At 45.6% G+C, this 135,609-nt stretch overlaps 8 protein-coding genes across 10 annotated transcripts in view; 1 reads left to right on the top strand and 7 right to left on the bottom strand.

Moving 5' to 3' along the window:
- Positions 1-4,937, bottom strand: part of adcyap1r1b (adenylate cyclase activating polypeptide 1b (pituitary) receptor type I) — an 11,897-nt gene extending 6,960 nt beyond the window's left edge. The window contains exon 1 of the mRNA XM_079739672.1: positions 4,814-4,937. Within this exon, the coding sequence (XP_079595798.1) occupies positions 4,814-4,861 (48 nt within the window). The 5' untranslated portion in view covers positions 4,862-4,937. The remainder of the gene's footprint in view (positions 1-4,813) is intronic.
- A 23,269-nt stretch (positions 4,938-28,206) lies between these two features.
- Positions 28,207-35,179, bottom strand: LOC307078496 (alanine aminotransferase 2-like; the record flags this gene model as incomplete). The annotated part of the gene is made up of 11 exons (XM_079740344.1): positions 28,207-28,321; positions 28,500-28,612; positions 28,816-28,971; positions 29,518-29,692; positions 29,842-29,978; positions 30,100-30,179; positions 30,353-30,596; positions 33,722-33,855; positions 34,184-34,292; positions 34,749-34,838; positions 35,072-35,179. The coding sequence occupies 11 exons, from the start codon at positions 35,177-35,179 to the stop codon at positions 28,207-28,209; spliced, it is 1,461 nt and encodes a 486-aa protein (XP_079596470.1).
- Positions 35,180-36,854: 1,675 nt separating this feature from the next.
- Positions 36,855-67,656, bottom strand: LOC307077996 (1-phosphatidylinositol 4,5-bisphosphate phosphodiesterase gamma-1-like). Its single transcript, XM_079739526.1, has 32 exons — positions 66,038-67,656; positions 61,069-61,218; positions 60,859-60,952; positions 59,896-59,943; positions 57,748-57,832; positions 56,932-57,012; positions 55,106-55,140; positions 54,628-54,700; positions 52,480-52,575; positions 52,162-52,280; positions 51,911-51,996; positions 51,668-51,788; positions 51,004-51,172; positions 50,337-50,456; positions 50,102-50,209; positions 49,179-49,363; positions 48,168-48,368; positions 47,564-47,683; positions 47,046-47,229; positions 46,323-46,400; positions 46,010-46,113; positions 45,656-45,752; positions 45,295-45,361; positions 44,566-44,732; positions 43,817-43,913; positions 43,195-43,419; positions 42,645-42,790; positions 42,241-42,355; positions 41,560-41,721; positions 41,041-41,129; positions 39,432-39,616; positions 36,855-38,766 (listed from the first exon to the last, which is right to left on the bottom strand). The coding sequence occupies exons 1-32, from the start codon at positions 66,306-66,308 to the stop codon at positions 38,706-38,708; spliced, it is 3,939 nt and encodes a 1,312-aa protein (XP_079595652.1). The 5' UTR covers positions 66,309-67,656; the 3' UTR covers positions 36,855-38,705.
- Positions 67,657-68,406: 750 nt separating this feature from the next.
- naprt (nicotinate phosphoribosyltransferase) lies at positions 68,407-75,759 on the bottom strand. Its single transcript, XM_079739527.1, has 13 exons — positions 75,508-75,759; positions 74,875-75,002; positions 74,674-74,756; positions 74,366-74,496; positions 74,154-74,269; positions 73,468-73,664; positions 72,949-73,089; positions 72,444-72,528; positions 72,259-72,339; positions 70,446-70,548; positions 69,669-69,823; positions 69,179-69,286; positions 68,407-69,017 (listed from the first exon to the last, which is right to left on the bottom strand). Exons 1-13 carry the CDS (start codon positions 75,752-75,754, stop codon positions 68,931-68,933), a joined length of 1,662 nt encoding a protein of 553 aa, XP_079595653.1. The 5' UTR covers positions 75,755-75,759; the 3' UTR covers positions 68,407-68,930.
- A 643-nt stretch (positions 75,760-76,402) lies between these two features.
- Positions 76,403-78,566, bottom strand: cUnh8orf82 (chromosome Un C8orf82 homolog). Its single transcript, XM_079740478.1, has 3 exons — positions 78,366-78,566; positions 78,208-78,256; positions 76,403-76,938 (listed from the first exon to the last, which is right to left on the bottom strand). Exons 1-3 carry the CDS (start codon positions 78,510-78,512, stop codon positions 76,460-76,462), a joined length of 675 nt encoding a protein of 224 aa, XP_079596604.1. The 5' UTR covers positions 78,513-78,566; the 3' UTR covers positions 76,403-76,459.
- A 687-nt stretch (positions 78,567-79,253) lies between these two features.
- On the top strand, positions 79,254-81,934 carry LOC307078588 (MARVEL domain-containing protein 3). Its single transcript, XM_079740481.1, has 4 exons — positions 79,254-79,558; positions 79,824-79,941; positions 80,214-80,341; positions 80,958-81,934. Exons 2-4 carry the CDS (start codon positions 79,826-79,828, stop codon positions 81,605-81,607), a joined length of 894 nt encoding a protein of 297 aa, XP_079596607.1. The 5' UTR covers positions 79,254-79,558; positions 79,824-79,825; the 3' UTR covers positions 81,608-81,934.
- Positions 81,935-82,460: 526 nt separating this feature from the next.
- On the bottom strand, positions 82,461-106,542 carry LOC307078029 (PH domain leucine-rich repeat-containing protein phosphatase 1-like). 2 transcript variants are annotated; one of them, XM_079739588.1, is made up of 18 exons: positions 106,483-106,542; positions 104,292-106,050; positions 99,036-99,232; positions 97,879-98,004; positions 97,510-97,658; positions 94,473-94,619; positions 92,537-92,764; positions 91,774-91,976; positions 89,911-89,971; positions 89,559-89,654; positions 88,516-88,671; positions 88,035-88,235; positions 87,255-87,417; positions 86,819-86,949; positions 86,517-86,633; positions 85,928-86,122; positions 85,139-85,382; positions 82,461-84,646 (listed from the first exon to the last, which is right to left on the bottom strand). In XM_079739588.1, the coding sequence occupies exons 2-18, from the start codon at positions 106,042-106,044 to the stop codon at positions 83,267-83,269; spliced, it is 5,547 nt and encodes a 1,848-aa protein (XP_079595714.1). In that variant the 5' UTR covers positions 106,045-106,050; positions 106,483-106,542; the 3' UTR covers positions 82,461-83,266. The 2 variants fall into 2 exon arrangements, with proteins under 2 accessions (XP_079595714.1, XP_079595713.1); XM_079739587.1 differs by lacking the exon at positions 106,483-106,542 and adding an exon at positions 106,187-106,327.
- A 4,065-nt stretch (positions 106,543-110,607) lies between these two features.
- Positions 110,608-121,641, bottom strand: usp46 (ubiquitin specific peptidase 46). Of its 2 annotated transcripts, XM_079739644.1 has the most exons (9): positions 121,317-121,641; positions 119,506-119,586; positions 118,134-118,347; positions 116,500-116,738; positions 116,126-116,202; positions 115,723-115,806; positions 114,930-115,127; positions 113,622-113,700; positions 110,608-113,312 (listed from the first exon to the last, which is right to left on the bottom strand). In XM_079739644.1, the coding sequence occupies exons 1-9, from the start codon at positions 121,350-121,352 to the stop codon at positions 113,211-113,213; spliced, it is 1,110 nt and encodes a 369-aa protein (XP_079595770.1). In that variant the 5' UTR covers positions 121,353-121,641; the 3' UTR covers positions 110,608-113,210. The 2 variants fall into 2 exon arrangements, with proteins under 2 accessions (XP_079595770.1, XP_079595771.1); XM_079739645.1 differs by lacking the exons at positions 118,134-118,347; positions 119,506-119,586; positions 121,317-121,641 and adding an exon at positions 117,020-117,069.
- Positions 121,642-135,609: the final 13,968 nt, after the last annotated feature.

Raw genomic sequence — 135,609 nt, forward strand, 5'->3', positions numbered from 1 at the left:
CACATTACTGGAACCCATTCATTCAATTTAAGAACCTAGTTTAAAGCAGTGTATAATAATCAAAAAGGAAATTTGATGAACTCTTGACCCTGCCAGTAATAAAGGATTGACCAGTTTGGTAATCAGGGGTGTTGGATAGTGTAGTGGTCCAAGCCATAAGGTGCTATGTACAATCAAAGTCCAAAGTCTACGCTTAAACACTTAAACACAACTCCTCTAAATTGAAGCGTCTGCTGAAGGACCACTGTTCCGTGCATAAGTACCTAGTTTAAACACAGCGCCAAATTATAAAAAACAGCTTCTGTTTGATGTACATCCGACCGTGCCGGTAACGAGGGAAGACGTTTCAGAGGGGACTGAACTAAAAACCGGTTTTGACTGGGTCTCTTGCTTCTTTCCACACTGGATGCTTCCCATCATTGATGTTCCCCCCTCCCCGCCCCGTTCACACCTCCACCCCCTCTCTCTTCTGAACCTGACAGGGGAGCGGAGCTCAAGGTAACAGCCAGAACCCTGCTGCTAACATAAGAGACATGGAGGTCGGGTCAGGACCACAGAGAAACCCTCTCCACGGCCCCCCTCCTTGCATCACCCTGTTCTGGTGTCTGACAGCTGCACAAAGGCTCCCCCTCTGGGATGGTGGTGACAGTGGGGTAGGTTGGGGTGTTGGTGGTGGTGGTGGTGGAGTAGGATGAGAGGGAGATTGATGACGGTGGTGTTTAGACAGGGAACAATTCAGTCCGTCTTTTTGTCGGCGTGGGATGCTCTGAGTGGTGGTGGTGGTGGTGGTGGTTGTGAGCAGGGATGGGGGGTCGGGGAACGGTGTGTGTTTGTGTGTGTGCGTGGGATGTCGTCAGCAGCTCCACAGCGAGACGGTGAGTCACGCTGGGTTCATGGGCCACTATGGTGCGGCACGCGGTGCCTGGGGGAGCCATTAACACCGGCACTACCGACGTCATCGCCCGGCTCAGACGCAGCCACCCCCGCCGGCTCCCAAACTTAACGGCGCCAAACCAAATCTTTTCCCGCTATTCTGGTACTTTATTACCCTGCATCGTAATGTATTAAACCCAGATTTTCACCGTTTTCATACATAAAAAGAGACTTCTCCTCTCCTTACCAAAATGAACTTCTCTTTTTGAACTATTTTGTTTCTATCTTTATTCCTATCATTGAGCCTACTTTCTGGGTTCCTTCTCCAGGGTTCATGTTTATGAGGGAAGATGTTCCCTGCCCTTCCTTGGCAGAGGGTAAGGGAGGTGTCCTATTATGTGGCCTGTGAAGCCTTATGGGACTATAGCTGTGATTATGGATGGTTCAAATATTATGGACTTGACTTGACTTTTTAAAGGACCTGTGTAAGGATATATCTTCCTCAGGATCAATACATCTGATTATGGCTCTGGATCATAGCCATCTGTCCAAGCAGGGGGTTTAAAAAGGGGGGCGTGTGTGTGTGTGTGTGTGTGTGTGAGAATGTATGCAAGTATGTATGTATGTATGTATGTATGTATGTATGAATGTATGTATATTTGTGTGTGCTCGTGTTTAATATGTATGTGTGTGCGCGTGTGCGTGTAAGTGTGCATGTGTTTGTCTCCTGTGGCTAATTATAAACAGTGTCTGTCTGCTCTAGATCACTATGCTACGGCTAATTAGGTCAACCAGCGTGTCTGTACATCAGCTGCCCAGCATGGGAGACATGTGTGCAAACGTGCAGTAGTGTGGATATGCCTAGATACATGTGCACCTGTTTAAGGGGTCTGCATGTATGGGTGCAGGCTCAGTCATGTTGGGTGTGATTATGTGTGTGTATATGTGTGTGTGCGTGCGCGTGTGTGTGTGTGTTTTTCTGTGTGTATGTGTGTGTGTGTGTGTGTTGTGTTTGTGTGGGTGTGTGTTTGTCTGTATGTGTGTGTGTGCATGCGTGTGTGCGTCTGTGTGTTATATTTGAAGTAGTATTTGCATCGTGGCACAGCATGTAGCATTAGCGTAGCACCAATGGGACATTTCAGGGCTATAACACGCTGGGAACAGACTTCTGTACTGGCTTCAGCTGGTCTATGATGGCTAATGGATAGCGTTGAGTGGTGCTCCTTGGCTCTGCATAGTGCTGGCTGTTCTGGGAGTGGGTAGCTCCTTAATAAAACACAGCTTTTCCGTTGTGCTTCTCCTTGTATTGTGGTAGAAAATAATGAAGGTTTAAAAGGATATTTGCCAAATGTTAGGATATAGAGAGGAATGTACCAGCAGGGTTGGGGAGGGACCTTGTTCCATTGTTATTCAACACATCAGAGAGTTCAGAGTTGACCGGCAAACACTCACACAAGACATCCCTCTGTAGTCAATGACATCAGTCTGTTTCTCAGTTCACTTAGATAGTAAGTATAAGTATAAGTAAGGTTAACTTTAAGTGTAAATTATATTAGAATATAAGGTAAATATATTTACAATGGAGCCAAATGTTAAACACTTGATATTGCCTGGCCTTCCTGTGTTAAACTAATGCCTGCATTCCGATGAACCCCCGACGCCTCATGTAAATGGCTTCTTAGAGAAACATCTGTTACCCCCTGTGGTTCCTCGTCTGTAGATTTAAGATGTATATTCTGTAGGCTTAAATTAGAGTTAAGGTCACTAATCCTTACCCTGGTTAAAACCAGATACTACCAACTTTAGGATTATGACTGTATATGCCACAGACAAATAAAGTGGCATTGTTAACTATTACAAATGCATATTTTACTATTTAAATGAATATTGCTTTCCAGGGCTCAGCTCTTAAACACATGTGGTAAGTCATGGTGATTTAAGATCAGGTTAATAAACAAGGCGATGAATGGATTTTAATCAAAGACCTTCATATAACTGTATTGCATAATATGTAAACTTTATATAACTAATGTTTAATATATAACTCTTTGTATCTAATGCTTGAATGTATGTATCCATGTGGGAAGTAAAGATAAATAGTAATGGGGAAGGGGGAGGGCCCATAGATTTTAGATGCTCTGTGATTGGTCTTGGAAATCACAGAGTTATAGTTACCTCAGAGATCCCAGGCCGAATAGGCCAGTTCTTTGCAAACCAACTCAGGTGATGTTGTTACTATCTGTGGTGACAATAAAGCCTTGATCATTCAAACCTAGTCCTACTCGACCTCTCGTAATTCGTTCGAGTATCAGACCATGGGTATTATCCACGACAGTATCTGGTTGGTTGTGGTAATGTAGTTAAATGAGTGGTTGCTCCAATATTGATTATGTGGCTCTTGGACTGTATTGCTCTCAGCCTTGGTGTGGGAGTCTGTTCAGATAACAGCCTCTGTTAACAGACAAGATAACTAAACTACTACCCCTCATTTCCCATTTATGTGAATTTGGCCAAAGAAGCATCCCTTGTGTGGATGCTTCCTTAAATTACCTACACATAAACAAGGTATGATATGAGGCTACTACATTGATCCCAGATGGTAAATTCAACGTACGTTCATTTTTTCTATCATGTAAGCATGGCTATTATAAAAATCTTCATAATAATTCAATTAGTATGAAAAAGTGGATGATTAAGAGAACTAACTAACATTGTCTGTTCCGAGACGTGAGGAGAGAGAAGGAAGCCCAGGGCTAGCAGGAGTTTAGTGGCGCTGTGTCATCTATGCTAATTAGCGGAGCAGGTTGCTAGGCAACGAGAAGTGAGTGAAAGCCAGGCGGTGAGGAGACAACAGGGCAGCCCACGGCCTGTTTAGATTACATATTACTTCATGTTACCGCATGTGTATGTGTGCGTGTGTGTGTGTGTGTGTGTGTGTGTGTGTGTGTGTGTGTGCGTGCGTGCGTGCGTGTGTGTGTGTGTGTGTGTGTGTGTACGTGTTTGTGTGTGTTTGTGTATTTGTGTCACCCTTTACACAACATAAACACCCCCTTTTGGCACCCTCTTATTATTAGAAATAACGTGGGCCTTATTTATATCGCAATAATTGGTCTTAGCACCTGCCTTAGCAAAAAGTATCAGCGTTATGGTTATTTATTTTTTAATTATCCATGTAGCCTCAGAGGCGTCGTTAAGTCCAGACATGCCCGCAGAATCACCTCAATTAATAAATCAGCCAACTCATAGCACAACCACAGAGAAACCCCTACTGGACCCTGAAAGTGTCTGATTAAAAAGAAGTAGAAAACCAGCATATACAATAATACTGCTAAGGTGATTAGTTGTTTCAATCATCGCAATGAAAAAATCGCTCGAAAAACAATTTAAATTTCTAAATCAGGGAAAAATGTTTTGCTTACATAGCTTAGAATAGGGTGTAAGCTATGCACAAATTCTATAAAAACAAGGTCATCATCCTTAACAAGCATCATTATTATGTGCCTTTTCTAACAGGAGAAGTTTTAACAGTGTTGATGTCCATCTAACAGCAGCTGGGGTTGAACGAATGCATTTATGAATGAAGTTATAAATGTATTCAGCTGTATGTGGGACCAAATGTATTTGGATACTTCCCCAAAGAACATACACACACACACACACACACACACACACACACACACACACACACACAAGTGTGTGCACACACTCACACACACAAACAAACGTACCCCTACACACCCACAACAACTGGAACCATACACAGACACACACACAGACACAGACACACACACACACACACACACACAAACACACCCACACAGATACACAAACACTGGAACTGTACATACACACACTCACACACAAAACCAAAACACGTGATAAATTATGATAATATTAATGAATAAATAAACCTCAAAATAAGAAGCATGTGGGTGCTCACCATTTGCAGCAGCAGTAGAGGTAGAATAAGAGACATGGAGGCAGCCATGGTTCCTCTAGAAATGGTCTGGTTAGCCTTGAGTTGGTTTGGTTCCTCTAGAGATGGTCGGGTTCTTCTAGAGTCAGTTTTGTTCCTATGGATGTTCTGGTTCCTCTATTGATGGTTTTCTTCTCGTAGACCCGTCTGGTTCTGGTTGACAGTGCAGCTCAGCTTTCTATCTGCAAAAACAGGAAACCAAACTTAGAGAAGTGACCCAAAGCGCAGGACAATAGCAGAAGTTAAAAAGGTTAACAAAATGAAAGAGCAACACTTATTCCAGACAGCATATTGAATTGGCCTACTGAACATAACAAATTTGAGGAAAAGTTCAGAAACAGAGGAGTGGAGAAGAGGAGCAATTTGGATTCAACAAGGCACTCTCTCAGCGGGGAGACTTTCGGAAAAGATAAAGCAGAGACAGCTCTGTTGTGTGTGAAGAGATCGCCAGCTCCCTTTCAGAAGGGCTGTCTCAGAGACATGAGTGTGCAGTGCAGAAGGAGCGGGGAACAGTTTTTCCAAACTTATTTAAACAAAGACAAACAAAACAAAAGATTAGCTTGTTGCGGAAAAGGGCCGGGGAGGACATCACAAACAAGCAAGGTTTTTAAAGTTTCAAAAGTGTATGGTCGCCTGATATTAATAATCAGAATATTTCTGAATTATGAGCAATTGAAAAGTTAGGGACTGAACGGTACATTTCAAGAACTTAAACCAAATTATTAAATATTTTTATCAGGAATTCAGACCACTAGTCATATACTGCCCGACACGGTATTTGATGACTCGTTAATATTCAGTCTGGGATAAAAAATATGTGAAAACTTAAATTTAAATTTCCCTTAAATTTGCTTTGTATGAATGGGCTGGAACACATGACCTTTCAAGGAATAGAATCCTGTGGGAAACAGGAAGAGAGGAGCTTTAACGTGTCACACCACTCTTTCATGAGACTTTAAATAGCTAATGCTGCAATCTTCCATCGCATGAAGCCTTGCTATACATTACTCAAATACGATACTGCTATGCGGCAGGCAAAGATGCTCATGGTGTTTGTTGAAGTTAACATGGACTGAACTGGAATAGAGTCGTACAGCCATGAAGTTGGCTGGATATCACAGACTAGGCTGTCAGTTAAATCTTTGTCCTTTAAATGCTACATAGTGAGACGTCATAAGTAGTATTATTGATTTTGCAAATGGTTTATTTAACTGTGTGTTTGTGTGTGTGTGTGTGTGTGTACGTGCATGCGTGCGTGCGTGCGTGTGTGTGTATCGGGGGGGTCTAGTAAAACCTTGTGCCAGGCCAGACAACACGGTGCACAGCCTGCTGGGTAATCTTGGCATTCTCACTGTACCAGCATCTTGCCAAAACTCCCCATCCCGCCTCATCATGTTGTCAGGAGCAACAGCTCAGAGAGCTGCTGGGTTTGGACCAGAACTGAACCCACGTGAACCGAACCAAAAGCTCCCTGCTGCCTGTGTGTGTGTGTGTGTGTGTGTGTGTGTGTGTGTGTGTGTGTGTGCGTGAGTGTGTGTGTGTGTGCGTGTGTGTGTTTCACCCAATGTGCACATGAATTTTACAACTGTTTATGTGTCATGCTTGTGATGTGTTAGAGTGTGGAAGTGTGTTTTTATTTGAAACTGGAATGGGATTCTCCCTTAGGACATATAAACACTATGACAGCTGTCCGATTTGCAAACACAAACTCACATGAAGACACACACACACACACACACACACACACACACTCTCTCTCTCTCTCTCTCTCTCTCTCACTCTCTTGTCTATTCTTCCTCTGAGTCTCTCTGCATGCTTTACAGTAAGTCTAACTCATTTGGTCTCCCACTGTCTTTCTCACCGTCTCTCCTGCTCCCTTTCTCTCCCTCCCTCTTTCTATGCCAAGCCATTAAACAGTAAGTATATTCCTTAAGTGTCAGTACAGAGAAGAACAGAGCCTCATCATCCTCCTATGAAGGGTGAAGCTAGATATGACCCATCTAAAGACACCCAGCCCTCCTCTTAGCCTCTCACGTCCTCTGGTCTATCTAAAGAAAGGAGGAGTTAAACAGGAAATTAAAATACATAGGCATGGCTTATAGCTTGTTATTTATAGAGAAAGGGGGATAGAGAGAGGAAGAGAGAGAGAGAGAGAGAGAGAGAGAGAGAGAGAGAGACACACAAACACACACACACACACACACACACACAGAAAGAGAAAGAGAGAAATAGACAAAAAAATGGAGACAGACAGATAGACAGACAGACAGACATAGAGAGGGAGATACAGATGGCGAGATTAAGAAAGACAAACAAACAAGAGACAACATGAGAAGAATGTGACCTAGTCTGGTTTTACATGCCAGTTGTGTCTTTCTTGCCACAATGCACCAGGGAACAGGCTGGAATGAGGACCAAGGAACACTATGATGTAGAACAGTGGACAGTAGTGGGAGTATATATTTATAGATTGATATTCAGGGAAGAAAACCTGCTAGCAGTTTCTCAGAGTGTATATAATGATGGAAGGTTCCCATAGGGGTTGTTCACCCTGCATGGTATACTGGAGCCATGGCCCCTAATCCATAATCAATGATGGATATAATGTTATAATATTCAATATCAATACAACTATTGATGGATGTTGGATATTCCTTTACCTACTTTGAAGTCTGGGATCAGTACATTGAGCTTAAAGCAAGATACTAGTTGGGCATGAGTTTTAATACACAACAATATTTGGTCTTAATGTAAGTACTAAATGTACAGAGCCATGAAAACACAGAACTGCTACCTACGCAGAATACCTGGCTTTCAGGGTCCGCAATGACATCATCCATGTACAGATGATGGACGAGGCCACAGGCCCGACTGTGAATTTAACAGCCATGCAGGATAGTTAAGTTGCCATGGCAACGCAATAACCACACCCTAACTCCAACCACTAATCTTATGTGACAGCAGAGGGGCCAAGAAAGCGATGTAAAATGTCTAGAAGTGGTCTGTCTGTCTGTCTGTCTTCTGTGTTTCGAGGGGGAGGGCCTCTTTGCAGTTTATGTAGTTTTAGTTGGCCTTGGGGTGTACTCGTTTTATCAGCACTATAAAATGTTTAATTTGAGCAGTGAACCATCTCAATAACCTCCTCGGAGATGTAAGATACTGTGACGTAAATAGCAACGCTTAAGACCTGTATTCTCTCTCATTACTCACTCTTTCCGACGCTGGCAAACACCACTTAAAAAAGTTAAAATGCTTTCAAAATGTGAACATTGTATGTGCATGTATGAGTGTCTCTGTGTGCCTGTTTATGTGTGTGACTGTGTGTGTGTGTGTGTGTGTGTGTGTGTGTATGTGTGTGTGTGTGTGTGTGTGTGTGTGTGTGTGTGTGTGTGTGTGTGTATGTGTGTGTGTGCCGCAAGACGCATGACCAGGGCTACACACAGCAGGGGGTGTTTTTTCTTCGGGGAGTATTGCGACAGTGACAGGATTTCTGATACAGTAGAAGAAAGCTTTTGGCGGGGCGCCTGAGATTACGGTGTTGTTGTCCTGGTCTTTCCAGGGAGGTTGTGAACAGTTTGGGGTGTGGTGATAATGTGCTGGGGGTAGACAAACCCAAGTGATGCTCACCATGTGGATGCCAAAAGCCTTGTTAAAATCTTATTTTGGGGTTCTCAAGATTATCAACAAAAACAACTTTAAAAAAAGCAGTACTTTGGTTAAAGTAAAGGGTCAGCTATTGAGCATCTTCCTCAAGAAGTACAAAACTAATTTAGTGCTTGAGAACTTAAGTATGAAAAAAATAAAGTAGTCTACAGATTCATATCATTTCTGCATTGATCAATTGAGCAAAATGAGCAAACTCAATAATCTCAGAGATATAAGATACTGTATTGTTAAAAGTGTTGGCAATATAAAGTTTATAAATAAAAAGTTTCGGCAATATAAAGTCCCATATGCTCTCTCATATCTCTCTCTGTGTTATGCTAGAAAACACAGCTAAAAGAAATGTGCACATTGTATAATAGAAATAAAACACAGAAAAAACCTCTGTTACCATTTCAAATACTAGAACGGTGTAAATAAAGCTGTGCCTGTTGGAGATGGGAGGCTTCCAGGAGCCAATGAGCTGGTAATGGTCTTTAAAGCATCTAGCTGGAGGGCTGTGTGTGTGTGTGTGTGTGTGTGTGTGTGTGTGTGTGTGTGTGTGTGTGTGTGTGTGAGTGTTGCTGTGTGTGTGTGTGTGTGTGTGTGTGTGTGTGTGTTGCTGTGTGTGTGTGTGTGTGTGTGTGTGTGTGTGTGTGGGTGTGTGTGTGTGTGTGCAGAGCACAAATTTGATTGTTCAGATAACCACAAACACTCTTATGTAGGCCTACACACGCATATGCGCATACAACCACACACACACACAGACAAACACACACACACACACATAAACAATAGGAATATACACACACACACACACACACACCCACACATACACACAAACACCCTGTGAACCATACAGCACCTACTGTATGGTTAAGATGGTATACTGCCTACAATTCATTATTTTTCTTACAAATTGAGTTTGAGACCATTAAGTAATGGTGAGTTCAGTGATTTAATCCCTGCACTTGCATGGACTATTTTGTCATACCCATACATACAGTGCATTGTTTAATATTTCAAACCTCTGCAGCTCATCCGTTCTTATCCAAGTCGTTCCTCTGCAGAAAATAGCGGGAGCCACCTTGTAATCGGCCAACGGCAAACATAAAAGCCAAGCGTTTATATTGTTATATTATAATAATGTATATATATATATATATATATATATATATATATATATATATCTGTGTATATATACAGTGTATATATATTGCTGTATATTCGTTCATATATATATATATGTATATATATATATATACGTATGTGTGTGTGTGTGTGTGTGTGTGTGTGTGTGTGTGTGTGTGTGTGTGTGTGTGTGTGCGTGTGTGCGCGTGTGCCCTTAATTTCTTGTTACAAAAGGGTTGTGGAATTCTTTCATTGAGCAGTCTGAGTCTGCTCCAGACTGCGCGTGTATACCGCCCGTGATTAAAAGGCGCTCCGGAGACAAGGCGCGGGCCCCCGGGCTGAACCCAGCCGGACACATGCCGCAACATCCCGGCGTGATCATTTCGATTCCCTGCCCGTATCCTTCTTGGTGCATACGGCTCTCTGCAGCGCCCTTTAATAAGACATTTACTCTGTGGAATTGAGCATTTGGAATAAAAAACGTCAAGCTCTATTGAGCAATTTCATTTTTTGTTTGAGATTGGATTGAATTAATTTACCGTCACATCAAGGTTCCTCCAGAGCAGCAGCCACAACCTCCGACCCGGCACGCTGTCCCCCGGAGCAGCTTCTACAGAGGTGGTAGGTGGGGGGGATTCCGATCTGCACGGACCCACAATAACTTCAGCTCGTCGCTAAATGTGGCAAAAAAAACAAAAAAAAAACGATCCTTCAAATATGTGATCCGGGTTTTATAAAAGAGAAACGGAGCCTAATTGGGATGATGATGAGGGTAGGGCACCTTGTCCTGCGGACCGCCGCGACTCGTCTCTCCGGCCGCTGGAGAAGAATGCGCTGCGCATTTCAAATAAGCACATCGCTGGCTTACTTACCGTGCCTCTCTCTCCCTCTTCCTCCTCCCCCCTCTCAGACAATCTCTCTCTCTCTCGCTCTCTCTCTCTCTCTCTCTCTCGCCCTCTCTCTCACTCCCTCTCCCTCTCTCTCCCACACATCGGAGGTGAGACGGTGGGTGAGCATCTTCTTCGAAGGGCAGCTGTTGTAAACCGTCACTCTGGAGTTTGTACTAGCCTATTATTAACGCCGTCCGCACGTAAAATACTCACACACGCACGCTCGCAGAATGATGATTTGCACGTTAAAACAACACGGTTAAACCGTCCACCGGGAGAAGTCATGCAACTTTAATGAACGGCTGCAGTGCGTGCGTGTGTTGAGACTCAGGGCTCGAGTCGTCTCGAAGAGAAGGAGGAGAAAGTGGTTTTACGGATCAGCACCAGGGACAGCACCAGCCGCTGTGATACGGCTTCTTGATGAATGCACGCAGAGTGCGTTGTATTTATAACCGTGCATAGGACAGTCTATATTAAAACAGCCTTATAAACAACCGTTTTTTATTTGCGATAAGAGCCTGGAAAGAGTCCCCTTTGTAGGAATATTCAGAAAGGCCTATCCAAAGCTGATCACCAATCATGTCGATGAAGTCATTATATCAAAACGTACTGTGGTAACTTTGATATTAAACACAAGGCCAGCATAACAGTAAAATCGAAGAAATGGAGTCATATCTGAAAAGAATATTAGATCAATTGAAAATGGCTCTGCTTCTCTATATAATTGCCAAAAACTCTTGATCAAATCAACCTGCTCATATGGGTTTGGTCAATGTTGTCTACTGTGGAGATAAGTAAGAGAAGAAAGACTTCAGAAATCCCATCTTCAAATTCTCTCTCTCTCTGAACATTGTAAGTGTGTGTGCGTGTGCGTGTGCGTGTGTGTGTGTGTGTGTGTGTGTGTGTGTGTGTGTGTGTGTGTGTGCGTGTGTGTGTGTGTGTGTGCGTGTGGGATTCTGTGTCGCCTCCTACGCCGAGTGGTGACTCAGGGTCCTCCAGCGAAACCTTCATCACCCTCGTTATGATCTTCGTCAGAGCTGGGCTCTGCCACTCAGACCTGTTCCTTAACACTGTTTGCAAACCCCCGCAATCATACCTTATACACACACGCACGCACACACACACACACACACACACACACACACACACACACACACACACACACACACACACACACACACACACAGACACACACACACACACACACACACACACACACACACACAGACACACACACACACACACACACACACAAACACACACAAACACAGATGCACACACACACACACACATACATACAGCAAGGATGGAACCTGGATTTGAGTGGCTCACGGAGGCAGTGACATCATTACTAATTGATCTTCTTTTGAATTCACAAATGGCCAATGGGATGTGCAGCTGTATGGGGTTGCCATGGAAACTGGTCCGACTCAATGTAGGCAGGGGGATGTTGAGGGGGGCTAATTGGGGATGTCGGTTGGACCCTCGGGGGGGGGGGGGGGGTATATGTATGAATAGGAGGCGGGCCACACAGCAGAAAGGCATGATGGTCAAGGGAGAGATACGCACGTATAGAGTCTTTACATAAAGCCCCTGCAGGAGGAGGAGTCAGAGCTACGGTGTGACTGATACACACTTTAAAACAATAGGAAAATAGCACCATGGCAGCACACAATGTACCTGCATGTGTACACATGTGAATAAATGAACACACACTTCTGTTGGACAATAAGTGGTGGCCCCTGGCCCCCCACCTTGACAGGCTGATTTACTCCCGCCTTCATTGGAGAAGCACCTGCCTCTGTCCCAGTCTGTCTGTCTGCCTCTCTCTGCCTGTCTCTGTCTGTCTCTTCCGTCAGTCTATGTGTGTGTCTGTCTTATCGTCGGTCTCTCTCTGTGTCTGCCTGTCTGACAATTCAATTCAAAAGGGCTTCATTGGCAGGGAAACATGGCATCTATTTATATTGCCAAAGCATGAAAAAAATGTGTAATAAGTCTGTTTCTGTCTGCAAGTCCCCTCTCCCCATTCCTCCCGCTCCCCCTCTCGTTTCCCACCCCTCTTCCGGGGCTGATGGATTGGGTGTGTGTGCTTGTCTAGGTGGAGATTCGGGTCGCCCGGTGTGGTGAGCCACCTCCATCAGGTTGATAAACAGTTTAACACCACGGCCTTCGCCGAATGTTTCGGAATGTAAGCGATGACACATTTGTCTCCCTGCCTCCCTCTTAGCGGCTGAAATCCCCATGGCAACGCAGTACCTGATGGCGGAGAGAGAGTAAGACAAAGCCTTGGGGAAAGGGAAGTGTGATGTAGACCGATGGGGAAGGATGATGGTGTGTAGATGGAGCGAGAGAGAGAGAGAGAGAGAGAGAGAGAGAGAGAGAGAGAGAGAGAGAGAGAGAGTGAGAGAGCGCAAGAGAGAGAAAGAGAGAGAGTGAGAGAGAGAGAGAGAGAGAGAGAGAGAGAGAGAGAGAGAGAGAGAGAGAGAGAGACAAGGTCCCTCATGACACATGATTAATGCAGGTATGAAGAAGAACATTTACAGCAAGAAGAAAATAAATAAATAAATAAATGATGGGGTGAGAAGAAAATGGAAGAAAAGATTCCTGAAAAAATATATTTTCGCCTGCTGGTATTTCACCACAATGTCTTTCATTCATTCAGTCGTTTATGTCAAAACCCAGTTCCAGTTTAACCTCTAAACATGAAAAAGTGATAACTTTTTAAAACAATCTTATTCTAAGAGGCAAAATAAGTCTGAAGAGATCTTAAGTACATTGGGATAGTGTAGAAGCGCACACACACACACACACACACACATTTTGACACACAGTTTACAAAACCACCACACACATGCGAACACACAGGCACGCAAGCACATGCACAAACCCACATACACAAACACATAGACACACATATATGCAGACACATACACAATGTACAAACATAAGCACACATGCTTCCACACTCACATACTCCCATATTTCATGGTCATCGTTCTCCTTCAGTTCAATAGAGATCTCCGCATGAGCTCTCACACCCCTCACTCCCTCCCTTCCTCCGCACAACCCCCGCCACCACTTCTCTCATCGCCATGGAGACTCTGCCGTTCTGGGCTGCCTTGCTGTATGGCACAAGTCGCCAGAGACGAGAGACACAAGAAGTGCTTGTTAGGGAAAGTAAGGCTTTGAAATTGAAGGGACTGACGGACAGAGAAAGACACAGAAATGATCTCGCTCCCGGTAATGTTGTTTTGTGGTTCTAATCGATCAGTTAATGATAGTTACTGATAATGAATACAAGTACTAAGTGCATTAAAAAGGATACATTGTCATTACCACGCAAAAAAAAAAGGTGAGACATTGCTGTGTCTCACCCTCTATTTGTTTTGATCATTCACGCAGCATTCCACTGTTGAGTCATCAACCATGATAAAGATGAGATGAAAGGTATGTGCACATATATTTTGGAATGAAAATGTTTTTCCATGGTGTTGGACTTACTGCTCTACAGGAAAGAGTGAAGGAGAGAGAGGGAGTCAAGGAGAGAAACAGGTGTCTATTTATCAGAGAGAGAGTAAGGGCGAGCAACAGGTGACAAACCCTTGATGATCTCCACTCTGCGTGTCCGGGAGGAGGGCTACCTTCAGCCAGACACACACAGATGCCAGGCCGTGTGTGTGTGTGTGTGTGTGTGTGTGTGTGTGTGTGTGTGCGTGCGTGTGTGGGTGTGCGTGTGTGTGTGTGTGTGTGTGTGTGTATGTGCGTGTGTGTGTGTGTGTGTCTGTGTGTGTCAATCCTTCCCTCAATTCCTCTCCCTCTTTCCATCCCTCTCTCTTCTGCCATCTCATTGGAGAGTGGCCAGCTGTCCCTCATATCAGGGAACAGGCCGGAGGAGATCATGCCTCATTGAGGAGAGTCCCCACACGCACGCACGCACACACACACACACACACACACACACACACACACACACACACACACACACACACACACACACACACACACACACACACACACACACACACACACACACGCACGCACGCACACACACACACACACACACACACACACACACACACACACACACCAACAGAAATAACTACATAAGTAGCCCAAACAGATTATTCGGTTCCACTTCACCGAGTCGTAAACCCAATTTGAAGGGCGGATGGGATATGTATATTTCCATACTGTTGGTGATGAGCCAGGGTTTCAAGATAAAAGCATGGTAATCAAGTCTGATTGGTTCTTGTACCAGGCTATGGCAAGCCGTTGAATGTTGATTGGCACTCATGACGCAGGGACTATTCTGACCTGATGAGATGCAATCACATTCTTAGAGGATTGCGGTCTTCATTTCAGATAAATGTCCAAGGGGTATGGATAGTGATATGTGAGGCACCACCACCACCACATACAACTCCATATTGACCAGCACCAACACCACCATTTCTATGAACTTTGCCACGATTATCTCTACCCCGGTCACCACCATTTCTATCTCTTTTACCGTTGTCTTACACCATCACCCCACCCACCAAAACCCTTTCCACCTCCAACACCACCACATACACCACCGACATCACCTTCACCCCACCCAGCAAAACTATCTCCAACTCAAATACCACCACATACACCACCGACATGACCATCACCCAAGCCACCAAAAACTTTTCCACCTCTGACACCACCAAATACGCCATTGACATCACCATCACCCCAACCATCAAAACCATCTCCACCTTCAACACCAGCACATTACCACACCCACCACCATCCCCAATACTATCATCTCCATCACCAACTCCTTCTGCACCTTTCCAATCCCACCAAACACTACAACGGCCTCACAGATGCCTACTCGGAACGCTGGGTTGACTGAAGGAGCCGTAATCACTAGTAATCACTGTTATTGTGAGTTGGTCTCTCCTCACCGCTCGCCATCCCAGAACAGCAGGGGGCAGCTGAGAGGCTATTTAGGGCCGGGTGCAGATGGCAGCTCTCTCAGGTTCGACCCCTCGTGTGTGAGAAGCTTTAGCCCTCTGAGATAAAAGCCTTACAGAGCTGGGGAAAGAGGGGATGTGTTGATCGTTGCTTATTCTAACAATGCAACACGGTAAAGGCATCCGATGCTACAGTCTTTCTCTGTTATGGCCCCTACGGATATGAACTGCTACCACACTCGCTGCCACACCTTTGGCACCTTTATAGAATAAAAAAACACAGGTGGAAAAAATATATCGCAATCCGGGAGGGTTGCTAGTTAAATCCTGTTGTTGGGGATCTTGTGGTCTCAGTAGAAAAACAAACATTGAACTGTTCATAGTGAGCTGGTTGTTGTCACCGTGTGAATGAATGGTTGAAATGTAACGCGTGTAATGAGAAGCACTTCGACCGTGGCCACGAGGCTAGAGATGCCATCTATTAATGATGTCCTCACACCTTTATGCAAACAAACAAAAATAATAGCACTTGGTACAAAACATGCCATGATTATCCACACCGCACACACACGAGAGAGAGCGAGAGAGAGCGAGAGAGAAAGAGAGAGAGAAATGAGAGAGAGAGCAAGAAAGAGAGAGAGAGAGAGAGAGAGAGAGAGAGAGAGGGAGAGAGAGAGAGAGAGTTAGAGAGAACACGTCTTAAGAAAGTATTAATTTCATTAATTCACTGGTTGTCATGGCAAAGCTCTCTGCTTTTGGAGGGAATTGTAATCCGAGAGGCAGAAGACAAAATGCCTGGAAGGGGACCTTGGGGCACATGCTTCTGTTCTAAAGCATGACGCAGTTCAGAGTGAAACCATGAACAAAACAGGGTGGATGGGATTGGTTCCGCCACAGTGGAAGCACTTTGATTTCACACCCAACAGGGTTATTAAAGTGAAAAACAATTGGGAAATAAAACGTGAACTCAATCAAACAACATGTCTTACAGGACCAGGAATTGATCATTCTCTGAATGAAAGATTTTTCCAGGAAATCATTTTAATTTCATATTTTACAAAACACACAAAGCAGACTAATCAAAGACACTTTCCCGGTGCTCACATTGTTCTCAATGTTCTATGCAGCAAGCGTCCTTGTAACGAGAAGCGGGTGCCGGCTCCGCCTCGGGCTGCGTTTGATTGTCTAGAGTGAGAGGCTCTGCTCGAGGATGAGGGCTGCAGCTCATTTTAAATGGAGATTTGGTGTGTGTGTGCCTCAATATATATGCAGGCGTATACATGTTTGCATGGATGTGCCTGTGTGTACAAATGCATGTGCGTGCATGCATACATTTGCGTCTACATGTATGTGTAGGTGTGTGTGGACTTCATCACACACACACACACACACACACAGGCATGTTCAACAGGACAATTGAACACATCGAAAAATAAAAGCAGACCTGCTGTCTATATTCTGCTACAGTGCATTTTCCACTTATTATGCTTAAATTGAGAGCAGGTGTGAAAAGCCAAATCCAGCAGGTATTTAACCAATTAGAGCCTTGATGGGTGAGGTGCTGGGTCTCGCTCTGTTGGGCGTCAGGGCCTCAGCATATGCACCTCGTAAAACAGTTACAACTGCTGCCCTTCGACGAAGATGGTCACCTAATGCCTCACCTCCGATGTTGATGTGAGAGAGAGAGAGAGAGGGAGAGATTTCATGTTTTTATTAGAAGGTTGTACCATATGTCGATTGCTCTTGTGGTTGCTATGGAGACTGCTGCTCTTGTGTCCTTTGAAAGATTTTAAGACCCTTTCTGTCCACTAGGACTTGATTGATCTAGGAACCTCTGGATACATTATTACAGACATAACTACCTTTTTGGGGGTTGTTCGAATCCCCTAAGATTGTCGGATTGTTGTCAGATTGGTGTGGCTCCACTTGGCACAATTTGCAGTTCCAATACTAGGTTTTACAATACACAGTGGCGTTCCTTTGGTTTGATTTAAGTGTTTGGTTCCTCTTTGATATGAGGTATTTAAGCTGTTCTCATCACAATTCAAAACCAGGGGGCATAATTATGTAAACCACCCCCTAAAGCAGACCCAGGCAAACTAAAAGGATAATATCCTTTTTTTAGCATCTGAGCACAAAATTTGATTACTGTCTTTCCGAAGACAAACACAAACTTGAAGTCATAACTGCACACAAATCAACGTACGATAATCGGTTTAATTTTACAATAATATAAAAGTTGTAAATAAACCCTGCAAAAGTATTTGACTGATATCGGACGCTCCGCCCTCCACAACACCCTCGGATGGCAGGAGGGTCCATCTGCAGCCTGGTCCATCCACTCTGTCCTGCTCTAATCTCATTGGTATAATGGAGCGTAGAAAATGCTGCGGGTCTATTTTCGGCTGCGGGCCTATTCGTTCACCCTTTGGCCCGTAACCATGTTAGGCAAGGCATGTTTTGCCCAACATTATGGATCATCAACCCTACCATCGCTCCACATTGCCTCGATTGAGCAATAGAATGTCATGTTGAAGTCCAAGATGGGAAGATGGGAAAACAAGTCAGGCCTTGAAAGAGTGAAAACAAAATCAGATGGACTGTTTAGTGCTTTTTTAGCTACTACTAGGGTAATTCAAAGGGCTTTACATCTTATCCCATCACATATCCAGGATATACATGTTTTCCCTCATATTCACCCACCGACAACCATGTGAACTACACAAGGCTTTAGGCTACCCATCAGATGCAATTTAGGATTTGGGCATCTTGCTCAAAGACTCTTCCAACACAAGGGGGAATTGAACTAGCAACCTTCCAGTGACCACTTTGGATCATCCTGGACAACCAGAGCGCGAGCTCGAATGAATCACTGTCGGGTGGTCATTGTCGTTTTCGGATTTGTTCAAATTGGCGACTAGTGACAAACTACGGCATCTGACCCCACCTGGCACCACTCCTGACCAATCACAGACCACATAGGGATGTGTTGACATTATCCTTGTGTTTTCTTGTGACAAAGTGACTTACAATGCATTCAAACACATCATTCAGGAGCAGGTAGGGGTTAAGGCATCTCACTCAAGGTAGCATACAGGTGGACTGTAGTCCTTGGGGGATCAAACCAACCCAGAACCTTTCTGCTTGGAGTACAACACCCTAACCGCCGCTATACTTCCCTGTTCCCGTTATGACAGCAAGGTGTTGCGCTGCTTACATAAGCAGGCTCTGGACACACAAAGGCCGCGCTCCACTGGGACCCCGGTACAGCCACTACCCGCCGCCTCTGATGCCACAATAGAGGGTGAAAGCCAACACCGTGCTGACCTCCACCTCCTTCGTCTGCTGAACGCTTTGAAAAGGTCAGGTGATGCAAGTTCACATTTGACACACACACACACACACAAACAACATGCAAGTGGTACAGAAATGCCATATTCAATTATAAATATAGGTGTCATTTAGGAAGTGTGCCTGATTAGTTATGTATCCAAGAAACATGATCAAACAGCTGCACTTTATACAGCAGACATTAACAGCGATTCCGGGTAACTCCCTTCTTAAGAGACCTACCATTTACTATTTTGTGGTTGCTATTTCCAAAGAGTTACAGTGAATCAGATGCGTGCCATTAGGGAGCAGGGAGGGGTTGGACAGTACGGATGCATGTCATTAAGGAGAAGGTAGGTGTTAGACAGTAGAGATGCATGTCATTAAGGAGCAGATAGGGGTTGGACAGTACAGATGCAGGTCATTGAGGAGCAGGTAGGGGTTAGACAGTACAAATGCGTGTAATTTAGGAGCAGGCAGGGGTTAGGGGTAATCTTACTTGAGGGGTTTGATCCGAGTAACTTTCGCCTTGAGTCCAGGTCCCTACACAACTCTCTCCAGTGAGACTGCAGTGTGGGAAACAGGACAACAGGAAAAGGAGGAATCCTTCCTTTAAGGGATGGTGCATTGTAATAGTTGCTGGGTGGGTGCAAAGGAAGAAAAGGTAAATAAAGCTTTTTAATCGGGAATCAAGTGAGGGTTTCAAAGACTTGTTTTTTTGCCAGCCTTGTGGGGTGCACGGTAGCATGTAATCATACAATCATTATAATTACGGCATGTAGCAGGCCCGACAAGGGGTTACTAATAGGCACCGCAGAGGTTGAAATGCACGGCTAATGAGTACAGTGATTCTAGGAACATTCAGAGACAAAGGATATAATTGGAGAAATGCTGTTATTATATCAATGGGAACAGTGTATCGTTCAGAAAGAAACCATTGAGACTCATTTCCTTGGTTTGTGAACCTGAGAGACGTTTGTTCTTGCAATTAATAGTTTTATTAATGGGAGACCCATTTTAACCCGGGACCTTACAAAGTGTAAATCATGAACGAGAGGGGGGCGGGGGGAGCCCGTAAGGAGACCAGCCCCGGAGCGCGGCCCGGTGAGCAGGCCAGCTTTGCTGCTGTTCCAGCTGCTGCATTGGTTACTGGGCATCCCTATGGGCTCAGTCTCAGAATCAGCTGCAGGGCCTTCGGTACAGGATCTGGCACAAGCACCCCATTGGGAGACAGCTCAATGAGGCCAGCTGAGGCTCTGTCTCCTCGTGAACCGTGTCGTGGTGTGGAGAGCTGCGTGACGTGCCCGACTGTAGATCATGTTATACTGCTGCGCATGTTAGGTTGGCCCTGAACCAGAAACACATGAAAGAGCTACTGAGGATTTTCTGCAGCGTTTTTTTTAATTTTAAGGAATTATTAAAGAATGAATGTTCAATATTGATAATGCTTTTAAATCAACTGAAATATTATGTGAGAAAAATAAAGATTTTCCTGAATAGACAGTCTTGTCACCCCTTTATTTCATGCAAGGCTGACAACAGACGAAGCCATTGCCATCCAACTCAGGTTTCATTGATATTCTACCTGTGGCTCACACATAACATGTGTGGATCACCATTGTACCTCTCTCAGCTGTAACAACACGGCATGAGTACAGCTAAGATGAGTAAACACAATGATGACCTCAATGTTGAGTCCTTTGAGGATTGCACCACTTTGGAGGTTGGAAGACCAAGAGAGAGTGAGTAAGTGAGTGAGTCAAATAGTATAAATCAATGTTATTGTCAAGCATTCTCTCCACAAACACAAGTAACACAAAAAGAAATACATAAAAGTCAAATAAAATAAAAAAACATGTATAAATTCAAGATAACTAGTGTAAATGCCTACACTAGGATTTTGGAGCAACGCACTATGCAAACATAGACAATCATTCACATAAACACAGATGCATCTGACTGGCAACTAGACAGAATGATTTCTTCAGTGTGCAGACAGACACACACACACACACACACACACACACACACACGAGTTAATGTGCACTGTTTGCACATGGTGGAGAACAGATGGGCAAATGATGCGTGAAATGCAAACACACACACACACACACACACACACATTGACACACACACATCACACCAATCACGAACAGACACACACACTCACACACTGAACCTGTTTATGTAAACACACTTATGCAAGTGAACAGACAAACACACTGCGTTCTGGCCTTGTTTAGACTGATCTAAAACACTAAATTGGTGACGTTATTTTCTCTCGGATTAGTCAACAGAGCTAAAGAACTAAACCCGAGAAATATGTTGGAAATACCAGACATTATCAACATGAAAACCCCTTCGATCAACAAGCCTACCAAATGATGCTAGCTGGGATCTGCCTGCCATGTCAACAAATTAAACGATGAGGTTGTCTGCTATGCATTTGCTGTCCAATTGCTGTAATATGGCTCTTTAAAGTTGCACAACAGCAAACTTTACGTTTTTTCACACCGTTTTATCCAGGTTGTTTGCTGACCCTTGAACTCCCTCAAAAACAACACCCTGGCATATTTTCAAGAAGGACTGATGTTTCATTGTTAATGATGAGGGATGTTAGCGCTTTAAAGTTTTAATTTCCAACAGTCCATTTCCAATGAGGGTCTGAGTAGGGTAAAAGTCAGGCGATGGAGACGGTTGGCAAGCAATGCCTCGTTTCACAATGATCGCCAGAGAATTTTGTCCACATGCACGCACCCTAAAATAGCCATGCTGCTTTGTTTAGACTCTCTGTCTCTTTCTCCTCCCCCACAGTCCTCTCATCCAGCTCTTTCCCCTCCCCCACTCTCCCTACTCCTCTCGACTCCCCCCTGCTCCTCACCTCCTCATCCATTATATCATTCATTCATTCATTCATGCAATATAGAGCCTAGTTAGTAGAGCTGTTGTGTGAAGGCATCCCATAGCGTTTTCCCCTTTCCTCTCTGCCCCTCACCCCCAGTCTGGGGCTCCTGTTAGCGTGTTAGTTAGTTTGTTCCCATGTCCATTCTGGGTGAAGGGCCATGTTTTATTAACTCTTACATGCCCTCCATAAAGGCCCTCCATTGATCAGTGGATGTGGCTAAGCACGACACCACCTTTAGCTCATTTGTCCAAAGGAACAGCAGTAAAGGTGCGTTCTGATTGGCATTAGTCTTTGTGATTTGTTATTGTTGTCGTTTAGATTCTGTGTCGGGTTACTCAAAAAAGTCAGGCTCCATTTAGCTAAACACAGAATCACATGCAAGTGGTGTAACGTGAGCTCTGCTAATTACAGAACTGTTAGCGAGAGGAGAAGCATCCATGCTGCTTAATACAGAGCCACAAGTAAGAGGTGTAACATTGGGTCTACTAATTAAAAACTGTTAGCAAGAGGAGTAGAATCTACCCTGCTAAATACAGAACCGCTAGCAAGAGTTGGAGCATCACTTCTTCCAAGTCATTAACATAACAAACATCAATGCTGTTCCCACAAACCCTAGTTCGTTACCCTTCTTCTGTTGCTGTTGTGGTTTCATTGTGGTTGGGAAGGCCATATTATGAATATTACAATACTGTCACCATCTGAAACACCTGAAATGCATTAAAAGTCAACCACCACAGACTGAAACACAGATTGCCAAGAGATGAAAACACATTTCTCTCTTTTTCTCCCTCTCTCTTTCAACTGATTGTAGCTCTGCCCACAGCCACTAGACAACCAAACTCAGTCATGTTAACTCTGAAGGTTGTCTATGTTTGTGGATGTGACAAGGCTTAACCTGCATGGCTTGATGTTCACAACCTATTCATATCATTATGAGTACATGTACATGTTAACAGTGTTGTTGAACATCCAGCTTGCTAGACAAGATAAATAATAAAGTGTCACTCCCTTATAAAATGAATGAAAGCTGGAAGCATGCTTTGTTATCAAAAAATGCCCCCCTGATCAGAGCAGCCACAGGATCAAACTGTCCACTTCTTTCAATTACTCCTGGATTCTGCTGCGAAGTCTGCGCACACACACATGGACGCAAACACTTAAACACACACACACACACACACACGCACACACACACACACACACACACACACACACACAGACACACACGCACACACACACTCCCTTATTGCACCTCAATCAAACAGTTCACACGTCGCCATGGCAACCCCATCTTCTCGAGACTGCATATTTCTCTCTACGTCCTTGTTCTGAAGAAAAAAAACACCCCAGCATCACCTTGATCTTCTCTTTATATTTCTGTCTCTATATATCACACACACACACACACACACACACACACACACACACACACACACACACACACACATACAAGCACACATACATTCTGCTCATGCAGCGATTCTCTTAAAGGTGAAAACATTCTATGGTAAACATTAACATTGTCCTGATGAGTGAGTGAGAGGATGAATAAGTGAATCATCAAGTGGTTAAGGAAAGACGAGAGGGTGAGGACCTTGAGATCTGCTGGTTCTGAGTAGTGTGTGTGTGTGTGTGTGTGTGTGTGTGTGTGTGTGTGTGTGTGTGTGTCAGAGTGTGTGTGTGTGTGTTCATGTATGTGTGTGCATGTGTGTGTGTGTGTTTGGGAGTGTGAGTGTGTGTATGAGTATGTTTCTGTGTGAGTGTGTGAGTGCATGCATGTGTTTGTGAGTGTTTCCCGTAGGCGCATTGGAAGTCTCAGCAAGTGACTCAAAAACCAATAGGAGGACAAGGTCACAGCACATGGTCACGCCTTGACGTTCTTTCTGGGAATTGTGGGTCCTAAAGGACAGTTTTATATTCCTGGATGTGGTGGGGGGGTAAACACAACCAAGTGAACCCATCCATGCGAATGTATCATAGACCCATAAGTTACAATCAGTCCTATTAAGCCAAGCGATAAGCAATACAAAGTTAAGAACGATATGTTGAGTTTGTTTGAGGGGGTAGGATAAGGTAGAATACAATAATAAGATTAAGAATAATGGCAACAATAACAATAACCTTTGTAATTATACAATTACATGTAATTATACAACAAACATATAATCTAGAAGATGAGACCTCCATTCTTAGCATATGGCGACGTGTGTCAGACGCAACAACACACACAATTAGTTATCTTTACATATATTGTATACAATATATATTCAACATTTGAGAGACATTTGTTTCAGGGACAAGTCAACAATGCTCCTTATAATTATATGAAAGAAAAAAATAATAACATCAAGAAGCTGAGAACTTGAGAGTTGAAAGCAGGCAATGTATCAACAACATTTGTCATTCATGCTTCTGTGCGGGTGAAGAACCGTGTGACGTTGTTCACGTTTCTCTTCCCACTACTTCATATTATTTTCGCTGTCGGCAGAAATGACTCACCGATCACGTAGCAGGCAAATGTTCAGAGAGCTGCGCTGGAATATAAACCAGCCTCTATTTTACCAACAGGTTCACACACTCACACATGCATAGAAATACAGACAGACAGACACACACACACACACACACACACACACACACACACACACACACACACACACATACACACACACACAGCTGTAGACAGTCTGTTATGGTTGGCTTGCAAAGTAAATGAGGTCTAAATGTATGAAGACTAATGCGTCCCCAGGGAGACATTCTTAGTGAGGGAGAGCCATGACACCAGAGGGTAAGGGACTATAACAAGAGAGAGAGCAAGAGAGAGAGAGAGACAGAGAGAAAGAGAGAGAGAGGGAGAGAGAGACACACACACACACACAAACACATAAAGGAAGGCAGGAGAAGAAAAGAACAATACATATCATTCAATATCACTGTGAATTTCACAATATACAAGTCACTCTCTTCATTTCATTCCTCACATCACTCTTTCTATCTCCACATGTCACTCCTAATATCTCTCCACATACCAGTCACCATATCACTCCCCATATCTAACTAAACGTCACTCTCAATCCCACTCTATGACTCCTTACATCAGGCATACTTCTCCTAAAATCATTCCACACCATTGTCTCTATACCATTCCTAAAATCACTCCCACGCCTCTTCATACCACTCTGTATATCACTCCTCGTATCACTCCTGAGTGGACGGTTATGGTTAGTGACAGTGAGTCAGGAAGCTATAAAACAGCCTTAATGACACACCACCCGCTCCACCATCCCTCAGCTTACTTTTCCACTTGTTGTTTTGCATTCTTCCAGCGCATTACTTTGTGGATGACCTTTCCCAGACGCGGGAGGGCATAATAAAACCATAAGACATCGTCCACCTGCTGGTCCGGTAATAGGCCAAAGAGGCTGGATGTATTATTTCCCATCACTCTGCCACTAATAACATTATGCATTCCCCTGAGCTACACAGACACAAACTGAACCCTGACCCCTCTTGCCACGGTGCGACTTCGCCGCCTGTCACTCATCAGCATCCGGTTTGATGGGGGTGTGGGTGGTGGTGGTGGTGGTGGTGGTGGTGGTGGGGGGCAGCTGTACCTGCCATTGCTCCACCTCCCCCTGCTGGGTGAGCAGCCTGCACCTCTCAGCCAACCCACAGAGGGACCTTCGACCCCCTACTGTCTCCCAGGAGCAGCGGGCCAGACATCCAGAGCATCCCCAACAAGAGGCCTGTGTCTCTGGAGCCAGAACAATAACGACACACAGGACTTCATTGTGCATTTCTCGGTATCGGCTTAAGAAGGATACGTGGAAATTGAAACATCAATGTTAAAAAGAGCCACTCGGGATAAAAGGCAGAAGGCTAAAACAAGTCAGATATGGAGAGGTTTAAGCCTACTCTCGTCATAGGATTCATGAAAACCACTGCTGCACAAAGGAAATGCTTAGATGTATGAATGCATGTATGCATGTATGTATGTATGTAAGTGTGTATAGATGAATGTATGCAAGCTCACCACCATACATGCAAGCATGCACACATTCAAACATGCACACATGTGATGCATACATGCACATACACAAAAAGCACAGCGAAATGCACACTTTCTCTCTCTCTTTCACTCTCTCTCATACACTCAATATATACATACACTCTCTCATGTCTCTTTCTAAAGCACGCACATTCACACGCACACACACGCATACACACATACACACACACGACACACACACACACGCGTGCGAGAGCGGGTATGCCTGCGCGCATGTGTGTGTGTGCATGTTTGCGCGTGCGTCTGTATGTGTGGTGAGGGATCAGTTGCCATTGAGTATTGAGAAGGTAAGGCTGGAGTTTTGAGCCCTTGGAGAAGGTATCCATGGCAACGGGATGTTGAGGAGCCTCACGCTAGAGAAGCTGAGAGCTCTCTGGCACACAGAAGGGCTCTAATAAAGGACAAACACAAGCTCCTCTTGTGTCCCCTTCCTCCTCCTTCTCCTCCTTCGTATCTCTCTCTCTCTCCCTCATCATCATACTTCCCCGCATGGGTCCAAGGCTGAGCGGAATGCGCAGACCCATTGTTTCATTGTCAACTGACATGCAATGGTCATGTTTAAGAATAATTATAATGATAATATTATATAATAATAACGAATGCTGGTGGCCCTTCCAGGAACCACCAAAATATCTCAAATGAATCTCGAGAAGTTTCTTGGGAAGAAATTTTAGAAGAATGCTTTGAACTGCAATGCTTCATTAATCTTTCATTTCTTAATAACTCCATAAATGTATTTCTTAAGATTTTTTTTTCTTCAGTTTTGACTATATAACCTTAACTATAGTGGGGAGTGATAAACAAATTGTGTAGTTAGTTACACAAAGTTTAGTTGCCAAGACCTATGTATTTTTCTTTCACTCACACATGTACACACATACACGTACGCACACACACACACACACACACACACACACCCATACACGCGTAAACAACCATTTACACGCACTCACATTGATATATTCACACTGCGGTGATCAAAGACCAAAGCGATTCAATTACCATTACCAATCACGCCAAGGCTGATTTGGTTGTAATTATACTGGGGGCCTTAATGAGCAACACTCAACTACCAACTTTACCAAATAAAACTTACGACAAACGTCATTGCCTCAAATGGCACGGTAGCGTCTATTCATAAACGCTGTCCCTTCGGTGTGTGTGCGTGTGTGTAATATATCACTGATTGATCTAACGGGGCGCGTTTTGGCCCAGGCTGGCCGTTGATGCAGAGCGTCTGATTGTGCATGCATGTGAGGCCTGGGAAATATGGAGTTTGACAGAAAGAGAGAGAGCTGGGGGGATAGAGATAGTGGGAAAGAGGGAGGGACAGAAAAAGCGAGATGAATGAGAGTGGATATAGAGAGTGATAGAGAAACGAGAGAGAGCGAGAGAAAATCATAAATAAGAAATGCAATTCTGCTTGGCAAAATACTGCAGTCATATTATTTAAAGCTAAAGATTAAAGGCCTTGTTGGTAATGAGCGGCCAACCAACGGCCCGTGCTGTGACGCTCACTCGCTCACAGGACTGCACCCTGCTTCCAGCTCCCCTCACATGGAAACAATACTATCAGTTTCTGCAATCATTTCCCCTCCATTTCTTTCCCGCTAGATTGCGGTGGGTTGCGTGTCTGTCCGTTGTGGGGTGTCAGAGTTGGTTGAATGTGTGTTGTCAAATCCATCCTCATTATTCGCTGTTTATGGTTGCTTCACTACACATACCTTGAGGTCGGTGTGGGCGAAATGCGAGGGGGGGGGGGGGGGGGGGGCGGGGGGGTCTCTCTGTCCAGAAATGAGCTGGTAATTAGAGCGCATGCGTTCGGTACTAATTGGACGTTTTGTCAATTTTACCGGAAGCTGTAGATCGCTCATGATTTAACAATACAGGTCCTTCACATTGACTTATCTCAACGTCTGTTTGACTACACGTTTCCATCCGTGCAGCTTCGGTCAATGTTAGATTAACCGGCGACTCGGTCTGGAGGGAGACAAAATCGATTTCTGATCAAATTTAAATGTAGGCTCTGCAATTGTTATTGGTTGTAATGGCTTAATCACATTTGAACATCGACACAGTATGCATCCTATAGACGTACAGTATGACGTCATTGTAAATTGATCTGAAGTTGTTCAGACGTAAGAAGCTTTTGCTAGGAGAAAACGAGTGCTGCCCTCTTGTGGTCGCTAGCTGTACACAACACTGCCCGTGCCAAAGGAAGATTGATTTCGAGCGCGTGAGAGAGAGACGATTGGCATAAAAACAGTCCAGGCCCTTGGTCCATCTGCTCATCACATATTTATATAATCACTCTAAAAACGGCATCACGCAGGACTTTTCACTATGAATAGAGGAATTTATTTATTTATTTGTATCATCATTCCGAAGTGATATACAATGATCCCCCCATGGGTTTACTGCTTTCAGTTCAGGGATTTCCAGGTGTTTCAAGGAGTTTCCAGGTGTGGTCCACAACTGTATGAGTCCAAGAAGCGCAGGTGGAAAGCACCGAGTCGTTCTAAGGCCTCCTCCAGCACGACTGAAGAGACCCCCACACACAGCCTTGGAGGAGGACACACATACAAAAAGGCACACACACACACACACACACACACACACACACACACACACACACTAATTGATTCCAAGTCCACCTAGTGTTTAATTTCCATTAAAAAATGACACATGTGTCTGTCTGTCTGTCTCTCTGCGTGTGGGCGTGTTGCTTGATGGGTCTTACCTGAGGTGGTATTCCCCGCCCGTGTTTCCGTTCTCACTCCCCGCTCCAACACACATTCCCTGCTCCTCCAGGAGTTCCTGGCAGTACAAAACATCTGCCTCCACACCTACAGCCTGGACACACACACACACACACACACACATACTCATACAGGTGGCGAACGAGGCATGCAAGCACCTTAAGAATGTACAGTATCAAGCACGCACACATTCAAAGTATAAAAGAGCGGTAAAAACACATAACAATTTTCAAATGCTTGCTGAGAAGACTTTGTACTGTTTCTCCATGAAGCCAAGCTGTGCTGCATTGTATTGACCTTTGCTCGATCCAGCACCCCGGCAGGTAGGTCTACACGGGGGTAAACATAGACCCCTCCTACGGCTGGCTGGCAGGACATCCTTGGGAGGGAGTTCAGGAAGTCCTGAGCTCTAAGAGCGTTTTCAGTCAGAGTCGCCAGATTGGTCAGTATCTCCTGCGATGGACAGGAAAATGATCTGGATTGGAAACAGTGTTTTTTTTTTTGGGGGGGGGGGGGGGGGGTGCGGTTCTGATAGTTGCTAGTGACATTTTTGAAGATGTTGTGCATTTCTGGTCTGGAAACAATAAAGTGCTATGGTATCTTACCTTATTGAGTACATTTGTTTTTATTTATTGGTGGGATAAGTTTAAACGATTGTGAGGAAACTAATTTCGAATAACTAAATCCTTAAACGTATTACATTTTTTAATTTATAATTAAATCTTTATCCCGAAACTATCATGAAAATCTGGTCTAAACGGCGCCAACTAGTGGTTAAGATAAATATTAGCATGTTGATGTTCTCAGTGAATCAGAGACTCGCCCCTCCCCGACTTTAAAGACCCAACGAAGCAGCTCAGCTGCCACAATCGGCCCCAAGTCCAATAGTGCTGGTGTGCGATTCTCAAGTGGCCGAGCCCAAGCTTGAGCAATAAGACAATGATTTGAATATAACCCCATTCTGGGACCTCGACCACGATGAGTCGCCTGCTCCACTACCTGAGTGTACAAGTCATAGGATGGCTCAGAGGGTTGGGGTGGGTTGAGCAGGATGTCCAGAGCAAGCTGGCCTGGGACTGGGCTGCTGATGTCCATATTCATTATAGTCTCAGCTAAGATCATCACTTCCTTGTCCACGTTCACCAGCTCCATGTATCCAGCCCTCAGGCCACATCTAGGAACACAATATGGTATAATATATATGCATGATTTAATATGATACTCTAAAACTATAATACTATATACTATAAAAACATTAAACTGGTACCGGAACAGGTTATTTTTTATTATTTGTAACAGGTTATTACTATTACAAGAACTCACTCTCCCATGAGGCCATTGGATAAGGAGAGGAAGGATGCCATCTGCACTCTGTCCCAGTACTTCGGCCCCATATCAAACAGAACCTTCTTATAGGAAATCCACTGGATCCCTGATCCGTGCACACTGTGCTGATCCACCTACAGAATACGATCATTGAAGGGGAAAGACTGTAAAAACAGTTTGGACTCTGAAAGACTTTCCACATCAAATGTGATTGTTGTACTAATCTAAGCCACTAAATCGCTAATTCATAGTTACCTCATTAACCAATAGGAAGAGTTTCTCAGCTGCAGCAAATTTGATCACTTCTTCGATAGACTTTCTGTTCTGTACATGGCCTCGATTCACAAAGACAACAGAGGACAATTAGGTACTTGCTTTAATTTCAAATAGATCATACATATTTTATTAATTTACATCAATACAGCACCTCACACAGCATATTTACCAAACTGTTAAAAGATTCTGTCCAAGAAAAGCTTTTACGGTAGAAGCACATAGGGTCTGATACCTGTGGGGTTTCCTGGGTTACTGATGAATATGGCCATTGGCCTGCAGCACTCCCTAGCGGTGCGAATGGCGCGTTGCAGCTCTTCCAGATCCATAGCCCAGCCGGCGTCTTCTCGTAGGCGGTAGGGCACGGATCTGATCCCAGCCAAGCCCAACACCATGGCCAGTGTGTGGGGGTAAGGCAAGGGGACCAACACCCCGTTCTGGGGCTCCCCCTCCGAACCACTGAGCAACTTGATCATCATCTATAGACAACAAACCGCATCTTAGGATATCACTTCTATCAACACACGGGGGCTGAAAACATGGACGCATAAGGATCATTGGATCATTGACGTGACGTCAACGGTCAAACTTCAATAAGTTGTTACATTTTAATTATTTTTACATTTTTACATTTTATTCCCAAATGATTAACACCATATAACGAGTTGTTCACACTACCGCCGTCCGTCGACGGATCTCATTGACTTTGCATGGGGCGCTCGCGAAATGTATTGTGGGTCCGTCCGTTCTGTCGGCTCCGTGACGTCAAAAAGTTGAGAAATGTTTAACTTTTCAGGCAGCGACGGATCCGTCGGCCAATCAGACTGCGTTATGCAAATATACGCAAGGAAACTTTCCAATGAAATCGCCTTTGTAATACAACTCGGAAGAACACATGGATACGTCAAAAAGCGAGGCCGACCGTACGACCCGACAACAAAAATGGTTGCGCCCGTAAAGATTTATTTTCTTTGTATTTGTACCACATTGGTGCCACACCTCATTTTAATATTGATTTTAAATGCTCTTACACACATGATTACATTGCTACTTTATTCCGAACACCAATTTATGCATTGCACGGTCTTAGCCAATGAGAAAGGGGAAAGCTATAAATGCTGCAAGCCAGGAAATTACGTCACGTTCTTGACGAACCAGCGTACCATACAAATGGATAGCACCATAACCCAAATGTCCCCTAACAAACCTAAATGTACCTATACCAAACCGCTAGATAGGCCTACATTTTAAGCAATGGCCTAACATACAGAGAAAACATAAGTTATGACCATAACTATGGATCTATTAGACCGAACGATGACCATCACCACGGTCTTACTCGAATGATGCCATTCAGCTACCTGTCGCAAGACCCTTATATCAAAAATGTCACATGTGACTGACTGGAGGCAGCTCCCGCTGCCTACAGCAGAGGCGAGGACATGGCTCTTCCTCCTTGCCTGGAATGGCTTCGGTTTGTTCCGAGCGACAAAGGAGGTTGACGTCATCGTTCTCATAGATCCATAGTTATGGTCATAACTTACGATCTATTTCGACCTCTCTGACCGTCACCACGGTCTTACTACAGATGACTAGTACCAAAAGTGTCGCAAGGAACAGAGGATCCCTCTTCACCAGTCTGTTTGGCAGCCGTCATGAGAACAGTGGCGCCGACCATGGTGGATGTCACATTGATTCTATCAAACCTGGCGAAAGTACATGGAGTCCAGGATGCTGCCACACAAATGTCACCAAGAGCAACCCCTTTCAAAGCTGCCCATGAAGTGGCCATGCTACGTGGGGAGTGAGCCACCAGGACCTCAGGGACTTGGAAATCCTGGTCAGAGTAATCTTGGGCAATAGTGGCCACTAGCCAATGGGACAAGCCTTGTTTCAAGACTGGTTGACCCAATTGCTTAGCTCCATAGCATACAAAGAGCTGAGTGTGAACACGTCTCAGCTGCTGTTTACGATCAACATAGGCCCTCAAAGCCCTAACTGGGCATAGTGTATGAAGAGCCACACCTGTTTGACAGGCTGGCTCAGGGTGAAATGCCTCCAGCTCAATAGCACTGTTAATTGACTGAGGGTTTAGCACTTTGGGGAGGAAGAACGGATTCGGCCAAAGCGACACTGTATTTTCAGGTTTCCACCTCATGCACTCATTACTTACAGAAAGTATGTGCAGCTCACTCACCCTCTTGGTAGAGCACAAGGCCAGTAAAAACACTGTCTTCTGTGTTAAAAACTTAAGATCAGATTGTCCCAAGATGGGGCCCTCAAACATCTGCCTGGCCACAGACGGTTTGCACCCTTTAAAAACTGTGACACCATAGGGTGTTTTCCCACAGACAGACCCCCTCCTGAACCATGGAATGGAGAGATAGCGGCTGCATAGACCCTTAGGGTGCTGGCTGCCCTCCTAGTGTCCAAGAGAGACTGGAGGAAATGGAGTAACACCGCCACTGGGCAGGTCTTTGGGTGAAAACCCCAGTCTTGACACCATGAAGAGAACAACCTCCATCTCTGAGGGTAGTTGAGATGTGTGCTTGAGCCTGTGATACAGTAGCAACCCCACCTCCTGCGAACAGTGGCTACTGGGGCAGGTTGAAAACAGACACAACGCTGACAAGTGCGAGAGTAATAACCCAACCTGCTGCTGACAGCGGCTAAGGGAGGGACAACTCAGTATGCTGTGCATAGCGGCTAATTGAATAAACAGCCAGCTGTGAAGCCAGGTATCAGAATAGAAAAAGCAGCGGAAAGCTAACGGGATAAGAAAGTGGCTACTGGGACAGGTGGAACAGACACAATAGTGATGAATGCAGTGGGTGTACTGACCCAGCCTGCTGCGAACAGCGACTAAGGGGACAACAAAGGCAGCTTACTGCGCACAGTAAAGCGTTAGACACAACAATTGTACAGGCTATACCAACACAACCACTGTTTGTCCTGCTGCGAACAGCGGCTAACGGAATGAGACATCTTTTGGGCTATATGAAGTGAGCAGAGTACTGACTGCACACAGCATTTTAAACAATGTAACTTTTTTTTTTTTTTTTTTTACAAAAACACTATCACCGTTCACCCGAACGTGCAGGGTTTGTTTTTTTACAGGCAAAACCCTGACTGCTGCCGCAGAGAGGAGTCAGCCTATCACTTCAGCCTTGTGTTAAATCAGGGTATAATATTAAACTTAAAGACCCCGCCATACACGTAAACGTCTAGGGTATCAATTACTCCAAAACAGGGTAGAAACGTAAACGGGAAAACTTAAAGCAATCCTCAGGGGCTCAAGGCGCCTGCACGATTAACGTGACGGTTTGAAGATCTCACAAGTTTAAACTTACCTGGTCTAATGAACCAAAGCGAGAAGGCAAAAGAGGAAGAGACATGTCCTTGCATCCGCAGTGAAACCTGCCTCCAGACATAAGGGTCTCGCGACAGGTAGCTGAATGGCATCATTCGTAGTAATACCGTGGTGTCAGGGAGAGGCCGAAATAGATCACAATCTCGGCGCATTGTCGGGCCACAACCGTCCACCAACTGGAGGGCAACCAATATTGGGTTGAGATCCATAAAGCAAACTCATACGGTGCTGTACCGTCAGAGTTCTCCAAAACCCGGAGCAGATGAAGATGTTGTGGGCGTCTGTGGACACGCCGGCGTCTCTTCTAGTGATGAACTCTGCGATTCTGTGCTGGATGTAAACTAGGCCCGATGAAGGAGTGTAGCAACCTGATGGATAGGATAATAATACTTGATTGATCCCAGAGGGGGGAATTAAGCTGTCACGGCAAAAATATATATTCTGCGAAAATGATTCAGAATCATTTACCATATACCGTTAAACTGCATTCTTCAATTTTGCATTTGGCCATAAATCCACTGCCATCATAAGTGGTGTTATGCAAATTAGTTTGAACCCAGTACACTGGTGCTGGGACTCAAACTCTCTCTAACAAGACTATCTTGCTACCTTTAGAATACATATTGACCAGAATGTGTGTGTGTGTGTGTGTGTGTGTGCATGTGTGTGTGTGTGCGCTCGTGTGGTGACCCCTACCCACGCTGGATCCTTCACAGCTCTGTATGAGCCTCCGAGCTCTCTGGCGAACATCTAGCGCAAAGTTCTCATCACTGAAGAGGTCAGGGTAGAGACACACTGCCAGTACCTGAGAGAGAGAGAGAGAGAGAGAGAGAGGGAGAGAGACAGAGAGAGAGAGAGAGAGAGAGAGAGAGGGAAAGAGGTAGTGAGAGAGGGAGGAGGGTGAGAGAGAAGGAGAGCGAGGGAGAGAGAGGGAGGAAGACAGAGAGGGAGGAGGGAGAAAGTGAGAAGGAGAGAGAGGGAGAGAGAGGGAGGGAGACAGAGAGGGAGAGGTGTGTTGGAAAGATCACACACAGACACAGACACAGATTATATCACAATCCCAGTGAGAGAGCTTTTGGAAGCCATAGTGTAGACCCACCCAGAAGAACAGAATATAATGCCGTATTCAATAATATATATATAATCTTATCCATGGACCCAGAACAATATAATGGAATGGTGTATTCAACATCCATTCAGAACAGACCCGGCAGACTAGAGTGGAGTATTCAAATTGTTATCCATAGACCCACGTCCTGACCTGTTGCAGGAAAGTAATGGGTGGGACCCCTTCCCGCTGTGGATCAAATGAGCACAAGTCGACCACACGGGAGAAGGCCTTCGGGACCCCCTGGGATAGCGGGGAAGAAACATGTGAGAAGTTGCTTTGTAAATAATCATATATATAATTATAATAAATATTTAATTTCAGGGAGTTTACTAAACTGGAAATTGGAACCTGTGTGTGTGTGTGTGTGTGTGTGTGTGTGTGTGTGTGTGTGTGTGTGTGTGTGTGTGTGTGTGTGTGCGTGCGTGTGTGGGAGTACGTGTGGGGTGAGCGCACGTGTGGGGTGAGTGCTTTACCTGTGCGAGCTCTTGGGTGATATGTAGTGCGCGTGCCCTCAGCGCATTGCACGGCGACTCTCCGATGGCTTTCAACCTGGGGTTGACGTCCCGCAGAGATGTCCTCATCCTTTAACAACGCACCGAAAAGTACTACTTAATGAAAGCCGTTATTGCCCAGTCGGTCGAGCTGCAGATGGAGCCCAATATATAGTCGCCGTGCGTGAACTGCGCGAGGTGCCCTAACCAAAAATGGCGGAATCACCGCTGTCGATCACAGTAACCGCTAGACGAGTTTTACGTTGCAATGTTCCGGTTCAATATGAACCATTAACTGATGTCTGTCGTTCATTTGTCTGTCGCTGACTTTGGTCGAAGCATGTGTAAATGTTATTTTAGGTGAGTGTTGCAGGCAGCGCTCAACTTTAGTGTGATTGCCGATGCAGCAGCATTCATTTATCAAACATACATTTTCTACTTTTATAAAGATTATACTCTTTCTGAAATAAATTTAAATATAAGTCAATGGGCGGAATCAAATCAAATCCTCTTCAACAACTTACTAACGCTAATCCATCTGTATTCTCTCAGCTACCGACTGCATTCAACCTTTAAACGAGATACAAGTCTTTCAACTATTCAACTTTATTCAACTCTTTCTTTCTATCTTTAACGGGTTTTGAACAATTAGAGTGTACGTTGCATCAACCAGCTTCTTTAATCATTGATTCTCACTTCAACCCATGTAACATGCATAACTTTCCCCTGTCATACACAATGTACCCATCAAAAAAGCACAATGAGGGGCCCTTCAACTCTCTCAAGTGTGTCGGTATCAACTTTGTACCGACCATGATATCTCAGTTATTTCTAACCTCATCCACACAAATGGCTTTGCTGCAGTCTTCAGCAAGCTCTTCCGTGCATGGTGAAATCTGTTACATCAGTTACTGAGCTATGGTGTTTGTTCAACAAGTACTACTACTGCTGCTGCTACTATTACTACTACTACCACAACTGCTACCACTAGTCTACTACTATACTTATACTGCTACTACTACTGCTACTTCTACTTGAAGTAATACCACTACTACTACTGCTACTAGTACCTTTCAGGCAATTCATTTAATCTTTCAGCTTTGACAGTATTAGTTTAGCTTGTATTTGGTCAAGCTAAACTTGTCATGGTCTGTTTCCTTGTCTTGTTTTGGTGTTTCCCGTTTTACTTAGGTATCTCTGTTTTGTTTCTCCCCATGTCCTGTCAAGTTTCCCTCCTGTGTGATTACTGCTCCCTCCCCTAATGTGTTTCAGCTGTTACTCGTTGCGTGTTCTGTGTTTGGTATTTAAGCCCTTGTCTTTCCTTTGTTCCTTCTCGGATCATTGTAGTTTGTGGTGAGTTGTGTCCTGTGTGTTACCTGTGTTCCCGGTGTTCCTTGTGTTACCCGTATTACCTGCGTCACCTGTGTTCTCGGTGTTCCTTGCCTTTTGCGTTAATGAATTATCCTTTACCTGAACTGTCTGCTATTGGGTCTTACCTGCCACCCGCCAACCGTGACAAAACTGTCAATGGCAGACAGTGAAATAAAATCCAAAATACTAAGGCTAGACTATAACAGGATTAATAACTCATATTTAAAGTGGTTTAGAAACATTTTATTTATTATTTTTTTGATTTATTATGTGCAAACTTTCGCGAAATTTGTGTGAACGCAGAATAAGGACAATACCAATTATATTAATATTAGTCATAATACTGGACCATTAGTGTATATCCAAAGAGAATAACACACACACACACACACACACACACACACACACACACACACACACACACACACACACACACACACAGGAGTCTAGGGGACAACATATTTAGGTTGATGCGTAGCATTCATTCCCAGGAAATACTTCACAATGTCTGGTCCAAATAGTACATTTAATTTTTTTTTAAACAATTTATTTAGTCTGTGGCTAATGGCAAGATCTTTATAGTGTTATGAAAAAAAACTTTATAAATAAAGACTGTTTACACAAAGATGGAATAGACAGGAGCTCAAAACAGGGGACAACTAAAATGAAGTATTCCATACAAGCCGTGCGTGTGTGTTCGGATGGAAGAACAATACATACATTTTGTCTATGAAAACTATCTCCAGGGTGTGTGAGCAAAAATGTAAGCAAGAGGTGTGTGTGTGTGTGTGTGTGTGTGTTTGTGTGTGTGTGTGCGTGCGTGTGCGTGCGTGTGCATGCTTGTGAGGGTCTGTGCCTGTGTGAAAGTGTGAAAGGCCTGATCCAAGCTGACGAGGCGTGGATTCATGAACCTCAACATAAACTGCTTGGGTTACATTGGCAACTCATATGTTGTTTAAAGTGATGTGGCATGCTTGGTAAGCTTCTGCAATAGCCCTTGTGTGTGTTTGAGCGTTTGCATCCGACATTAACACACCTGAGCCCCTGGGTCACTTCCTCAGGGAGAGAGAGACAGAGAGAGCCAGAGAGAAAGAGACATAGAGAGAGAGAGACGGAGAGACAGAGTGGGCGAGAAAGACAGGGAGGTATTCTGGTTTGTACTGGACTAGTTTAACAGAGACCCCTACATCGTTTTTTTGGCGTAGTAAAGGATCCGAAAAGGTCTGCAGTGCATAAATGTACGAATTGGAAGGGTTTTAATTTTGATATTATTCAACAAAACGTTTACCGATAGAAACACTGCTGGGATGTCACCTACTCCAATCACATCACCATGTGTTTTTGTCCCAACTCTAATATCCAGTTTTTCTAGGAAATACCTTATATAAGGGTGTGAGATTCCGTCTTTAAGATTCCTGATGACTTCTGCCATTATAAGAGATCAATAGAGGATTCTGGGTAAAACTAGGCCAGTGTGAGTCAGACTTCTTCCTCTCAAGGTGCTCCTCGCCAACAAAGGAAGTATAGTTAGTATATAGAGTACATTTAGTTATTTGATTTACGTAGAGGTTTTAAAGGTAAACCACCTTCCAGCGAAGGTTTGGAGCTGAGCTCAAAGTACAAATCATCCAGTTAGAGTTCTCCCAGGTAAAACAGGAAGCAACAGCCATCTGGGAGGCGGGACTTCCTGTTGGCTCAGCCAATAGAAGACATGGTCTTGATTATGAGGAATAGACTTCCGTCTCACTCCGTTTCTAAAGTCCTTTATATAGCCCATTTTGTGAGCAACTCAAACAAGTTTTTATTTTAAATTCTGGCCAAGCCAAATATGGATTGCTCTTCCAAAGTCTTTAGCTCAAGGTGCAGTTTTAAGAGTCAGAAAGAAAGTTCAGAGTTTGGGTTTTTCAGCTCTTCCGGGAGTCAATTTGACCCCTTCATAGTGACATTTGTGTCGAGAGCATGACATCTCCAAAATCCACATGAAAGGCACATACATAATTCTGCTTCTTCTGCTTTTGCAACACGCAAAGTGTCTACTTATATCCTCGTTCCCGGTTCCGGTCAAAACATTTTTCTTTTGGCCATGAGATATTTCTAAAATTGTTCCTTTTGAATACAACTTTTGTGAATATATTACTTTGTAAAGAGAGCAATGTTTCTTCCAGTTTTCCATTTATTGCGTTAAGTCGCAGCAGCAGCACACAGCAGAGGTTAGCGGCGGTCAGCCCTCTAGTGGAAGGAAACCCTAACTGCGCTTCGTGGCCAACTGTGGCCTCAGCCTCTCTCTCCTCTTCTTCTCCATCAACCTGAGAAAATCAGACAAAGAGCGAGAGAGCAGGGAGAGAGAAGGTGCGGGGGTTCACACAGCTGGTCCTGTATATCAGTGTGTATTAGTGTGTAGCAGAGATGGGACAAAGTCACTGTTTGGCAAGTCCCAAGTAAGTCCCAAGTCTTAGCTGTCAAGTCCGAGTCGAGTCCCAATCAAGACAGGGAAAGGCAAGTTGAGTCCAAGTCAAAGTCACACCAAAGCCAAGTCGAGTCCAAGTCCAAATCCCAAACTTTTTCAAGTCTTGAACAAGTCACCATGTATTTTTACTTAATGTCATTATTGGGCTATTGATCATAATTTCAACATATCACTCTAATGTACAGTAATTTCTTATCAATACAGTTATAATATGTTCATTGTTTCTGTCTTCAAATGTGTTATGATAAAACAATAAATGTTTTTGACTCAAGACGTCGAGTCATTACAAGTCAAAGAGGCAAAGTCCGAGTCAAGTCTCAAGTCAATAGCAGTCGAGTCTCCGTCGAGTCGCAAGTCATGCATCATTTTCTCAAGTCGAGTCTGAAGTCATCCAAATCATGACTCGAGTCTGACTCGAGTCCAAGTCATGTGACTCGAGTCCACATCTCTGGTGTGCAGTATATCAGTGTGTAGTGTAGTGTACTGGTGTTTATGTGAGTGTACCTGTGGTTCCTAGCCTCCACCAGTTCACTCAGCTGGTCCTGGGCATCCCGGAGCTCTTCCAGGCTCTGCTGGTAGCTCTGGTCCCCGGAACCCGAGCGCTCCAGCGTGGACACCTGATTGGACAGCTGGCTGGTGAGGTCACGCAGCCGCTGGATGGAGGTGTAGAGGTTCTGGTCGTCCTCCTCCTACGAGAAGCGGAGAGGAGAGAGTAGGAGGTTGTCATCTCTTAACCACACACTCCGGCAGGGGGAGGGTGTGTGTGTGTACGTGTGTGTGTGTGTTTGAGTGTGACCATTACTGTGAGCGTTAATGTGAAATTTGTGTCAGAGCGAGAGAGGGCCTTATCTTGCATCCGGTGCAATTGTCTTAATCACTGGCGCATGTGTCGTTGCTGGTTTGCAACTGGCGACCCCAAGTGGCGGTTCGGCGAAAGGAGGAAGCGTGTTCTGGCGCAAAACGTTCCCTGGTGCTATTTTGCAGTTTCAGAAACCACTTGCGCCACAAACCAGGAAATACCTGGTTTAAAGTCAGTGGCGCGTTGTTCAGATGCTATTTTAAGGGCGCATGCATAATGTTGCTTGTGCACCTCGCGCATACCCTTTGCTTCTCTCATCTACCTAGCAACACATTCTTGGTAAATTATTTGGGAAAGAAACAGCTGACACAGCGGTAATAAGTTGTACTTTTAAATCAATGCATCTGCAAACACCGTACAGCAAACACATATTTTCTTGACACAGACATCGTGTACATGCCCATAACTTTTAGGATTGATGAGTATTTGGTCGTGAGAAAACATTGTTTTACCGTGAGTGAGTGTTAAAAAGAATGAATGAATGCGGGCGCGCGTGTGTGTATTTGTAAAAGAATTAATGAATGCGGGCGTGCGTGTGTGCGTCCATTTGTTTAAACACATGCAAACTAAACACGTAACGCATAATGCAGTCCATGCGGTGTATATTAACAGGGGGACACATGCATATTAGGAACACAAGTCGATAACGATAATGCATACAATACTGATAAGAAACAATGTTTATAATGTATTGCGCAAATCATTAAATAGAACCACAGTTACCGCATATAATATGTTATATCATATAAGTTTTCTTTGCCGAAATTTATTTGAGGACTCAGTATTTCTGAAGTTGTGGAAGAAAATCTTATTCCATGTGGTAATTAGGCCATATTATTTTGCCATAAACTGAGCCATTTGAAGTTTAAAATTCATGTGCATCTGTCTCATCTGAGACTGCAGACGCGCTGTCAAAATATCAACTTGTCAGATTCAAATGCGCACATGGCTCTTAAAGGGGATGGGAGCTGGCACTCTCATTGGTTTATTGCACGTTACGCCCAAACCACACCTACGGGTAATTAGGCTACTTAAGACCAACCCTTTTTACATTTGCGCCGGGCGCAAGAGTAATTTTTTGTGCCGGTAAAATAGCGACATCGCCATAAAACCGCCCACAAAGCTACTTGCGCTTGGCGCTTCTCACTTGCGTTTCAGACCGTTAAAATAGGGCCCAGAGAGTGTGTGTTTAGGTATTGTGAGTTAATTGGAAAGAGAGACAGAGAGATGGAGTGAGATAGAGAGAGAGGTTACCTTAGCATTGACTATTTCAATGTGGACGAGGAGTGAGGCCAGCTCTAGCTCCTCGCTGTAGCTGTTCTTCAGAGGAACGCTCCGATAGCCTGAACATAAAGACATCTTTTAACTCAACAATATCAGATTCATAAAGGTTCAACATAACAACTCAACCTGGGCTTAGTATAAAGACATAATATAAAGATTCCATGTGAAGGCTCAATATACTATCAATACTGGGTCAAAGCCCTGTATCATTTATTTAACATAAAGAACCAATATGACAATATAGGTTTAAATATGACATAACGTTCAATATGAAGGTGAAACCTAGTATCTCAAAATATAATTGATAACAATTCTATGATAAGACTCAATATAGAGCCTCAACATTAAAAATCCATGAAATGAATGACTCAATATGACAACATATAGTAACAAAATATATCATAAATCCAAAAATAACTTCCCAGCGTAAAGAGAAAAAGAATATCAAGACTCCACATGACTTAATGTTTATAATGAACCAACACAGACCGGTGCGTAGCGAGCGGACGGGGTAGGTGGCCTGAGCCAGGAAGTTGGGGTCGCTGAACATGTCCTCGTCGTAGACAGTGAAGCGCAGGAAGCAGAAGGATGGGTTTCGGACGTCGAAGACAAACGGCGTCTGGAGCCACGCCGGGTTCAGGCCGTTATCCGCTGGTGAACACGAATCCAACAATCCAATCAAAACTCCTCGTAAACAAACCCCACCACTAATCATAATAACCCAAAAGTCTACAGAATCCCTGTAGACAAACAGGACCACAGATCCCAATCATCTAACGTAAACCGGAACACCAATCAGAATCCCTGTATGCAAACCAGAAGACCAATCATAATCACTGGCTAGCACACAAACCAAACGAGCCATCATCATTGTAGTCAATCACCAATCAGAATCACCACAATTCATTCTTCATACTGCATATTTCTGTCATAACATCCCTATGTCCATGGGGAACATTCGAACCAAACAACCATGTTCGTACGTGATCTACTTTGAAATCAAGCACTAGCCAATATATACTCCACCAATATCACTAGTCCCATCCCGAACCAATCACTTCTACTCTATATCCTGCTGCTAGGATTTTCTTTGATTTAAGAATACACCACACCACAGACAAAGCCTAGGGGATGTTTGGAACATTCCTGGGCAAGATTTCCGGATCTTACCAACAACATCTGTCTTGCTCTTGCAGCTGTCGTAGTCTGCACCACTGATCTCCACCTCAACGAAGGGACAGACAATGCTGCGGCCCGTTTTAGGCAGATGGCGAGCCCCGAGTACCTGTGAGAGAGAGATGGAGAGGTTGTTGTACGTTTGCATGGTGATTTGGACTACACACTGTGGATGACTTTATTCAGATTATTCAGATGTTAGAAAATATTTTATTCAAATCGTTGTTGTAAGAGTGGACAACTGGAAAGAGAGATAATTTAAAAACGATGGAATAAAAATGGATTTGAATATCTTGGAGAAAAGTAACAGTTCTATAGATTATAAATTAATAAAGATTGCTAAAAGGGTGTGCGAAAGTGATGGTATGATAAGCTGAATGGTAATTGGTGGGTCAGACCTGCAACTGAATGGTGATTGGCTCCAAGCGCAGGGTTTCCTTATCAAAGGGGTCGAAGGAGTCGTCTCTCATGACGTCAGGGTGCGGGACAAAGCCACTCCCCCCTCCCAGCATGAACAACGCTTGGTTCATCTGCATTGGCTTGTCTAGATACACACACAAATCACATCAAACAGTGTCACTCTGACCAGCATATAAATGAATAGCCAAGGCCACACTAACTTCACACCAACCGCAACTCTCACTAGAACCTAACCAAACACAACTCTCATTAGAACCTAACCAAACACAACTCTCACTAGAACCTAACCAAACACAACTCTCACTAGGTCGTAAACAAACACAACTCTCACTAGGTCGTAAACAAACACAACTATCACTAGAACATAACCAAACACAACTATCACTAGGTCGTAAACAAACACAACTATCACTAGAACGTAACCAAACACAACTCTCACTAGAACATAACCAAACACAACTCTCACTAGGTCGTAAACAAACACAACCCTCACTAGAACATAACCCATTACCGCCCACTCCCTCTCACCAGGGGTCTGGAAGTTTAGAGCGACCAGCTGGGAGCCACATAGCCACATGGCCAGTGGATCGTAGTTGGAAGAGTCCAACCGCTGGCCACGGGGGTAGACGCGGGACAGCTGCCGCCGGTTGTACTGCAGGAAGCGGCGGCCCCGGCTCCGCGTGGCCAGACGCTCCGCCTTGGTCTCCGGGAACGATGACATGTCCCGGTAGCACGCCCGCTCCGTCCCGATCTCTGGGGAGAGAGACACGGGTTTGAAAATACAGGTCAGGGTCAAGGGTTACATTAATGTTCTCTTTTCTTTGATATCAGAGAGAGAGAGAGAGAGAGACAGGGAGACAGAGAGACACAGAGAGAGAGAGAGAGAGAGAGAGAGAGAGAGAGAGAGAGAGAGAGAGGAGAGAGAGAGACAGGGAGACAGGGAGACAGAGAGAGAGGGAGAGAGAGAGACAGGGAGACAGGGAGACAGAGAGAGAGAGAGACAGAGAGAGAGACAGAGAGATTGAAAAAAGATGGAAGGATGAAAAGAGAGATGAGCACAAAATAGATACAGAGAGAAAGCCTGACACAGTAAGCCATGGTATTGGAGAACAGGGGAGGGGGGGCTTAAGGTCTTATGAGGGGGTCTTACTCTCCTCGTTGAAGGGTACAGGTCTGCAGTAGACCACCAGGTCAGACAGCTCCACCGCTATCTTCTTCCTGCGCTCCATCTGCTTCTCCTCCTGCATCTGGACCAGGGATGTCCAGATGCAGGGGAGGGATAATGTACAGCCACCCAGTTAATATTGCTCAATTATTATTTTATTTCCTGAAGGGGTTGATTTTGCGCAAATGATCAGCTCGCTGTACATTTCCCCTCCTTATGCCAGGGCTAGTAACTGATTGCCCAATAATTGCACACAAAATATCACAAAATAATTATTTTGTTGACTTGAAGAATGATTTGATTATTTTGATTGCATGACTGCAAATAGCACCGTTAGCAACGGTCTGTTATTTATTGCGTCGGTCCGTTATATAGAAATGACCGACTGTAGAAGATTTGTCTAGATTGTCCAATCAGAATAGGGTATTCAACAAAGCCGTGCGACCCTAAAGCAAACTATTTCTGATGAAGATGTAACAAAAGATAATCTACAACCACCACTTTTTTTTGGTCTCTAAAATAGATTTAAAAAAAAGAGATAAAAACCGTATTATGGCTGATCATTGGGAATCAAATTATATCTGAGTCAACCATGTTCACATCTGTTGAGTAGAGTAGACACAACAATGCTTTGTGTGTATGTATGTGTGTGTGTGTGTGTGTGTGTGTGTGTGTGCACGTGCATGTGCGCGTGAGTATGTGTGCGTGTGTGTGTGTGTGCAGGCTCCGCCTACCCGGGCGTCGGCGTTCTGCGCGGCCTCCCGTATCTTGGCCACCCAGGCGGTCAGGTCCTCCAGGGAGTCGGCCGCCACGTCCAGCGTCTGCACCGGCCGCGAGGAGAGCTGCTGGGTGTGCAGTGTGAAGACGAAGGGCCTGGAGCTCTTGCCGTCCTTCAGCACCACTGGAAGGGCCAGGGATGGGTATAGGGTGTGGGAGAAAGGGAGGGTGAAAGGGAGGGTGGGTGGATGGGGTTGGAGGGAGATTAATGTGGGATCCAGCAGGCACTTTGTCATACAGAACTCCTGGGGGCGCAGAGTCTGGAGCTGGAAACCAACAACTAAAAGATCCGGAGTCAAGCCTTCTTCTTTTTAACCTTTACAGATCAGCACAGCTAGCCAAGTTTTTTGTTCGCCAATTACGCGCTAACAAACCCGCCTCCAGCAACCTGATTGGTCGAAACAAATAGGAAGCAAAATAAGGTGACACTCCAGGTTCCCCATCAGACTTGTGAGGCGAGGGATGGAGAGATTGCCTCATTTCAACAAATTTGCTCACGGCCCAAAACAGCAGAGGGAGTGACTCCAAATTTCATGGTCACCAATGGTTTAGAGCAGCCGCATTGCTCATGTAACAGTTGAAAGATTTCCTGGTCACCCAGCTGGTGTTTTGGTAGGCATTAGTCGAGCACGATGTAGCTGAAGTTCTATGTCCCAAGAGGAGCGAGGCTAGGGGCCTGCACTCACCAGCGTGGCAGCTGGGAACATCCACGAAACCTTTGAGAAACGTTCCCAGGGGACTGTTCTCTGAGGCCTGAAGAGGCAGAACGAAACGATAGTTATGTCATATAGAATAAATAAAAGAAAAGGTTTATTTTTAACCAGAAGCTGGCTGAATATTGTATAAACATGATCGGAAGGTCAAATGACTAAACCCCACAAACTCTGACACCCTTACCAACATGATCACATTTGGTTGGGAGAGAATTCCCCTTTATTTTAATGAGAAAACACATAATGTAAAGATACCCTTAGGTTATTTTGATTCAAACCATCATGATTTATAGATTATACATGGATTTATTATGAAGGGCTCCTGTCAACTCACTGCCTCATCGGGCTCCCTAGTGGGGGAACTTGGAACTTCCTCTACGTAGTTAGCGGGAAACCATAGCTGTTTCTTCCCTCCGTAGTCCCCTCGCCACCTAGAGGAGAGGCGGGGAACCACAGGAGTGAAACGCAGTATACATGTGGACAAACACAAACACACATACTGATAGAGTATAATATTAATAACATAAAACAAAAATACTTATAATTGATTAAAACTGAATAAAAACGTTCATTATTTAAAATATGATTATGTTTTGGTATTCGTATGAAAATACTGTACTGTCTATTTGCCCATAGAAAGACAAAGAGTCCCATCCTCAAAAACACGGTCTATCACACACACACTCACCAGCCCCCCTCCTGCTTGTCCACGTTGAGGATGAGGGCCTGCTTGGGGAAACACAGCTCGTCTTCCCTCTGAGCGCGGTAGTCGTACAGCGCCTTGACCGTGCACTGAAACACACACACACACACACACACAGACACACAGACACACACACACACACACACACAACTTGTTTCCCCATGCACCTCTACTGGTTGTTCAAATGTGTTTTCATTGCAAAGAACAGTAAACATCCAATCACATATTGGTAATCTAAAACATTCACAAATCTTTCCTAGCAGTGTGAGAGCTTTGTGCTGGCAGTGAGCTCTCCTACCCGAGCCATGGGCATCTTGTTGGCCTCCACATAGAAGTGAGGTGTCCGGACCTCATATAGAGCCCCGTAGTCCAGTTCCTGAGGAACAAACAACCAATCGTCAGCTTCAACCAACCAACTGCACTGGGTTACAAAACAGGTCTGTAAATCGTTTAAATTCACAGATTGGAAACAAGACTATGTATTTACATTTACACTTCGGACATTTAGCAGATGCTTTAATCTAAAGTGACTTACAACTATTCATACACACATTCACACACCAACGGCGGAGTCGACCACATCAGGCGACAGGGAGCCCGCCGGGAGGAGTTATGGTTAGGTGTCTTGCTCAGGGACACCTCGACTCAACCAGGAGGTGCCAGGGATCTAACTAGCAACCCTTCCGGTTACAAGTCAACCCCGCTCTACCTCCTGAGCTACGCCGACCATAAATGGACTACATATGAACTATAGAGACTATATACCATGATATGTTACTCATTTATAACAACAATCTATTCAACATCAAATGACACATTTAGTAAGTTAATGCATAACCTGCAGCCCACTTGCAATGCAACTCCTTCACCTCTCAAAATAGAAAAGGTAATGAAGTACAAAAAAGAAACGTTAACCAGCAGTGAAGCTAGGGCTCACGTGGTCGCTTATTTGAACTAACTTAACACAATAGGCTGAAGACCATGAAACACATCAAAACGAAGATAGCTCCAGCCAGCTCACCGTGGTGCCCATGCGGTCCAGGGCGTCCTCGTTGATGGGGTAGCGCAGCCTCATCTTGCGGTACAGCGGGTGCTTCTCGTAGTATCGCACCAGGTCCACCAGGCTCTCGAACTCAGCCGAGCTGCCCAGCATGAAGAGGCGGCCCTCCTGGTGGATCCGACAGTGCTTGATCTTCCCCTCCGCCCTGGGGGAGGGGGTGGAGAGGGAGGAGAGAGAGAGAGAGAGAGAGAGAGAGAGAGAGAGAGAGAGAGAGAGAGAGAGAGAGAGAGAGAGAGAGAGAGAGAGAAAGAGGGGGGAGAGACAGAGTGAGGTGGAGAGAGAGAGAGAGAGAGAGAGAGAGAGAGAGAGAGAGAGAGACAGAGAGTTGAACAGACAGGCAGAGAGTTAGACGGACACAGACAGACAGACAGACAGACAGACAGACAGACAGAGAGACAGAGAGAGAGACAGAGACAGACAGAGAGGGTGAGTGTGTTTGTATGCGTGTGTGCGTGCGTGCGTGCGTGCGTGCGTGTTACCTGAAGGAGATGGCGTAGGAGTGCACCTCGCTGCGTTTCCTCACCAGGAAGGCTCCGTCCCGGGGGACCCTCATCAGCATGTGTTCAGCCTGGACCCGACTCAGGTTGGAGTGGAACCACCTGCGCACCGCATCACACCACCAGCATTAAGATCAATACAGTACTATCACGTCCTCACTCGGTCTCAGCCATCTGCGCACCGCATCACACCACCAGCATTAAGATCAATACAGTACTATCACGTCCTCACTCGGTCTCAATCACCTGTGCACCGCATCACACCACCAGCATTGAGATCAATACAGTACTATCACGTCCTCACTCTGTCTAAGGTGCAGAGCGTAGGATTTAGTTGCATCTAGTGGAGAGTTTGCAGACTGCAACTAGCTCAACAGAAATATTACTGCTCTATTATGCACACATTTAAACACCATAAACATGACCTGCCAAATACACACATACACACACACACACAACCTGCCATAAACATGCAAACACACACATTGATTTACATTTAACATAACCCTGCCACAAACACACTAGGTATTGTGTCCCAATACCTAGTCCCACACACGCACAAACCTTCAGACACACACGCACTCACTCTCTGCTCTCGTGTGCGTTGGGCTGGGGCACAGGGCTGCAGAGCGCCATCTCAAACTCGTTGCAGCGCAGCGGCGTGTGGCGGTAGTGGGAGATGAGGCGCTGCAGGCTGGCGAACACCAGGTTGTCCGTCAGGTAGAAGCGGGTGGAGCCAGACTCCTGGCGGGAGTGGATCCGACAGTGCTGGACACGCCCTGAACGCCTGCCATGGGAGTGGGGGGGAGAGAGAGAGAGAGACACAGAAACACACAGAGGGAGAGACAGAGAGACAGACACGCAGAGAGAAAGAGAGAGACAGACAGACAGACACAAAGAGAGAGAGAGAGATAGACACAGAGAGAGACACAGCGAGAGACAGAGAGACAGACACGCAGAGAGAGAGAGAGACAGACAGACACAAAGAGAGAGAGAGAGACAGACACAGAGAGAGACACAGTGAGAGACAGAGAGACAGACACACAGAGAGAGAGAGACAGACAGAGAGAAAGACAGACAGAGAGACAGAGACAGAGACAGAGAGACAGAGAGACAGATAGAGAGAGAGAGGTGGTGGAGGTTATTTGGAAGGATTTGAGTTTTGCTGCACCCCATTAGATAAGAAAACATTAAGAAAAAAAAGTAAACAAGAGAAGAGAATAACAGAGAGCATCTGAGTTTGAGAAGTGTAGGGTGTTCTGACTTCCAGCAGGATCTGAGTTAGATCTCCCCTTTCAACCGGTATGCCTACTGGGGCCAGATGCCTAACCCCGACCTGCTTGCTAATGACATGGATCTGGCTTCTGAATTGACTAAAAGTGGCTAAAGATAAAAGTTGCTTTGGATAAAAGTCACAAAGATGGGCTTGTATATCTAAGAATAAATAAATACATTTTAAAAATATGTAAGATAAGAAGAAGATGAGAAGATCCTCCTGCTTCATTGTTCCTCTATATCCCCACAGGTTTGAAACACCAGAACAAAGAAAATAGGGAAACATCAACCACTGAAGTGTTCCTGTTCCAGCGCCACTGACCAGAAGGAAAGGGTGTAGTCTCCTACAAACGTCTCGCTTTCCCGGACCAGGAAGGTGCCGTCCTTGGCCCCGCCCTCACAGTACTCCTGCAGGAGCTTCTCAGCCACCTGGCGGCCGTCGCGACCGCCACCCAGCTTCCCGTGGAACCAGCGCTCAACGCCAGGCTGGTCGTTGTTGTTGCACTCCTGGAGGAGCCGGGGAGGAGGAGGAGGAGGAGAGTGAGAGGGAGGGAGGGGGAGGAGACGGGTGGATGGAGCGGGGAGAGAGTGGGTGGGGGAGAAGGTGGATATCAGAGAGAGAAGAAGCGGAGGGGGGAGGTAAGAGGGGAGAGAGAAGAGGAGAAGGCGAAGGGGAGGAGAGTGAAGGTGGAGCGGACGGTGAGAGAGATTAGGAGAGAGAAGGATAGGAAAGAGGGTGGAGAGGGGAGAGGAGGCAGGGAAAAGTGAAGAGAGGGGAGATTAGAATGGGAATATTTGTCTTCGTCAAGTTTCCCTCCACACGATGCATCACCACGGCCACCAGTGATAGATGAACCATAGGTAACCTTGGTTGGAACACTTGGGTGTGAAAGGTTTTATTTGATAATGAAGGCAATGCATTGTCTTTGTGGATTTCCTGTCTGTGCGGATTTCCTGTCTGTCGCCAACTAGTTCATTGTCAACAACTCTGTGCCGGAGGAACACGAAGGAAAATACTGATGCATTATAATAGAATAGTGACACAGATTTCGAAACTTGGCTACATTATTGACCTCTGACCTTATGCACTTCTAGAGTCATCCAGCTGACATAATCCCCCTCCGATGCCTTCCTACGATCACATACAAGTTCAGCTGTTCTGATCATTTGTGGAGAGGCAAGATCAGGCAAGCCTGTTTTTACCATATTCTTCATCATCATCATCATCATCAACATCATCAGTACCTCTTTCCCATCTTCATCCTCCTCTTCCTCAGACGTCTGGTAGTGAGACGTCTCCTCAGAGTAGTAGATCTTGTTACTTGTAAGAACAAAGTAGTGGGGTGTCCAAGCCTGGAACACACACACACACACACACACACACACACACACACACACACACACACACACACACACAATAAGGGGCCGGTACAACCAATAGAGACACAGCATAGCCAATAGAAACGCTCAGTGTGCTCACATGATCGATGGGATCCTGCAGGTAGAGGATTCCGTTCTTCAGGGAGTTGCTGATGTCGTTCTCCGAGTAGCTGGCCGAGGTCACCTCCTCGTACATCGTTCCCTCCACCAGCTTCTTGTGCTGGAACACACGGTCAACGTAACTTTATTAATCAAACAACGTCTATCGCAATGACTGAATGTCTAACCACCATACCCCCTAACCTGAAGTCATCAAATATACACAAGGAGAACCATCCCAGATACCATTTAAAAGAAAAGGAAGAAACTATGGAACAAATATGAAGGACCTCTAATTCAATGAATGACACTTTCATGGGTCATTCGGGGCAGGATTGTCTAATTTTTGCAATCCTTGGTTCCTTTTATCCAATTTCCATGCTTAGCTGAAGGCATCACTAAGCAAGATTCCACACCCTTCTGGCTCATGAACAACAAGCATCGGGGAAAAAATGACGTTAGGTGGCTTTGGTTAAAAATGGTGGTCTACGGTTAAAGTTGGGTTCTTGTTATGGTAAGTCAGCAGAAAGGGGCGTTGCATCTTGCTCAAGTATGCTTACAGGTTGGCTGCCAGCACTGGGGATGGAACCCAGAACCTTTTGGACTGGGACTTACAAACCATAACCACCCTCAAAGAGAAATGATGAACAACAACCCATAATAATCACCTTGATCAGGATCTTCCTGCGCAGCTGGTAGGGCGAGGGCAGCTCATCAGCGCTGGTCTCCACAGGCTTGGTGAGCAGGAGGTCTCCGAACACCTTCTTGAAATGGGTGGCCATGTTCCTCTGCTGCACCACGCTGCAGTGGTCCTCGATAGACAGGATCACAGGGTACCTGCACAAACGGAGCTGGGTTCTACTGATCGCTCTAGGGGTGTGTTCTAGTGATGGTTCTAGTTATAGTCCAGTGAGGGTTCTAGATATGTTCCAACGATGGTCTAGTGATGATCTAGTGATGGTTCTAGTTATAGTCCAGTGACGGTTCTAAATATGTTCTAATGATGGTTCTAGGGATGGTCTAGTGATGGTCTAGTGATGGTCTAGTGATGGATCTATTGATGGTCTAGTGATGGTCTACGGTTCTTCTGGGGTTTTAGGGATGATCTGGCGATGGTCTAGGTTTTAAGTGGGGTTCTAGTGATGGTCGAGTTATGGTCTAAGGATCTAGTGGGGTTATATTGATGGTCTACGGTTCAAGTGTTGTTCTAGGGATGGTTCTACTGATACTTTAAGGTTCTAGGAGGGTTCCAGTGGTGACTCTAGCACTGGTCTGATGTGACGTCGTAGTGGGATGGATCTAGCTTGGCCCGGGCCAGGGCAGAAGACTTACTCAGAGGTGACGAAGGCGTGGTCTTTGATGGTGTGGAGAACGTCCAGGAACTTGATCTTGGAGGTGAGCGTGTGGCCATGGTAGATGATGGGCAGGTCGTCGGGTCCGTCCCAGCAGTCCACTTATGGGTAAAGGAAAAAAGATTTGGTAAAACAAATAACAACATATTGAATATGAAGCTTAAAAAATATATAGATATATATAATCAAAGATGTACAGTCTTGTGTTTGTGTTGTTCCGTACGTTCGATGCAGCGACAGCCCATCCTCAGGCAGCGAGCATACGCCTCCAACGAGGACTCGCTGGAGAACTGGTCCCCAGTCAGGTACCTGGGGGCCAGAACAGGTTCAGGGGCCAGGGATAGAGAGAGTGATGAATCAGGAAAGGGTTGAAAGAAGAGACTCATGAGGAGAGAGAGAGAGAGAGAGAGAGAGAGAGAGAGAGAGAGAGAGAGAGAGAGAATGAGAGAGAGAGAGAGAGAGAGAGAGACCTACGTATTGTGTGAGGAGGAGATCCAATACTGAGACAAAGGTCGCTTCATGTCGTCCGGGGCAATGGGAGACGGTCGGGGGTCGAACACAGAGTTTTCTTTAGAGAACAGGAACGTCAAGAACTTCAAAGAAAAAGAGACCGGAGACCGTTAGACAGAAATATAAATAAAATAAATAACATCATAATAATAATAATAATAATACATTTTATTTATAACGCACTTTACATCAACTCAATGACCTCAAAGTGCTACAAAGTGCAAAGTGTGTGTGTGTGTGTGTGTGTGTGTGTGTGTGTGTGTGTGCGTGTGTGTGTGTTACCTCGTCCAGTTGTAACATGGGTTCTGACTGGGCTGAACCCAACAGGTAAGCCAGTAGAACCTCACGGACACGGGCCAAATCGGATGCCCACGACTCCTGCCATCAGAAACAGTATCACTCACAGGGGCAGCCTCAGAGGGTGGGCAATGTTTGATTCTTAAGATTGTATCTTATTCATTTGTTTTATATAATATTCTAGGTTTTTTGCTCTTTACTCAGGTGGATGACATAAGCTGCTAGAACGGCAGCCTCAGCAGCAGAAAAATATATACTGTTCATGTTACTTGCATCTAAAAGGTGCAGCCACAGAAAGTGTATCAGATGTGTAAAGTTTACTCAATCAGCGCATGCTGATAATCTGATTGCTTCAGGACCCGTTGTAGTTGCTGTCGTGAAGCGCAAAGTATGCGGCAGACTCTTCTTAAATTGCCATGAATGACGTTGTGGACGAGGTCAAAGATGTGTGCCAACGCAAGTTTCTGGGTCGAAGGGGAGAAAGCTAAAAAAAAAAAGAGGCTGTGTTCGCTGCTTCTGTGAAAGGTATATAGGGCTTACAGCACCACCTAATGGATAAAATTAGCCATTGCATTAGAGGAGTAATCTATACAGTGAAAATAGCATGGTGGTGCATGCCAAAAGGTGAATAAATAAAGCGGGGGGCACCGTTTAGTAGGACAGCCACATGGCCAGGGCCGGGGCCAGGGCTCCGATCACTCATTCAAACATTCATACCTCACATCCTTTCACTCCTTCAGTGTTTTCTGGTAGGGAGAATTTATGAATTTATTCTGATGGAAAAATAGATACTTTAATTTGTTTTAGAATGAATATAAAGTATGGTTATTGGATTAGAATATAAATAGTTGGTTAAAGGGGACATATTATGAAAACAACGCTTTTCCTGGGATTTGGGGTGTTGATTTGGGTCTCTGCTGTTCCCACACGCATACAAACTTTGAAAAAAGTCTGTACTTGATTTTTTGAGTGAGATATGCATTTCTGTGAGTACCCCGCCTACAGTTACCAAACGAGCAAGTCAGTTTCGGCGCCCCCTCCTACGTAGGAAGGGGGCACAGTAGAATATTACCTCCCACTTCCCCCCCACTCCTTTGAGGACCAGCGGACGAACAGCTCGGCGGCAGTCCGGCAGCTCAGCTCCGGGAGTACAGTCCCTTTCTCCGCTGGAGCTGCCGAAGCTGCCGCCGAAGCTTCGGCAGCAGTCCGGAGGAGGAGACATGGAGGAGAAAGGGACTGTACTCCCGGAGCTGAGCTGCCGGACTGCCGCCGAAGCATCGCAGCAGTCCGGCAGCTCCGCGGGTGTACTCCGGGAGCTGAACTGCCACCGAAGCTTGTCCGGCAGCACCTGCGGGTGTATTCCGGGAGCTGTACTTCCGGAGGGTGTACTCTGGTACTGCCGCCGAAGCTTCGGCGGCAGTCTGGCAGCTCCGGCGGGGGGAGCTCGGCGGCAGTCCAATAGTTCAGCTCGGCGGCAGTCCGGCAGCTCAGCTCCCGGAGTACAATCCCTTTCTCCTCCATGTCGCGGTTCAAAATGGACTTCAGAGAGTCAAGGCCAAAGTTCCTTTCCCCCAATTATTCTTAACCATGGTCGAGATAACCCCCTACTACGAGTCTTTACTTGTTGTGGAAGTACTAGACGCAGTCTTTATGAATCATAATATCATTCGAGGCGCACATAGCTTTTGGCCGTAATATTAGATATAATATTATATAAATACCTATATATTATATTATATTATTATTATATTATATTATATAGATATAGAGCTCCAGGAGTCCGCAAACGGCAACAAACACTTCCCCTTCATGCTGTGGTTCACTCTGACAGCTCATTGGTCAATGGGCAGCAGCTCATTTGAATTAAAGCTACAGACACCAGAAACAGTGAATTCTGAATGGACTAAAACAGAGCGGAATAGCGGTAGGCAAGATTTTTTTGCCTAAAAGTTATTTCCAGCAAACAGCTTCAAAAACATGTTTTCTGGAAGTCATATACTATGTTTACTTGTTGGGAAAAAAACATAACATGTCCCTTTTAAGTATGGGAGCAAACTACTCAAAATGGCTGAGAATGGATATTCACTGCTGGGATGGCTAAGAATGGATATAAAATACTATGAGAGCAGGTACCTTCTGATCAAGTTGGAGAAACTTCTGGAAGTCGTAGAGAGAGATCTGACAGAGTTCGGGACGGTCAACATTTCTAAGGGACAGAGAATATAGTGTTTCAGTCCACTGCAATCCAAACAAAAGATATACATCTCTTCATTGCTGTATCGTACATCCAAAAACAATCGAACTAGCCCTGTGACTAGGTCTCTGTGACTCAGATTTCACTTCAGTACTTTTCAACCACCTTGGATCGAGTCAATGCTCTTTGTATAGCCTTTCATCACAGAAACAGTCACAAAGGACTTCAATGGATAAGGCACTATAGAAAGATAACAAAGATTAGACTAAAGCATCAGGTATGAATCATCAGAAGGTATTTTACAATTAGAAGGAGGGGTTGGCGGGAATAAAGGAGGAAAATGAAATATGAGAAGAGAGGATGAGTAGAGAATGGGAGATGAGAAAAGAGGAGAAGAGTAGGAGACAAGGAACTCACCGCAGGGGGAAGGACAGATCCAGCTGTTCTATGATCTGCCATGACAGAGGGGAGGAGTCAGATGACAAACAGGAAGAGTTTACACATTAGTAATATTTATGTACAGTGGGGCAAAAAAGTATTTAGTCAGCCACCAATTGTGCAAGTTCTCCCACTTAAAAAGATGAGAGAGGCCTGTAATTTTCATCATAGGTATACCTCAGCTATGAGAGACAAAATGAAAAAAAAAATCTAGAAAATCACATTGTCTGATTTTTAAAGAATTTATTTGCAAATTATGGTGGAAAATAAGTATTTGGTCAATAACAAAAGGTCATCTCAATACTTTGTTACATGGCCTTTGTTGGCAATGACAGAGGTCAAACGTTTTCTGTAAGTCTTTACAAGGTTTTCACACACTGCTGCTGGTATTTTGGCCCATTCCTCCATGCAGATCTCCTCTAGAGCAGTGATGTTTTTGGGCCTTCGCTGGGCAACACGGACTTTCAACTCCCTCCAAAGATTTTCTATGGGGTTGAGATCTGGAGACTGGCTAGGCCACTCCAGGACCTTGAAATGCTTCTTACGAAGCCACTCCTTCGTTGCCCGGGCGGTGTGTTTGGGGTCATTGTCATGCTGAAAGACCCAGCCACGTTTCATCTTCAGTGCCCTTGCTGATGGAAGGAGGTTTTCACTCAAAATCTCACGATACATGGCCCCATTCATTCTTTCCGTCACACGGATCAGACGTCCTGGTCCCTTGGCAGAAAAACAGCCCCAAAGCATGATGTTTCCACCCCCATGCTTCACTGTAGGTATGGTGTTCTTTGGATGCAACTCAGCATTCTTTCTCCTCCAAACACGACGAGTTGAGTTTTTACCAAAAAGTTATATTTTGGTTTCATCTGACCATATGACATTCTCCCAATCCTGTTCTGGATCATCCAAATGCTCTCTAGCAAACTTCAAATGGGCCCGGACATGCACTGGCTTTAGCAGGGGGACACGTCTGGCACTGCAGGATTTGAGTCCCTGGCGGCGTAGTGTGTTACTGATGGTAGCCTTTGTTTCTTTGGTCCCAGCTCTCTGGAGGTCATTCACTAGGTCCCCCCGTGTGGTTCTGGGATTTTTGTTCACCGTTCTTGTGATCATTTTGACCCCACAGGGTGAGATCTTGCGTGGAGCCCCAGATCGAGGGAGATTATCAGTGGTCTTGTATGTATTCCATTTCCTAATAATTGCTCCCACAGTTGATTTCTTCACACCAAGCTGCTTACCTATTGCAGATTCAGACTTCCCAGCCTTGTGCAGGTCTACAATTGTGTTTCTGGTGTCCTTTGACAGCTCTTTGGTCTTGGCCATAGTGGAGTTTGGAGTGTGACTGTTTGAGGTCGTGGACAGGTGTCTTTTATACTGATAAGGAGTTCAAACTGGTGCCATTAATACAGGTAACGAGTGGAGGACAGAGGAGCCTCTTAAAGAAGAAGTTACAGGTCTGTGACAGCCAGAAATCTTGCTGGTTTGTAGGTGACCAAATACTTATTTTCCACCATAATTTGCAAATAAATTCTCAAAAAATCAGACTGTGATTTTCTGGATTTTTTTTTTCATTTTGTCTCTCATAGCTGAGGTTTACCTATGATGAAAAGGACAGGCCTCTCTCGTCTTTTTAAGTGGGAGAACTTGCACAATTGGTGGCTGACTAAATACTTTTTTGCCCCACTGTATATGCTGAAAGGCTATTGGGCTGTCTCAAACAAATGTGTATAAAGATACATTATGGCACGTGGGTTATTATATGGGTGTGCCGTGTACAGCACGCATTCAGGCAGAAATGGTGAACTTACGCTTCTTTGTGCGTCAAACATCAGGGTCCTGTAGAGCTGTGAAAAGTTTGGGTACGAGAGATCGCTCCTGGCCTCCACTTCCTGTCCAGACAGGAAGAATCATGAGTCACAGAGTACTGACATTAGCATCAAAGCACTTTTTTTTAATAAACTCTAACCTAGTTAACTTTACTAACTGCATCTGGACAGAACCAACTTCTATCTTCTTCTCAAGTGAAGTAAATTTCAATTTTAAGTCTTAAAGTTAAAGTCTCAAATATCTTCACAGGCCACACTATACAATGGCCCGTAACCCTTTGGATAAGGAAAAACGACCCTAATTATCATGGAAGGAACCTACAGAAGGAACACGGACAGAAGGATCACTCCTTCCAGGGTAAGGAGTACCATAAGCTCAGATCAAGCAGTAGTCCTTCTATGCTACAGCAGAATTTAGTAAGGCGTATGTTTCGTGCCAGAGATATTCTACAGAAGAAAGTTCAGATTAAGCTTTCAGAAATGGATTTAAATAAGTGTGTTTCTATAGTGGCCAGTCTAGTTTACTACTCCTGGCTGAGGTTGTGTTTGCCAATTACACGCTTACTTACCCCCGCTTCCAGCAACATGATTGGTTGAAATAAGTAAGCAAATGAAAGTTAAGATCTGAGTACGTCTGAGATCTGAGCACGTCTGCCATCAGACTTTAGATATTAATCCAAGGTCTGATTTCTGAGCCTAGGATTGCCAGAATTGGTAAACACATAATGCTTGCATAAGAAGCAAAACAGTTTGGGTACAATTGTCTGATATTTTCAGTGCTTCATGACGTGGTCTGACCTGCAGCTTGTCCTTCAGGAAGCGCATGCTGGGCACTCGGAAGTTGATCTGAGGCAACAGAGTCTTCACATCCTTCACCGTAATACTGGCAGGGGAAGAGGAGGGGAGGGGTGGAGAGAGTTACGGGCATTCAGAACATCCCTATGTGTCACTGACCAGCCTCAATCTTTTGCTTGCCAGCAGAGGGCGCTGGCAAGTTTACGTAGTCAATGACAGCTACTATTCTCTTCAATGATGGGTTGTAGTAGACAAAGCACCCTCCAGGGGAAAAACTGGACAACTTTACCTTTTTAATATTGACGATTTTGTCATTTAGCAGCACCTTTAATCCAGAGCGACTACAGTGTTTTGTATGACATATCATTAAGGAGTAGGTAGGGGCATGGGATGCCTACAGTTAGACAGTACATTGGGGTTCAAACCCAAAACATTTTGGCTGGGAGACACTCTATTAACCACCAGAATATCCTTTTTGCTTTACATTCATATTATATATATATATATATATATATATATATATATATATATATATATATATATATATATATATATAATTTATTTGATATTGCACCAATTCCTATCAAAGGAGACTGCAGGTAAGCATCAGACAGCAAGTCGTACGTGTGTCATTGTGTTTATGACCTCTAAACTTTGATTAGGAGTATTTGAATAGCAGGGCTAAACTGGGATAGGCAGGTACTTGTTTACAACAGGAAGGTTTAAATGTGGACCATTAACCTATTCTGACAGTCCATCTGGTTTAGACTTTTCCACTTTATATTACAATTATGTTATAAACGGCAGTCCATCATGTTAAGATTCAGCATAACAGTTGATGTTTATCATAGTCTCATTTTTCACCCTCTGTAAGATGTTATCGTCCAATAAGGGTTTTAAAGTCCTGATTCTCTTTCCTCCTCTCAAGGGAAATAACATATGGAAAGTCAGTTAACTGATTAACAAAAACACACACACACACACACACACACACACACACACACACACACACACGCTAAATCATCAGTGTCTAAACAAGGAAGTGAGGGATAAAAAATAATGTTTAGGATAAGGAGAGGAAGAGGAGGAAGGAGGGGAGGAGGATACAGTGGGTGGAGAGGAGCTGTAGAGATGCTATATGTCTGTCCTCATTGGATGGACAGCCCTGAGTGTTTATCCAGATCTCAGGGCCGCTAACTCGATCTAATGGCTGACCGCTGATCCTTCAAACCTAAACTAAGCCACCTCTTAGCTAATACCACAAACCAAGCCACTTCTAACCTCATACCTAAACTAACCATTTCTAACCTAATACCTTAATTTAACCCTCTCTAACCTAATACCTAAATGCAACCCTCTACATTTCTAACCTAGTACGTATACTTGACCTTAACTTAACCCACTCTCACGTATATCTTCAAATTAACTTAATCCATCTACTAGTAACATGATAGGTCGTCCTATCAGTTACAGGGGATCATTTTGGCTAAGTGTTAAACATATTAATGAATAATAAATTGACAACATTGTGATATAAATAGCCTATCTGGAATAAATCTAAGGCTAACAATAATACTGATGAATCATTCATTCCTTCATTTTCTAGTCACTCATTTTTTGAGAGACAGTAGACACTACAACACCAGCCTTGTCAGGTATGGTTAAATTAAAGAAAATCACAACTGAATGATCAAAGTTCTCAGAGACCATGGCCATCCCCAATGTCTATCGTTGCCCTTCAATGAGGACAGGAAGTAGCCCTCTCCCACTCCATCACATCACTTCCTGTTGCTTATCGGCCACTGGCAGGCTGTTTGTTTTGGAGCTGCTTCCCCCTAAACACACGTGTGTGGTGTGGTGTGGTGTGAGTGTGTGTGTGTGTGTGTGTGTGTGTGTGTGTGTGTGTGTGTGTGTGTGTGTGTGTGTGTGTTTGTTTAGGGGTCAGGGTTCTTCACTATCGGGGACCTTACAGGGCCCATCGATGATTTCCAATAAGCAGCCAATCTGCTTCTGATTGGCTGTTGTTGTTTTTGTTGTTGACATGGTTACCTATCAGAACAATGGGACGCTGGAACGGTAACATGCAGTTGCTGATCGCCCAATGGCTGAGATGTGTTATCGGCTGTTGCCGTGGTAATGTGAGGTACCAACCTGCCCTCGTTGCTCCGGTCTATGGAGTCAAACTGTTTCCTCAGCCACCTGTTGGAAAGACAGACAAATAGACTGATACAGGTAAATAGATACAGACAGAGGTCAGATAGTCAGCCAGACAGACCAACCGACAGAGACGACAGACAAACAGACAGGTAGAGGATACGGACAGACAGGCATAGGTTGGAAAAACAGCCAGACAGACAGATGCCAGACAGACACACAGATGTCATGCAGACAGACAGACAGACAGACAGACTTCCTTCAGATTAGTGACTGAACTAATTATTACTGAACTGCCAGAAAGATAGTTCAGTGGAACATCGAAACACACAGCAGCTGCTTGTCTCTAAACTACAAGCCCATGCAGTGACACTCCGCTGACAGCGTCTCTAACAAGCGGAGGTTGGAGAAGGTTCAATGCGTGAAATCACATCCGCTTCAATAACAGCTTATTTGGTGTACAAACAGATTGAAAATTGGGCCATTTTCATTTCCGATCGGACCTCTCTATAAACAGCAACGTCCACTGTGCTTCTACGCCACAGACTGAACCTGACAGCCTCTCTCTACTCCTCCGCCTCCTCCTGACTCCACCAGGAGCCAAACCCTACCCTCCCGGTGATCATCTGGAGTAAACGTCTTCCATCGCAAACAAACATTGACCCGCCCCTCTCTGCCGCCCCCTTCTCCACCGCTCCAAGGTCTAGTCGTCCTTTGATCGAATTCAACAGATTTTGCAACATCCTGAGCAATGCCATCTTGGTTCTAAACACCAGCTGTGTGGGGGAACAGAATGAGGAATTCCACCCTCAGTTCCTCCCACCCAGCTAGGATTTAGAACCAAGATGGCCGCTCTGTGAATATGGTCTTTAGGTTTAAAATGGGTGTTCATCGTTTATGGACCTGATTGTGATGGTATGGTTGATAGAAGAGTTTAGTTTAGAGGTGGGGGCATCCTACCTGTCAATCAGCTGGGGTAGGGGAGCTTTCTGGGTGTCACTGACCAACCAGCTCAGACCACTCATCCACATGGTCACCTCCTCCTCGCTGAACGCTGTAGACACACACACACACACACACACACACACACACACAAACACAGGCATGTAGGTAGGCATATACACACACACACACACACACACACACACACACACACACAGAAACACTGACCGGCCACGCTGAGGGTCTTGAGGCGGAACTCGGAGCCGTACAGGACGATGAAGCAGTGGGAGGCCTCCAGCCGCCGGGACTCCTCAGGGTAACGCTCAAAGTCCCGAGAGCCCTTTCCCCTGCGCAGCTCCCTCACCTCCCGCAGCTCGACTGGTGGAGCAGGGACACACAGAGGGCTACTGTTAGCGTCGGTAGCTGTTACAGGTGTTGTAGCAGTAACCAGCTACCATCCATTGGTTACATTCGGTTACTCTTACTTACTGCTAATGACAGCTACGTTTACGTACTGTTAGTTAAGGTGGTTCACCGTGAGTGACAGTTGCTGTATTATTATTAGTAGTAGTTATCTAGTAGATGTTAGGTACTTTCACAGTCACATGTTTCAGTTACTGATTGCTTATTACTGTTACTTATATTTATTTAATGACTTTCAGTTACATATACATTTACTAAATGTAAATTACTCAGACTAATAATGGTTAGTAACTGCAAATAAGGTTTGTTACTATAACGGCTACTGACTGTTTATAACAGAGTTGCTGTAACAGTTATTTACTGTTAGGAATTATAACTCTTACCTAACTGTTACTTTTGGTACTTTTACTAAGTGGAGTCCACTACTCACTGTTACTAACTGAACTCATATAAAGCAAATACACACTAAAACAATTTCAGTTTGTAGTTATATTGTGCGCAACACACATACATGCACATACACACAAAGAATCAAATTGCAGATGTCTGCAGAAAGACAGTATTTCAAGTCTCTCTTGAGGATAAAAGTTGGAAGGACACATGTGCACCCACGTGCACACACACACACACACACACACACACACACACACACACACACACACTGTAAAACAGTAATACATATAGTTATATAGTGTATATGTAGTAGATCTATAGTATAGAAGGGAGAGGAGCCACCAGGCCAGCTCGGGTATCTGACCAATGAGGGTGAGGTAAGCCCTACAGGGGGGCGGAGCCTCCTGCTAACACACCACAGATACTCCCTCTGAAAAAACACTACCAGTTTACTCTCTTTGCAGATGTCCCAGCAAACCACACACACATGCATGCATACAATCCCTCAGTTACACACACACACACGCACACACACACACACACACACACACACACACACACACACACACACACACACACACACACACACACACACACACACAGGAACCTGAACTTGGCGTTTATTTGACTAAGGGCTCTTAAAGTTTCAGCCCACGTCTCCCAGATGATCCACAGAAAGTGGATCATCTGGGCTTGGATATGAAGTAGTTGTAGTAGTACGAGTACCAGAAGTACTAGTAGCAATAGTAGTACCAGTAGCAGTAGAAATAGCAACAGAAATATAGTTTATATACATATATTTATCTTTTAAATATATAATAAATGTACTAGGCTGGAATGTGGTATTTTTTAAATGCGTGTAATATCTCGCACAGCAACCAAAAATAACTAAAGCAGAGCCTTTGTGTGTTCAGAGCGTCTCACTCAAGACTATTACTCCTGAACAGACGACAGTCAAGGTAAATAGTAGAACGCGGAGGAGGGCTTAATGTTACACACAATATGCTTCAAATTGCTCATAGGCTGGTCTTAAACTGATCTACACAGGAACACAACAAGCTGCAACAATCAAGAGACTGGCATAGAGGTGGTTTAATATTAATCAAACAATAGCAAATACACCGGCCATAAAACCACCATTTGGAAGCTGGTTTCCTACTTTTATTACTTCCTGCCATTGAGTCTGGATGACAGACAATGAGGCTAGCAGACCTGCTAGGTAACAGCCCAGCAACATTGTGTTAAAGCACTGAAGGAGCTATCTAGAATCTTACTGAGATATTTCCCCTAGATATTCTTGGCGACAGGATGGTCAAAAGGGTATTCCAGCTGAAAGGTACCGAGTTTGATCCCCAGTTTCCACTGCCTACCTGTAGGGATTGTTGAGCAAGATGGCCTAACCCTGAGGTGCTTGGAAATTACCTGTCTCTGTATTCACTTTCTAAGACCTACCTGCTTCTTTATGAGATGTCTCTGTATTCACTGTCCATCCCCAAACTGTCCCTTAATGACATGCCTATGAATTCACTGTCTGACCCCTACCTGCTCTATAATGACCTGTCTCTGTACTCACTGTCTAACCTCAACCTGCTACCAATGATCTGTCTCTGAAGTAACTGTAACTCATTCAAACCCTTTAATCCTAAGGGATGACGTGGGGAATTTGATATTGTGCTTGGACCGCCTGTGAGGCAGAACCAACAAGCGTTGATGATTACCGTGGCATCTTGTTTTTCCAAACAGACAGTTCTGCTACAGAGGACATCAGAACCTGTCAGATGTGTGTGTTTGTGGTAAGGTGTGAGGGGAGAGGAAAATAATGATCAGTAGGCTCAACAAACCAACCATAGTGATGGAAAGGAGGAGTGGAATTACATGGTGCAATTAAGCAGGGATTCATTTTCGCAGACACGCATGCCGACATGTGCGCACACACACCGATACTGTCACTCTGTCTACAAACACACGCCCACACTAGAATACTACAACCCCATCTCCACATGACTGCCAAACCAAACACATCCTTACACCCGACCTCACCCTCCCACCCACACACACAAACAAACACATGCACACACAAACAAATACCCTCCAACATACACAGACACACACACAAGGGAATTTAAAGTAGCTAACTTACTTAACTGTTCAGACAGTTCATTTACATACACAGACGCACTGACACGCACAAAGACACACAGACACACACACAGACTCAGTTGCTTTTCCTGCGGGAGATAACAGGCTTTTGTTTTCCGTAAGCTTATTCCTTCAATCTGAAAAAGGAAGTCAGACGCTCCCTTGTAAGACACAACTTCCTGTCTCCAAGATCCAATACCTTCCCTGTATGCCCCCAGGACAACACTCCTCCGGACCCCTTGAGTGTGTGTGTGTGTGTGTGTGTGTGTGTGGGGGGGGGGGGGGGGGGGGTTTAGGGCATCTTGCTCATTGATGCCCACAGGCCAGTACTACACTAGTAGGCTGTTTATTAGTACAACACCATTGTATGCCGATATAGAATCACATTCACACCATCCCAGGAAGGACGGGTGCGTTGACTGTGTTCTGTCTCCAGATTGCGTGTGTGTGTTGAAGTAAACCAGACAGTGTGCTGGCGGGCCGGTAACATGGTGATCTACGACATTGTTTGACCGTTACAATACCTCTGCTGTGTCACCCAGACGCGGTCGAGTTAGTCAGACGTGCCGAGACAAGGGAACAACACACAATAGAAACAAACATTCGACAATAAGACAACACAACCCTTATAGCCCCCAATTCAGAAGGAGCATGAGCAAAATAGGCATGAGGAGTTGAGTGAGTATTCGTGAGAAAAAAACACGCTGGAAAAGAATGGAGGGGGGTGGCAAAGGATGGACGAGGGACATTTTTTTGTTGAATGTGGAGGTGAATGAGAGAAACAGACGAATAGTTTTAGAGGGGGAGACTTTAGGACCCAGGGAGCGACTAGGAGCCACCACTGAGGAGTTTGTTTGTGAAGTGGGCGGCAGCGTGGGCGGGAGAGAGACAGGAGGAGGGGGGGGGGGGGGGTATCTATATGTGTGGGAAAGGTGTCCAGTTGCCAGTGTGATGTAAAGCTGCTTGTGTTGATTTTATTTAGCGCGCGCACACACACACACACACACACACACACACACACACATACACACACACAGAACAGGAGTGCTTCTTTCTCTTTGGATTGGCCCATATATGGTTTTATGTTTTAATAATAAAGACATAAATAATTAACAAAGTTTTGAGGGTGGAGCAGTTAGTTTCGACTGCAGTCTCTCCATCTGTTTACACAGGGAAAGAAAATAAAAGAAAAAGGAAAGAAAGAAAGAAAGAACGAAAGAACGAAAGAGCGAAAGAAAGAAAGAAAAAAGAAAGAAAGAAAGAAAGAAAGAAAGAAAGAAAGAAAGAAAAGAAAAGAGACAGACAGACACAACATTTTTTAAGAGAAGGGATAGATAGAGGACGGAGAAAGCAACAAAAAGAAACCGAGGGAGAAAAGCTGAGGGAGAGACAGGAGAGAAAGGTTGACGAGAGAGAGAGAGAGAGAGAGAGAGAAGAAAGTGTCAATTACACAGGCCCTCATTTATATGGGCGATAGAGAGCTATCTGGTGGGACACGCCCGTATGAGCGCACGCCGCCCTATTATCACGCAGGTCAAACTCCTACACATTCCCTCGTAAACTCCAAGAACACAGGGGAGGAATAGCTTGTAGCATGAATGGGGGAGGGAGCTAGCTGCTGGCCTTAAAGGGTGCTAACAGGATGCTAAATGGTATAACCAAACCTAGCTCGGGACCCCTAACCCTGGGCCCCAACAATAGTGACCATACCCCTGACAGGCAGACAGGTTAGTAGGTAGTCAGTCAGACAGGCAGGCAGACAGACATGCAGATATGCAGTCATTCTCAGACCAGACGGGCATACAGGCATACACAGGCAGACACAGATCTGTCAGAAAGACACAGACAATCTGTCACTTATTGTGTCAGTCAGATGGACAGACATGCAGCCAGTCTGTCCATTAGCCAGTGTGTCAGGGCAGGGTCAACTTAGATTGCTTGTCAGAACCGAAGGCGAGGCAGAGTTCAGAGTTCATGGGGTCACAACCTGCCTGGCTGCTGAGGGGAGTGTTCAGGCAAGACCCAACACCGATCAATCATAATATGAATCAATATTACCCTAGCAATGGAGAGGTGGTCAATTTCAATAATAAGGGTGTAGAGGCCTCTATAAAGAACTCCCAGTCTGATGGGCCCATATCCGTGTGTGTGTGTGTGTGTGTGTGTGTGTGTGTGTGTGTGTGTGTGTGTGTGTGTGTGTGTGTGTGTGTGTGTGTGTGTGTGTGTGCGTGCGTGCGCTCACTCTCTCCTTCCACTTTGTCGGGGTTGCGGCTCCACACCATTTGGCGCGTGTCCTGCCGGATCTGGAAAGTCCTACGCTCGGGTCTCTGGGACTTCTGGTAGAACACCGTCATCACCGTGCCCACCTCCAGCGCGTGCAGGACACGGGGCCAGGCTTCGTTCCAGTCGACCAGCCGTGACACCGGAGCCCGCGCGCTGGTGCTGTTGCCACCGCCGGGGCTCGCCTCTTCCGCAAACCCATTGATGCTCCCGTTAAACCGCGCGGCGCACATCACTGCATAACCACACCGCGGAACGGCAAAGGATCCCTTGGAGTAGGCCTATTGTTTTTGTTGTTGTAATTTAAGAGCTTAAAATACACGAGTCCATGTCACCAATCCCAAAACAAGTTGCGTTGTATGATCGTGGAAAAGGAGACAAATACACCGAAGCTGTGATTGCATTTCACAACAATGGCACTGAAACTCCCTCCCAACTGCTCTTAAAAAGAGATAGTGAAACACACGGTGCTCCGTCAGCGACCATTCAACGTAAAAGCCTCCTGAACACGTCTCCTGGAGATGTGGTGTGGATTATTTCCCAGTCCTGGGAGAGGAGGAGGAAGAGAGGGTGGGTGTGTTGGTGGGAGTGTTTCTCTCGGTTATCCTTTCCAGATGTTTCTGGAAGAACACCAACATCGGGCTCCAGTTCTCATCACAACCTCCTACGGGGCCCTTTCTCGGTTCCAGTCCCGGTAGACACCACCGGTTGATGCAGGCAGGCTGTTGATCCCCTCCCTTTCTGTGGAGAATTCCGTTAGACCCAAAACACACGTTATGTAAGCACGCGTAACGGCGGCGGAGGAGGGTGTGCGTGCCACGGAGCGACCGCGGAGTTGGATAGGATAGCTACGACCGTCGCTCCCGGGGCTTCCGGAGACCCCCGGTCAGACAGCGCGTGGACGGGAGAGCTCGGCGCTGTCCCATCTGCAGAAGAAGCATAGCGGTCAACTTCATCCATTCAGCGTACACCGTTGGAAGCGCACACCGCGCCGCCAACACGATGCATATAGTCGGTGAGTTGGTGTTAAGTCCTCGGTGTTAGTGGGTTATAGGAGCTCCAACTCCACTGGCGTTTCCACAGCAGCGAACCCGTGCGTGGACAGTCTTTGTCTCTGGTTCGTATCCTCCCCTAGCTCGGCAGAATGACAGAGGTACCTTGGAGGAGGAAATTAAGGACTAGAAGACCGGAAAAGCTCGAGCAGAGGATTTTTTCTTTCGCTTGTGGTGTACCGGAGGAAGGCGGAGAAGGGAGTTGAGAGACGCGCAACTTCCAACAGAAGTGAAGAGGAAGAGAGATCAGGTTGACAGTGACCTCAAGTGGCGGCAAAGAGATTTGCAGCTACAATTTGGAAGGATGGATTTCACCTTAATTTGCACCAAAACAACAGCTGAGTGCTTGGTGGTTAGGGGGGACCGAGGTCAATGGGGTCGGAAGCTTCGGAGTTCTCGATTGGTCACGACATGGAGCTACTTCCCGTGGTAAACCAAACATGAGTCCATTCCAAAGTTATGTGGTTTAGGGAAGTTATGTTGTTTGGGATATCAATCATGCAGCATTTGTCAGTTAAACAAGTTATTGCTTTATTTGTTACGACCCATATCATCCTAATGTCCACATTCCCTGAGTTCCTGCCAGATAATAAAGCCTATTCATTATGTAATGTAATTGTTGTGTGTTAGGCTACAAAAAACATACTTTGGCCATATTGTCATCATACTCATGGCAACAAATAAATTTGAATTGAATTGAATTTTGCAATCTATGTGTTAACTAGCCTATACTTTTATAAATGTAAATTCATACCTTTTGATGGTATTCTCATCTCACTCAACAAATACAATATTGACTCAGACACCATCATCTCAACCTAGTCCAACCCCTTAACTGGGACCTTGATACAATTTTCCAAAGAACCTCAAACTCATTCTGGTCAAAAGCATATGCAGAAAACCACTTTTAGGTGGACCTAAATCCACTCAAACATCAACTGATAGCAGCAGTACAGAGATAATCCTCCATTGGGTCTGCTGTCCACGCCAACGGGGTTGACATCACAGCCTTGCTATGTCTGATCAACCCCATATGTACTGGGCTGATCCCAACTACCACCTCAGCCAATCAGCTTCCAGGAACAACCTATCCACAGCCGTGTGTGTGTGTGTGTGTGTGTGTGTGTATCATTACATAGTATGGAATCTAAGACAACAACTTACAAGTGTGTGCCTCACTTTTTCACCCTCCATTTTTCCTATTAAATGCAAATTAACAGTCAAAACAACTACAACTACTAGTATATACACACGACAGATTTAATATACCGGTATAACAAGAAAATATTTGGTGTAAACATTTTCATCAAGGCAGTTTGGTCATGACCCAGAATCAGATTACTTAAAAAGAATCTGAAAATGTTTGAAGAAAACACTGATGAAACTATGGTTGTGACGGTAATGAAGGAAAGAAGAAAGTATTCAAGTCAGATACAAATACCTGAAGTCATCATTGTGAAATGAAAGCACACTTCCCAGTTATCCAACTGGTGATTAAATGGTGGTGTTTTAGTAAAGAAGAGACAGGCTTAACGCCTTCCTAAGAAAAAACAATAATTTTAATTGTATTATATTATTATTTTTAATAAAATACCCACTAACCCTAGAGTGAGATATTTTTAGGTTAAGCAAGGAAATATCAAATTACACAATAAACATTTTATTGTTTTCTCTAATTCTGTTCAAGGAAATAGATATTAGCAGAACACTTCCTTACAAGCATTGGCATGGTATTAACAGTACAAACATGTTCAAGTACAAAAACGAGTGTGTCTCTCTCCTGCTCTCTCTCCTCTATTTCTCCTAGTTGTTCAACAGGAATTTCCCGTTGGCCGAGGTTCCTCTGCGGATCTCTTCTATCAGCTTGTGGAGTTTATCAGACAGTGCCACCTAGTGTCAGACAAGTGCATGATATTTTATAACACTGTCATATACAGTAGATATTTGTGTGTGTGTGTGTGTGTGTGTGTGTGTGTGTGTGTGTGTGTGTGTGTGTGTGTGTGTGTGTGTGTGTGTGTGTGTGTGTGTGTGTGTGTGTGTGTGTGTCTTACAGTGTAAGGTTCAGGCTCCTGTAATCTCTTGTGTCGGGGGTCCAGGTTCTGAATGGACCTCTGGACTTTCTCTCTGCATTCAGCATCACTGCATAGAGGCTGTGTGATCTACAAAATACAGACAAACACGATGATATGTTTATTATGTAGTAATATTGCTACACTGCGAGGGCACGATAGTCCACCTGAAGGCTAGATTGCCTAACTGTCAGTGTCATTCACTTTGGAGGACAGCGTCTGCTGAAATGACTTTACCAACAGTAAGTAGCAATGTTGGAAAAGTATGAGTTGAACCACTGTTGGGGGATTTTAACTGGAGCCGAGAACAAACCACGGCAGGCCATCAATGTTTAATGCTACAAATGTACGACGAATTGTATGAATTCCTTGTATAAATATCTGCCCTTTGGCCAAAAGATTTCACATTCCTGGCCTAGACCGAGAAAGCTGAGAGTCGAGCTCCCACATCCAGCAAAAACCAATTCCTAACCTGTCCCTTGGCGAACGCTTCCTGCCGTAGAGATGTGACCTGTGTGGGCGTGATGGCCAGGTGGGCCTCCTGTCCCAGGGGGTAGCAGCTGAGGATCTGGCACGCCTGGGGAGGAGGCTCCTCAGAGAGACACAGCAGGTCCATCTGGGGGTGACCTGCAGGACGGAGACAAGGTGGGTGATTGGGGGAACGCTACTGTGTGCAGGCAGGAAAATGTCCCGTTGTTACTCTCGAGCCCCAGCTGAAAGGTTCTGGGTTAGCATAGTAAACATAGCCTCCCCTGTTTATCATCCAGCAGTGGCCCCCAACAGTTCCTTTTGGCCCTGACCCTCTTTCTAGCCCTAAAAATGTTGAGACCCAACTTTAACTTGTGTAGATCTTATGTGTTTTCGCCCAATCAACATCTGCCGATAACATCACGTCCCGCTGAATAAATCGCATTGCTCTATTACGACGCCATTATGACAGACCTTTAAAAAGAAAGTTAACTAAAACAGATCATCCAATAATTAACTAACGCTAGCAATATCCGGCAAAGCAGTATGCATGTCAGAGGATCCCAAGTGGGCTCCTGACCCAAAGGTAGGGAACCGCTGCCCTAAAAGCGGACATATAGCTATTTGCTTTTTAACGACATGTGTCTGAATTCACCCTGGGTCACTTTGGAAAGTCGGTGATAAAACTAAATTCAGCTTAATAACCAAATTAACACATTGTGTATGTTGATATATTTAGGAGAGGAGAATATGGAGGAGAGAATACAGCAGGGAGCCTGACCCTCGCTGTCCAGCAGGCGGTACACAGCCTTCTTCCCAGGAACGGTGCTCTTCTCCGGGTCTTCACTGAATTTCATCCTGGGGTTCCCCCGGACCTCCACCAACTGTGTGTGTGTAAACACACACACACACAGACACACACACATACACACTTCAGTACTGAGCAAAGCAGCTAATGAGAAAGGAATGCAGGCAGGTTTATTCAAGGTCCCATGGCATGAAAACCTCACTTTATGAGGTTTTCTAACATAAATGAGTTCCCCTAGCCTGCATATGGTCCCCCAGTGGCTAAAACTTGCGTTTGTTGTAAAACGAGCACTAGGTGTTCTGCTCACCTTTGAAAAAACGGAGGCTCAAGCGCGCTGATTTGGAATGTGTCGTCATAAAGGATCTAAGCTCCTCCCCTTTCTCTGCCTTGCCCGCCCAGAGAATTTGACCCGCCAATGAGACACGACCGTGCGAGCGCCACGTGTGTGTGTGTGTGATTACACACACTGTAACACAAGTGTTTGCTGTTGGTTTTATGGCACATAACAGGTCGGTTCTTTGACGTCTCTTGTATTACCACAACGAGACTGTAATTGGGGTTAGCTCAGCCATGGTTCAGAAGGAATTGGGGGAAAGGAACTTTGGCTTTGACTCCGTGAAGTACATGAACTGCGACATGCTGCCTGCCGCCGGTTGCCGCGAGGCACCACCGCCCGGCAGCGGGCAGCCGGCAGCAGGCAGCGCGCGGTTCAGTCTACTTCAGATTGATGTGTAAGTGGAAGAACCAGAGAGTCGATTGTGATTCATAATATCGTCTGGAGGCGCACACAGCTTTTGGCCGTGATAATATGTATTATATGATATAGATATCTATGTATTATATGATATTATTTAGATATAGAGCTCCGGGACTGCAACGCAATTGTTGTATACTTCCTTGTTATTTGGATAACCGTTCTGCTGTTGGTGTTATGGTGCATAACATGTCAGACTCTCGTTTCTGGTATTTCCACAACGAGACTCGTAGTGGGGGTTATCTCAGCCATGGTTGAGAATGAATTGGGGGAAAGGAACTTTGGCTTTGACTCCCTGAAGTATATGAACCACGACATGGAGGAGAAAGGGATTGATGGCCGCGAATGTCTCCCGCTTGAGCCGGTAAAGGAGGCGGTGGTGCCTAAGCGCTGACCGTTGCCTCGGCAGCGAGGCTCCGGCGGGAGACAACCGCGGTCAACAATCCCTTTCTCCTCCGTGTCGTGGTTCAGTCTACTTCAGATTGATGTGGACGTGGAAGAACCAGAGACGTCGGAGAACCCTACGCAGTCGTTTGAGATTCATAATATCGTCCGGAAGCTCACACAGCTTTGGCCGTGAGAATATATATTATATGATAAAGGTATCTATGTATAATTTGATATTATTTAGATATAGAGCTCCAGGACTCCCGTGTGTTCTAGAATATTTACAGAACACGGCTGTGTGCGCCCCTCGCCATTGCGATACATCCACTGTAAACAGAGCGCATGGTACCGTGGCTGCAAGCTGCTCAGGGCCACACCCCCACCCTCCTCCTTGACCCGCCTCGCTCCTCCTCATTTGCATTAAAGCTAAAGACACCGAAACGGTGCATTTGGGGAAAGCTCAATGTGCGACTGGCTCGTAGTGGCTGTAATTCTGAACCACGGTTGAATTTCGGGAACGTCTTCAAATACTGTGTTTGGGGCCTACTAATATCTATATTAAAGCATCCATAAAGTAACATGCCATGGGACCTTTAAAGTTCGGTCCCTCCATGTGTGTATACCAGTGTGTACATTAAACATTACCTTGTACACACATCCCAAGGACGGCTGCCTTGTGCACGTTACCAAGTGGGTTCCCACTCCCACCACGTTGATTTCGTTCTCCTAAAACACAGTCAGAGAGATACACAAGGTCTCAGTGAGGGGCCCACGGAGGATGAGGTACGGTTAGACCTGTTCAGACCAGGATCTGCTTCAGGCTCCCTTACCTTCTTGTTGAGCTCCAACATGCTCTGCTCTGAGATGTTGTTGGTCCCCACGATGATCAGCGACTCGAACACAGGGACGGAGAAACTAGAGGAATACCAAGCAGAAGTTATCAAGTTATAATAATGGAATCCAAAGCGATACAATGTATTCAGAGGCATGTCATTAAGGAGCAGGTAGTTAGGGGGCATCTTGCTCAAGGATGACGACAGTGGACATTGGGGATCAAACCCAGAGCCTTTCAGCTTGGAGATGAACACTGGCAGAGTTCTGACCCTCCTTCTTCTTAGTACTATCGTTCCAGGGTGCCTATTTTGGTGTCATTAATGGCCAGGTAAGGGTTATAATGTGGCTCAAGGGTAGACAGGTAGAAACCACAACCTTTTTACTGTGTTGGACAACCGTAACACTAATCTATCTTGCCCCATGTCTGAATAGCTATCTCTGGCTGGCCCAGTAGTAGAGTGATATAGAATAGAGAGTGTAGACAAAGAAGCGTTCACTCACTGCTTGGCGCAGTGTTTGAAGACGCGGCGTACTTCCACCGACTGCCTGCAGAGGTCGCCACTGTCCAGACGCACCCCCCGCGGCTGGTGGCCCAGCTCAATCAGTGCCATGGCAACCGCACAGAAGTTCAGCAGCCCACTACTGTGGAGGTGGAGACAGACAGACAGACTATAAACGAAAGTCAACCACATACAAAAAACACAGACATGCAGTGGTGCAGTCAAACATTCAAAGAGATAGCAGAGCAATACAGCGATAGATATTATGATGACCAAGCCAAGTAGGTCTGAATAATATACATCATGAGGTAAATTCTACCTCAACCAACTGCATTAAAAACGGTTACACTTACAACTGACTTCATGGGTAAGAACAAAGTTAGTTCGATATTTATAAGAGTCTGTACGCATGCTCGCTATTAATAAACACCAGTGACCTAGACATTTAGAAAGTTTATGTTACAAGTTTACGTTTCACTTTCAGCGTGAACGGAGAAGATGGCAGAACTACTGGCGTTACCAGCTAACACTGTAGCTGTCAATCACAGGCAGGAAGTTTCCAGGGTAGGCGATAGCATAGGACAGGAAAGCTGCCAGCTCCCCCTCATGGATCTTCGCAGGCTCCGCCCCCAGGAGCTCACAGAGACGACCTAGAAAGCCCTTGGTGAGCGAGATCAGGTCGATTGGGTCCTTCTCTCCGTCTGCCGGCAGGAGAGTCTGTCCGGTAACAGGGAACAGGAAGTGGTCAAATGTCTCATCATAATGAATAAAGGAATGAGCTGGGAATATAGAACTCATTGTATTGTACTAATGTACTCTGATATTCCAATAATGCATCAATCATATTCAATTTATACTCCAATAATAAACCCGTCATATATCAATAATTCATACAATATTATTTAATCCATAATATACAGTCATCAATTATATGCCAATAACATTCCAGCAATAAAATTCCAGTGACATTTGCCAGATTTTGCAAAAAGTTATTTGAGTAACGAACATGATAAAATCCCTCAGATTATATTACATTCGATTAGGTAATCGTATCTACAGGAATAGAAAGGCTTTCACAGAAGTGCAGACCTTAAACAGAATATACTAATGGTGGTTTATTAATGGAAATACAATACAACATACTGATAATAATATTCAGATTAAAGAGATGAATGACTGACAGCCAGGAGGCGGGAGAACACAGACCTGAGGCCACACCTCCTCCAGGGAGGAAAAGGAAGTGACATAAGAGTGGGCCATGGTCCCTGCTACAGGGATGCCGAACAGGAAGCCCGCCTGCACGTTACTGGTCATATCAAAGCCTGGGGAGCCACACATAGTCACTCACAGAGTGTGGTGTGTGTGTGGGTGTGTGTGTGTGTGGGTGTGTGTGGGTGTGTGTGTGTGTGCAATAGTACCTCCTATGTGTGTGTATCGCGAGGCGGTGAGTCCACCGTCCGGGCCCTGGGCCCTCCGGAGCCCCAGCTCCAGCAGCTTCCTGTCGGGCCCCGCAGCCAGACGGAACCGGGCAGCATTACTACACACCAGACTGGACCACACACACACACACACACACACACACACACACACAAAGGAAGTACAAGACCATGCAAACATAATACCACACACACACATAACAACAGCACACACCAACCACAATTCATTTTGCTACTAAAATAACCAAAATATTTTAAACCTGTGCACGTGTGTGTGTTTGTGTGTGTACCTGGCATAGTTGACTAAACACAGCAAGCTGGTCTCCAGCAGTTGGACCACAGCCAAAGGACCAGCCACCTCCATGAGCGGCACCTGCAGTCACGAAACACATCACATCATGGTGCACTTCCATCACAAACCGAGTTTGTGATGGAAGTACACAAGTACACAAACGGTTAGACCCCACTACTCCCTGTCTCGGGAATCTCACCCTGGCGAAGACCACAGTCGCCTCAGGAACGGCGCGCAGGATCACCCCGGAACAGTCCAGCTCCCGCAGAAATTGGAAGAAGGCGGGGTTGGTGGTGGGAGGTAGAACAGACCGAAGGTACTCCACGTCTGGCTCCGCCCACAATCACACACAACAGAGAAGCGGCCAATAACGCTCGTCATAATAACTCTCACACTGAGGACTCAGTTGTTATATGAACAAGAAAAAGGGTTGTTTTTTTAGAACATTTAACAGGGAAAGTAAAGCTAGGGCTGATCGAGATATGACGTCACTATCGACGTCGGTTGAATGTCAATATTATGAGGCACGCGCTTTATAATTACACATTTAGGGTAGCATTTGCTAAAAACTGTAAATAGTTATAAGTAACGTTTGTTAAGGACTATACGATCATTTTAGTGCAGGATGTTGTCGATTGATAGGCATGTATGAGAACGTGTCCAGTGAACTTTGCGGGATTCGACCGGTGGGGTCAAGTTCAACGGCAGTGGGGCGCAAGGCAGCGCAACTATGTCAGGACATTACGCAATGCCGATCGTAACCTTGAGTAATGATGTTGCTGGTTACATTGGCATCGGTCCCAGCAAGTGAAACACTCCTCTGACCACTCACCTTCCCCCGTAAACCGAAAGTTTCGCAAGAACAGCAGACAGTCGTGCACACCGGAGAACAGCGAAAAGCCGCCGCCGAAGGGGTTCTCCCTAAAGAACAACTCGAACACGGCGGGCTCGTTGTGCCGTCCGGAGTTCCAGTAGGCATAGGCCATGGTGAACTGGTATAGGTCCGTCAGCATGGGGGGCACCCGGGCACGGATGGACCGCTCTATAGCCTCGCATGCCTTGCTCAACGGAGCTGCCATGTTCACGCACGGCTGGCTCCCGTTCAACTGGAGGCAGACCAGCCGAGACACCTGGGAGATGCAGTTCTTTAAGGCGCCGCACAACTGTTACACCGTTATGTAATTGAGCGCTAGTAACGACGGTCAGAATGAAAGCAACTTTGTTGCAGTTTAACCAAGCCTCACAACCAAGAACGGTTATTGAAGTAGACAGTTTTAGCGACATTTTATCAAGAAGCTACTTTTACTGTAGGCACAGCTTCAATGTCAGTCACACGTGTCATTGAATAATATGCTTTTCACGTGACTCTGTCTGATAACATGCTTTTGGAAATGTACTGGTGTAATACTTTATATTAATGAACCAACTCCAAACTCCCTATTTCCAAATGTACCTTAGGCTATATTATGCATCATGAAGTCTAAACTTTTTAATATTCAGCCTCATTTTACCAAACCACTTTGCATAATGTCAATACATGATGCCAAGCGTTCCTTGGGGCAATGCTGACACCACATCAGGTTCTAGAAGATACTAGACCTCACTAAATACATATTTATTTAGTAGATGTTGACATCAATGGCAGACATGTTGGCTCCAGTTACTTTAATTTCCTTTGCTTCAGAGAAGACACTTCTGTCACAACCAAGTTTTAAACCAGAGCGGTGTCTATTCCACTTTCAAATAAATAACATATTCATAGTTTTCTTTTTGTTTCTGCTTCATCACCCGCTGCTCTGCCCCTCCTCCCTGGGGAAGAACCTGGCCAGCTCATTGGTCAGTACATGCCGACCCCCCGCCCACAGGAAGTGCGTTGGCTGCTCCTCTTGGCCCTGCTGCTCGTAGAGGAAGAAGGGGCTGAGCTCGATAGCCAGGGCAGACCGGACCAGGCCCACCCCTCCAGCCAGCTCCGGACAGGGGTGATAGACGCGTCCACTGGCCGGGTGCATGTAGAGGGCCTCCGGGCGGAACGGTGCGCTGAGCTGCTCACCTCCACCGCAGTACGACAGCATATCGGGGCCCGGCCCCGGGGCCAGCTCCTCCGTCGGGGGCGGCAGCAGGTGGGTGAAGACCAGGGGCCGGTCGTCGCAGCGCACAAAGTTCCTCTCACGTCCGCACAGCGACAGGAAGGGGAAGTGTTCACTGTAGCGACCACTCCGGTTGCCACGCAGTCGGCTGAAGAAGAACACCAAGAACTTTTTGTCTGGGGGTTCGAAATCAAAAAGAAGGGGGGATAGTAACATGACCAACAACACGAATGAATGAAATAATAATAATCCCATAACAGAACCACGGATTGCGTTAAAGTATGGCCCCTTTTTTGGGAGCCGCCAGCTGGAGGGGGGAGGGCAGGATATGCAAGAAGTTAGGGTGTTTGTTGCCCATGGGAAAAGGTAAGGATTCGAAACCCTTTGTCAACAGTCTACCATAGACATCTGAGCAATATGACTAATCTCATTACACATTAATGATTCATCTAAAATACAGAGCCAGGGGTGCCGGAAAAAAGAGTCAGCTAAATTACTAAATAGTTATGAAGGGTAAAGACCTTATCAGTTGTTCAAAAGGTCAAACAAAGTCCCTAGCAGGGAGGTGTGCTGGTCATGGATGTTGGATTAAGATGCATTTACCAATTAGAGCAGCACTACTCTGAACAATTCCTCCCTTGTAGAGTCAATATGGGTCACATGATGTACTGCCGAAGAGTTCAGCATAGCCGATATAGGGATAAGCCATATATATTTGTATAGGTCCACGCGTGTTGATAATGGAGCTGTTAAAAACGGTTGAACTCTTACACACACACACACACACACACACACACACACACACACACACACACACACACACACACACACACACACACACACACACCCCTGTTGTGTGTTTTGCAGATGATACCCATAGGAACGTGTAGGCTGTTAACATAACATGAGGGTTGAGTAGAGAGGGTCTCGCATTTGTTTCACATGTGTGTGTTTGCAAAAATATTATTTTCGCTGCAGGTGAAATGGGACTTGGCACAGTGGGGCTGCAGTTTACTGAGTAAAGTTAGATTTTTCGCTACAATCTAGGGATATGGGTTGCATTACAAGATCTATGGGGAATCACTTTAGGAAACTGAAACGAACACCAACTCTGGTTTTTAAAAACTACTTAAAAATGTTTTCCTACAGTCAAGTTGTAAGGACATATCTGGTCCAATGGTTGTTTACTTTTCCATTTGATGCTGGATGTAACACTTGTAAAGGGGTTGTTGATGACTGAAATATCTTCAATTCTTTAAACATGTCCTCCTGTTTTACATCACAGAAACGCCCTCGTCAGGGTAAAAAGTTACTTTTTTGGACAGTCACCGATTACGTTTGATGTTTAACATGACTCAAAGTCCATAAGACCTTTGAGGAATGCGTGAGTTATTAAAAAAGATAAGTTGGCTATTCTATAGGCTTCATTCTGCTCTTCTGTTTACCTTTAAAGCATGTCACAAAGTTCTTCACTTTAGTGTCATCAAGGAACAGCTGTAAAAACAAAGACCCGCCCCCCAACCACATTAGAACAATGTTATGACAAGGAGATTTTGGGTCCATTTTATAAGTGGATGAATTGCACATTGGTCCAGATATTCACCTGTCCTTGGTGGTCAATATAATAAAAGTATTCACGGATGCGAGGTTCGGGGCTCTGGCCCTGAACATAAGTGACTATGGACCGTAAACAGCACCGCACAGGTGAAGTGAAGCTCCGCAGGTTCCGCAGAGCAGTGTTGCACAGCATGCTTCCTCCGAGGATCAAATGTTCTGTCAATATTGTTCATAAACGTAGCTGAAGGCGTAAGGCAGCAAACACACGGTTCACATGCCGGAAGTTATTGTTCCATGGGAAAACACTGGGTTTATAACTGCTGCCATCTAGTGGAATAAATGTGCTAAAACATCAGACAAGCACCATTTAATACTGTGAAATTATCGACATTTTTAGATTTTTTCTTTTTTTTTCCCAGTTTACTATTTCATTCTGTTATTTTAAATATATATTTTTAAATGCTTTCATTTCATTGTGTATTCTTTTTTTCTACATTTTTTAAGATTAAATTCCTCAACAAACTGTATACAACAAATAAAAAAAATCTTCTTTCCGTTCAACATAAAAGTACCATTTCACTAAAAGATTTTAGTCGTGGTTAAATATTTACTATATATTTCCAATAAAGTTGTCTAGTTTAATTATTTAAAAATAACTCACAGGCCTATCAGATATACATGAGACTAAAGCCCACTGTCTCGAATGAATATACATCAGCAGGATAGAGCCTTTGCTTTTTAAAAATCGATTAATCGATTAAAACTAAATCCTATCAAATAAAAATGAAATAATCTGGAAAATCCTATCGACCAACGCGGGACAGGCCACAATATACGAGGACTTGGTATCTGGTGACCGCATATATGTAACCACGGTCCTCAACGACCAACTCAGATAAGATATGAGCAGCTGCCCAGATCAGAATCCTCTGATAAGCAGGCGGCCAAATCAAAAGCACTCGTTATCCCTTGAAGTAGGTCCAAGGTCCTGCCCAATCGAAACCACAGGAGGACCTCAAGAGGAATGGATTGACGACTTGAAGGCGAGAAGTATTTTACCTGTAGTTCACCTGTGAATCCTGACTTCCGCCTTCCTCCCCTGTCGGATTGGTGGCGGTCTCTCTTTCTACCTGTAGACGTACCCTGAAAACTACATTTTTCCTACATAGAAAGGCGCGCGAGCTTAAACAAAATGGAGAGATATTTGGACTTTTAACTTCGGATTTCAAACAGCAGGCAGTAAGTGTTTATTATAGGGGTTTTAATCGGCTCTTGTTGTGGTATCAACTAGACATTTGTTCAATGCTCCAGTCTCCTGTTGCGAAACGATAGTTTGTAACAAAAGGGATATTTTTTTCTCAAGTAAATTTTACAAGCTATTGTTTCGACATTGTTTACTATCAATACAAGGCCAATTGTACAAACCAAGGCAAAACACCAACGGGAGCTACATAGGTGGATTCCTTTCGCCCAGAGTGACAGGTTGGCCTACTTTCTCCAACAGCTATGAGCCATCAACCTAGGAACAAGAGGGGGCACCGGGACCGAAACGGGGAGCGTCGTGAGAATCGAGCATCCAACGACAGGTACCCCGAGGACGACAGGCAGCCCTCGCCTGACAGGTTGGTCGGCGTACCATTTTTAAAGTGGAATTATTGTCATTTGTTTGATGCTGTCTTTAGTTTTAGTAGGTCCAATGACCGACCGTGCCTTCCTCGTTTGTTTTGATCTCAACGATTGTTCATTGGTTGATTCGCTCGGCAGACAATTCCTTGATTTAAAATTTAAAAAAGTCTATTGACTGTAAAATGAAGTCTAATACCGTTTGGCTTTATTGTTGTTTATGTCTTTCTGTTGTTGACGACTGCCTATGAATTCCTCTTTTCCCTCTCAGGTCGTCTCGTCCGCCCTACTACCCTGCACAAGACAGACCTGAAACCAGCCATGCACGGGACAGCGCACGAGACGTCCCAAGAGAGAGACGCAAAGAATCCACATGCTCGCACATATGTTCGCGACGAGGTAAGTCATCAAATATTAGTTTTTATATGTTTCAGTCGTCTGGGCAGAAAGTTTTAGAGCCGGAGGAAACGCAAACAATTGATCGCCAAACGATGAACTACTTTAGCTGGACGATACCCTCAGCCCCTCCCGCAAGGAACCGGTTTTCTGTTATTTGTGACGTCAGCCCACTCTCAGCCTATTTTATACTAATGCTTTCAGCGTGAAACATGATCGCTACAATTTACACCTATTAATCACACACATCCTTTTGAATGTAAAATAGCCAATTGTGTATTCCAGAGAGCCCATGACAATTTGCTATACTATATTTGGCATTCCACATAAACATTTTTTGTGGAGAATACTATACAAATTTACGATGCCTCTTTCTTAAGTGACTTCCAGTCGATTCAGAAGATACATAGGGGTAATTTAGGACCAGGTAGGGCTTCGGCAAATCTTCTGTCAAAGAAGACTGCAGGTCTTCATACTTCGGCGATCGAACCCATGACCATTTAGCTTGGAAGACTAATTATTTGTGTGTGTGTGTGTGTGTGTGTGTGTGTGTGTGTGTGTGTGTGTGTGTGTGTGTGTGTGTGTGTGTGTGTGTGTCTGTAATGCGACTTATTCCCAGGCATCGTGCTGATGTGCTCGGTGCTGACCAACGCCCTGGTGCTGATCTGCGTGGTGGCGGCGCAGATGGCGATGTCCGGGCTGACGTCCATGGGCGGCCTGGGCGGATTCAACATCAACTCCAACTTCAACCTGCAGGGCACGGAGCTGCAGCAGGTGCGGGACCTGGACATGCAGTACAGCCAGATGCGCGCACCGGGCATCTACGGCGGCCTGGCCTTCAGCCTGGTGTTGGGCGTGGGCTCCCTGGTGTTCGCCGTGTCGGGGAACAAGGCCCCCCACCACCTGCCCCCCAAGATCCTGTACGGGGCGCTGGTGTTCCAGGCGGTGGGCGCCGTGGCCTACGTGGTCGCCGTCGGCCTCTACCTGCACTTTGTCATCGGTGTCAACGCCACGGACGTGTGCCAGAGGCGCGAGCGGCTGTACGCGCGCAACGGCTACACGTGGATGAACTGCGACGTGGGCGGGGCCGACGCCGCCGTAGCGTTGTTTGGACTCATCACAGCCATTTTGTACGCCGTCGGCACCTGGCTCACCTTCACGACCATCCGCGGCGTGAAGCGCTACCACCGGGACAGGAAGCGCCACGAGGCGGGGAGACGCGAGGAGAGATCTCAGCCGCCGACCAGGGCGGACACGACCATGGTGTGAGGCTCCAGGGGGGGGTCACACCGAGGGCGGAGACTACCATGGTGGGACGCTCCAGGGGGTTCACACCGAGGGCGGAGACTACCATGGTGGGACGCTCCAGGGGGTTCACACCGAGGGCGGAGACTACCATGGTGGGACACTCCAGGGGGGTTCAAAGTGCAGATTGTTTCCTTTTTTTTTATTAAAGTTGATCTATACCAGAACTAACTTTGGTTAATACAAATAGTATGTTTACTTTATAATGACTCCTAAATGATCTGTGAATGTTAATTTCATCTAGTGTTTAATAAAATACATGAAATAATTTAACTCTACCATTTACATACAGTATGAAATGCATCTTTCTCGTCAGGGCAAACTTCCCTTAAAACACAGGCCATAAATAAAGCCTGTTTCATAAGCTGTCACATTTCAATTTTAACTGATAAAGGAGGGTTAAAATAAACTTGACTGTTGATAAGAGGCCTTACAATTAAACTTAATCTTTCAGTATTTTATTCTGATAATGGTCTATACAAATACACTTGAACTCTTAAGTATATAATCGTGATAGGTTATACAAACAAACGCCACCTTCCGCGAGTAAGGGCACGCCTACTTTTAGCCTACAGGGGGCGCCTGTGTTCCACGTTCAAGGTATGCCAGTCACCGCGCTTAAGATGACATCACCACCACTGACACCGCAAGTTCTTCTGAAATGATGAATGTGAGGAAAAAGTGACATCATGGTTTACTTGCTGGATGAGCATGAGTGCCTCCTTAGTATATGGTGCGAAACACTTCAAACACATAAAAAAAACGTATTTAGTTTATTTGAAAACATAGATTTATTATCTAGCAAAAGTAGCTCTCTTCTTGTGCGGGTTTTTTTCTGTTTCCATGTTTCACAAAGTCTGCGTAACACTGCTCCAAAAACAAAACTAAAACATTCATTCAGCAGTTAATGCTTAGTAACATCTCCCCAAACCGCCTTTGATACTTCACCTAAAATAATCAGCTTTTCTCTCAGAGAATATTAGTTAACACTTCAGTGACTAGGTCACTCGTGAGTATATCAACTCCTAGGAGTTAGTCTAAGTATCTTTTGATCTCTTTTTACTAACTCTTGACCACCTCAAAAGGCTGTCCTCTGCAACTTAACAAAATGTCCGCCCAGCGCTTGGGAACATCGGTGGGGTCCACGTCCAACCGTACCATTTAACCCCTTAGCCTCAAATAGAAGAACCTGGTAAAAAGCTTTCAAACTAGTGCTTCATTCATCCAATAATACAATATGATAAAAAAAATAATAATAATAATGACATTAAGTTAACCCTATAATAAGTGAGTATTAATGCAGGAAAAGGGGATATAAAATTGCATGGTGTTTCCTGACGCTGGAGAGTTAGCACTAGCTTAACCCCTAACGGGAGGCACATGGGAGGCGTGGCCACAGCACTCTGCTGGCAAGGGGGGAGGGGCTTCTAGGGAAAGGGGTGTGTCCTGTGAAGAGGGAGGGGATGGGACTCCTGGGGAAGTGGGCGTAGTCAGTCCGATGGAGGAGGATAGGCTTCAGTTAAAGGGTGGGGCCAGTCTTTGGGATGGCAGGGGCTTCTGGAGAGGGGGTGTGTTCCGTCCGATCCAACAGTATGGGCTTCCTGGGGAAGAGGGTCTGGCCAGTCAGAGTGGCGTGACAAAGTAGTCAGCGGGCTTCTGGAAGCTGTGTGCTTGTTGTGGGTGATTCTGCTGCTGCAGCTGAAGTTGTTGTTGTTGTTGTTGTTGCTGCTGCTGCTGCTGCTGTTGTTGTTGCTGCTGCTGCTGCTGTTGTTGCTGCTGTTGTTGCTGCTGTTGTTGCTGCTGGATAATCTGCCGGACCTCCTCCTCCAGCTCTGGGGGGATGATGAGCTGGTCATCGGGGTCCGGTTGGGCCGGTGCGTTGAAGTACCCGCCCTTCTTGGCGGGAGCGTCCGCCGCCACCTCTATCAGATCTTGGCTCCGCCCCTGGCACGCCACCGAGCCATTGGGGCGTGACCTGCGACCCAGTGTGCCCGACAATGCCCCCTCGGCCCCGGGGCAGGAGGGGGGGGGAGGGGGAGGGGGAGGGGGGACGGGGGTCGACTCGGGTTGAGGCGGCGGCGGCGCCAGAGAGGTAGAGGGTGACGGGGAAGCCGGGGCGGAGGACAGCCCCGGGGCAGGGCTCTGGGGGTGCGCTGAGGGTGTGAGCGCGGCGGACCGCGCGGCGGCGGCGTGCTCCCAGCTGTGCAGGCGGTGCACATCCGCCTCCACCTCCACGCGGCTGCCGTTGGAGAACACGCCGGCGATGGGCTCCTCGTCCTCGCTGTCCAGCCCGTTGTCCGACAGCGCCCCGGAGTACTGCCTCTGGAAGTCTGCGCCGCCGCGCACGCCGCGGCTCCGCCCCGAAGACGCCCCGCCTCCTCCTCCTCCTCCTCCTGCCCCCCCGGCCAGCGGGGTGTGGGGTGGCCCCAGGGGGGGGTCCTCCGAGGAGGCGGTGGAGCCCACCTCGCTGCTCATCTCCGAGGTGCTGAACTCGCTGCTCAGCTCGCTCACCGTGCCGGACGATGGCGCCGGGGCCGGCGGCAGGAGGGCCAGAGACCCCTCGCCGGGCGGGTACGGGTGGTGGTGGTGGTGGTGCTGCTGCTGCTGCTGTGGGTGGTGGTGGTGGTGGTGGTGTGGGTGCGCGCTGTGCGTGCCCAGACCGGGGCTGCCCGGCGGGGGCGGCGGGGGCTCGCAGAAGCCGCAGCAGTCGTCGGTGATGCTGAGCTGGACCACCACGGCGCTGGCGCTCAGCGGGCAGCCGTAGCTCTGCGCCAGCGTCACCAGCTTCTTGGCGGCGGCGAGGGAGTCGGGCACGCTGCGCACCGCCTCCACCGCCTCGCTGGGCGACAGCGTGTCCCACAGGCCCCGGCTGCCCAGCAGGAAGAACTCGTCGTGCGGCGTGAGCGTCACCGTGGAGACGTGGGGCCGCGGCGTCACGGCGGGGCACAGGAAGGAGTAGCCCATGATGCGGGTGGAGTCGGTCACGCCGTTCACCTTGTTGTCCTGCGGGCGGGGGGGGGCACAAGGAGGATTCACACGACGGACCTCCGCGAGTGCGCTCGCCTCATGTAGGTGCGTCACGACGCTCAGCGAATCTTGGAGGACAACATTTCTCTCGGACCTGATACGTTGCGCTATATTATTTCACCAAATATTCATTTTAAAACGCTCAATGAACCACATAATTAAACTGCAACATTAAGCAACAGCTGTTTCTATTTATTTATCGAATATCAATATCAGATTTATTGAATTTTCTGTGGCTCGACTCATCAGTTTGAACAACCAATCTTTGCTGCCATAACATCATATTTTACTCCTTCAGCATACCACTATATTCAATTATACTCTTTAAGCATCGATACCTTTATTTTACTATTCAACCCAGGCTCTAGCCTAACATGAGGATTCCATAAGATCAACAAGAGTTTACAGGTTACATATTCTACAGATGACGTAGGCGACGTCGACCCAGCCCCGACAGGTGTCCTGTACCTCGGTGATGATGGCGTTGTGCGTGCGCGCGTGGCGTAGCTCCTCGTCCTCGCGGACGCTGTGCGTGACGGACAGCGGGAGGGCACGCCCGGCGCGACACAGCACGGCGCAGCACTTCCCCACGTTGGCCGCCGTCAGGGTGAGGCAGCCCCCGGCGCCTCGCTCAGGGAGGGGCGGGGCCTCGTGGCGGATGTGACACAGCGCCGCAGAGCCGCCGAGACGCTGGCCCGCCGTTCCCAGTTTCCTGCGGTGGGGGGGGGGGGGCAGGACATGTCACACACATGTAGTGACACACACACACACAGACACACAATAACACAGAGCGACGTACACAAAACAACACACGTTGACATACACACACACACACAAAATAATACACATCACACACAGTGCACAACAGCACGCGGTTACATACAGGGAAATACACACGCACATAACGCGGCATGGAGCAACACACAGAAATACACCAAACAAACAGAAACAACGAAAAGAGGCACGCAAACAAACAAGAGAGGATGTCTTGACATGTAATTCAAGGCCGCTTAAAACATTCCTTTAGTCATAAAGCAGACACTTATATGTTCATCTAGGAGGGGGGTTATGCATCGCGCTCATCGAAGCTTCGGGAATACACTCCAGTTCACACACTCAGCCAGGATACACGTCTTAGAAAAACGTCTTAGAATCTTGCGTCATGAGCCTTTTGTGAATCGACATGTCGATGATCACGTAGGCGCTTCTATACTGCATTCGGTGTGAATAAGGGGTACCACTGCAGCAGGCGTGTACCTCTGCATGGTGAGAAAGGTGTTGGTCATGTAGTTCTCTCGTCTTTGGCTCTTGTGGAGTTCCTCGGCCAGCACATCTCCCATGGTGCACTGCAGCAGGTAAGGCACTTCCACGTTCCTCTCGCCGTCAAACACACCGTACAGCGCCTCGCGGCTCCCGCAGAAACTGTCCAGCGCGAGGGCCGCTACACACAGCCTGTCAATCAAAACACACACACGCACACACCATGTTAGCACACAAATAAACAGTCAATCTGCAAATAAACAGTCACGCAGCCTGTTAGCTGTTAGCTCACAGACAAACACACAGCCTAGCAGCTCAGAAAACATCGAATCAAAATCCTTTGAGAAAATAAACGCCAGGGTTTAAGCGAGGTTAAAGGTGAGTGTCTCACCCACCTGTGATGTATAATACGTCACCTTTAAGTTCAACTTTGTGTTTATACTACAAAAAAGCGAGCACCGCAAGTTCAAAACACACAGAACTGGAACAGTTCACTTCATAGAAAGATCACCTACATCCATTCTTAGTATAAAAGAGTAAATTAATAAAAACGACTGTAATGTAACAAACACTAATAAACACTGACTTGTTCTTGACTCCCGAGGCCTCTGTGTAGCCGTGGCTCCAGACAGCAGGGACCCCGGGCCCCTCGCTGGCCCCTGGGGCAGACGGGCTGGGGTCCACCCTGAAGCACCTGATATTACTGAGGAGAGAGAGGGAGGGGGGAGAGGGAGAAAGAGGGAGGGGGGAGAGGGAGAAAGGGGGAGAGAGGAATAGCAGAGGGAGTTGTTATTTATTGTGTGTTAAAACAAATTTCATCATACGTTATGTGTACAATAGTTTGTGAGTTTATTGCTTGTGTGCGTGTGTGTGTGTTTGTGTGCCTACTTGAGCAGCTCGAGGCTCTTGTGGTCCAGGGTGAGCCTGGGGTTCCCCGTCAGGTCCAGCTCCTGCAGCTTGGCAGGCAGACTCTCCGGTAGGGAGACCTCCGTTATCTCATTGCAGCTCACATCCACACACTGCGGGGGAGAGGGACAGAAGGACAAAGACCTCCGTTATCTCATTGCAGCTCACATCCACACACTACGGGGGAGAGGGACAGAGGGACAAAGACCTCCGTTATCTCATTGCAGCTCACATCCACACACTGCAGGGGGAGAGGGACAGAGGGACAGAGGGACAAAGACATCGGTGAGCTTATTGCAGCTCTCGTAGCTAGAACGATAGAGACGGAAGGGGAGAGAAAGAGGCGGAGTGTGCGTTGTTTAGATGTGGCTGAGCCATGGGCGTTGACGTCCCTGTGCGTGGGGGAGGCCTGCGATACCTTGATCTCGGGGAGCTGGAGGACCTCAGGGAAGACCGTGATGCAGTTGGAATGAGCGGTCAGCGTGTGGAGACGCCTGCAGCTCAGGATGGTGGTGGGCACGGCCCGCAGGCGGTTCCCACTCAGCTCCAGCTCCTCCAGCTGCTCCAGGCCCGCCAGCTTACTGCAGGAGGAAGGGCAGGGAGGGGAAGAAGGGGAGAGGAGGAGGGTGGGAAGGAGGAGGAACGGGAGCATGAGGAGAAGGAGAGAGAAGGAGTGGGGTGGGAGGGAGAAGAGGGTTGCATCGTTAGGTTATCACATTAAATGTAATTAAATCCATGATACTAGGGCTGGGAGACAGGGAGGAACCAATTATGATGGTAATGATAGGAAATGGGACACAATAGGTATTAATTAAGTGTGTTCATGTTCATTAAGTATTATTCATGATATAAGCTGAAAATGTACCGCAGCATGGAAAAAGTGATACCAAATAGAATTGAGTTTTCCCAGTATTTCAAGCCCCAGCCATAATTCCTTCCACCAAAATGAAGAACAACATTTTGCGGTACAAAAATCGTGAATCGATACAAACGACACAATGACAGATTCTCACCTCTAATTATAAACTTTGTAAAGGAATAGAAATGGCGTATTTTGAAACCTGCCAATTCATTTCTTTGCTTGTGTAGCTTAACATCTAGTCGCTCATGTTGAAGATAGATCAAAACATAGACAGATAGATTGAGTACTTCATGTATCCCCAGAGGGAAGGGATCAGGTCGAGGTGCAGCGTTTTACCTGGCAGCGAAGGTTTGCAGCAGGTTGAAAGCGAGATGGAGCACCCTAAGGTGGGTGTGTCCCGCTAACAAAGGCACACACTTGTCTGTCAGGCTGTTATTGGTCAGGTAGAGCTCCTGGAGTGTGCTCAGGCTCTCCTCTGATTGGGTCGCCGGGGGGACGCTCTCCAGCTTATTGGCTGATGCGTTCAGGTACCGCAGGCTGTGATGAAAGTCAACCCAGGTTATAAAGACTGTCAGGAATACAAGTGTTTATTGAGGACGGAGAGAAAAGAAAGAATTTGGCAAAGAAAGAAAGAATGATTAAACAAAAGAAAGAAAGAAATAAAGAATGAAGGAAAAAAGGAAGAGTAAGATAAAAAGAAACCGAAAGTAAGAGAAAGAAAGAATGAAAAAGAAAGAAATACAGGAAGAAAGAAAGAATGAAAGTAATGAGGCACAAACAAAAAGAGAAAGAAGGGGACTCGTGAAAGTGTGTCAACCTCAGTGCTTTGATGAACAGGTTGTGGGGGAGCTCGGTGAGCTGGTTGTGTTGCACGTCCAGCACCTCCAGCTGGCATCGCTCCAGCCTATCGGCCAGTGAGCTCAGGCGGTTCCAGCCAATCAGGAGCTTCCGCAGGCTGCTGCTGCACAGGAACCTTGGGGAACACAAACAAATTGCATTGGGTTGAGTTTGGGGGGGGGGGGGGGGGAGGAATAACCTTTAAGGGATCCCTCTAAGCACACCTGACGATGCCATGAGAGAGACATCACCTTGGTACTATTAACACATCCAGACAAACGCGGCCTCAGGGCGAGCTCTCATTAGTGAAAACGAGACAGGCGTGCACACTTAGAGGGAGCACTTAGGACATTAACGCCCCGCACTGGCGTTAATCACACGTGTGTGTTGTGTGTCTTTCGTTTAAAGAGAGAATCAGCGTGTGTGACCGCATGGGATGCCTGAAACAACTTAGGAACACGGCTTGTACATGCAACGTAAAATCGCAACAAACATTTTAAAAGCATAGAAGGATTGGAAGGTTAATTGTTATGTTTGTGGTTATGGTGTTTTGGACATTTTCTGGTAATTAAATCGTACAAATATTAGACATTTCGGCAAAAGAAAAGTTTAATAAGCCTAGAATACGGTATGCTTACTTTTATTTGGGATTAAACATTGCTACTAATCTCAAAATACCAGAGTATTGCCAACAAGACCTCCCATGATGCATTCTGATGTACAAGCCCTTTAGACAGTACAAAATGTGAAGGTTGTGTGTGGGGGCCGAGCAACTTGTTCAAGTACAGGTCGTTCTTGTACAGGCAGATTGCGATGTCGGGGATCGAACCCACAACTCTTCGCCTGGGACAAATGCTCTCCAGACGGTGTACTTATTCACACAAGGTTCTCACTTAGGTTTATCAAGTACTTAAGAAATTAATTTATGAAAATGCCTCTTTTGTTGTATAAAGGACGTGTGTGTATGTGTTTGGGGGTCCGCGTGTTTGTTTGGGGTTCTGTTTGTGTGTGTATGTAGCTTACTGTAAGGGCAGCTCGGTGACATAGTTGTGATTGATATCCAACACCTCCAGTCTGCTGCAACCAATCACCCATCCAGGAATACTGTCCAGCTTGTTCCTAGAAGACGCACGCACAGACACACATATCCAAATGGATCACCAGACACACACACACACACACACACACACACACACACGACAAACACACACACGACAAACACACACACACACACACACACAAGATCAAACCCAAACACACAGTTCCCAAACAAACACACAGACACAAAGAGTTAGGCCAGCAGTTTGTAGCGCAGGGAGAAGCGGACGTCTGCAGTAAATAGGTCGTCATTATAAATAGCTGGGCGTTGTCATACCGGGACAGATCCAGGGCGGTCAGACTCTCTGGCACGGGCTCCACCTCCAGCTGCTTCAGCTCTGCCCAGCAGAATACAGGAGTTAGGGGGACATATGCGGATCGCACCAGGCATAGCGCTAGGCTGTGTGAAGCCCTGGTTTATAGGTCCAGATGGCACGCGCCAACAGAAAGATAAAAAGGGTGACTCATCCACAGCAGGCTGTGCTCGCTAAAGTGCTGAGCGGGGGTTTCTTCAGGATGGAAGATTTGTAACTCAATCAGATGTTGAGAGAATGTCAAGTACTTGCTTTGATGGGGGAACTCAAGGTTTGTTTTTAGTTATTCTGGTTTGAAAGAGAAACAGATCAGGTAATGCTAAAGCCCAGTTCAGACCAAAGATTCGCCTTGCAACGACTTGCAACTCGCAACTCCCTGCGACGAGACGGGCTGCGGCGTTCTAAAAAGGGGGCAGTTCACACTGCTGCACCGGGCGGCGACGTCAGGTGGTTTCCCTAGCAACTGTGAACGCTCTGGCACAGCTGAGAGCCGCAACAGCATCAGCATCAATTACAATAACAATTAGGGCATTTAGCAGATGTAGCCTAACTTAGGTTTGCTATTAGGTTGCTGGAGCTAGCACCCCAATTTACCCTCCCGGACCCTACACACATTGGCAGTTTATTGGGTTTCATTCTGATGTAAATGAGACGGCTCCGCGGGTCCGGGGGGGGGGGGGGTGCTTGGGTAGAGGTGTTCCTGCGCTGTCTCCATAGAGACAACGCAGCGATATCATCATGAGCAGTTCTAACTGGAGAGAAAGTGAAACCGCGAGCTGCTGATCATGCGAGAGAAGATGATGCAGTCGCATTAAACAAAGACGTTGAAAGAGGATGTGATCTACGAAAGAGACGCAGAGGAACTATCCTTAGGGGGCTTTTGTCGGGATAAAAAAACAAGTGGTGAGCAAAATAAAGAATATGTTGGCGTTTTTGCACTTATTTATTTTTTTTGTTTTTGTTTTTGCTCGTAAATAGTTAATCGCGTTTGTAGCCTACACTCAGACGTGAACGCCGTTCGTCACGGCGCGTGTTTTCTTGGTTCAATGGAGAAGGCGGGTTGCGCACGGAGTTTAGACCTCTTAAGGATAATTTGCATACTCCAGAATGTTTTAATTTTTTTATGAATGAAGACACCCGCATGCAAGAATGGGGATTTTAGCCCCTCGGTTTTATACAGGAAACTTGAGATAAGACGGTGAAATCGCCGGGCGTGCCAAGCCGAAATAACGAAATATTTATGATCCCCCAATGTTGACCTGAAGTTGGCGTCACTGATTGGTAGACTGTCGGAATGGCGGTAGGCCTACTCAAAATGGGGGCATATTGGAATGGCCGCATGTAACCATAACAACGGTTATAGCTAACGTTTTAACGTATAAGTTGTTCTGTGCTGTGTCCTGATTGGCTGAAGAGAAATAGCTATGCCGTTGTGTTCTAAAACTGGACCTGGCGATTTGACATGTTCAATCTCTGGCGACTCCTTACGACTCCTTGCAACGTTATCAGCCGCGCTGCAACGACCAGTTCACACTGCTGCAACTTTTCCCAAAACAGTCTCGATGCAAGTCGTTGCGAGGCAAATCTTTGGTCTGAACTGGGCTTAAGGGTTTTGTTCCATCATGACAAGCAGAAATGATTCAATGACCCAATATGAAATGCATAATATAATTGTACTGCTCTTCAACTATTCATATGCAAGTCATAATGGACTCTATTCATAAAGTATATCAGTGATTTATTTTGCCCAAAAACACCAAAGGATCCAACCGGCAACTCTCCAGTTTCCAATCGTCCCCACCCGCTGAGGTACCCAGCCCACGTACCATTGTTGGCCGCGTGCAGGGCCTTGAGGGCGTGGCCGCTGACCCTGAGCCGGGCCAGGCTGTTGCGGTCGCAGCGCAGGAGCTCCAGGCTGGAGAGGGGCCGGAGGTCGAGCTCCTCCAGCCCGGCGTCCCTCACGTCCAGCTGGGTGACGTGGGCCAGCGCCCCCGCCTCCCCAACCACCACGCTCTGCAGCCGGTTCAACCTGGACCCCCGCCCAACACAAGAGACAGAGCCTTAGTTATACCTGGAGGAATACATGTAGGTGATGTTATCACATAGCTCGCAACATATGTTGAGAAATATTGATAAATCACAGTAATTACAGTTACAGTAATAGAAATAGTATGAGTAATAGTAGTGCGGTAGGAGCAGCACCACTATTCTCATTATGACTCGCTATATTAATCATAGCATTATGCTTATCTATTAATCATAATGAGATTAGTAGATCATAATGCTTCAACAATAGGTGTGAACAACAAGGCTCCTATTAAATATTTTATATTCGAGTAAACCAGACATACCCCTGAGCATTTCAGCAGAGCTTAAGATGTTTCATGTTTATTCAGGGGTAAGCGTCACCGAACCTCAGAGCAGACACAAGTTCAAATAGCTCTAGACATCAAACATAAAACTCCCGCCGGACCCGAGGTCAAACGGCTCTAAACATCAAACATCAAACTCACTTCAGCGCCAAGGTGCTACGCCGCAACGTGCTAATGGAGGAAGTAAACCATGGAAGGAGCCAAATCAAAGTGGTACCTGAGGTCGACGTGTCGCGCGGGCAGCCACTGCAGAGCAGACAGGTCCAGCAGGGAGAGCTTGTTCCCGGCCAGGCACAGACGCTCCAGCCCCTTGAACTTCTCCAGCACCGGGGGGATGCAGTGGAAGCGGTTGAAGGAGAGGCCCAGGTAGACAAGACCCTCCAGGGAGCCCAGCTCCACAGGCAGGGAGCTCAGGCAGTTCCCGTCCAGGAGCAGAGTCTGCAGGCTGGTGGACACGTTGAGCTAGAGTTAGGGGTCTGATTTATCTTGAGTACATTTCGGGTGTTTAGGGTTGCATTTCTTTTCAACACTCAATAATGTCACAATTAAATGATTTCCTCCATCATCTGGAGTGTGTACAACCAGATCCATCTCATACATGGTTAATTACATTAATGAAACCTTAACCATCTTCAACCATCTTCATAGTGCCGATAAGAATAACAAGATTGTCCCGATAGAAAAACACTTTTGGTCACACTGTTTATATATAGTAGATATACTAAAGTAATACCTACTATAGCTCTACTAAAAGTAAGTTTTACTTTGAATTTAATTCCTTATAATTTTATAATAACACATAGATACACTGCTTTGCAAGTGTGTATTTATCCGTTGGATGCAGATATCACGTCAGAACACTTTATCCCCTTGCCGACAAGGGCACGCCAGCTATGACTTTGCACTATGACTATGAGGAAGAAAAACTACTGCAGTGTCAGTGCAGCCCACTGGTGGACTGCCAACTCCTCCCCGACACAGATCATTTATCTGCAGTGATTGAAACGCAAGAGACACACCGCAAACACACCTTCTACCTGCTGTTTATCTTCACAATTTACTCACTCTGATTTTATTACCCAGAAGCATTTTAGCGACAGCCAGGAGACAAACAGAGTGTTAATACATCTAAAGATGCAAAGCTCCCCTCTGTGAATGGAAATCTGCTCTGTCAGTTGTCGGTACGCGCAGAGGCTTTATGATGATTCTGCTGAGCTAAGGCACAGCCGGGCCCTGTAGTGAGTATCTGAGGTGGGACGTTGTTTTGCCATTAGTAACTATTTACACTCATGTGTGATGTCGCCGATTGGTCTAATTTGACATGGCTTGTAAGCAATTGATCGCTAATCAACATGTCACCTGGTGGTAAAATAGGGGCAGTTTAGTGTTCTTCCGGATGCGACAGTGGCAGTGAGATTAGGGTCTCATGACAGAGAGGATCACTACCACTGCTGTGGGTGATAGTGTCATTGGGGATGCGTAAGCAGAGAACCCTGGAGATGTCCGATCCGCCTTTACTAGCCAACCGGATTAGAGAGGATTTGCCTGGACGCGTCCCCACCTCCATGCCCCACCAGCCCCATCCACCCCTACCCAGTGACTCACGAGGGTTACAAACGTCGCTGATGCCAGCACATGAGCACATAAGTACACGGTATCAAACTGTGATACACTGAACTGAGTTTGTCAATGACATTCCCAAGTCTCCAAATTATTTTTACATGAGGCAGGTTGCTCCCACCCGATCATCTTGTGTTGTGAACACTCAGATCCAATGCAAAGTGACTGTGACATGAGAAGTTGAGGGGGGCGGTGAGGGTGGGGGTGAAAGTCAGTGTGGCAGATAGAGGAATGGCGAGGGAACAGGGTTTATGTGTGGGGTGGTGGTGGTGATAGAGGATGAGGTGGGGAGCCGTCACGACGGGGGTGACTTTGAAGGGTAAAGGGGCCAGTGGGTGGGAGGGTAAAGGGGCCAGTGGGTGGGAGGGTGGGGAGGGGGAGATGAAGTTGAGGCAAAGCGTGAGGGTTGGGGTGATGGGGAAGGTGAGGCAAAGGTGAAGGGTAGGGATGAGTGTGGGTGGGGTTTATGTCAGGGCTGGTGTTTAGGATGGGGGTGATGACGGGGGGATGAGGCCGCCGTACTGTCGACTCACTTGTGCATGGTTCCGGCTGCCGGCGGCAGGGAAGTCAGGAAGTTCCCTGATAGGTTGATCTCCGTCAGCGAGGACATGTCGCACAGCGCCACGGGGAACTCACACAGCCTGTTGTTAGACAGACTCAAGCTACGCAGCTTACAGAACCTGGAGAGAGAGGTGAGGAGACAGGAGAGCAGAACATGTATGACAGAAGGACAGACGCACACATTAGAGGTGAGAGGGGGAGATACAGTGGCAGAAAGATAGAGAGAAGGGAAAGGAAGGAAGTAGGCAATGGTGGGATAACCCTAACCCTAACCCTAACCCTAGAGATATACATTGGCAAAGAGATGGAGTAAAGGGGAGTACAATTGAATAAGAGTAAGAGAGAGAAAGCAAGAGGGAGGTATAGATGAATATGGTGACAGAGAGAAAGAGCAGGGCAACGATAACAGAAGAGGAATATGGCAATGGATGTGAGAGGAAAAACAGATATATAGAGGGAGAGAGAGAAGGGAAATAAAGAATTAAAGGAAGAGGCATGCGGGAGATGTAAAAAAGGGAGCGAGAGAAAGGATTTATGACTAAATAACCTGATGTTAAACTCAGGTTTCCGAAAGATATACGACAGACAGCGCAGAAGAAAATACAGTTGGAGACAAATTTGAATCGAGGCAGTTATTTTGAGGTGAAACACGATACAACATGAAGGGAAGAAATATGAAATGATGGTTAAGACAGCCACAGACAGGGATAGGCAGAGACAAAAATAAAGATAGAGAAGAGCGAGACCAAGGAAAGGTAGAAACTGACAGGAGGGGTCAGGGTTGTGAAGAGATGTACTATCTAAACATATGCGTAATGCCAATCGGATAAGCAGTGGACAACGCCTTTGTGAGTTTAGGAAATAACACAAGCATATTGCTTTACGAACCATGTTTACAAAAAGTTGAAGGGTTTGAAGTAGTGGAAGCATGCATTCCACGCATGACTATGCAAGTGTTTGCCTATGCATGTTTGTGTGTGTATGTGCCGCTGCCTGCATGCCTTTGTGTGTGCGTCAGTGTGTGTCTAACTCATTGTAGTGTGTTTGATGAAGGACCAAGGGGCGACCGGCCGTTCCGGCCCCACCTCTCCGTCCTTACGCTGGGCCACGGTAGCGCGCCGCCGGAAAAACAACACGCATTCCTGGAAACGGAGCTCTGGGAAGCGACTGTTTATAGAGAAACAATGGGAGCGGATCTCCACTCCCATCAGGAGCAGGGCAGCCCACCACCACCCACGCCCACCCAGCACAGGGCCCCCCAGGCTCTGGGCTGCGGCCAGGGACCCAAGAGGGCAATAAACAGCGGATATAGGAAGGAGCTACCAGAGGGCTACAGACAACTGCCATCGGGAAACGGGCACAGCTATGGGGCTCTTCAGACAAAAGCTATGGGCTACTGACAAGAGCTAAGGGGCTACAGACGAGCGCTAAGGGGGCTACAGACAAGCGCTAAGGGGGCTACAGGCAAGCGCTAAGGGGGCTACAGACAAGTGCTAAGGGGGCTACAGGCAAGCGCTAAGGGGGCTACAGGCAAGCGCTAAGGGGGCTACAGACAAGCACTAAGGGGGCTACAGACAAGCGCTAAGGGGGCTACAGACAAGCGCTAAGTGGGCTACAGACAGCAGCTAAGGGACTACAGCAAAACCGCAAGGGGCTCCAGAGAACCACCAAAGGAGCTACAGAGAACAGCTAAGGGCCTGAGACAACAGCAAAGGGGCTACGGACAACAGCTAAGAGATACATGGAATAGCAAAGGGGCTACAGGCAGCCGCCAGTGGGACTAAAGGCAGGGCTAGTGGCTGAACTCCCACCCAATAGTAGCAGAGGAGGAACCCATACCTGCTCCTTTATAACCTGCCTCTGTCTTCTAGCAGTACTCCCCAACCTGACTCAAATGCAACTGTAGAACACTCTGAGCTACTCGACAGGACTAAAAGAGGAGCTCTGTAAAGCACTGTGCTGCCAACAGTCAGTACTCCCGCTGAGTTCTAATCCCTCCTACTTACTGCCGTCACAAAAAACTTCTGGGCTGGCACATCCCTTTATAATAGGATTCTTGGTGCTCGGGAACCCCATATGGGAGATAAATCCAGGGGAGAAAGACAAACGTTTAGCGTAGGCATTCTACAGACAAGTTGCTGAACAACAAGCTAACAGGCGGCATCTCTCTCACCCTGTGGTGCAGCATGTATCCCCTAAGCCAGTACAAACTGTAGGGTGTTCTACCATAGAGAGAGGGCTGATTAGTGTCTGTAGTGTTATCTTGGAGGAATTCACTAACCCCTACCTGGTCCTTAGAGACCGCCTGACTGGAGAGAGAGAGAGAGAGAGAGAGAGAGAGAGAAAGAGAGAGAATAGTGTCTAAAGTGTTATCTTGAATGTATTCACTGTCCAACCCCTACCTGGTCCTTAGAGACCCCTGACACTAGAGAGAGAGGGGGGGGGGTGTATAGTGTCTCTAGTGTTAGCTTGGATGAATTCCTGATGCTACCACAGAGTCGTGAGGTAATGTGGGCTGGTACTGCAAAACAACATTGCCCTCTGACCCCAACACCATGACTGTCCAATCAGAAACCGGAGGAGGAGGGGCTACAGAGAAACAAACTAACAAATCAAGCTGGGGGCCCTGCACACACACGTCTTGTTGTGTAAACACTGTGTGTGTTTGTGTGTGTGTGTGTGTGTGTGTGTGTGTGTGTGTGTGTGTGTGTGTGTGTGTGTGTGTGTGTGTGTGTGTGTGTGTGTGTGTGTGTGTGTGTGTGTGTGTGTGTGAGAGAGAGAGAGAGAGAATGTTTGTGCCTGTGTGGTAGAGGTCAACCAAGGGACCAAGGACTAGGGTCTGGGAAGAATGTATGCATTTGTGTGTGGGTGTGTTGCAAGTGTAGGTTTGTGAGTGTAAAAAGGAGCGCGTGAGTGAGAGAGAGAGAGAGAGAGAGCGAGCTGTGTGTGAGGGGTAGATCTAGGGTCCAGGGATTGGGAGGTCCCCGGGACTCTGGGCAGATTACTAACCTGGTGAGGGCCCCCAGGCCCCTGTGTGGGGACATGAAGTTGTGTTTGAGGTTGAGGTGGGTGAGGTCCTGGCTGTAGAAGAGAGCGGGTGGCAGCTCCTCTAGGCTGCAGCACGACAGGTCCACTGAACTCACCCTCTGGGATGCAATCTGATACACACACACACAAACACAAGGACACACACACACACACATTGCAGGACTTTATTATGCAGAGCAAATAGTATTATATGCCATATAAGAATAATAAATTGCAATTTTATGCAGCGCCTCTCAATATCTTTCAAAGCGCTTTGCATATTTAGTGTGTGTGTTTGACACATCGTCCACAGCCATATATATCATGGAAGGAGAAGTCTTTTATGTGTACCTTGGCTGCGCTGCGGTGCCAGCGGAGGTGTTCTGTGTACGAGTCGTAACTGACGTAGTATGTCTGGTTCTGGGGACCGGCGGAGCTGAACGCCAGGCAGTGGCTGTGTCTCCGCACCTCCTCCACCTGGAACGGGCACGCACACACACACACACACACACACACACACACAAACACACACACCCCAAATGAAGATACCTTTCTGATCGAAAAGAAAACATCAGCTAGTCAAACCTCTCCCCAAACAAGGATACTTTTCTACAATAATGAATCTTTTCCCTTCAGTTTGAGAATAACTTTAATTATACAGTGAACAGCATAAAATCCCCCCCCCCCTGTTCTCCCTTCACCACCCACTCCTTGTCAAAAACAGCCAGTGAAGAATTGAAAGGAAAACGATGTTTGAAGACACCTTTCTCATCAGATACAAGAACATCAACCCATTAAATCTGTCAAAAGCAGCTTTTTATCGGATCACAAGACACACACACCAAACATCCACCTGTCAAGCCTATCCTCAAATGAAGCAACTCTTCTGATTGCAAACCAAACGAGAGCCTGTCAGACCTCTCCTCAAACATCATCACACACACACACACACACATCACCCACGGTAACCTACAGTACCGAAGGCGGGTTTCTATTTGTAGGAAGGAAGACAGATGGTACGTTTGTCTGGGAGAAAAACATTGTCGCCTTCTACGGTTTAATTTTGGATGTCAAATGTTAGAAAAAAAAAAAAATCCTCGGATTATGCCAGCCCTCTACTTGTTTTCAAAGCCTTATTCATGCAAGTTCATTAGAAACTTGAATGTTTCAAATGAAAACTTTTCGTCATTCTTATGCTAGGACACTAGCATAAGCATGCTCTCCACATCATATTCCATTCGTGCTTGTTCTAGTAATGACTGTCATGCATACACGATTTATATACTAGTATAAATATATACATCATTAATAACGTATAAACATTTTCAGTTCAATTATTTCCAATGAAAGAAACGATAAAAGAAAACCATAAAATAATATAAACAAATCTATGGAAACTCTTTTTCTCGTCAGAGTATTCAAAGGTCACCCTTTCATAGTGGGTGGCCCCATCTCTTCCCCTGTCGTGGTTCCCGCTCTGTCCCAGAAATGCTGACTATCACACGCACCTTTCCACCAATCAGAGGCAGGATGTGCATCTTGCCAGTGTGTGCATGCTTGACGGAGGAGACGATGAGGCAGGTGCCGCTCAGGATGACCTGCCGCTTTGACCAACGGTTCACCGGCAGCGCCAGCTTCCCCTTCCTCACGTTGAAGACCCCTGAGAGCTGCACGCGCTCCCAACCGCCCACGCTCCGCGGCTTACCTGGGGGGAGAGGGGGGAGACGTTTAACTGCTTTGTGATTGCAAATGTTTATGCACCATCAGTAAAGTTATGCTAACGTGTATTGAATTGAGAGAGAGGGGAGAGAGACAGAGGGAGAAAAATAGAGAGAGGTGCGGAGAGACAGTGAGGACAGAGAGAGAGAGGGAGAAAGGGAGAGCAGAGTGTGTGTGTAACTCAGTTATAAATCAAGGCGTTTATTGTTGGCCGACAGGAACTGAGACTTCATTTTAACAATGGTCTTTTTGCATCATACAGGAAGTTATTTATAGGCGCTTCAGAATGGATGTCCACCTTTTTGGAATAAAAGGACAGACACATGAACACACAAACACACACTTCCCTCTTCTCTCCCAGCGCAGTGGTTATATAAGTGAGCCCTAACAGCCCGAGGGCTCCCAGGGAGAGTGAATGAGGGTGTGTAGTCAGCGGGGCGTGATTTGTTTTATTAACCCCTCGCTGGCTACGCGCAGCATGGCGGGCTTGGCTGTAAACACAGTGTAACCAGGGAGTCCGAGAGCGAGAGACAGAGAGAGAAAGAGAGTGGGAGCGAGAAAGAGCAAAAGAAAGGGAGAGATTCATCACACAAGGTCAGAGTTTCAAATCAGCCTGGGGCATTTCTGAGGCCGAAGCATGTTCATTTTAGGACTGGGTGATATATCATTAAATATGTATCGTGATAGGACTAGACTAGAATCATGCTGGGATTTTGGTCATATGTACATCCTTATGTGTCTTAAGTGCTGTATTACAGGAAGGAGAAGAAAATAAAATGTTACCAGGCAATAAGAATCTAGAGGGAATAAATGGACCAGGCAATATCGCCCAATCCTAATTGTCAGTATAGGTTTCCTCATACCTTCAAAACGTGCATGGTACTTGTCATGTTGCTCTGCCTATTAGGGTGCTTGGTGTGTAGATGGCTCGGTGAGTGAGGGTGCTTGGCACGTAATAGTGCTGGGAATGGTAGTGTACCTGGTGGTATACAGCAAGCAGTTTACCATAGTAGCAAGATGCTACTAGCTACTTGCTCCTTAATGATGTGAATCTAAAAGAGAATCACTTCAACAAGTTCTGTAGGATAATCACTAAATACATAGGTCGCCCTTGACACAGAGCGCAGTCAGCCTACACTGGGTGGCTAAAAGCTTAAATCCAAACAAATGAAATAACTCTGGGTCCCTTTGTTCTCCTGCTGCTCTCAGCAGGTCTAAGCGGGCTAAGCATAAACACGCCACTTGCCTCGTCTACTCCCACGGCGGGAGTAGACGAAGAACATTCTGAGCCAGTTGAAAGGAGCTTGGATCAGATTAGCTTGTCGTTACGCAACGCCTTGCGAGACCGACGGCCAGCTCTTCGCTGCAGCCTCGTCCTCCTCCTCCTCCTCCTCCTCCTCCTCCTCCTCCTCCTCCTCCTCTATCCCGGGCCTGAGGCTGCTACGGGGCTCACCAGTGAAGATAATTAACTCTTCAAATCAATTAGTTCATCCTACGTCCTCCCCGAACATGTATGACAGAAGGACAGACGCACACATTAGCGAGCGAAACCAAGCTACCGGCACCTCGCGATGCGAAGGCCGTCCTCCTCATGAAGAGGGTGTGTGTGATGTCATCGGCGCACAAAGGGCCCTCACAGTGTTGGGTGCTCATTAGCATATTCTCCTCCGCTGTCCTCACTTGTCCTCAGCTCTTGGTACACTCTGAGCACTCAGTGCCGCGGACCGTGATTGTTCAGATCCTTCTCCCACTCTGTTCCCTTCACCGGACCATGAGTCCTTCATTTCACCATTTGCTAGTGCTTTTTTTCCTCTTGTGTTTTATATTTAACTATATTTTACCAGGCAGTGTCTTCTTTATGTTTTTCTTTTACCGCTTTCGACTTTTGGAGGTTAATTTTGCATGCCAATAAGGCTGCTTTGAATTTAATCTAAAAAGCATTATCTATTAGTATTGGTGGTACATCACCAGTCACCTCTCTGTGAACATAAGAAAAGCAATCACGACTAACTAAAAATAATATATAGAAAATAATATGCAAAATAACTTAAGCAGACCACTTAACTGGCTGACACTGACACTGACTCCCTAAATAACTTCCAACAGCAGAAAACCTCCTCCAAACAGGCACAGACCTCAACAGAATGCCAATACAAGACATAGTGAAAGGTGTTTCCCACAACAATGCTCCTGAAATGGCACACGGGGCCATCGCTCTCCTACCATGGCCCGCTACGTCTGGTTCAATCTAAACAACGGAGGGTAATATGGATCCTGCCTCCCCCACCACCATTTTCCTGGGTGGTTCAGAAGAGACATAAGACAGCTGTAAGCGCTACTATACACATGACATACACGACCCCCGGCCTCCAGATCTGTTCTGCTGCCATGACTTGACATCCTGTCTCCCAATGACCATTTCCTGTCGGTTGTTTAAAATACCCCTTCCGGCCACTCTCTCTTGTCCTTCACATGCCGCAAGGCGACGCCCACTATGCTATTTGCCAATAAGCAAGATTGACTGCAAACAATTATATGGCCTGCATTTACCTAGCCATTAAAAGCGCTTCACATTTTACACACAACATTGACCCATACAGACACACATTTTCACTCCAACAAATACTTTTTGTTGGAGGTTAGTCACCATCTTTTTTTTGGTTAGACCTCCGGATGACCCAGCGATTGCATCGGAAGTAACCCCACCTTCAGAATTCTCCCGCCCAACCTGCGATTCACCAAAGATGGCTGCTGACTCTCGAATTGTATTTGTGCATGTAGCGTGCCATATAAAAACACCACCTTTTTTCCGTTTCCGCTTTTCATTTTGGGCTCTGCTCTGAAACCACAGCCCTGGCCACAGCTACAGCTGCTGAGCGACCGCGGCATGCACACACAGCAGCACACCAACGGCTAATAGGGTATGTTAGCCCCACGCCCACGCTCGGCTGAGGGGATATAGTTTAAGGAACTGGCAGAAGGTAACAAACTGCTGGTGACCTTGAGGAGCAGAACCGTAGAGAAGAGTCTGCTCCGGCTTCTCCTCCTCTTCTCGTCTCTGGTTCATCAGAATTACAGAGGAGGTGAAACCTGAGTTCCTCTGAGGTCGCAGGTCCTTCGCTGTCAGCACTTTGCACGTGTGAGGGAGACAGTGCGTGTGTGTGCGTGCGTGTGTGTGCACCAATACATGCTCATAGACATTGGGCATGGGGATACTGCTGACTCAGTCTCAGGTTAAACGTCTACATCCACGCCAGTTTGAAGCTTTTGTCACTCATTTCAGAGAAAAAGTTACTGGTTGTCCAACTATAAATAATGACACAATATTAATGGGTGATTTATCGCTTGCTCCTAGAGGTAATGTTGAGTTAATGGTGGAGCTGCCTTGCTTGAAAGAGATGTTTGATCCAGTCATTATGATAAATAATGTATTAATTGTCTGTATTTATTGTTTAGCCACAGAAAAAACATAGAAGGCTTGTGTGGTAATCATTTTGAATCCTATTAATATGCTAATATTTTTATCTTCCTTTGGGCTTTACTTGGATCTATGTATATAGTTCTCTGAGTGTTGACTGTTGATAGATAGATAGATAGGCTGTTTACAGTTGGGAAGGGCATACCAAGCTGGTCATGGTGTTAAAATGTTCTTGCATGTAGGTGGAGTGGTGTGGGTAGTACCATGTTGTATGTGCCAATACACTTGAGTAGTAGTATTAATAGTAGAGTTTTTACAATACTTAGAATTTCTTGCTCCATTTTACAACATAGCAGAATTATTAAAAACCCGAAAAATGTATTTGGAGAATCAAATAGCATATTATTAGTATGCTATATGCTTTTTGTCTATCAGTAAATAAATAACATGCATTGTTATCTATAACTCGTTGTTACACTGGCTTTGTTGTTGTGAAAAAATGGTCAAAAATAAATCCCAGGGGTTCTAATCCCAAGTGACACCCCAGCGGCTACATCCTCTTACCCTGGCCTAAGTCTGTTTGTCTACGGCCAAAGCAGCACCAATAACAACAAGCATTAACCATCTTTGAAAACACAGCATATCTATAGCAACAATAACATCCTAGGGCTTTCAACACGCTGCTATCTGGGAAGGGCAGTGTGAGGCCGTTTGCTACCTCCAGATGGGTCTACCTGTGTTGGGGAACAGGCAGGGCGGAGAGAGGCTCCCGGGGACCACAACATCGACATTGTTCCAGCAGGACCATTCATCACAGAACCACTGACCCAACACAATGGGAGCTCCCATGAATGAGCAGAGAGGGGTGTGTTTCTGTGCGTGTGTACAGACTTATCTGGTGGTTATTTCCCATGAAGCATAAATAAATTATATGTTTTAAGGAAATAAGCAAGTTTGGGAGTTCCATTTAGAATAGTAATGTTTAAAGGATGAAATGGTTAGATCTGCCTTTTCATGGTTTTACGTTTGATATGGCTAGGTTTAATTTGGGCTAGGTGTGGTGGATCTGGGGGGAAACAGTGAATCATGGTAATAACAAAAACAAAAACAATAGAGAGAACAGAGACAGGCCAAGGCCAAGCTTTAAAAACAGCCAGTAGGTAATACAGGAATAATATACAGCCTGTTTCTCAATCCTAGTTTCCTGTATACTGTGACAAACCCATAGATGACAGACTCTTGGGGATAGCGTCTGTTCTCAAAGAAGTGTGCATGTAGATAATCGTAATGTGTATGAGAGGTGTGCCCTTCAAGGTTGTTAAGTGTGTGTGTGTGTGTGTGTGTGTGTGTGTGTGTGTGTGTGTGTGTGTGTGTGTGTGTGTGTGCGCATCATGAGTTCTTAGGACCTGGTGACTGGATGATAATTATCTTCCTCATGTGTACTTATTATTGGCCCTCCCTGGAACTAATCTGAGCCCAGAGGAGCTTGTATTATGTCAACACAATGGGTTATGAAATATGAAAAATGACCATCACACCCATTCTCATTCATCTCGAGTGGAGGATTCAGGGACACACATCCTGTGTCCCTGAACACTGTGCATGTAAGAAAGAGTTTTCTACTCACCAAAGTAAAAGCGTATTAGGCAGCCAATCTCATGGTTCATGCCCTCCTCCTGGACGCGCGCCGGGTCCTCGAAGCCCAGGTTTGTGAGGTACTCATTGAGTATCTTCAGGGGCCTCTCCTCGTCCTCCAGCCTCCAGACTGAACCCCCGTGCACCTGCATGTACATGCCCGGGGCAGGGGGCTGGCCGACCGACTCGGGCCACACGGCGCCCTGCACCAGAAGCTCCAGGTCGGGCTGGGGAGTGGCGCTGCTGCCCAGCGGCCGGGCCTGGGAGCTGGAGCTGCATTTGGAGGAGAGCGTGCCGAAGTCCGGGGGGTCGGGCCTGCTCTCCGCCCCTCCACCAATGGTAGAAGAAACATCGGTGTAGTCCTCCAGCGTTCTCGCAGACGGCCCGTCTTCAGCGGCGCCTGCTGGGTTCGAGGTGGTGCCCCGGTCCCCCCCCACGCAGCTGCCCAGGCGCGTGGGGGACGAGGTCGAGGTGGTCTCTACGTCATCCGAAGAGCTCTCGAACGGGTCGGGACCCTCTGTGGGACTGTCTGCATAAGGGCCGGGTCCCAGGGCGTCGCTGCCCACGCCCCCAGGGGCCTCGCCCAGGGAGTCGCAAGGCTCGCTTCCGTGGGGCCCACAGGAGCTGAAGTCCTCGCAGGTGCTGCTGGTCTCCACGTCAGAACCCGAGTACAGCCCGTAGCGGTCGTCAATGGCGATGGGCTCCGCGTCGATGCCCAGGCTGAGGCTGTCGCTGAGGTACACCTCGGAGGAGGGGTCGCTTGGCATGCTGTCAGAGAACAGGCAGCAAGAGAACTTGGTGTCTGGGTAGCACTGGGCCGGGTCTGTGACTTCCAGGGTGGACTCGGGCTCAATCTCCGACTTGGGGATTGAAACATACTGCGTTTTTTTGACGTCTAAGCTTTCACATGAACTCTGCTTGTCGTCGCTCTGTCCGTGGTTGCTGTCGTTGCAGTTTCCGTTCAAGTCCACCTGTGCGCATGTTTTGCGTTTCATCCGCACTATCGTCCCGGCTTTGCCTTCCTCCAGTTGGGTATAGATCTCTCTGGCCGTGGTGTCTGTCGTGCAGAGCACTGGTCTCGGGTAGGAGGGGGTTAGCCAGTCGTGGACGTGGACGCAACCCCGCTGTGGGTCAGCTTTCACCCATGCCTTGTCTGACACCTGGAGCTGCTTGGACTGCTTCTGCCGTAGGAAGGTCTTTCTGTCAAGGCTGAGAGTGTTCAGCGGAGAGCTAGAAGGAGACGGTGTGGCCGCCGTCTCCGCCGAAGCCGCCGCGGGCTGACCGGCGGTCGGCGGGGCGCCCAGGGAGAGGTTACGCTTGTGCTTTCGCCGTCTCCTGTTCAGCAAAGGGTTGACCGGGGGGGCGGCTGCGTTGCTACTGCTGCTGCCCGATGCGAGGCTGCTGTAGGTATTCCCCCCCGACTTGACAGCGGGCATGTTTACACTTTTAGCCATGCCACCGTACGCGTTGGCCACCTGATTCTGATAAATACCGTTTCTTATAGCGATCTGAAGTAGAGACGTCGTTGCAAGTCCTTTAGCGAACAGTTTGGACTCTCCCCCGTCGTCCTCTCCGCTGCCTGGTCTCAGCTTCCCGGGTGACAGCGACGACAGCCCGGGGTGCTTCACGGAGTTACCGTCGCTGCTCGGCTCGCGGGTTCCTTGTGTCGCCGACGACGACATGCCAGAAGCGTCCATCTCCGACTCTTTGTCCTTCATAATCACGTTCCTCGGACTGTCCATCATGGTCCACTGTAACAGCGATCAACACACCGTTAGTTAGCAGCGACACAGCAGCCAGCAGGTGACGGCTAGCAGGGTTAGCATTAGCCTTTAGCCCTCCGTATCGCTGGTTACGCGCCTATAATAGCATGCTGTAGTAACTCACCGCACTTCATTCAAAGAGTTGACTACATCCTCCCCGTGAGTATTCCTGTCAGCTAAGCCTGTCTAAAGAAAACTAACAGGGTGGAAATGGTGCAAAGTGTGTGTCGTCCAGCATAAATGCTAGTGGTGCTAGCGCTGTACAGGACGGGTCAATACTACTCTGGTCTGGACAGGGCGTGGTCTCATTGGATATGAATTAGCACAACCAAAAGCTAACAATGTGAGATAGTTAGTATCCCAGATGTTTTGTAGAGATGTTCATGCTTAAAGATTTTAGTAGAAGTGTTGTATACTCACGTTAACGGTTAAACTCTTGCTGGAGAGTCGTATGATGGAATGTCACGTATTCATTTTTCCATCTAGTCGGCTAGTAGTCGCATACCAGAGAAGGCAAATCCCGTCCACTGGCGTCATCTAGTGGATGGACGTGGCTATTGTGGATTCAGGTTAAAATTCAATTTTTCACAAAAGAGGGTGTGTGTACCCCTAGGAGTAATTTGAAGAGCTGCTTTTTGATTTTGGTCGGTTTAATATTGGCCATTCAAAATATATAATTAAGTACATCCGAATAATACATTCAAGTTGGTTTAATATTCTTTTTAAAAAAACGTATTTTAGGCTACATTAGTAAAACTAGTTTGAGGACAACAGGGTTGCATCATGGATGTACCGGCAGACGGATGGCTATTATAACAATAGGGTTAGATGCTATTTTACACAGACAGTGTATAGATTACTTGTTTTTCTTCATTCATGCGTTTTTGATGATACAGAGAGACGCTTTGTTCAAAGTTCACACGGCTACAAAAGGAGAAAGTAGGTTCCCTGAAAGAAGATATATATGAATGAATGAATTGGAGAATCTGCTATTTCACCGATTGGCAGAGTATGGCCTTGCTTGGTCATCGGATATGCATTAGCACATCTGAAATTGAAGTCGTAATTTATCCCAGATTCTTTGCATTGCTATTTATATTTAAATGATTCATGAGGAGAAGCGTATTGTTGCCGACATACGATGATGTGGGATCTAGTACAGGAGAGTTTATGATGGATTGGCAGATCGCGTCGAAGTGGCGCCATCTAGTGTATTGAGGCAACTAGTGGTAAAAAAGGGACGTGTATCGAATTAGTAAGCACATTGTGGTATCGTATAAACTAATACGGTAACGTTTTTTCTCTGAAACAACATTATATTCTACTTTTTCCACGGATTATTACATTTTCAGGGTAATCTGTGTTGCCTAAAAGTACCTTGTCGTTCAGGTTGCTTTCACATCACTTTATTTGATTTATTAGGACATTAGATTGAACAATAATATAGATTACACAAATAGTACATTCTCTTCTGTAGATATAAACGTAGCGCATACTATGTATGCATACTACTATACTGCAATCATACTCAAATTATAACCTCCCTTCTTTCCTTTTATGAAACACTAAAGTAAGCAATGTACAGCCCTCTTATAGTTGATATTTTGGAGACTTCTTTCCCATATGAAACAGAACAGAATGGTTTCTCCTCATAAATAAAATAGGCCTATAACAAAGTAATAAACCTTTATTTATCCAAGAATGAGGCGAGCAGACAGCAGGGACTGACGCGACATCACTCTCGACCTCAACATTTAAACATGCCCCCATGATAAAAGGATGGAGAGTCAGGCAGACAGGAAAACATGGTTGGTGTCGATGGATTTGCTGATTTCATAGTATTACAACCACAAGCCTCTAGATGGCGGGAGAAACCGGCAATTCTTCGGGGTTCACAAACTTTATCATGCCAAGACCGCTGACTTTTATATATCAAATCAAGAGACCAAAGGAGTTTTGCTTTAATTAGAACCATGAATATCAACCAACCTCTATTTTTTCAAAAACTTGATTGAATTTAGAAATATAGCCTAAACGCAAAACCTTTGTGGTGTAGCCTAGGCCTATTATTTTATTTGAACTGATACAGATCCCTCCTCCCCTTTTCCTCTCTCAAAGGCCTTTACATCTAGAGGTTATTTTTAGGCAGCACTTAATATAAATAGCGCTCCTGAGTCTGTTGATGTCCTTTCCCATTAAAGGACTAATTATAACCTTGACTAATGTTTAAGGATTGTGTGTGGAGCACCTTTACCCAAGACTATCGAAACAACTAATAATAGGCCTAGATAAAACAAGAAAGTAATAGGTCTGTTTGGTTTCTAGATCCGGCACCCAGGTCGTTTATCCAATTGAAGTGGACGGTGATTCACTGTGAAACATCCAACGCAATAAATCAAGGCTGAGAATAACTCTTCTCTGTTTTGGCAAAGTCAAGTCCATTCGAATTGTATAGCCCTTAATCACAGTTATAGTCTCAAACACAAATATTCATCCGTGATTTAAACATCCTTGCTGTTTACATATTGTTAGTTTTTTCTGCTGTTTAGTCTTCTCAATCTGGCAAATTGACTTATGTCTATGTGCATTGACAATTATTAGGCCACATTATACAACAGGCCCCAAACCATTGCACCCAAAAGAACATGGAAAACTCAATTAATTACCAAGGATAAACCCTTAGAAGGACAGATAAAGATATTTCAGTAAACATGTGTGTGCCTGTATTGAATAACAACTCAATGTTTGATCAAGTCTTTCATTTAGTAGACGTTATGTGAGCTTCTTGAATGGTGGTCTGACAATAGGCCCACATTACTCATAGGCTTGCCTGCGAGGAGCATTATAGTATCAGAAAAATCTTTCAAAAAGCAACCCCGACATTTTGTGTAACTGACACTTCAGTGTCCCTAAACTTGTGTTCTGCCTTAAATGGTTCCCCTCTGGGACACTTATTATATAAAAATCGGTGGCTTCTGGGAGCCAAGATGCACGGTCATGCGTGTGTTGACAGCGGTCCGCAGGGGGTCAAGGGATTCTCAGAAGGCGCATCGCTTGTCAGCATCGTGTTCGAGGCTACCCGCTGCGGCGTGTAGCCTATGACGGAACAACATCATAGACCTGACCACCCCTGGCATTGTCTACCTAAGTCTCTCCCATTTTTAAAAGTGAAACTTCCATTATTTCTTAATAAAGTAATCAATAGCCTGCAGGCGAAGTCACCTTGTGTTATATGCTTTCTCTGATGTATTACAAGGTAGACCCTCCTCATAAAGAAATGCTCTTGTGCTTCTTCCAGAGCATTTCATCTGACCTTTTCATCTAATGACCATGTATTTTGATAAATGTTGTATGCCTACGCTACGCAGTCTAGAATGTGATGCATTTAGGAATTCGCCACCTACTCGATCGCGCATGCAGTATTTTTTACAATTATTTTATTTGACGCATATACCATTGTCCCCATTTAGCTAAAGGCATTAGCAGTAATGAGCTAATTCATCAGATAATTACTGCAATTATGCGCCATTTTTCTCATGCTGTGGTGTTTATTTTATACATTGCATAAAAGGTAATGGAGGGAAAGTGGGATGCTGAGCAATCCGCCGGGGTGTGTGTGTGTGTGTGTTTGTTTTGACCAAAGATGTTAGGTCACGTGAACCTGTTCAAACAGGGTTGGAGTAGTGCGGGAGTAACACAAGTGTGATAACTGTCACAGGTGAACTAAGGTCCTGAATGCATACAGATATGCTACAACAAAGTAAATGAACAAATACAGTGTGTCTTCCGGAAGGATTCTCAGGAGTAATGGGAAATGAAAAAACAGAACATTGCTTTGGGCCTGAGTAATTGTCTGCCCTCTGAGTGGAATCTCTTTTCTTATCCATCTTACTGAATAGATATTGGTACCTCCTCCTGTGGTCGGGTACCTCTATGCTGCACAGAGCACTCCCACAGAGAACCTTTAATAAACCATGAGACCATCCATTTCTGAGATGGGGTAGAATTGTGTGTACGTGTGTCATCAATGTATGTTTAAGTGTATAGTAATTGTGTAATGGGTGTGTTCACGTGTGTAGTGTGCACATTCGGTGTGGAAACTAGTGTATGTCTATTGTGCGTGTCTAGACAGTGTGTGTCTATCTAGTGTGTGCATGAGCAAACAGTGTTATTTGTTGTGTGTGAGTGAGAGAGCGTGGAACAAGGAGCACTGACGTCAAACATGATAAAGGAGAAACTGTTGCACCACTGTGACTGCGTACGTGTGGTGTACCTAGTGTGTGTACTTAACTAGTGTCTGTCTTGTGAAGTGCATGTGTGTACGCTTGAAGTCTGTGTGTGAGAGCAAGGTGCGTTGACGTCAAATAAGAACTTCGGGAAAGACCGTGTTGAATGGTGAAGAAAGGAAATTGGGAGACAGAAACCATAACACAAAAAGGTTGCTCACAAAGTGGTTTTAATTTGAAACATAACCAAAGGAAACCTCTTACTTGAAACTGACACAGTGGTTCTAAACCTTAAAGCATTTATTATATCACCCCTCATTAAGTGCACTTTCAGTTACACAACCGAAAATAAGGTCTGTTTGAGAACAGAACCGCTAAAGCTCCAAGTCCATCACACACACACAGTGTGGCATGTGTATGCATGTATGTATGTATGTATGTATGTCTTCAAATCACCGAGACAGGAATTGGCCTCGGATGTGCTTTGTCTGGCTCTGCACAAGCTTGTGCATAAAGTGTTAAAGGGTCCCTATTTTACAACTTGGTTAGCAAGATAGATAGAAAGAAAGATGGATGTGTGGATGGAAGCTACAAGCCAACCCAGTGAACTTAGGTAGGCTGATTTATCTAGGTGGACAAACTACCCCCTGAAACGTCAAAAATGTTTTGAAATTGCTAAGGAACATCACACCTGAGGGTAAAATAGGGTCTCTTTAATGGAAGAACAGCACGCATGTCTATCACAAAAATGTACACTCATTCACTCACACGGTTGGTTTCAACCCAGCTGTTAAAGAGAAGGTTCTGGAGCGAGGCGACTCCACTACAGCAGATTGTGAGACAAAGCATTCAATGAAACAGCTTCTCGCACAACTTTGAAAGCCAGCTAGCATGACCAGCACCTGCATTTTTTAGCTTTTAGCTTTAAAAATATATATTTTTTGTTTCTATCCTCTGCAATCTTTTTTACATGACACATATGTACATAAATTAAATAATACAAAGAAAATAAAGAATTCTCTGGGAGACGGTCACATTTATATGCCAAGTTGTTAAGGACCATAGATTGGCACATATACCGGCCTTTCAGCCGTTGCACACCAGAAAAACCACGCTCCTATCTTGAAATGTGTCTTATGAACACAAAGACACTACACTAGCACATGGTCTGGCTCTAGCATATTGCTGAATGGGCCTATTGTAGGACAGAATGTTGATTATCCTCACAGGTAGGAGGATACACAACATGAAATTAAAGACAACACGCAGAGATCACTCCGTCCACTTCCTGTGGGCAGAGGCGCAACTTCCACATTCCCAAAGTAAAAGTTTATTTTTGTCAAGTGCATTATTTTGCGTATTTGTGACAGACAGGAAAACAACATATTAGTTAGATCAGCTGAGCTCAGTGCATAGAATGAATTAGAAACTGAAGTCTACCACCACCACCCACGTAAATGTTGCCGTCATGAAGACAACAAAAAATATATATCATTCAAACATTCAAATATTACTAAATTATCAATGAGGACACAACTACACATACTGTTGTACTACATAATATAATATTATATATAAAAGGCAAGAGAGAGATGGAAGATTGTGGATGACATTTTGAGCACATTGGACGAGAGACTGAGCAGGAAAGAGTATTATGTAGCTGCTGGGAACCTGACTTCAAGATGAGTCAAATCCAATTCCCGCCTTCATAAATACCCATTCAAAAAGCATCTTATCGTCTACTCTATACTAACGGGAAACAATTTACCACCCCTGGCACATGTAGCCCTGCACACACGCATGCATGCACACACACACACACACACACACACACGAAAGGTCACTCATTAAAGCCAAACTTCTCTCTTTACACGATGTGTGTGTCAAGATACACCTGGTCCCTCCATAGACAGGGACACGGAACAGCCTTTCAACAGAGGGACACACATCTAACCAGCAGTCTTCACTTCAAACAGAATAACTAATAAATAAGATTAATAAATATCCTTTTTAGATCATCTTTATAAAGTTCTATGACGGACTTAACTTACACAGGGACTGGTGTTTGGAGGAACAGGGAAAGCTCAGGGCTGAATGTCTGCTAAACATAAATATCTGATTTAGTTGGAACTAATCTAATCCAACTGAATGTTATCAAATGTACACCTCCCCTCACACACACACACACACACACACACACACACACACACACACACAGTTGACCTTGAGTGAAAGGCTCAGCAGTGCGGCTAACCAGAGTTACGGAACAGCTTCCGACAGTTGCTATTGACAACCGCAGTGCCAAAGCCCTGTCGGGAGTCTAGGAAACACCTGGATCTCTGCGGTTGGACCGACTGACTGTACAGCCCTCCTGCTACACGTGATCAACCGGAACAGAGCTTTTCTACACAACTGTCCTTGAGTTTAAATGGCAGCATCACCTCCCCCCTCCCTCCTACTCCTAAGGTGAGGGCACTTTCTGTGTGGGAGGAGGAGGAGAAGAAAGGGGAGGAGGAGGAGGAAGAGAGCGGGTGAGGCAGGGAGAGAATGTGCGTGTGTGTCATATTGCTAATGAATGACATCATCTAGCCTTCTTCATTGCAATGATGCATATTCAATGCAATGTGAATTTTATTATTTTGATGTCCCAGTTCTTCACAGTTCCTTTCCCTCCCTCTTCACATGTTCTTCCCTCCTGTTCTAAAGTGCAGTCCAGATGCAGGTCACTGAACTTTCATTTATCCCGCCCCCGGATGTCGAGGAAAGGAAGAGATGGGGAGAGAAGGGAAGAGAGAGAGAGACAGAAACAGAGACAAAGAGAGAGAGAAAGACAGAGACAGAGATATGGCACAGGTCTTAAGAGAGTAGAACAAAAGAGGGTAAGTAAGTCCAACCGTTGAAAGGAACCCTGGCTGGTACTGTTCACTCTCTGGACTGGTAAAACAGGATGTAGCCCGACTCAGAGTTCTTGGAGATGTCAGACGTGAGGCCGTAGAATTCCTCGATGGCCTGGGCATCGATTTTCTGTCCCACAGCAGAAGAGAGAGAGTGATAGGTGGGGAGAGAAAGAGAGGAGGAGAGAGAGAGGGTGAGAGAGAGAGGTTGGGAGAGATGGAGAGGGAGAGGTTGAGAGACAGACAGAGAAAGAGAGGTAGATACAGAGTATAAGACAGAGACACGATAGTGTTTGATGGAGATAGATAGTATAAGATAGATGGTGAGAGAGGTAAAGAGGGAGAGAGAAACCACTGTTAATGATGAGAGCTGTGGGCACTGTCTACATCTGAGATGGTGGCGTGGGTGAACGGTGGGCGTGAATAAAACGTGACGCACCTCCACAATGTCGTCGTCAAAAAGCAGCCAAAAGCCATGGCTCTTCACGATGGTGATGTAGTGGCCTCGGTTAGGGCCGCTGGGGACAGATGTGTGTCAGACAACCGGATCCATCAATACACACCCACAGAACGCTACCTGACTGCTGGGAAACCTAACTTAGTGCCGCGAAGCAAACACACCCACACACGCCAAGTCATAGTTACAAAACACACACACACACACACACACACACACAAACACACACACACACACACACACACGGCTAGCAAACACTGCCTCGTAACACACTAGCTTTCTTGCAACAAAATAGTAAAACAAGTTACGACATTGCTACTATGCACACAATACCACACTAAGTTAGCCTTAAAAAAAAGTTTATCCACAACAACAAATTACACACCAACACACTGTCCTTAAACCACGATCGATCAACAAGCCTCAAAAAAGACATACACAAGCTAAGCAACAGCTGAAAACCTTTTATGGTAACCCACAGCTACCGAGCAATACCACACATCACTGTTTAAATATACATTTACCCACACACACACACTTACTGCAAAACACCCACACGCTAAACCATTCGCAGCCTTAACCTCGGTTGTAAACAAAAATTATGAATCGTTTAATGGACAAAAACAATAGCACAATGCCATCAGGTGTTTTTGTTAGCAGTAGCCAGCTGTTATAATAGATATGGGTAAATATGAGTTAAAAAAAGACCAGGACTAATTTAGACCCTCTGAAGTGGACCATTTAGGAAGGGAGTGAAATCTTTTCCTGTTCTTCAGAAGAGCCTGCCTATCTGACCATCCGGTCAGGCTAGGGTAAGGACCCCGGAAAAGACCAACAGGGACGGACACACACACACACACACACACACACACACACACACACACACACACACACACACACACACACACACACACACACACACACACACACACACACACACACAAACTCCGCTACAAGTTGGGTTTCAACTCATCCCCTGAGCTACCAAGCCAGCCTGTTCCGAACAATGCAATGGCTACTTGAAACACTTTAAGTACAATGCCATGACATCGCCTCTGGGATCAATAGCAAGATATATTTTCCACCAATATTCTTGTACAACTTGGATTGTCATAAATTTGTTAGATCCTGGTCCTATATTCACCGAATAATATAAGCCGATGCTGACAAAGCCCAAAAAGGCTAAACAAAACAATATCGAAAACAATTCAAACCCAAACCCAAAACCAACGATTCGTGACATCACTGCTCAGACAAATAAGCAGAGCCTGAACAGGAGCGATGCGTTACCTGCCGCAGTGCACCACAACGGCCACCAGGTCGTACATGCGGTCCAGGTTGACGGCGTCTCCGGACGTGTTGAAGAGGCGCAGCTCCAGCGGGAAGACGACGCGGTAGGACAGCTTGGTGTAGCGGTGCAGCTGCTCCATGTACTTAAACCTCTTCAGGTGCAGTGCCAGGATCATGGGCAGCCGCTTCACACGCATCCTGGGGGCAGCGCGTAGAGCGTGATGGATGAGGAGGGCGCTAATTGCTACTCTACACACCGTGTGAAACAGCGAATGGCGGGGAGTGCTGCAGACTCCGAGGATGCGAACATGATAACTTGATTCCATGCTGTGATTTATGGTGCTAGCGTTCTAGAATTTTAGCTACATGTTAGTCTTACACCTCTTGCCCACTGCATCCGTCCGTTGACGGATCCCATTGACTTTGAATGGGGCGGAGCCGCCATGCATTGTGGATCCATCCGTTCCGTTGGATCCGTCGGCTCCGTCAAGAAGTGGAAAAATGTTCAACTTTTCAGGCAGCGACGGATCCGTCACACAATCAGATGGATGCCTCTGCAAAGACTACTCCCCCATCTGTCAGCCACGCCTTCCGTCATCCGTTGACGGATGGTGCAGTGGGCACGAGGCGTTAGCGCCCTAGTGCTTACTCCCTTCCGTGAATCTAGCATCCTACTTCCCAGGTCACTGTTTTCTACATCACAGTTAGAAGAATGTTGAAAAAACTCTTAATGTACGTATTATTTATTTGACCGAATTTGGGATTTCTTTTCAAGACATGTTTTGTAACTGACCGTTTCTGGGCTTCCTGCTTGCTGCAGCATGTCTCACAGTAGTACTTGTACTCACTGCACAGGGTCTCCGTGTTACTGAAGTCCCTGCAGGAGAGAACCACAGGAGGCTTGGTCAGTCAGGCTTCACCTCACACAAGAGTAACACGCCAATCAAACCACAATGACACTGAGAAAGGTGGGGGTCTACCTCAGAAAGGTGAGGCGTTTAACTGAGACAGGTGAGTTGTTTAAATGACACAGATGAGGGTCTAGCTGAGACAGGTGAGGGTCTAGCTGAGACAGGTGAAGAGTCTACCTGAGACAGGTGAGGTTCTAGCTGAGACAGGTGAGGGTCTACCTGAGACTGGTGAGGTGTCAACCTGAGAGAGGTGAGGTGTCTACCCCAAACAGGTGAGTAAATTACCTGAGACAGTGGGTTATTGACGTATTCTGCTCCACATCCACAGAAAGATCCAAAAAGTCCTCATCTTTGCTGCTTACCTGTCGACAGAGATAGGAGATAGGTAAGACAGGTCATTCTTGGACCACATGAGGATTGATTTAGGAGAGGGGAGGTGAGGAGAGAGGGACGATGAAGGGGAAGCAGCAAGAGGGATGAAAAGGAACAGCAGGATAAGGATGACAAGAATGAGAAGGAAAGAGTCTGAGATGCAAGGAAAGAGAATTAGAAGAAATAGGAGATTAGAAGGAAGGCGATGAACAGGAAGAGGATGGAATATGAGGGGACGATGAGATGAAAGAACAGGAAAGAGGAGAAGAGAGGAGACCGACACTCACAGTCTCACAGTTGAGGCAGCGCGTCTCATTGGTCAACGTTCCTTGGAAGATGTCGTGCACCCACGTCGGCTCTGTCTTGTTCTCCGGCTCGGTCTCCGTGGCGACGGGTGTTCCGTTGTTTTTCAGGCGTCCGTTTTGTTTCTCCTGCTTCTTCTCGTCCTGCAGGATGTCAGCCACCGTGTTCAGCAGGTAGTTGAGGAACTCGTGTGCGTCCTGCTGCATGTAGTTATCAAACAGGTCTGCAGGGGGAGACAGAGCAAATTTAATCTAACAGGTGGAATGGTGCAGAGGAAATGTAAAATCTGCGAATGCCGCACATTATTTTATAGATATAGTCCTTTATGAATTCTTTGGAAGGTACATGTTTTCGCACGGCGTCACATTTACAATAGAAAGGACAGCTTTACACTGAGAATACACTAGACGTTTTTTATAATGTAGAAAACGCGAGCCACCACCCACCTAAGAATAGATTAAGATACATTTAACTGTTTTGTCGTTCAGTGTGTGGATACATTACCAGATTTTGCAAACCAAAAAACACGTACACGTTGCATCGTGTATTGGAGGTGCCGCCAAGGCTTTTGCTATGATTACTTTGGCTATCGTCGTTCCCGCACCCACATGACAATCACTTGCCTGTGTCCTCGGCTGTCGTCCTTCTCGGATCGTAAATACTGACCTTTATTAACCGTTTAATATTTGCGACTTCAAATCGGTTACCTGATCGGTAAAAAACAAATACCCCACACCACAGGATAACCGGGCAATATCAAAACCACAGACAAATCTGGGCTTTCCTGACCAAAATGGGAATGGGGAAATCAGGCGCAAAAGCAGGTTGATTAACCTGTGGAGATTTGAGAAGGAGAGCTTGTGTGATAGTGTTGGAGAGATATACATGAAAGAGAACAAAGAAGAGAGATATAAGGATGGAGAGAACCATGGGGAAGAGACAGAAAAAGAGAGGGGAGAGCCAGAGCGAGAGCGAGAGTGCGAGACTAGACTCGATACAGACATGGCATTGTTCATTCACATAAACTCACTTTGGAAGAATCTGCTTAACTCAAGGTTGCCTTAGCTACCACCATCCCCCCCCCCCCCCCCCCCCCCCCCCCCCCACACACACACACACACACACACCACCCAGCCCCCACCACCACACCTTCCACATCACATTCACATCGACAGCGTCACATTTACTATAGAAAGTACCGCTTTAAAACAGGATGGAAGGAATCCAATTAAAATCGAGTCAAGGTTGCGCCAGCCGAGTTGAACTGCATGAACCAACACCCTGTCAGTGTGCCAACTGCCGGATGGGCTTCACAGCCTTCTGAAAACCGGCCGGAAATGTAGGACATGGCTCGCATGATTCAGAAGAGCCCAACAAACCCTTTAGTATATTGAGTAGGTAAACAAGTTCCGGTGTAACTCACATATCTGCCGCATTCATCAATTAACTTGGAAAGCTTCTTATTGTTATGAAATTAACAGGATTGTTATGTGCTTATCTAAAGCTTTTCTTGAACTTTGAAAAGCGCTCAATATATCTCTATGGTTTACAATACACCTGTATAGCCTTACTCTCGCAGGAACAAAGAAGGTCAAACAAGGAGTGATGTGCTCCTCACCGTTCTCCTTGCGGAGGCGTGAGATGAACTTCTTGGGGGGTATGACCCCGACCTTCTTCTTCTGGGTGGCGATGCTGTGGAAAAGGTCGGCCAGGCAGGTGAGCAGGTTCTCCCTTTTCTTCTGCTGGGCCTTGTACGCCAGGACGTTCTCCCGGAACGGCCGGCACGAATACAAGGCCTGCAGCACAGAGTTGCAGTAACATGTGTTCCCAAACTGGAAGAGTTGGACAGAACAAGGAGAAGGAGTGAGTGTTTACAAAAGAGTGGGACAGAACAAGGAGAAGGAGTGAGCATTAATGACAGAGTGAGACAGAACAAGGAGAAGGAGTGAGCGTTAATGACAGAGTGAGACAGAACAAGGAGAAGGAGTGAGCGTTAACTACAGAGTGAGACAGAACAAGGAGAAGGAGTGAGCATTAACGACAGAGTGAGACAGAACAAGGAGAAGGAGTGAGTGTTAATGTCAGAGTGAGACAGAACAAGGAGAAGGAGTGAGCGTTAACGACAGAGTGGGACAGAACAAGGAGGAGTGAGCGTTAACGACAGAACAAGGAGAAGGAGTGAGCGTTAACGACAGAGTTGGACAGAACAAGGAGAAGGAGTGAGCGTTAATGTTATATTAACCGATGTAAGTCGCTTTGGATAAAAGCGTCTGCTAAATGCCCTAATTGTAATTGTAATTGTTAACGACAGAGTGAGACAGAACAAGGAGAAGGAGTGAGCGTTGACGACAGAGTGAGACAGAACAAGGAGAAGGAGTGAGCATTAACGACAGAGTGAGACAGAACAAGGAGAAGGAGTGAGCGTTAACGACAGAACAAGGAGAAGGAGTGAGCGTTGACGACAGAGTGAGACAGAACAAGGAGAAGGAGTGAGCATTAACGACAGAGTGAGACAGAACAAGGAGAAGGAGTGAGCGTTAACGACAGAACAAGGAGAAGGAGTGAGCGTTAACGTCAGAGTGAGACAGAACAAGGAGAAGGAGTGAGCATTAGTGACACCTGTTTGACCTATTCATATAATTATTAATTCATTACTTTTTTGTTAAAGCTGCAATCAGCAATATTGCTGCCCCACTTTGTCTTGATTTAATAGTGCTTTAATTTAGTCTCATGGTTCTCCAGCATTTTTTTATAGTTATAGATCTAAATGCTTTAGAAGCATGACTCAAAATACAATCTAATCAAAACAAAGTGGGGCTCGCCAATATTGCTAAATGCAGCCTTAACTTTAATTTGTCAATTATTTAATTTCCATGAATGACTTCTACTCATTGTTCTCTCATGTGCATATGATGAATACAGTTGAAACTTGTTAGCTATTATGGAGGAAAAACTAAAATGGTAACCAGTTGGGTTAGCCTGAGAGTTACATTGACCAATCCGAAGTAGTGTTCGTTGACTGGGAACTGCTCAGGGCCGATGTCTTTCTCCAGAGCAGAGGCATTGGTGCCCTGAGAGGAAACAGGAAACAGAGGACCAAAGATAAAACAGCTGTTCCTAATAATAAAGCTGCCTTTAAATAGCATACATCTAACTGTTAACTGTCAAATAAACTCATGTTTAAAAGAATATACATTAAACTTGACCATCCATAGATTATAAAACCTACACATAACCAATGTGTTAATCCTTAGTTGCATCGACTGGAGGGCTAAATACATTTTTTAGGCAATTTGCTAAATCACTTAATTAGATGGCACTTCTCTGCTTGTCTTTGATACTTCACAAGGGGCAAATGTGTCGGGGCAGAAAGTGTATCATATAACTGTAATCAGTTTATATGCAAGCATGTGCAATATCTATTTTAATAACAAAGTTACCAGATGTATGATATAATAGTTTAACTTGAAATAACAATTATATCCTACGCTTTAGGGATTTGATTCATTTAAATCTCTGTAATAGGCCAGAAATCCCATTAATTAGTGGAATTTAATCTACCGACTGTCCACACATGTTTTGGTTTCCCTGTTTACAGGATTATGGTCTGCGTGTTACAAGTCATTTCAAAGGATAACTTTGGGATATTAAGTTGGACAACATTTTCCCAACACTTTCCGAGAGTGCAAGCGCTTGTGCCATTGCAACCCTTTCATGATTGGGGCAATAGTGCCCTGTCAATGTACCACCTCTAAAAGTGCTTGTTTTTGCCACTGACATGCTTAGATTGTTATCAGTGTATGACAACAGGGACATTTCCTGCATTACCTCAACTCTTCAGAGCTCAATATTTAAGAGTGAGAGTTCTCCTTGAACAAGACTTGAACAAGGGTCACATTGCAGCCGGGAATGGACTGCAATGGCTGAAGCGCTCCCTATCAATACACAACCAATTTCAACTATTGTTGTCTGCATTAGACTTTTAGACCCAAAATGATGGGAAAATCGGGTCCAGGTAGACAAATTCAGAAGTTATCCTTTAGCAGATACTTGTATCCAAAGAGTTACAGAGAATTCATAGACAAGTCATTAAGGAGCAGGAAGGATAGAGACAGATATGTAGGTAGCAAACATTGTGGTTCGAACCTAGTACTTTTCCTCCACCAGGCCACCAGACTCACTCGTCACTGAAAGACCTTCTCATGACGTGTGGGTCAACAACAACAAGAGCCTGCCATGTGTTGTAACCATGGTTACAACAAAGACGTTGGAATGTTTAATCGAGAACAGACAACATTGTGTCGTCTGGTTTGTTAATTAGGACTACCAATGACATTGTTATTGCCATATAATACGTCTCGTCTAGCAGGCAGCCTCATCTGGAAAAGTACTGGTATTGTCCACTTAAAATGCCAACACATTCTATCCCTGGTCCTGCTCAGTTTAACAGAGATACGGTCTGGGTCAGAGCGGCACCAGGGGTTATGTAATCACAACCAATCTGTCAAAGGCAGCGATTTGTATCCTCCGCAGACATCCAGTGTAAATCACACTATGGAATAGCATAACGTTTCCGATGCAGGAGTGACCCTGCAACACTCATGCCTCGAACACAAGGGGCCCCACTGCTCTGAACATAGATAGAAAATCCAAGAGTATACCCTGTTCATTTTGCATTCTTCCGGGAGAGGCCGGGTGCAGAGAGCCAAGTCAACCGTGTCACCACATCATCATCAATAGTAGAGGAGCAGGACAGATGCAGGCAATCAATAGTAAAAACGGCTATCAGCCAGATACTTACCATATTACAAATGGAGGCGATATTTCTGACAGTCATTTAGTTTATAGTGTCACCCACACAGTCATCTTTATAAAAGAAACATTATGACAGTGCAGGCGGTGCAGAGAGATGGAAGTTAATTCGCAGCCGCGACCGGAGGCCAAGACCACAACCAAGCATTCAGCGAGACGCAGCACAGCGGGTTGCAGAAAAGCCCACTATTAAAAAAGAAACTAGAGTCTAACAACGACTCGACTTCATTTTAGCGGGCGTTCATCGTATTTTGCAACTGGCAAAACATTAGTGCATCAATGGGTCACGGACGCACGAAGTTGCAGCAGGTTGATACAGCAGAGGGTTGCACTAGGGGACGGCTACTACGCTGGGAGGTAAAGTATACCGCCCACTAAATCCAGAGAGAACAGAGACGATTGGTCGAGAACCTCGACTGTGTGATTGACGGACGGTAAAAGCCATACAGACCACTCGGATGATAACGACCGGAGTTTCTGGGATATGTAGTTTGACATTGGGGAGCCATGATTAAAGGGACAGTACGCGATAGCTGCGCTCATCACTGGTTGCTTTGTAGGATTATACATCTTATCTGTTTTTTCCCAACCAAATATTTTAACTCATTTTTCTACATAATTAAATAATGAAAAATCACTTTGGCCTGATTAGGAACATTCCAAATAAAAAAAATTTTGTGTTTTTAAAGGGGACATATTATGAAAACAACACTTTTCCTGGGATTGTTGTTTTGGGTCTCTGGTGCTCCCACACGCATACAAACTTTGAAAAAAGTCTGTACATGATTTTTTGAGTGAGATATGCATTTCTGAAAGTACCCCGTCTACAGTTACCAAACGAGCGAGTCAATTTCGGCGCCCCCTCCTGCGTAAGAAGGGGGCAGAGTAGAATATTACCTCCCACTTTCCTACTCCCCTCCAATCAGAGCATAGCTAAGATTTTGTGGACCAGCGGATGAGTAGCTTCGGCGGGGGGAACTCGGTGGCAGCTCAGCTCCGGGAGTACAATCCCTTTCTCTGCCGGACTGCCGCCGAGCTCCACCCGCAGGAGCTGCCGGACTGCCGCCGAAGCTTCGGCGGCAGTCCGGAGGAGGAGACATGGAGGAGAAAGAGATGTACTCCCGGAGCTGAGCTGCCGGGCTGCCGCCGAGCTACCCCCACCGGACTTTTCAGCTCCCCGGAGGACAGACAGCGGCCTAAGCTTCAGCGGCAGTCCGGCAGCTCCGCCGCGGGGAGCTAGGCGGCAGTCCGGCAGCTAAGCTCCCGGAGTACAATCCCTTTCTCCTCCATGTCGCAGTTCATGGACTTCAAAAAATGCGAAAACATGCGGGAACTTGCGAAAAATGCAGCTTTTCGATGACGTTCACGTCGCGTAATTACTTCACTTCATAACGTTCCCATTGCAACAGGGGGAAATGGCTGCTCTTGTGTGAAGTAAACGCAACATTTTTCAACTTTCTGCTAAGATATATGTGACTTTTTTGCAATGAAAATGCGGGGATTATGAAATCATGCAAGCCCCGCATATTTTGCGCGGAAATCTGCAATTTATGCGGTGAAAGTGCGGCATATTTGAAAAAATGCGGCCGCCGCATGAATATGGGGACTTTGGCTGTTTATGCGTTGAATTATGCGATCGCATAATCGCGTTTTCTGGAGGGACTGTATATTATATTATATAGATATAGAGCTCCAGGAGTCCGCAAACAGCAACAATCCCTTCTCCTCCATGCTGTGGTTCAGTCTGACAGCTCATTGGTCAATGGGTAGCAGCTCATTTGCATTAAAGCTACAGATACCAGAAACAGCGCATTCTGAAGGGACTGAAACAGAGGGGAATAGCAGTAGCCGAGATTTTTTTTCCTAAAAGCTATTTCCAGCAAACAGCTTAAAAAACATGTTTTCTGGAACTCAAATACTATGTTTACTTGTTGGGAAAACACCATAATATGTCTCCTTTAAATGTACAATTTTTGAAATTATAATCAATAATAAAATAAGCATGCTGGCCTGATTAGAAACGAATTAAATTACTAATGCATCTATAATCAATGAAAAATATATCAATCAATTGGGGCTGGGGTTTCAGAGTTTAAGATTTAGCTCAGATAGCACACAATGCTCAAAGAAGGTTGCACAGTTGGCTAAACAGTGTGGTTGAGCCGCCTATTCATCATCAATGTATTCCAAACAGTGCCTTCAAAGACACAGGTAGCCACAAGCTGTGATTATGGTCAACAGTGAAGAATATTAAAAAGGTGACCACTTCCTTACATGCCACAGAGACTTAGAGGAGGTATAGGAGTGTGGGGGCCCATTTTTTAAATCTAATACCTCTGTACTTTCCAAACACATATATTAGTAAAAGTATGATTTGTTAAACTTTTAAAAATAATAAAAAATCACAAAATGTGCCTATTTATAAGTAAATAACCTATTTATCATTTTTTTATCTAAATGTGTTGGTAACACGATCCACTGTTATTTGGCTTAAAGCTTTCGTCCTTTCGTCGGTACTATTCAACTATAAACAGAAGAGCTTATGTTGTTTAAGAAGTGGAGCACGAATATCAAGCCACTTAAAATAACTTAAGTAATTTAGCTCAATATTAAGTGCACTACTTGCGTGATGATTGGGACCCCTGTAGTCTTCACAATGACCAGGGGCCTCAGGGGCTCCTGACTTTATCAGAGCCCTGCTTTGAAGACACAATAAAGAACTTGGCTACTGTATGTATGTGTGGGTGTGTGTTTGAGAGAGAGAGAGAGAGAGAGAGAGAGAGAGAGTGCGCAAGAGTGAGAGAGAGTGTGTGTTGAGTCTGTGTGTGCATTCGTGTGTGTGTGTGTGTGTGTGTGTGTGTGTGTGTGTGTGTGTGTTTGTGTGTGTGTGTATAAAAGAGATGGTGTGTGGTTAGCCAGCGCCCTAAACATCAATTAGCTGAGGATAACGAATAAGGAGGGGAGATAAGCTTGGGCCCCCAGGTCCCTCTTCTTCTTCTACTCCTCTTGTTTGTGTTTTCAGGAACAACAACAACCCAACTCCCCCTACTCGGTAATTATCTGATTAGCATTAGCATTCGAACAAAGCGATAGGAAAATAACAAATGAGAAGGAATGACAGACTTCAAACGCGACGGGAAGAGGCTAGAAAAAAGTGTTGGAGGAACAATGGCGTCGTGTTGGAGTGCCATTTGGCAAACTGTCATTGTTGGTGACCGGATCTCTGGTATGTTCCCTGGCATTATTAGCCAGGAATTTGTTAATGGCTTCTCATTCATTTGTGCCAGCGATTATCCATAAACATGTATGATTGGTGGATGGCAACTGATGTTGGTGTGGTAACAAAACATTTCAAAACCAACTTAAGAGTTAGAGGACAGTAAGGCAGTTCTTCATGGCTGGTCTGGTCTGGTCTGGTCCGGTGTGGTGGGGTGGTGAGTTTGGTTTTGCATAGACTCGCACACACACACACACACACACACACACACACACACACACACACACACACACACACACATACACACACACACACACACACACACACACACACACACACACACACACACACACACACACAAACACACACACACACATATATGCACACTAATCTCATACAGTCATGCAGACATTGACATAAAGTGCTTTACATCTGGAAATGAGTTCATCTCGTTTCTCATGACCAACAATATTCAATAAATGCAAATACTTACTGGATACTCAGCTCATGTATTCTAATGAGTGCCTCGAGAATCACAAAGTAACCCTTGTATTGGTAATGGCCTCTGTGCTCAAATGACATGATACATGTCAGAGTTGACACATTGCATAACTTGTACGTATTATTATAACCTCAGTATCACATTGATTCACGTTTATTATCATCCATCCCTCTTCACTGTTACTGACTCGAAGCGTTGCTCAGACCTCCAGCAGATCTGAGGATAGCTAGAGATGACCTTTGACCCCAGACTGTAACAGTATTCCAGCCGGATACATGGAGATACATCCTAGCTACTTAGCTTTCCACATGCCACCACCTCCCACAATGCACCTGGGCTGCCACACAACCCCTCTCATTCATTCACTCACTCACTCACAGGGTTACCTTTTGGCATCCCCAAGGCAATAGAGGAACAATAGCAACAGTGTGCTCATTACACAGGGAGGGAAATAAAGGGAGCAAGAGAGAGAGAGAGAGAGAGAGAGAGAGAGAGAGAGACATAGCCAGAGAGGGACAAAGAGGCAAAGAGACAATTGAGTGCACATAGTTCAGTGTTTCCGTTGAGGAGTCAAATGCATAAGTGGACTAAGTGCATGTGAGTCAGCGTGGGTACATTGTGTAAGGGTGTGCTCATGCGTGTGCATATTTGCCATGTTGTGTTTGTGAATACTTTAATTCGTGGCATAGGGAAAGCCTGTGTGCGTATATGCATTACATATGCACCTGCATGAATGCATGTGTGCATATCAATGTTTGAGTGAGAATCGTACGCATATAGAACGATTGAATGTTTTTGCAAAGGGTAGGTAACACTGGCCTACATTTCCCACACAAACTATTGTGTCATCCTGTTTCTCTGTGTCAAAACCCCAAAACACAACCCAAAAATGTGTGTAAGTTGTGCTATTTCAGTTGAAAAGTTTCTTCCACTTGAAGTTGTTTAGACAGGGGGAGACCAACACTTTGAAGCATGGACCATCTTAGGCGAGGTTAAAAATATATTGTTTCCCTACCCATTTAAATTCCTGAGAGGCCATTCTATTTTTGGAGCGGCCCAGATGTGATGGGTTGTTGCTAGGAGAACCGGAGGTAGATATACTGGGGGTGTTCTGATTCTGGACCAAACAGTGGGACTCTTTGGACAAGAGCTGCAGAGCAAGGGGGGACGCACCCAGTACAGGGATCTGCTGCCTGACCCACTTTCCATAGCCTTGATTCACCCTGCCATGTCTTAGGGAGAGAGAAGAGAGAGAGAGAGAGAGAGAGAGAGAGAGAGAGAGAGAGAGAGAGAGAGAGAGAGAGAGCTGATAAAGAAGCTTGGAAGATATATTTTTTTATGATCGTAGCTCTCTGGGGAACATCTCAAACAATCTCGTACAACATATATATATAGACATGTTATATGCAAAGTGTGGCGATAAGGTGTCTTTTTGTGGTGATTTTTTACACTATATGGTCAAGGTTCATATTGTAAGCAAGCGAGATACGAGTTTTGTTTTCATTTAGAAAACAGCAGCCGGTAAGATGACATATGCATGTTGAGATAATAGAACGGAACTGAATATCAAGGCCGAAAAAGCACAAGATTACGGAAATAAATAATGAAATAACGAGGTGATAAATACAGAAAAATAACAAGAGATGGATACCTAAGAAAGAAAAAAAAACTGAAAAAAACTGAAGGCTTCAAACCCCATTCCCGTCAGACTGTGAGTGTGTCAACACATGCACAATGTGCTGGCAATTGGATTGCGGGTCACGGCAGTCTCTTTACAGAACTAGCAGGGAGCCAGAACACAGAAACATAGAGTATGTGACACTTCAATCAACAAGCACATCTCTGGCCCTTGATGCCAGCTCTGGAGGTACAAGGTGTGCCTGTACTTGCGATCCGTGGTGTTTACTGGCTATTACTGGATTGAAGTCTCACGTTGTCTTTAGAGGTTCTTCATGACCAGGACAATCAGACCTCATAACTTGACATAATTTGAGCGTTGACACTATCACACACACACACACACACACACAAACTAACAGACACACACACACACACACACACACACACGTGAATAAACATACGCATACATGCACACAACCACACACACAGTCGTATGCAAACAAACACACACAAACAGCATTTTCCGCACGCATATCTGCATACGTATACACACACACTGGCCAACACACACAGGATATATCAGTAAAGTGATGGGAAATCTGTTATGCAACCTTGAGCATCAACAAAGAGACATTTTACTGAATCACTCGCATATTTTCAGGAATGGAGGTGGAGCAGTATTTGTTTGTAGACAATAGCAGGGCTGATAGGAAGTGAAATTATCCATGCCTGAAATTATCAAATACATTCGAAGACACCATAGAGAATTGCCTTTCTTGACAACAATAAAAGGAGCGGAACTCGCACACCACGTAGCCAATGCAACAATAAGTTTGCATTGCATAAAAGTGTAAAGTGCTACCCAAAGTTCGTGCAAAACGTTTTCAGTCCCATTCAGACCATCCTCAGTGCAAACATACAGAGGTAAAAGACTTCCTTATATAGACTATGCCTAGTTGGTGGCAGACATGTCAATCAAAAGGTCAGGTAGGTTGACGTGTTGACTAGACATTTTAAAAGGCACCGCTCACCTATTTTCACTTTTTTTGACAACATACATGGCTGAGCTCAAACCTGAATTCAGGCACCACGCCTGAACTCTATCAGGCCTGCAATAGCCTTTCCCTGCCAGCCGGTTTGCCTACGTAGAACAGACGGGAAGCAGCCTGGGTCATCACAGAACTTCTGTACGAACGTCTCACAGGAGAAGAAGTGACACTTTAATCAACAAACACATCCCTGGCCCTTGATGCCAGCTCTGGTGGTACAAGGTGTGCCTGTACTTGCGATCCGTGGTGTTTACTGGCTATTACTGGATTGAAGTCTCACGTTGTCTTTAGAGGTTCTTCATGACCAGGACAATCAGACCTCATAATTTGACATAATTTGAGCGTTGACACTATCACACACACACACACACACACACACACACACACACACACACAAACTAACAGACACACACACACACACACGTGAATAAACATACGCATAAATGCACATAACCACACACACAGTCGTATGCAAACAAACACACACAAACAGCATTTTCCACACGCATATCTGCATACGTATACACACACAGGCCGACACACACAGGATATATCAGTAAAGTGATGGGAAATCTGTTATGCGACCTTAAGCATCAACAAAGAGACCTTTAACTAAATCACTCGCATATTTTCAGGAATGGAGGTGGAGCAGTATTTGTTCGTAGACAATAGCAGGGCTGATAGGAAGTGAAATTATCTGTGCCTGAAATTATCAAATACATTCGAAGACACCATAGAGAATTGCATTTCTTGACAACAATAAAAGGAGCGGAACTCGCACACCACGTAGCCAATGCAACAATAAGTTTGTATTGCATAAAAGTGTAAAGTGCTACCCAAAGTGCGTGCAAAACGTTTTCAGTCCCATTCAGACCATCCTCAGTGCAAACATACAAAGGTAAAATACTTCCTTATATAGACTATGCCTAGTTGGTGGCAGACATGTCAATCAAAAGGTCAGGTAGGTTGACGTGTTGACTAGACATTTTAAAAGGCACCGCTCACCTATTTTCACTTTTTTTGACAACATACAGGGCCGAGCTCACGCCTAAATTCAGGCACCACGCCTGAACTCTTTCAGGCCTGCAATAGCCTTTCACCGCCAGCCGGTTTGCCTACGTAGAACAGACGGGAAGCAGCCTGGGTCATCACAGAACTTCTGTACGAACGTCTCACAGGAGAAGAAAACAGCTGTGTCTCAATTCACGGGACGCATCCTTCGAAGGACGCGGGATATGAAGGTGTGGCCGAAGGCCGTACCAAAGGTCGAACAAACGTTTTTAAATGAGACGGTCTGGCCTACGGAGCATTTCAAGTTTGCGTAACAAGCCGTTAACACCCTTTACCTTGCGTGACAACGCGCTGTTCCTGTCACCTAGCAACCCTGACAGCTGCGGTTCAAACCGGACGGCGGAGGAGAAATATGGAGCCGTTATATAATAATTATATAAAATATAACGTTAATTAGTTTAACGTTATATGGCTCGTGTTAATGTCATTGAACTTTAACAATAAAGTCACACATTTTAAATAGTCCCAACTTTATTTTAATATAAAAAAATGTTTTGACATAGTTTTGTCATTAAATATGTAATTTGCTTCCTCTCTCTCTGACGCCATTTCTGAAAAAATCCAACACGCAATGAATTTTGGGATACGTTGGGCCGTGAAGGATCCAGCCGGTGGATCCTTCAAATCCGGGAAAAGAAGGCTGCATTTGTCGGCCACATTTGAAGGAGCCTTCGAAATGGGACAGCCTTGACGCCTCGCAGTGACGCAATCGGCCTTCGAATGCACCCTTCGAAGGATGCGTCCCCTGAATTGAGACACAGCCACGTGCCTCATTCACCTAGCGGCCATCTTGTTTCGAAAGACTGGCTGGGTACAGATAGCCTTCAGAACCAAGACGGCCGCTAGGTGAATGGGGCCATACTAGTGCTGAACTTCATGAGTCTGCTGGGCCGACACACTGAGACATTGTCGTTTTCTCTGTATGATGTCATAGCTGATACAACCAGGTCTTCCCTTGTCAAGAGAAGTTGCAACATATCTTCACATAAAGTTTCCTTTGAATTAGAGTAGGCCTACTTTAATGCTATATCTCAATATAAATATGTATAAGATGTATGATTTGATTGTATTCATGAAATTTATATAAATATGGTGTAGATATATAGGTATCTGATGATATATATTTCATGATGTATGAATCATACACAAAAATTACTCAATTACTCAAAGCCTTTATCTGCTTGGTGCTTTTTGGAAATGAGTTATAGATATTACTTTACTACAGTGCCAGAACAAGTTGATAGAGAAATTCCAAGAACAGCAGGATAATGTATCATGATGTTTTTCACTGGATGTAAACTAAACACTTCTGAAAGCTGGTGACTTCCCGGTAGCTGGTAATGTCTTGTCTGGTCATGATTCAGAATGTTGATTGATGAAGATCTTATAATGAGATGAGGTGAGGTGAGGTGAAGTGAAACACATTGTACTTTTCTCCAAAGGGGTGGGCATGTTTATGTGTTTTATATCTTCTGTTCCCGGCAGCCATAATGCCGTTGGATTCATCAGAGGCTTGATGAGGGAACTGAAGTCTCTCATCCGGCCAAAATGGGACATAAAATAAATACACGTGTGGGATGAGAGACTGTGGGGTCTGTGTTGCGTCAACAGTTTATGAAGTGGATTCCGAGGTCCTACGCGCATAGTGGGTGGAAAGTTCTTCAGAACGTGTTGCTCAAGTCTTGTACTTTTATACGCTAGTAGCCTTCTATTGAGCTGCTAGGAATTTGTTTGAATGAAACCATAATTGTGTGGTGTCATTCTTTCACTTCACTACTTTCTACATGGAAAGCTGTGCTCGCTGCTGTTGCTACAATTCGACAAAACTAACAGATATCACAAACACTTTCTCCATTAGTTCACGTTTTCAGCATATATTATAACAAGTACTAAGATCAAAATCACATAATCTGATGGACATTAACCTTGACCGAAGTACTAGATGGGTAAAGGACTTGTATTTTGATTACGGTATACACTTTGCACATGTGTCCACCTCTCTTGCGTCATGTATGTATGATATATATATAATTTTTGTGCATCTGAGTTTACTGAACGTCTTGAGATAGCAGATAGAGTGATGGAGGGACGGACAGACAGACAGAAGGACACGCGGTTAACACCTCTTTATGTTTCTCAGCTTTTCTTCTTTGCTTATCGTTTTTAGCTGAATATGTGCTGCCGTGCATTTCTAATCCCGTCTTGTGTGTGTTTGCAGGTGTCTGGTCTCCATTATTAACTTGACAGGTGGTGACTGAAGCGCACCAGTCTGTCATCCGCCCTCACGTAAACCTTTAGTCTGCAGGGAGCTGGACAAACTAAGAGGTGGCAATGGTTTATGTTAGCAGGGGCCCTGTGTTAACAAATGAGCACTAGCCCCTTTGATAGCTTGCTGGTTGTTTGGTTTGAATGTTATCAGGAGGAACCTGGTGTGTGTGTGTGACTGTATGTGTGTTTGTGTGTGTGTGTATGTGTGTGTGTGTGTGGTGTGTTAGGGTTTGCACACACACACACACACACACACACACACACACACACACACACATACACTAATAAAGTCAGGGATGAGGAGAAGGTCACAGGTAAAGATAATGAAATGTATCTGAACATGATATACATGTACTCAAGTACATCCCTTATCATTCTTTAATATATTAAATATTAACGCTTTATTAATTATCATAAAGGAGCTATAGTTTGTTAGTATTCTAGGTGAAGGAAATGCCCTACATCTTCCTGATAGTCTGTTGGTGGATTGCACGTGTTTCCTCAGAAACAGAAATCATATCCTTAATATATTTGCAGACAACAAGGAAACTGTCCCCCTTCAGAGACCCCCCTCAACTCATGTCCTATTAACTGAAACATCTGTAAGCATGGACGGATAGCCCTAGGGACTCCCCATGTCCTCATCACTGATGTCTGCTATGATCCAGGGCCAGCTCTACTCTGACTGGCTGTCTAACTGGTGCACAGAGCCCCAGGGAGTGGATGAATGACCAAACTCTGCCGCGGACCCAACCAGGAGATGTACCCCAGACCCAGACTCCAGTGTACAGACTCCACGTGGCCTGGGAGGGGGGACACCATGGTAACATAACCGTCTCCTGATGCTAATCTGTTGTTCGGTGGGCTGTTTACTATGTACTTTTCAATCATTTTGGAGACGCTTTCAACCAAAGAGACCTACAGTTTAAATACAGGTCATTATGGAGAACGTAGGGGTTAGGGGTTATCTTGCTCAAGGAAGCCTACAGCTAGGTTGTGGTCATTGGCCATCAAACCCAGGACCTTTCGGCTTGGAGTCTGAGAAAACTCAAGGCAGCACAGTATCCGGCCAACCAACAGCTTTTCAATCATGATCGTTCCTCATACCTAATTAGTATAACCTTCTGTTTGGCTTTCTTTATAGCTATGTTGTGTACTTCTAAAATCACCATTATATTATGAACATCATATTCAATGTTGTCAATTGGTTCCAGTTCATTGGCATTGTAATCACAAGTGTTTTACACACTCGTCTGTGGACCCTAATTAACACTGTATGTATTTACATGTACATACATTTCAGCGTTGAACATTTGATATGTAAATGTCAACTCTGAGCACAACACATCTACATATCTGTTTCACAATTGTATCAAATGAGCTGCAGAATGTGCCTCTTAAAGGAAGATAATCCCGTGTTCACCAACCTGTTGTGAAAACACGTGCACTCACGTGCAAACAAACAATGCCCCTGTCCCATGCACTCCCCCCCATCCCCCCAAAACAGCCTCACGTGAATGCACACATGTACACACTGAACACTCGCATGCATTTACCAACCTCACACTCACAGACAGACGGCAGAACAACCTATAGATAGACATGCATACAGACAGGCAGACAGCTTGTGAGACTGTCAGACCGAGAGACAGATGGGCAGAGCGTCAGACAGACAGCTAGGTAGACTGTCATATAGACATTAGACTGCCATACAGGCAGAAAGACAGACTGTCAGACAGACAGACAGTTGGACACATCCATACACATGCATCAACAAGAGGCCACATGTCTATAAGCCTCCCCCAGTTGAGGGGGAGGGCCCATGTTGTATAATCTGTTACTGGAGATCAGCCGGGGAACGTAAACAAGAGCAAGAATCACCACCACCATATCAATATTTTCCTCTTTTTTTTTTCTTATTCACTTTCTCAATGGAAGCTTCATTTTCTTAGTAGAAAAAACACAGCTTTTCTGGCATTCCTAAGGAGGTGTGTGCTATTGTCATGCAGACCAACAGGGCCAAACAGTAGCATGTAGCAACAGCCCCACCCACACCCACACAAACACTATGCTCACCCTTCCCCATCCACTCACTGTTGACATGCGGGCCTATGCAAATGCTGAAAAACATTGCATGTTTTTCAATAAGAAATGAAAAACATTCTAGCTTGCATTGTGTGGCCTTTTTCGCTAAAGGGCCGACAGTATTTCCACTGCTCTCTCTCTCTCTGCAAACGCAGGTGTAGATACGAGCACAATCTGATCAAATAAAACACACACTCACATTCACACTCACATACACAAACATTCAGGTATGTGCTCTCCTAACCACAACATCTCACTGGAAAGCTACTAGAACGAACACATGGAAAAATACATAGTCGTTTTAGCAATGCTTTGCTAAAAAGATTTTAAAAACTTCCAAATCCTTCATAATCCCAATGGAATAAAGACATTGTTTTATCATTGGTTCCCACAGTTTGAGAATAGAACAAAACATTCAAATGATTATATTATATTGTGGTAGTACTGTTGGACCCAGGGCCTCCTGGGGTCTAGCGGCCGACCAACTTGTTTCACCCTTACTGTTGTAAAAGAAGGGACACGTCAAAACGCCCGCCTCTGGAAATAACTCTTCACCTGCATGTCAACAAGGACATCCTTTCTGGACTGGAACTCCACCTCCTTTTCCGTTACCCTTTCCATCATCTCCCCCCCCCCCCCCGCCCCCTGCAATTACAATTAACTTGACACTTACTCACCCCTCTCTCTACAATTTACAACCCTTTTCACTCCCCCCTCCCCTCTCTCTCTATCCGACCCATCTCTCTCTCCCACCTCTCTCCCCCACCCCTACCACCTCTTAGCATCCAAGTGCCAACAACACTCTGAGCCCCTAAGCCAGCTTGATGTTGGTTCCCGGGTGAAGGGGACTTGTTTGTTTCCTCCTCTTAACCCCAGAGGCATATCTAAATCCCACTCTGAGCTCACCATCTAGGCCATTTAACCAAATCAGTTGAAACAAAATGTGTCAAAGACATCAGGCTCCATGCTTCGCCTGAGGTGGGGAAGTGGTTGTTGACGTGGGAGTGGATCGAAAGCGGATGCGCTCCACACTGGAGCTTTGGTGGTAAGCCGCTTTTCTAATAATGTGCCTTCATTCTGTCAGGTATTTTAATTTGTCTTCAGTGTGCCCTCAGGCAAAGACAAGGCGTTCACAAAGGACCTGACAAATCAATGTCAAAGAACTAGCTGTGACAGGGACCTACTGTTGCATTGCCTCGTGTCAACCGTTTCATGGTCAAAAGGTTGCACTTGCAAAACACAAGACTGCAGCCAACCCCCAACTAGCACGCACGTTCTGTGCCTGAGTGAGAGGTAATAACACTACCTACCAGCAGGGGGCGGTTGTCTTTATTCGTCATTCAAAATGGGACACCGGAAGACCTAGGACTGCGGATATATATATTTATTTCTCAGCAATAATTTGTGAAAATTATGAATGATTAGAAAAAAACTAGAAAGAAAATATGTCTTTTTTTTACGTGCCCTCTTTTTTCTGGTTTGCTCACGTGTGTGTCTTCTTACGCATTGATTTTGCTTAAGCTGACCAGCCGATCCATGTGATTTCTCTCACAGACGGCCCCCGTCCCTGATTCAACATGCTGTATTGGCCGATGAACCGCAGAAATGGGCCAACAAGGGCAAACCAGTACAACACCTCAGAAACTAGGGCCACAGACGCTCATAGTCCGACAGTAGACCGTTGGCCCTGTGTGTCAGGGCCTAAAGTCCTGAACCATAAAAACATGTACCAGCTACATATGGTTGGTCACTCGCTAATGAAATCTTTGTATTCATGGTTTGTTTTATTCTCCTGTAAAACACCAGGTTCGCTGGAAGGGCTCCACAATTTTAGATCTGGGGACTGAGTTCAGCTCCACATGGAAGCCCACAGGAACAGCCTTCATTATGCTAATAGGTTGCACCTTAGCACCTCAGACGTGTCGTCCAATTAGGAGCTCTCCTGGTACTCACCTTCCCGATGGCGGCACGTATTAATATGAGAAGATTGAGGTGTGGATGTGGGCGCTTGTAGTGACACTCATAGGGGCATGTGACTTCAGTCGGAAGAAGGAGCGAGAGCGGGAAGGAGAGCGAGAGAGAGAGAGAGAGAGAGAGAGAGAGAGAGAGAGAGAGAGAGATTGGAATGACATGATTTGAGATCATGGCGAGGTTAGAGATTAGAGAGAGGGAAATAGTTTACAGTGTAGCGTAAACAAAACTCATTCAGACAACAGTTCCAGCGTACCCTGAATTTACTTGCTGAGATGACGCATAAGCAACCCACACAAACATACACACAGAAGCAATGCACAAATTTGAAAACACACACACACAAACGGACATGCACACACACACACACACATTGTTTCAACGTGCATGTGTGTGAATGTGTTTGTGTCTGTGGGGGCAGCTCACACACCATGCAGCAGCAGTGTCCTCTCTATTTGAATCCTGTTTCATGCACCAGCCCAGCGGCCTGTCATCAACA

The sequence above is a fragment of the Pollachius pollachius genome (genome assembly GCF_949987615.1).
Source record: "Pollachius pollachius genome assembly, chromosome: 7".
Lineage (NCBI taxonomy): Eukaryota > Metazoa > Chordata > Actinopteri > Gadiformes > Gadidae > Pollachius > Pollachius pollachius.

What these genes read in the sequence shown, in the direction of transcription:
- cUnh8orf82 (XM_079740478.1), bottom strand. Translation starts at nt 78,512, where the DNA reads ATGCTGTGCAACACTGCTCTGCGGAACCTGCGGAGCTTCACTTCACCT. An exon ending in ATATTGACCACCAAGGACAG is followed by an intron (nt 78,257 to 78,365) that starts GTGAATATCTGG and finishes TTGTTTTTACAG; the next exon opens with CTGTTCCTTGATGACACTAA. An exon ending in CTTTGTGACATGCTTTAAAG is followed by an intron (nt 76,939 to 78,207) that starts GTAAACAGAAGA and finishes TCGAACCCCCAG; the next exon opens with ACAAAAAGTTCTTGGTGTTC.
- LOC307078588 (XM_079740481.1), top strand. Translation starts at nt 79,826, where the DNA reads ATGAGCCATCAACCTAGGAACAAGAGGGGGCACCGGGACCGAAACGGG. An exon ending in AGGCAGCCCTCGCCTGACAG is followed by an intron (nt 79,942 to 80,213) that starts GTTGGTCGGCGT and finishes TTTCCCTCTCAG; the next exon opens with GTCGTCTCGTCCGCCCTACT. An exon ending in GCACATATGTTCGCGACGAG is followed by an intron (nt 80,342 to 80,957) that starts GTAAGTCATCAA and finishes ACTTATTCCCAG; the next exon opens with GCATCGTGCTGATGTGCTCG.
- naprt (XM_079739527.1), bottom strand. Translation starts at nt 75,754, where the DNA reads ATGGCAGCTCCGTTGAGCAAGGCATGCGAGGCTATAGAGCGGTCCATC. An exon ending in GCGATACACACACATAGGAG is followed by an intron (nt 74,270 to 74,365) that starts GTACTATTGCAC and finishes GTGGCTCCCCAG; the next exon opens with GCTTTGATATGACCAGTAAC. An exon ending in TGGAGGAGGTGTGGCCTCAG is followed by an intron (nt 73,665 to 74,153) that starts GTCTGTGTTCTC and finishes GTTACCGGACAG; the next exon opens with ACTCTCCTGCCGGCAGACGG.
- usp46 (XM_079739644.1), bottom strand. Translation starts at nt 121,352, where the DNA reads ATGACTGTCAGAAATATCGCCTCCATTTGTAATATG. An exon ending in ACGCCTCCGCAAGGAGAACG is followed by an intron (nt 116,739 to 118,133) that starts GTGAGGAGCACA and finishes CTCCCCCTGCAG; the next exon opens with ACCTGTTTGATAACTACATG. An exon ending in TTGACGACGACATTGTGGAG is followed by an intron (nt 113,313 to 113,621) that starts GTGCGTCACGTT and finishes GCTGTGGGACAG; the next exon opens with AAAATCGATGCCCAGGCCAT.
- LOC307077996 (XM_079739526.1), bottom strand. Translation starts at nt 66,308, where the DNA reads ATGTGCGCCGCGCGGTTTAACGGGAGCATCAATGGGTTTGCGGAAGAG. An exon ending in TGTTTGACGCACAAAGAAGC is followed by an intron (nt 55,141 to 56,931) that starts GTAAGTTCACCA and finishes CTGTCATGGCAG; the next exon opens with ATCATAGAACAGCTGGATCT. An exon ending in GACAAGCAGGAGGGGGGCTG is followed by an intron (nt 45,753 to 46,009) that starts GTGAGTGTGTGT and finishes CCTCTCCTCTAG; the next exon opens with GTGGCGAGGGGACTACGGAG.
- LOC307078029 (XM_079739588.1), bottom strand. Translation starts at nt 106,044, where the DNA reads ATGATGGACAGTCCGAGGAACGTGATTATGAAGGACAAAGAGTCGGAG. An exon ending in GGCACCGCAGCGCAGCCAAG is followed by an intron (nt 97,659 to 97,878) that starts GTACACATAAAA and finishes TGTGTGTATCAG; the next exon opens with ATTGCATCCCAGAGGGTGAG. An exon ending in ACAACGCCATCATCACCGAG is followed by an intron (nt 84,647 to 85,138) that starts GTACAGGACACC and finishes CCCCGCCCGCAG; the next exon opens with GACAACAAGGTGAACGGCGT.